Here is a 107,752-nt window from a genome sequence, read left to right on the forward strand (position 1 = left end):
ACGCAAATCTATGCACTCTAGGCTTAAGGCTTAAATTCCACATTTCTAAGTTAAAAATAATTCCCATTAGCGAATAGCCTCACCTGTAGCTTCCCAGAAAATTACATCTCTTCTGTAAGAGGGTGGTAAAGTTGCTTTTCCTATCTCAAAGGTACTAAACCCCTTCATTATAACAGCCCTCTTCATGTAGCCAGCATCGTGGAGCCACTCTCAGGGCCTTCATAAAATCTACCAGTAAGGTTATTGTTACTGTATCATGGCAACAGGTCTTACGATCTGACACGTTTCTATAGTAGCAGCAGCATGAGGCTCAAATACCCACTTTTCTTAAAAGCTTCCATTTTACTGAGCAAATTCTGTATAGCCCCTTTTATAGCTTACACTTCAAAGGAAAACTACTAAAGTCAACAACCTCAAATTGAGGACCAGTGAAGCAGCACTTCTTGTGGATTTCTAACAGCACTGAGGCATTAAATATTTTATTCATACCCATTGCTACATAGACAGAGTCAAAGTGATGGATAGGAGTGCTTTTTGTCTGCAATGTGGAGTGTACCGCTGATCTATAGTCATATGTAGTAGCCAGTTGACAGCCTTGCTACAGCCTATGCTGTGGAACAAAACAGATTAATTCTTTACTGAAGAACTGGTCAATCACAACGGAACATAACCAAAATACCTGATTGCATCATGTCCAAGTTAAAAGCCAACCCACATCTATTGTTGCTCTGGCTTATGAACAGGATTCATTTGTTAACTAAGGTTCCCATGCAGGGAAAATCTTAAGGAACCAAGAAATAGCCAGCAGTCCTATGCTGAGGCAGCAAAACTGTCCAGAGACAAATGAGAACTGCAGCTCCACAATAGGAGGAAGAGGGAGTGAAAGAGCTCAGTCCTCAGTGACTTCTCTTTCCTGATGCTCTGGATCAGCATTAAACTTTCTGCTGGGTATGAAGAGGTTTGAAGAGCTGTTTCAGTTGTTTTTTCCTGTCATTATTGTAGCCTGAAATGAAAGCATTAACAAAGTGACATATGACTTACAAAGAGTGAAGAGTAGAGATAATCACCTGCTTTCAGACAAAGCTGTGCTCCAATCAGTTAGCATGAATCTACAACCAGAGAAAATACTGAAGGCATATTCAACTACTTAGTGCTATGTGAAAACCTGCAATAGGCACTTTCTGCCTGATTGAATTGGGCATTATTATGGGCTTCTAAAACAAGAATATGCAACCAACATTAGAAATGTGCACAATAAACAGCTGTCACAATTTTATTATGAACATTTGGGAATCAGTTTTTAAAAGGAACTGGCAGGTGAAGAATACCTGTGCTCGCTTATGCGGTAAGGAGTTCCGAAAATCTTACTACTGCCACCACATCAGCTTTTAACGCTCCTATAGTTTGATCATTTACACCCACAATTGGAAAACATTCACCCCCTCACACTTAGCCTCACAGGGGTACTACACTCTGCTAGCACGATGTGATAATTCACACCTGGTCCTTTTACTCTTGAGGGAAAAGCATGTTTTGCACTTTTGGTGATGTCTAAACAGTTAAGGACCATGAGTGGGATGCCCTGCCATCTGCGTATGAGTGAAGTACCTAAATGTGTGTTTGCCATGAAGCTTCCATTTACTGGTGTATCCACGTTCCCTTCTGCTCTACTGACTGGACCATCATTCCACATCAGGTCAAAGCCCCCAATACGCTTCTCCTTCCCCGTCAGCCTGCAATATCAAATACAAGGTGTTAAAGTACATGTGCAATGGCTGTGTAGCTATCTGATTCGCTGTCTGCACATTGGCTGGAAACCTGTGCAGATCAGGGAGAAAACCAAACAGCTGAGAGCTGCAATGGGCAGCTATTTACTATTAATATCTTGGGTTAGCACAATTGCACCGTCAATCATAAAATGATGCAAGGCAAGCTTCCTGGGACAGGAGGCTGGATACATGAGGCATGAAAGGAGAGACATGTGATCTGAGCATTAGACTGGAAGCCAGGAATTCCAGTTCAAGACCCAGTTCTCACACCACCTTCATCTGTGGCCCTGAGAAAAGGCCACTGGGACAGTGTTCTCAGTGTTCAAGTTGCCTGATGTGTAAAATAGAAATTTATATAACCTGTTTTCCAAACGGTGGATCCTGACCCACCAGTGGATCACTGGAGGGTTCTAGATATGTCACAGGGCAGTGGCACCAAGTGAGAGAAGCAAATGCCAGCATGACAAACCTGCAGCCTTGAGTCCGATCTTTTGTCTACAGAAGCTGGAGGACTAGCTCAGATACATTTCACACGCTTTGGTAAGACTCATGGAGAGCAGTAAACTCGTTTTTTCACCCACCTGCCCTCCATGTCCACAATATGCAATGTGTCCTTGAGAAGGCAACATTTGAGCTCATAGTCCTCCTGACTACTGGCAGTGAGTGAGGGAGAAGCATTAACCTCAAGAAGCCAGCTGTAGAGAGAACAGCAGTGAATTAGAGGGAAGCAGACAGCTAAGCAATCTGTCCACCTAACAGAAATGCCTGTCTATGGAACCCTCATTGCACTGCTGCAGAGCAGGTAGGAGGGAGTGAAGTGACAGGGAATCGAACCCCAGACATCATTCCTGTACACAAAGAATATTCTGAGCTCAACTGTAATAAAGAGAGAGCCCCTCCAGCACCCCAAAAAGTATACAAGTAGAACTAAAGGCTAGATGAAACACCCTCCCCCGCACCCCATTACATCACAGGGTAAGTTTTAACCCTTTCCTCAGTGTAGGGATGTGAATGTATCTTGGAAGTAGTTTCCTAACAAACTGCGCAATATGACTACGTGGATCCGGAAGTACCCAATACATTGCTCAGATGACAGCAGCAAACTATAGTATTATAGTTACATCACGGTGATTCAGTCCAGTTCACCTCAACTTGATTTGTTTCTTGATCAGAAGTTACACAAGCTCTTTCTGTGCAGATTGTCACTGCAGAAGCAGCAGTTTGGTTTGAAGCTATGACTACAGCAGACTAGCTTGTACAAATTTGGGTTGTTACCCAAGACCACAGTTGAGCAGCGTTTATTAGCTCACTTCAAATAAAGCTGTCCCCAGTGGCACTGCAGAGACATCAGACTGATGCTGACAAGCCATTGAGGGTTGTAACTGGAAAACCGGCTACCACACATTGTTAGAGGGAGGAAGAGGAAGAAATGAGAGGATGCTTAAAGTGGCACTGTCAACTTAAATCATATGTTATACAAATTTCCTTATCAATGTTACTAATAGCTCTTTATGTGATTAAAACTGAAAATCTTAAAAATCTAATGTTATTGCTTTTGCTGCTCTTTGTTTACTTTTGCAGTGAAAGTCTGTTCTATTTTCAGGTTTCCAATGTTGCAATATTTTGGTTGCAAACACTGCAGAAGAAGGTTTTTATGTTTAAAGGCACATTTTAATTGATGTGTATTTAAAAAACAATTGAATTGTTTCTAGTAGTCACATTGTGTGAAAGTTTGTTTTTATAAAAATCTATGGTGAACCAAATTTGAATGTATGATTTCTTGTTACAATCTCTTAGATTCCTGCGGAGTCTGTTTCCCATAGTCTTCAACAGGAGAAGTACCCCACCACAGTCTAAAACTCTGTAAAGAAGGCTGCCTCTTAGCCAACACTTCACATAAATTACTTTTGAGGTTATGGCAAGTGTACTTAATATCTAGCCTTTTCAGTCTAATAGCTGTTTAGACAGCCTTCCATTCACTGTATGCCACCTGTATGCTCACTAACATCCTTACGGCTTGAGATCCTGGTCTATCAGGATGTCGTATCCATACAGTTCAAAACAATGTTTGTCGCTGATGATCACTTTCTGAACACTCTGTAGGCTCTTGATGAAAATGTTGTCCATTTCTGCAAAGAGAGTCTCCACCACTTCTGCCCCATGCTTGGCAGTCATGTACTGTCGGAATCGCTGAATCATCCACTTGCAGCCCTAACACATACAAATACAACTATAACAAGCTGTTCCTACATATGTGACCATGCATTTCCTTGCCTACCTGAAATAATCACTGAATATTCTCTACAGTCAAAGGACAATTCTGAATAAGAAGCCAAACACCCAGAATCAGATGTTCCTCCCCTCAGTGCATCTCGGAAAGGAATAATTTAACCTTAGTCTAGAGAGAAACAGCAGTCTCTGCTTGGAAAGTGGAGTAAAACCAATACTTAATCTCAAAACTGGGAGTGGTATCCTAATAGTGATCCCACCTTCTCTTTCCATCAGAGTTTCACAAGACACACATCTAGTACTTCCCTTTCCAAAGGACCAAGAAATATTAGGCTAGAGATTTAGAGGAAAAGCAAATAAAATGGAAAGTTCAATGCAAACCTTTGTTTCTGTGAACTTTTAACTATCTCAGATTCACAAAGAATATTTAAAGCTGATCTCATTTGTTTAAGATTTTTTCTTTGTTCCAACTGCAGGTCCCTCAGAAAAGGGGGGTAGCAATTACAGATGACCTCTGAAGATACTAAGCTCATCTTATAGCTGTTGTAATAGCAATGAATGCTAAGCACTATGTTACGAATTACACCTGGTAGGACATGCACACAAATGCTATGAATTACACCTGGTAGGACACGCACACAAATGCTACGAATTACGCCTGGTAGGTCACGCACAGTTCAAATCTAGGCTGAGGCACATAAACAAAGTCCACAACTGCCGAGTTCCCAAAAAACACCAGATTATTATCAAGATGGGAGGCCTCACATCAAAGGCCAGGAGATAGGGAGTTTAGGGACTGATAAAGAACAGATACCGGGAGTCAAAGCAGGCTGGAGACAAGGAGGAGGATTTTCACAGGAATGCAGTATCTAAGGAACACTCCTCCTGGTGCATGATGTGCTTGCTTTTAGACAATGGTGGGCCCCAAACCAAAATGGAGTCACATGTGCTAACTTTTCCTTAACAACTACAAGTCTGGGTCTCTGACAAGCATTATCCAAAAATGAATTACTTGTGGAGTCAGAATGCTCAACACCACAAAGTAGTGCACAGTTGTAATGGAACAGTTAGAGCAGAGCACTCACTCCCTGGATCTCCTGAACCATCCATCAATGAACACATTCATGGGGTATCAGAGGACAGCCAAGGCAGAGCATCCATACAGCACTTCCTCAGGGACTACCAACCTGCCATATATACTGCACAGTAGCTGGAACAACGAAGTCAGAACAGCTACTTGCTTGCGTTCCCTGAACTACCCAGCATAGTGTGTGCGCGCTTGGACACAGGCTGGGTCAGCTGAAGTAGCCAGTAAGTTTTCACTTACCTTCTCTGGATCGTAGTCAGGTGCAGTCTTCTGCACTGCTACATTGGTGAGATGCACATCTGGCATGAGGAGGAGGTAAGGATCATGGAGACAGAAAATGACACTCTAAATAATTAGAAATTGAATTTGGGTCCTAAACCAGCCTCCTGTGCTCCTTATGCCAATGAATCTCTCCTCCCTTCCCTAATTGTGGAGCTTATACCCACCACTGCAGGGAGACATCTTAGTGAAAAATTAAGAGAAAATAAATACAGATAAAAATGGAAATCTGGAACAACTAGTAACAAAGCCCAGAGCAAGTTTTAGCCCTCATTGGCTCCTGTGATGGACTTACATGGAAGCTCTTCTCCTGGGAACAGAGGAACAGCCGTGTTAGTCTGTATTCGCAAAAAGAAAAGGAGTACTTGTGGCACCTTAGAGACTAACCAATTTATTTGAGCATGAGCTGAAGTGAGCTGTGGCTCACGAAAGCTCATGCTCAAATAAATTGGTTAGTCTCTAAGGTGCCACAAGTACTCCTTTTCTTTCTCCTGGGAACGCAACCTAACCGCCATGCAGAGCACCAGTGCCCAAGAACCTTGGATGTAGACCCACTCTGGATTGCCTCATTAAAGCAGCCTACCTTTTGATCACACTGAGCAAGAATGAGCAAGTTACTAAATATTTTACTAAGGAAAGTGGTGGATTCTCTCTCTTGATGTCTTCAAGTTAAGACTGGATGCCTTTCTGGAAGAATACGCTTAATTTTAGCCAAATACAAATTATGCTTAAACACAAGTTATTGGGCTTAGTACTGGGGTAACTGGACATTTAATGGGCTGTGATTAAGGCTACGATTTAGTCACGGGTATTTTTAATAAAAGTCATGGACAGGTCATGGGCAATAAATAAAAATTCACGGCCCATGACCTGTCCATGACTTTTATTAAAAATACCCCTGACTAAATCTTGGGGGTGGGGGTCACTACTGGGGGCAGGCGCCCCGGGGAGCTGCTACGGGGGGGGGAGGGCAGCAGCACCAGCTGCACCTGGGACTGCCAAGCAGCGGCTGCTCTGGCCGCCCCCAGGACTGCTGCTCAGGCAGTTCTCAGGGCCAGCTGCCTGGGGCTGCCCGAGCAGCAGCTGGTGCGGCTGGCCCCTGGGCCGAATAGCTGGCTTCAGAGCCGTTCCAGCAGCGGCCGGAGTGGCTTTCCACAGGGCCACCAGAGCAGCTAGCCCCGGAGCCAGCTGCTTGGTCGGCCCTGGAGTCAGCCACACTGGCTGCTGCAGAAGTCACAGAGGTTGCGGAAAGTCACAGAATCCATGACCTTTGTGACAGACATGGAGCCCTAGCTATGATTTACAGGAGGCCAGATTAGATGACCCTTCTGGCCTTAAACTCCATGAATCCTTGAAAAAAGCAGGCTGCAATAAGTGCACCTGTACTGCTAAAGTGGGACTGATCTCCCACGTTTGGTCCTAGCTGACTGACGTTTCTGGAGATCCACTGACACCAGTATTCCAATGACAGAGGGCGAGAGTGAAACAAGATGACAGTGGAACAGCCTGTGAGAAACAATCGCAAAGGATGAGTATTCTGTAAGTATCCAGAAGTCAGGAGACAAGATATAAGGGTACGTGTTCTTCTGGATCCCTTCTTCACTCCCCACCTCCCAAAATACTAAAATGGTAGATTCCATTCCTTAGCAACTGCCCTGTATCCCACAAGGACAGGTCAGGATACAATGATCATCTATGCTACTCAGAGTGAAGCGTGTGTTGGAGAAGCGAGCAAAGCCGTCCCGGTATAACCAGGCCTTCAGTGGAATGTACTGAGAGAAAGGGGAGCGAGAAACTGAGGGTGAATAGCAAGAAAATCCAACCCAGTCACTGCAATAAAAATAAAATGGACTTCTGCACTTACAGACATCACTAGAACATAAACTCTCAAGTCAAACTTTCGACCTGTGAATCAAAGAGAAATATATAGCAATATAACATAGTGAAGTTAGTGCTAGTCATACCTAATGTTACAAAAACCCAGATTAGAACTTATCTACACACAGCCATGCACCAAAATAACTAGATGGGTCTTAAATCACACCTTTTGTTATTTTGGTACAAATCTGTGTGTGGACATGAATTTCGGATTAAGACAATTTAAATCAGTAGGATGCTCTTAATCCAAATAAGTGGCCACATACAGACTTGTACCAAAACAACAAGATTTGCGCTAAAACCTTTTGGTCCTGGTTGTATGAAGAGAAGCTCTTAGAGAGGAACCTGCTACCATATGGGGCTTGGCTTATCTTTAATATGTGTGGCTTGTATTAGGTCTAATTTTTGTTCATCGGATCACCTCTGTATTCTCAAAATCTTTTGGGGCAGGACCACTAAATTACCACACCAGCAGCACTGACTGTGCAGCATTGTAAGATTCACATTTAAATCCATAAGTAGCTAATTTCAGGCAAGAACTGACCATATAAAGTCTTAACCTTCATCAGACAGGTGATCAGGGGATCTCCCTCCCTCTGTGACAGGAACATCATAGGGGGAGTGTCTCTCTCCACATGTCAGGCAGATACAGACTGAAACAAGCATCTTACCTCCTATTAAATATGGGTTTTCAATATAGCACTGAGCTACATAATTCTCTACTTGAGTTTCATCTTTCTGATCATCTGTACGGACCCCATCCTGCAAAATAAAACAAGTTATTTCTTCTCCATGGACAAGACTGAACGAGGAGAAAAATCAAATCACAAGCACTCACAGGATTCTCCAGTCAATCCGTCCCAGTTTTAGATTTCAGATCAACGACAAACATCCCACCTTTTGTTTTGTTGCACAGTGAGAAAATCTGTTGTAATCCTGGTGGATGGTGATAAGTGTTACATGTGAAAGCTGTAGATGGGGACAGTAAGTGACTAGAGTAAAGGTATTTAGATAAAATTACAGTTGGAAGACCAAAGCTCTAGGTCAGCGGTCCCCAAACTTTTGAGGGTCATGCCCCCCTTACCCCTGTCTGTGTCCCTCTGAGCTGGGGCTGGGAGTGGGACCATGGCTGGGGTATGCAGACAAGGGTAAGGGGGCTGAGGCTGGGGCCGCAGCTGTGGGTGGGTCTGGGGCAGGAGTGGAGCCACAGCCGGGCTGCGGTGGGGGCCAGCAGCCAGACCCACGACCAGGTGCTCTGCTCCCGGCCTTGGCCCTGGGCCAGGAACAGAGCCGTGGCCAAGGCTGGGGCCACACACACATGGGGCCAGGAGCCGGGGATGCGGCTGGGGGCTGGACTGTAGCACAGCTGGGGGTGGGGAGGGACTGGTTGCACTCCCTCCCTGCCCCCGTGGGGGCTGGCCCGGGCCCCACCACGCTCCTCTGGATGGTCCTCCAGGGGCACACCCCACACTTTGGTGGCCTCTGCTCTAGGTGGACCTTCCCAAAAAAAAATTTGGTGGTGTGAGAAGAGAAAGTACACGTTTCACCTTCCTCCAGTCAATGACATCCTTGAGTTTTCGGAACAGAAAAATGCCTCTCCCTTGTGACCTGGCAACCTGCAGCATAAAGGAGAAGGGAAGTGTTAGTCGCTTTATTCTTAAGTTTTCTCACTCGCCTCCAGCTAGGAACAAGTGGTTACTGAAAGAAATCTTATTTCTATAGCACCATGGCAGCTAACAGAAGATCCAGGTTGCTGCCCTTTTTATAGTTGTTGGCAACTCTCACACACAGCAGTTAGCATTCCCTTTCGGAACAGCTGCTATTCTCTAAAAGGTGATTATGGAAGCATCTGTTGCACACCCTGATTCATCATTTATTTATTAAGCACCCATTTGGCATGGTGGGTGCTGTACAAAAAGCTAAAAACAGGAGACTCAGCGGGAGGCATTGGTCAGTAACACCATACTGTGGCACTGGTACAGCATTTATTATTATTAATTTGTGTTACCTTAACACCTAAGAGCCCTAGTCATGGATCTATTTGAAGGGCTGTCTTTTGGGTAAAAGACAAAACCAGGGTTCTGGCCATTTAACATCTGTAAGAATAAGAGTGTCAACCCCAGTCTTGGCCAAATTCCTACTCAGGTAACTAAGTTCTTCCTGCAGTTTCACATAGGTAATTGTATCCTATTTTACTTCCTGACCTGAACTGTTGTGTTGTGCTGCTTGGACCTAATCCTGAGAGATCAAGGATCTTAGAATCATGACCTTAAATGCTGCTATTTGAGTGGTGGGGTGAACTGGTCCATATATTTATGCAGGCATATTGTGAGGCTTAAAGTTTTGTAAAGCACTTTGAGCTCCTTGGATGAAAGGAGCTATAATATTAATATTAATTATATAAAAAGTCAGCCAAAAACCCACACAATTTCAGTTCAGAAGAATAAGTCAGTGCTTTTCCATATTGAGTTTAAAAAGGCTGAAGATGCTATTTTATGTAAAGCTATAAAAAGCAAATATTTTATGGTGTGTGGTGATATAAGGGTTTTAATGGGATGGTGACAGTATTCATGAGTGGGAATGCCATGAGTTATACAAGCCATTCCAAAGGAGAGGCAATAAAACCTTTACATCACATGCCATCATGGGTTTTGGTTATCCCACATTTTAGACAACAGTTACCTTAGATTTTGTAAGTAGTTTAAAAAGTTTTTATTGGGACTATTTTTCACATCTGTCTGTGTGTAAAGCCAGATTGCCTTAGTTACTAGCTACAGGCCTTGGAGTGACAGTAAAGTTAAATTTTAAAAACCTCTAAAAATGAAGCTATTTTCTATAAATCCAGGGTGACATGATTTTAAGATCCAATCCTTCAAGACCTTAGGAAGATAGGCCAAGGATAGAAACAAGCTGCTTTACACCATTGGAAATCCTGGAATCTCAGTTCTCCAATGTGATAAAACCAGTGTTTCTAGCTTCAAACTGCCACTGAGCCAAGACAGTGTATCATCTCTCCACGTTTAAGTTCCCATTTTCCCTGCTGCACATTTGTGGGAAAAGAAGTAAAGTGGCCTGGGACCAGAATTGCACACACCCCCTCTAAACACAACTGCAACACACGCAGGGTCTGTCTGAGACTGCAAGGTCTAGGTCCTTTCAAGAGCACAGAGTGACATGAGGAGTATCACGAAGTGTATCTTTACTTGTGTGTTTTGAGGTCAGCCACAAACTACTTCATTCCAGTTGTTGGTATAATTTTTGTGACCACAATCTTTTAATATAGTCTCATTTATTGTATTCAGGTTATTTCCAATGATAATTGAGTTTGTGGGCACAAAATATAAGCTTAATATAAGGTTTCTTGTTGCTGATTAACCCAAATTAACATTTGTAGACTTGGATAATCACTAGCTGTTATCCTTATGGCTGTAATTAAACTGTTAGTTTGCATAATTGCCTCCCATTCACTAATTATAAGCCCTCTCTTATTGATAGGCCAGATCTGCAGAGTGAGACAAACTATCTTGTCCCCTCCTACCAGACCTGCTGTGCAGAGCAAAGTGACTCTCCTGTTAAGAACCTAAGAGTGGCCATACTGCATCAGACCTAGCCCAGTGTCCCGTCTTCCAACAGTGGCCAGTACCAGATGTTTCAGAGAATGATCAGAACAGGGCAATTTATCTAGTGACCCCATCCCTTGTCATCAAGTCCCAGCTTCCTTAACCTCCATGAACGTACTTAATTCTTTTTAGCCCAGTTATTCTTTTGGCCTTCACAACATCCCCTGGCAACAAGTTGCACAGGTTGACTGTATGTTATGTGAAGAAGTCCTACTTTATGTTTGTTTTAAACCTGCTGCCTATTAATTTCACTGGGTAGCCCCTGGTTCTTGTGTTACGTAAAGGGGTAACTAACACGTCCTTATTCACTCTCTCCACACCATTCATGATTTTATAGACCTCTCTCATATCCCCCCCTTAGCTGTCTCTTTTCTAAGATGACCAGTCCCAGTCTTTTTAATCTCTGTTCACATGGAAGCTGTTCCATACCCCTAATATTTTTTGTTGTCCCTCTCTGTATTTTTTCCAATTCTAATACACCTTTTTTGAGATGGGGTGACCAGATCTACACACAGTATTCAAGGTGTAGGTGTACCATAGATTTATATTGTGGCATTCTGACATTTTCTGTCTTCTTATCTATCCCTTTCCTAATGGTTCCTAACATTCTATTAGCTCTTTTGATGGCCACTGCACATTGAGCAGATGTTTCCAGAGACCTTTCCACAGTGACTCCAACATCTCTGTTGTGAGTGGTAACAGCTAATTTAGATGCCATCATTTTGTATGTATAGTTGGGATTATGTTTTCCAATGTGCAGTACTTTGCATTTATCAACATTGAATTTAATCTGCCAATTTGTTGCTCAATCATAGAATCATAGAAATGTAGGATTGGAAGGGACCTCGATAAGTCATCTACTTTAGTCCTCTGCACTGATGCAAGACTAAGTATTATCTAGACCATCCCTGACAGGTGTTTGTCTGACCTGCTCTTAAAAGCTCCAGTGATGGAGATTCCACAACCTCTCTAGGTCATTTGTTCCAGTGCTTAACTATCCTTACAGTTAGGAAGTTTTTCCTAACGTCTAATGCGAACCTAAATCTCTCTTGCTGTAATTCAAGCCCATTATTTCTTGTCCTGTCCTCAGTGGTTAAGGAGAACAGTTTATCACCCTCCTCCTTGTAACAACCTTTTATGTATTTGAAAGCTGTTCTCATGTGCTCCCTCAGTCTTCTCTCTCCAGACTAAACAAAGCCAATTTTTTCAACCTTTCCTCATCGGTCATGTTTTCTACCTTTAATCGTTTTTGTTGCTCTCCTCTGGACTTTCTCTAATTTGTCTACATCTTTCCCAAAGTGTGGTGCCCAGAACTGGACAAAATACTCTAGTTGAGGCCTTATCAGTGCTGAGTAGAGAGGAAGAATTACTACTTATGTCTTGCTTACAACACATCTGTTAATACATCCCAGAATGACATTCACGACTCATTTAGTTTGTGATCCACTATAACTAGTGCATTCTTTTCTGCAGTACTCCTTCCTAGGCAGTCATTTCCCAGAATTTGTGCAACTGATTATTCCTTCATAAACATAGTACTTTATTTGTCCTTATTGAATTTCATCCTATTTAATTCAGATTTCTCCAGTTTGTCAAAATCATTTTGAATTCTAATCCTATCCTCCAAAGCACTTGTAACCCCTCCCAGCTTGGTATCATATGCAAACTTCATAAATGATTTGGATAATGGCATAGAGAGTACACTTACGAAGACATTGAATAGAACCAGACTCAGGACAGATCCCTGCAGGACCCCACTCGATATGCCCTTCAAGCTTGACTGAGAACTATTGATAACTATTCTCTGAGAATAGCATCCCAATACCATCAAGGCAAACCTGGTGGCTGAACTTTGTGACTTTGTCCTCACTCACAACTATTTCACATTTGGGGACAATTTATATCTTCAAGTCAACGGGACTGCTATGGGTACCCGCATGGTCCCTCAGTATGCCAACATTTTTATGGCTGACTTAGAACAGTGCTTCCTCAGCTCTCGTCCCCTTACGCCCCTACTCTACTTGCGCTACATTGATGACATCTTCATCATCTGGACCCATGGGAAGGAGGCCCTTGAGGAATTCCACCAAAATGTCAACGATTTCCACCCTACCATCAACCTCAGCCTGGACCAGTCTACACAAGAGGTCCACTTCCTAGACACTACAGTGCTAGTAAGCGATGGTCACATAAACACCATCCTATACTGGAAAGCTACTGACCACTATACTTACCTACATGCCTCCAGCTTTCATCCAGACCACATCACACGATCCACTGACTACAGCCAAACTCTAAGATACAACAGCATTTGCTCCAAACCCTCAGACAGAGACAAACACCTACAAGATCTCTATCAAGCGTTCTTAAAACTGCAATACGCACCTGGTGAAGTGAAGAAACAGACTGACATAGCCAGAAGGGTACCAAGAAGTCACCTACTACAAAACAGGCCCAACAAAGAAAGTAACAGAACACCACTAGCTGTTACCTACAGCCCCCAACTAAAACCTCTCCAGCGCATCATCAAGGATCTACAACCTATCCTGAAGGACGATCCCTCACTCTCACAGACCTTGGGAGACAGGCCAGTCCTTGCTTACAGACAGCCCTCCAACCTGAAGCAAATACTCACCAGCAACTACACACCACACAACAATAACACCAACCCAGGAACCAAACCCTGCTACAAACCCTGGTGCCAACTCTGTCCACATATCTATTCAAGGGACACCATCATAGGACCTAACCACATCAGCCACACCATCAAGGGCTCGTTCACCTGCACATCTACCAATGTGATATGTGCCAGCAATGCCCCTCTGCCATGTACATTGGCCAAACCGGACAGTCTCTAAGCAAAAGAATAAATGGACACAAATCTGACATCAGGAATCATAACATTCAAAAACCAGTAGGAGAACACTTCAATCTCGCCGGTCACTCAATAACAGACCTAAAAGTGGCAATTCTTCCAACAAAAAAACTTCAAAAACAGACTCCAATGTGAAGCTGCAGAACTGAAATTAATTTGCAAACTGGATACCATCAGATTAGGCCTGAATAGAGACTGGGAGCGGTTGGGTCATTACAAAACCTAAACTTAATTTCCCCCATACTAATTTCTCCCTACTGTTACTCATACCTTCTTGTCAACTGTGTGTAATGGGCTACTCTCTTACCACTTCAAAAGTTATTTTTCCTCCCTTGGTATCCTGTTGTTAATTGATTTATCTCATTAGACTGACCTCACACTTGGTAAAGCAACCCCCATCCTTTCATGTATTTATACCTGCTCCTGTATTTTCACTCCATGCATTTGATGAAGTGGGTTCTAACCCACGAAAGCTTGTGCCCAAATAAATTTGTTAGTCTCTCAGGTGCCACAAGGACTCCTCATTATTTTTGCTGATACAGACTAACATGGCTACCACTCTGAAACCTATTCTCTGAGTATGGTTTTCCAACCAGTTGTGCACCCACCTTTAGGTTCATCTAGGCTATATTTCTCTAGTTTGTTTATGAGACAGTCATGTGAGACAGTATCAAAAGCCTTATTAAAGTCAAAATATATCACATCTACTTCTTTCCTCCTATTCATAAGCTTGTTACCCTGTCAAAGAAGCATATTAAGTTAGTTTGACACAATTTGTTCTTGACAAATCCATGTTGAATTTTACTTATCACCTTATTTTCTTCTAGATGCTTACAAATTGTTTGACTGTTTGCTCCATTATCTTTCCAGTTGCTGAAGTTAAGATGATTCGTCTATAATTCCCTTGGTTGTCCTTATTCCCTGTTTTAAAGCTATGTACTATATTTGCCCTTTTCCAGTCCTCAGGTACCTCGTCCGTCCTCCTCAGTTCTCGTCGTCCAGTTTAGTGAGATCCCTTTGTAACTCTTCGCAGTCAGCTTTGGAATTAACGATCTTGAGTAATTTTGTATTGTCTGCAAAATTTGCTACCTCAATGTTTACTCCTTTTTCCAGATCATTTATGAATACATTGAACAGCACTGGTCCCAGTACAGAACCTTGGGGGATCCTTCCATTTACCTCTCTCCACTGTGAAAACTGACCATTTATTCCTACCCCTTTTTCCCTATCTTTTAACCAGTTTCTAAGCCGTGAGAGGACCTTCCCTCTGATCCCATGACTACCTACTTTCCTTAAGAGCCTTTGGTGAGGGACCTTGCCAAAGGCTTTCTGAAAGTCCAAGTATACTCTGTCTACGGGATTACTCATCCATGTTTATTGACATCCTCAAAAAATTTTAATAGACTCATGAAGCAAGATTTCCCTTAACAAAAGCCATATTGACTCTTCCCCAATATATTGTGCTCATCTATGTGTCTGATAATTCTGTTCTTTACTACAGTTTTAACCAGGTTGCCTGGTACTTAAGGCTTACTGGCCTGTAACTGCCAGGATTGCTTCTGGAGCCTATTTTAAAAATTGGCATTACGTTACCTATCCACCAGTCATCTGGTATAGAGGATGATTTAAGCAATAGGTTAAGTAACACAATTAGTAGTTCCCTCAGAACTCTTAGGTGAATACCATCTGGGCCTGGTGACTTATTACTGTTTAATTTATCAGTTTGTTCCAAAACCTCCTCTATTGACACATCCACCTAGGACAGTTCCTCAGATCTGTCACCTAAAAAGAATGACTCGAGTGTGGGAATCTCCCTCACATCTGCTGCAGTGAAGACTGATGTAAAGGATTCATTTAGCTTCTCTGCAAAGGCCTTGGCTTCCTTGAGTGCTCCTTTAGCACCTCGATTGTCTGGTGGCTCCACTGATATTTTGGCAGGCTTCCTGCTTCTGAGGTACTTAAAAAAAATTTTGCTGTTAGTTTGTACATGTACATTGGCCAAACTGGACAGTCTCTATGTAAAAGAATAAATGGACACAAATCAGACGTCAAGAATTATAACATTCAAAAACCAGTCGGAGAACACTTCAATCTCTCTGGTCACTCGATTACAGACCGAAAAGTGGCAATTCTTCAACAATAAAACTTCAAAAACAGACTCCAATGAGAGACTGCTGAATTGGAATTAATTTGCAAACTGGATACAATTAACTTAGGCTTGAATAAAGACTGCGAGTGGATGGGTCATTACACAAAGTATAACTATTTCCCCATGTTTATTCCCTCCCTCCAACTGCTGGAAATGGCCCACCTTGATTCTCACTACAAATGGTCCGTCCCCCCCATTCCCGCCCCCCCGCTGGTAATAGCTCACCTTACCTGATCACTCTTGTTACAGTGTGTATGGCAATACCCATTGTTTCATGTTCTTTGTGTATTTTTCACTACATGCATCCGATGAAGTGAGCTGTAGCTCACAAAAGCTTATGCTCAAATAAATTTGTTAGTCTCTAAGGTGCCATAAGTCCTCCTTTTCTTTTTGCGGATACAGACTAACACGGCTGCTACTCTGAAACCTGTTAGTTTGTGTCTTTTCTAGTTGCTCTTCAAATTCTTTTTTGGACTGCCTAATTATACTTTTATACTTGACTGCCCAAGTTTATGTTCCTTTGTTTTCCGCAGAAGGATTTGACTTCCAGTTTTTAAAAGATGTCTTTTTGTCTCTAACCACCTCTTTTACTATTGTTTAGCCCCAGTGGCATTTTTGGTCCTCTTACTGTTTCTTTTTTATTTGGAGGTATACATGTACTTTGAGCCTCTATTATGGTGTCATTAAAAAGTTTTCATGCAGCACACAGGCATTTCACTCTTGTGACAGTTCCTTTTAACTTCCGTTTAACTAGCCTCCTCGTTTTTGTGTCGTTCCTCTTTTTGAAGTTAAATGCTACTGTGGTGGGTTTCTTTGGTATTTTCCTCCCTAAAAGGATGTTATATTTAATTACATTATGGTTGCTATTACCAAGCGATTCAGCTATATGCACCTCTTAGACTAGATTCTGTGCACCAATTAGGACTAAATCAAGAATTGTCTCCCCCCTTGTGGGTTCCAAGACTAGAGGCTCCAAGAAGCAGCCATGAATGGTGTCGAGCAGTTTTATTTTTGCATCCCATCCTGAGTGATATGTTCCCAGTCAACATGGGGATACTTGAAATCTCCCATTATTATTGGTTTTTCTATTTTTGTAGCCTCTCTATTCTCCCTGAGCATGTTACAGTCACCGTCGTCATCGAGTTAGGAGGTCAGTAGTATATTCTTCTCCTGTACTCCTACTAGTCAAGCATGGAATCTCTACTGTAGAGTTTCTATTATACTGTTTGATTCATTTAAATTTTTTACTATATTTGCCTTTATGCTTTCTTTTGCATATAATGCCACTCCCCCACCAGCATGACCTACCGTGTCATTCTTATATATTTTTGCACCCTGGTATTACCATGTCCCATTGATTATCATCGTTCCACCAAGTTTCTGTGATGCCTATTTTATCAATACCCATGTTGTAAGACTCACAGATGGGTGTACATTTAATTATGCACTATGGTACAATGTTCATGATGTTAAATGGTTTGAGTCATCTGGCAGCAGGATGGCATTTCTAGGCTCCATTCACTACACTGGCAATCTCTAAAGGAAGCACGTTTTCTTGGTCCCAAGGATACGCATCCAAGTGGAAGTTACTGCAGACAGCACAACTCCGTTTGGGTCTCAGGGGAGAAATGGGGTTTCAGAAGGCAGGAGGAGCCAGCCACTGGATTCAGAAAAGGTTCTTGTTCCTCAACCCTAAAGCACAATGAGGAAGAAATGCCAGCCAGATGCAGACTAGCTGGCTTTGCTGAGGTTACACGCAAGGGGTCCCTCATCCCAGAATGCAGTGAACAGAATGCAAATCAGCTTTTTAAACTGGCTGGATGTAACAGGGTTATGTTAGGTGCAGTGTGTCTCTTTTAAAGCGACTGGCTTTCTTCTCCAGTGTTACTTCAGGGGTCACAATAGACTTGGTTAACACAAAGGTCCAGTTAAGCAGAGTTATACTTTGTGCACACTCACATCTGTGCACACACGGGGTTTAACTGACTGACTTCAGAAGAGTTCTGCTAGGGATGAATTTGGCAGTGAGAGCCCCTGGGGACTTCCCTGTTGCTTCAGCAAATCAGCACAATCTGTATCTTAATGTAGCAACTTCTTACATTCACAGGCTCTCCCCACCAATATTCACACATTGTTTTCACAGTTAGGTTACTTTGGCTCTGCAAATAAATGGGGTTATTTTTCAATTTTTGAAATAAGTTATTACAAAAGAAGGAACATCAACCAGAAGATAGGAGAAACAGCACTTCTGACCAATGACCATAGACGTGGACTCCGTGGGTGCTCCAATGGTATTAACACCATTAATTTGGACTTGAATAGGGACTGGGAGTAGCTGGCTCACTACAAAAGCAACTTTCCCTCTCTTGGTCTTGACACCTCCTCATCAATTATTGGGAGTGGACCACATTCAACCTGATTGAATTGGCCCTGTCAACACTGGTTCTCCACTTGTCAGGTAACTCCCTTCTCTTCAATAACGCCTGCATCTGGAATTTTCACTCCATGCATCTGAAGAAGTGGGTTTTGTACCACGAAAGCTTATGCCCAGATAAATTTGTTAGTCTTTAAGGTGCCACCAGACTCCTTGTTGTTATTGTGTCAGATTATTCATCTCTTTGGAGCATCCTAATTCATCTGAGCACACCCTACTGAGGTGAATGGGCCATTCCACACATCAACAGTACTCCTGTACTGCAGAGCCTGTTCTGTTGCACTAGCTCCCTGAAGTAGATACAAAGTTTGGGGCTCCCTGCTATTCCTCTTGCTGCCTCCAGCTGGTGGATGTGCTTCTCAGCCCATCAGTTACCATCCCCCTTTCTTCCCATGGCCCTTTCAGCCCTACCGGGGGCATGGTGGGGCCAGGAGGAGGGCAGAGCTGGTAGCTAAACTGGTAGATCATTCCCCTCCCACAGGTGCCCTCCAATCATGCCCCCTCACTAACTCCTCTTCCTCAAGAAACAAGGGAAATTAACTGCCCCAGAACATGGTTAATGCAGGTCTTTGCCAGTACAGCTATGCCAGCTAGACTTACCCCTTCATAGTACCCTCTTCAATTCAAGGAGTGCATTTCAGATTCCTGCTGGCACTGCCAGTCTGACGTGCCTTCTCTGGCTTGTCAGATTGGGTTTATATCTGCTGCTGAATCACAGCGCCACTCAGACTACTTCCTGGGCTGGTGAACCACCTGTGGCTCATTAATTTTATACCAGTGTAAGTCCATGGATTTCACTGGGGTTGCTCCTGATTTACACTGTTGCAAGTGAGGAGAGAATCAGGCACAGACTCCAGGGTGCTCTGGGGCTCAAGCACCCCTGGAAAAAAATAGTTGGGGTGGTCAACACCCACCAGCCACAGCTGTTCAGCTGTTCTACAGGTGGCATGGAGCCTCGGGGGAGAGGGGACAGGAAGAGGCGGAGTGAGGGTGGGGCCTCGAGGGATGGGGTGGAGTGGGGCGGGGCCTTGGGGGCAGAGTTGGGGTGGAACACCCACCAGGAAAAATAAAAGTCGGCGCCTATGACCACCTGGCTAAGCAATGCCTGCTATGGATTTGTGTGCATACTCTTCTCTCCCCACAGAACACCCAAGTGAGCAATGTATCCTCTGAATTGTCCCCTGGGACAGGACCATACTTACTGGTTTCATAATCCAGGTGATGCCAGGATTCTTGCGAAATTCTTCCACAAACAAGTGGTACTCTGATGGCATCTCAAAGGTCTTGGGGAAAAAGTCACATTTTCTTGCCTCCAGCTTTCCTGCCTCTCTTTCTATCTGCTTCCGAAACCTCTTCAGGTTCTTCACTATGTAATTCTTACGAGTCAGCTGAGTGGAAAGAGAAATACAAGAGCAGACTCTGCAAATGTTAACACAAATTAATCATCACTCTTCTTTCACTTGAATTGCCCAGGAGATGAGATGTTTCTGGTGATATCTGGTAATAGATCTCAGCAGTGATGCCACAGGAGGTTAACTAACTGAGAAAACCAATGAGTAAAGTTAGGGATTCTTTCCTTCTTTGTGGAGGAGCCTGCATGGTTGGTGTGTGCATGGGCTTTGGTTTGGGTTTTTTGTTGTTGTTCTTTAGTTCTCAGGAGGAGCAAGGGGAAGCTGTAGCAATCCCCAGTGCATTATTTCTGGTCTAAAGCCTTTAGGTGTAGCTGCTATGCTGATTTCCAAGGTAAACACCAAGTTTTAGGGCCTGTCTATACTGAAAATACAACCATCTCAGATGACCTGGTTGCAATACAATTGTTCTCAGATATATTTAAAACACAGTTCCATTTTGTAGTGCACATTGGACTTTACGTGCGTTTCTGCTTCTGCTAAAGCCCTGAACATGCTACATTCTGGAACTATGCTAGAACTGTCCCAAGGAAGAACTGTGCTACAACACAGTTGTCCTTGTAGTGTAGAGTTGGTCCTGGATTCCTGAGATGGTCCAGCGCAGCCTTCATGAGATTTATCAGATGTGGAATACAATAAATCTAGTGTAATGTTCCTGGGCAGAGCCACTCTTCTGTTTCCTGGAGTGACAGAGGTTGATAAATTCTGAGGAGGAGTTAGCACAGCAGTCAGGAGGGTATTAGGTTTCATGGCAGGGAATATTCCAAGGTATTTTCCATCAACAAGCTTTTCCCATGGAAGTTTACGACTATTTCTCCAAAACTATTTCCCCAAAACCATCCTGACCCATATATTTCACTCATAGTGGTTTCTTACCTCGTAGTGGTTCCGAAAGTGGCAGATACGAACATGTTCATCCATGTAGGTATGGTCAAAATTCTCCCGAAGCCAGCTGACATCACACCAGTAAAAATCCCACTTACCCTCCCTATAGAAAGAGGCAGAGACACAGCCGGTAAGGCAAGCACTAAGTTCTAGGTCATCACCACACCCACCCTTCTTGACAGCCACCACCTGTCATCACCACCACAGCTTCCTTCTCTCCTTGCAGTTTTTCAGGCTAATAAAAAGCCTTGGTACACAGGATTAATCAATTTTTTTGTTTATTTTGTTCTTTAAAAGTTTAGGCTCTGAATTTTAATAGTTCCCATTATAACCAAGCCTGGTTTGGTCTGAACATACCAATGTATTAGGTATAAAAAAAACAGTTATCATATTGATTCTTGACTACCAGGAGTTCAACTGAAATCATCCAATTAGTTAGAAAAGCAGAAGCAGGACTTAGAATAGAGTCATCTACAACCAGGCAACTCCACTGAAGTCAGTTCCCACAAATTCAATGTGCGGCAGTCTTCCCCCTGAGTCAGTACTACATTATTTAATTGTATTTATAAGATCCTATTTAAGGGATGACAGATCAATAGCAACAGAACTAAAACTGAAAAACTATAGTCAGCAGTTCCTAGTCTTCAAACACAACAAATCAGTGAAAGAAAGAAAAAGCTAGAGACAGGATAAATGATCGCAATACTAAATTAAGCAGGAATGAGAGAGACTGGCAGAGAAAAGAGACTCTATTGCACTGTAATTTTCAGCCACATTTAACAATAGTGGTCAAACACAGCTTCGTCTTCCCTCATTGAAGCAGCATTGAGATCAAATGTTCTGCTGATGTGCACAGTGTCACTCAGCTTCAACAAACCAGTCAACCAGCCATCATTCTAAAAAGGGTTGACCACACTTTGTTGAAAGGATGCTGAACTCATATGACCTGGTCCACAGCAGCAATACAACAAAGTTCAGCATGAACTGACAAGGAGTTATGTTAGACACACATTTGCGAACTTGGTTGAAAATTCTAGTGGAGCCAGAGTTGAATATGACAAAAGAATAGGGAAGGCTAACCAGTTGCAAAGGGAAAGAATCTGGAGCTTACTCTTTTACTTCAACCCATCCTGGTCTCTGGCGCAGGATATCTAAGATGGTGTTTGTGAGCGCACATTTGAATCGGATGCAAGCTCTTGGTTCTCTGTGGGGAGGGAAAAAAAGACACCATACACTCTATGAAGTCCAAGAGCAAGCCTGCCACAAATGGAGATCTGGATTCTGTGCCTTGTTCTGCCACAGGCTCCTTGTAGGACTTTAGGAAACTCACTTAATCTCTTGTGCCTCAGGCTCTCCATCTGTACAATAATGATAATAATACTTTCCTATCTCACAGAAGTGTTGTGAAGATAAATTCATTAATATAGGCAAGGCGTTTATATACTATAGTGTCGAGCATCATCAGGAAGCCTATAAAGAAAATTAATTTTAAAATGAACTATGTTGAGACAACCAAAATCATTTTCATGTATGCCTTAACCAGTATATGTAAATATAATGTAATCTCCTGAAGTGCAAAGCATCTCACTCCCCTTTTTACTTTGATAGTTCAGACCTTCTAGTTATCCTCTAATCCAGGGGTTCTCAACCTTCTTCTTTCTGAGGCTCCCCCCAACATGCTCTAAAATTTCCAGGGCCCAGCAGACTCCAGAAAGGGCGTGGGGCTCCAGGCTTCAGCTGCAGGGGTACGGGGGGGGGGAGAAGATGGGGGGCTCAGGGCTTCTGCCCCATAGGATGCTGGACTTTAGCCCTGTGGGGCTGGGGGCTCAGGGCTTCTGCCCACCGGGGCACCCAGCTTTAGCCCTGCGGACTGGAAAGGGGGGATTGGGGCTTTATCCCCACAGGACTCCAGGGTTCGGGGCTCCTGGCTTTATCCCCACAGGGCGCTGGGGCTGGGATCTTCTGCCCGCCGTGCATTAGGGACCCCCTGAAATGACTCATGGACCCCCCAGAAGGCCTCAGACCCCTGGTTGAGAACTGCTTCTCTAATCAATAAGATAGCCTACATATTAGATAAAATTACATTTCAGCCATACCACCTTGTATTATGATCCCATCCAACCCTGCAGATTAAGTAAAAGGTTGGTCAGTGATGCACTACTGGATGTAGGCTACCAAGGAACACCTGTGTGCTGCAAGAAATGGTCCTACTGATTCTTTCCTCTAAGTCTGTAAATAATCAATGCCCCTAATTGTGTTACGAAGTGCTATGGTGCTGGAGGTACTATTTTTCAAATATGATACAAAAACAAGGTACTGACCACCTGTAGTCATTAAAAACACCAAGAAACTTTGGGTTAATTTCAGTGTCCTGGTCAAGTTCCATCTCAAGTAATTATTTTGCCTACCTAGAATTCCCCCTGCTGATTCAACTGATACTGTCTATTTCTTGTGCTAAATTGTTATGCACTGTTACCAAGCACTGTTAACTATTTGCCGTACTTCACCCCAGATGTAGCTGCATTTTAGTTGTGCATGAAATGATTCCCTACACAGTCTGAACATCAGTTTATTACATTTGGGATTCTTTGGGATGATGCAAGATCATGATTAGTTCTGGGCAGAGAAATAGATCTCATTTCAGGGGGATTCTGAAATTTTAGTTTTGTTCCCATTTGGAACAAAACCCCAACATTTTGAAATTCTGGAGCCCTGGCTCTGGGGTAGTCTGCTTGGAACTGTAGACCCTGGAGCCCTGAAGTCCTAGACTCTGAGATAATCCCCCTAGAGGGCTACCCCAGAGCCATGGACGCTGGAAACCCATCCTTCCCAGCAGCCTGCCAAGGAGCTGGGCAGGCAAGCTGGCAAAAAAACAGGCAAGTTTCTGATGGAAATATTTTGAGACATGTCTAGTTGCTGGAGGAACTTTGCCAAAATTGCACTGACTCCACAAAATATTTAAGTTATGACAAAAAATGTTTTGTCAGAATTTTTCCAACCAATTCAAATCATTATCACAAAGATATATTAGTAAGGAATATACAAGCCCAAGGATCTATGACTGAAGTGACAATACCAATTCCTATTTGAAAAGAAGCATGACCATCAAAGGCAGGCAAAACCCTGTTTATCAGAATAGTTGTGGAGGGAACAGTGATTGCACAAAGGCCACTGACCAGTTCTCGCAATGAGAAACAAATGTGAAGTAATACATAGCATATACCCACCCTCTTCATGTCCACATGCAAACATGTCATTCAATCTACGCTTCAGAAAAAGAATCACTCACCGTTCTTTCAGCTTCTGGTAGCCATAAGACCCTTTGTGGCCTGCATTCTGCAACAAGACAAGTAGAAAATAACTTATAACAATTAAATGGGGAGAATAAGGCTGGTGCAGAATAAGTTGTGGACAGCCCCTTGGAGGGCACTTTGTCCTGTGCAATTTCACCAGTATCTTTACAGTTTTCACAAGGATGCTGGCATATACAGCACTTGCCAATCAGGGCTGAACCTGACCCAAACTTTTTAGAGCAGGGACTGTTTTCAAGCACACTGTTGGCATTTAAATAACAACCATGCCAACACTTCATGAGATTTTTTAAAAATGCATTTGGTGTTCTTTTGATTTGCCCTCTGGATGTCAGCCTATTAGGGTTCCCATTCTCAGGCTTTCCCTGCAACCACAAGGGCTAGAGACTTACCTTAAAATAAAAAGGAAAGCTGTGATTTTCCTGTAATCACTTGCCTCCAGGAGATGGGGCTTTAAGGCACACACCAACTATTACAAGCAGAGCCCTGCAAATCGGTGGAGATCTGCTTTATACCCGCGGACCATGTTTGAGGATGGCGGGTTGGATGCGGACACACATTCTGTATCCGCGCAGGGCCCCAGTGACAAGCGCCAGTAACACTGTCACAAGGGGGGGGCGGGGGGGACCCTAGATTTGTACAGGCCTGGCTGCTATTAGGGTGTCCGGGGGCCGCTTCCGGGGGGGGCACAGTGCGTGTACCCAGCCCGTGGGGCGGCCTGCCCAGCTGCAGGGGGGCCGGGCCCCCCCGGGCCGCGTGACCCGAGGGGAGGGGGGCCGGGCCCCCCAGGCCGCGTGACCCCGAGGGGAAGGGGGGGCCGGGCCCCCCCGGTCTCCCCGGGCCGCGTGACCCCGAGGGGAGGGGGGGGCCGGGCCCCCCCGGGCCGCGTGACCCCGAGGGGAAGGGGGGGCCGCGCGGCCCTCACCTTATTCTTCGCCATGGCGCCGCCTCCCCGCGGTTGGGGTCACCCCCGAGCCGCCGCCATCTTGCGCGTCTCGTCCCCATAGCAACCAACCTCTTCCCCCGCCCACCGCGCTGGGGGCGGGGCCAGGTGCCGCGGCTCGTGCCCGGGCGGCCGGGGGCTGCGGGGGGGCCGGGGGCGCCACAACCTCTGTCTGCCCTTGAGTCCGGACAAATCCCCATTGACTCCACTGGGCGCCTTGCCTGAGGAAGAACTGCAGGGTCACGGGTTCTGTTCCTGCCTCTGCCGTGGAGGGTCAGACCTTTGTCCAGTCAAGGGCTCTTTCGGCCTCAGTTTCCCCACCTCACAAAGGCAGATCACGTGTGTGTCCCGTCCCCCCCCCCTCCCGGCACAGTGGTGTCAGGACGTGGCTTTGAAAGCCTCAGCTGCTGGGTGCGAGAGAGACCCAACGTTATTTCAACCTGCCTGCAGCCTGTTTTCAAACGCAGGCTCACCCCCGTCCACGCCCTTCCACCCTGGCCTGGGGCCGGGTGCTCGAAGCTGTACAGCAGGCAGCGTGCGAACGGGATCCCTGCCCCAAAGAGCTGAACGCCCGAAAGGCACAGTGGGTACAGCAGGGTATAAAGTCACAGTCACAAGGACCGAAGCCTGCCCCCCCCTTACCCTCCTACCAAGCACCTCACAATATGTGACGGATTCAGCTTCACAGCGTGACTTACGGCCATTATCTCTGTTGCCCAGATGGGGAACGGAGGCAGAGGGAGACTAAGGGATTTGCCCCCCCTGATGGGGAACGGAGGCACAGGGAGACTAAGGGATTTGCCCCCCCCAGATGGGGAACGGAGGCACAGGGAGACTAGGGGATTCCCCCCCCCCCAGATGGGGAACGGAGGCACAGGGAGACTAGGGGATTCCCCCCCCCCCCAGATGGGGAACGGAGGCACAGGGAGACTAGGGGATTTCCCCCCCCCCAGATGGGGAACGGAGGCACAGGGAGACTAGGGGATTCCCCCCCCCAGATGGGGAACGGAGGCACAGGGAGACTAGGGGATTCCCCCCCCCCCCCCAGATGGGGAACGGAGGCACAGGGAGACTAGGGGATTCCCCCCCCCAGATGGGGAACGGAGGCACAGGGAGACTAGGGGATTCCCCCCCCCCAGATGGGGACCAGAGGCACAGGGAGACTAGGGGATTTGCCCCCCCCCGCCCCAGATGGGGAACGGAGGCACAGGGAGACTAAGGGTTTTGCCCAAGGTCACACAGGGAGTACCTGTGGCGAAAATCAAACCGCAATTGTCTCAGTCCCAGGCTAGCACCCAACCAGATCCAAAGTCCTCCAAAGTTCAGAAATGTTTGGATCAGGAGTTTTGCCTGAATGCCTCTCGCTGCTGGGCATGAGCATGTAGCAAACAGGGCAGGTGGTTACTGCTGTCAGCTGGCATGCCTTGGGGAGTGGGTTGATGGAGGTATGTCTGTAAATAAGGAGTGTACTCATGAACGCAGTATGTGGTATGTTCCCAGACACCCTGACCTTGATGGACAGTACCTGATTGCCACTTTCTCTCTGTGATCCCTTGACCTTGCATTCCACTCTACACCGGCTGCATTATCACGCCTGGCAGTACAAAGCAAGAGGTTACTCGACAGGAAGGGAAGTTTTGCCTGTGTGTGAGTGAGCAGCAAGAGCTGGAATTGCTGCCAAGCTGCAAGTTTCTCTTGAGAGGTAGGAGTTCTGGTCTCATAGTACTGATTGCCCCGGGGGGTACAGGCAGGAGTGGGCATCCCTTTGAGCATTCAGCTGCATGGCTTAACAGACCTTCCTTCTGGAAAGCAAGGGGGACAAAGGGTTTTGTTATTTCTCCAACACTGAGGCTTTGTTCAGATTTGCTTGGAAAGCAGCAGCACTAAGTCAGCAGACAGCATGGCCTTAGCACTCCCACATGAGTGCTGAGGGGTGGGGTTTCTCCTCTATTGTCTCTGCCCTGGGCAAGAGAACAACTGGTACAAGGCACTTTAAGAGTAGCTTCACCATCTGGGAGGGAGGCAGATCCACGGAGAAGCGCTTCTGTCATTGAACATTTCAGAGGCAGCTAAGATTTCAACTGGGGAAACGCCGGTGCCACCGCATCAAGAGACAACACCTGCGCGCCCCTTGCCATCCACAGTAATTGCTTTGCACCATGGGAAATGGCATGAACAAGGTAAAGATAAACACTCTGAGACACTAGTTTTGTGGATCTCTGTTCCCTCTGAGACAGGCTTTTCAGAGCTTTTAGGGTGCGAGGTCTCTTTATTGGACTCCATTTCTTGGAAAGCAAGAGCCAGGCGCCACTTCATGTTAGATTTCAGGGCACCCTCATGTATGCTTAATTTTACAGTGAAATCTACTTTAAGGGACCAGCAAAAACCAGCTTTTCTAGTAGAAGTGGGTCTTAACTACAGGTTGAGCAAAGGTGGACAAGAAACCACATGGGGATTCTTTAGCAGTCATGTAAGTCAGTAGGCAAAGTCCTTAGTACAGGTCTGGCGTGTCAGTAAGGTTTCTAAGCAACTGTGCTATTACCCTAGGAAGACAGCAATAAGTAGACAGACATCAGAGCTGATCAATGGTGATCCTGGGATTCCTCCCCAGGAGATTACAGCAGTGCCACCAGAGAGGCCAGGAGGTCAGTGCACGGCCCAGGACATTACCCTGTGAAGGTGAAAGAAAAGTTCTACACCACCTTAGAGAACTAGATGAGATAAGCACATGACAAGAGATCTGTAAGGTGTGACCTTTGTACTGCACCACTCGGCTTCTCAGCATTCCCAGTAGCAGCTGCTCTAACACCACGGGCTTTGCTGTATACAATATCCAGGGCATAGCTTATCGGAGAGGGCAGCCACTGCTTCCCCTTCAGTGAAGTTTTCCCAAGTTGCAAGGAAGTGACTTTATTTGCCTGTATAAGAACCTCCATTCTTAACCCTGTTTTTAAATTAGTCTCCCTCTCTGCGCTATCACTGCACAGCGAAGAGTTTTGTGATAATTTGGATGAAGGGTGCAATATATCAAACTATTGCATTTCATGGAGGAGTAGGACTGAATGAGACATGTTATTGTGTAATAAGGACATTCTTGGATACATAGCTACTGCAGTTTCCCCTTTAGACGTGTCCTTTCACTACAGCAATCTCTTAGAATCTAATTTCTATGATAGCTGAAAGTTAGTTTGTAAAAGGCACATTGTCTATATAAATTTGATCCAAATTTTAAATATTAAAAAAAAAAAACTCTTCTGAACAATGAGGTCAATAGAAACATTTCCAAATTTACTTTTTTTTAAAAAAGTGAAACTGTAGTTTTAAGCTTTCCCCTGCAGTGTTTGCAAACCAACCACTGAAGCATCAAGAACTTTAAACTGACGATAAAAAAAAGTCAAATGCTCAACTACGAAATGGGGAATAACTGGCTAGGTGGTCATACTGCTGAAAAGGATCTGGAGGTTATAGCGGACCACAAACTGAATAGGAGTTTCAGAGTAGCAGCCGTGTTAGTCTGTATTCGCAAAATGAAAAGGAGGACTCACCACCTTAGAGACTCACCAATTCTTTTGAGCATAAGCTTTCGTGAGCTACAGCTCACTTCATCCGAATTCATTCATTCATTTTCTTTTTGCGAATACAGACTAACACGGCTATTACTCTGAAATCTGATCACAGTCTTCCATATGTTAAGAGGCATTTTAAAGAGGATGGGGATCAGCTGTTCTCCACCTCCACTGAAGGTAGAACAAGAAGTAATGGGCTTAATCTGCAGAAAGGGACATTTTAGGTTAGACATTAGGAAAAACTTTCTAACTGTAAGGGTATTTAAGCTCTGGAACAGGCTTCTAAGGGAGGTCATGGAAGATCATTGGAAGCTTTTAAAAACAAGTTGGACAAACACCTGTCAGGGATGGTCTAGCTTTATTTGGTCCTTCCACAGCACAGGGGGCTGGACTCAATGACTTCAAGGTCTTATCCAACCTTACATTTCTATGAAAAGTGAAAACGACTCCTTTAGTTTTCATTGTCCAGGCTGAGAGAAATGTAAAAATGTAAACAAAGAAGTTATGAGTACACTGAATTTTTAAACGTCTCACTTCTAATAGCCTAAGGTGCTATTAGTAAGGGAGGTGTCATAAATATAAAGGGAAGGGTAAACCCCTTTGAAATCCCTCCTGGCCAGGGGAAAGCTCCTCTCACCTGTAAAGGGTTAAGAAGCTAAAGGTAACCTCGCTGGCACCTGACCAAAAGGACCAATGAGGAGACAAGATACTTTCAAAAGCTGGGAGGAGGGAGAGAAACAAAGGGTCTGTGTCTGTCTGTAGTTGTCTTGGCCGGGGATAGACCAGGAATGGAGTCTTAGAACTTTTAGTAAGTAATCTAGCTAGGTATGTGTTAGATTATGATTTCTTTAAATGGCTGAGAAAAGCATTGTGCTGAATAGAATAACTATTTCTGTCTGTGTATCTTTTTTGTAACTTAAGGTTTTGCCTAGAGGGGTTCTCTATGTTTTTGAATCTAATTACCCTGTAAGATATCTACCATCCTGATTTTACAGGGGGGATTTCTTTATTTCTATTTACTTCTATTTTTTATTAAAAGTCTTCTTGTAAAAAACTGAATGCTTTTTCATTGTTCTCCGATCCAAGGGTTTGGGTCTGTGGTCACCTATGCAAATTGGTGAGGCTTTTTATCCAACATTTCCCAGGAAAGGGGGGGTGCAAGTGTTGGGAGGATTGTTCATTGTTCTTAAGATCCAAGGGTCTGGGTCTGTAGTCACCTAGGCAAATTGGTGAGGCTTTTTACCAAACCTTGTCCAGGAAGTGGGGTGCAGGGTTTTGGGAAGTATTTTGGGGGGAAAGACGCGTCCAAACAGCTCTTCCCCAGTAACCAGTATTAGTTTGGTGGTGGTAGCGGCCAGTCCAAGGACAATGGGGGGAATATTTTGTACCTTGGGGAAGTTTTGACCTAAGCTGGTAAAGATAAGCTTAAGAGGTTTTTTTCATGCAGGTCCCCACATCTGTACCCTAGAGTTCAGAGTGGGGGAGGAACCTTGACAGGAGGTAAAGAAATGTTTGTTTCCAGCCTACGGTTTGGAAGTTCATTCTGTCCCTAACAAAATTAAGTCTGCAACAGATGTCTTCTCACTATGGGAAATACAGTAGGTAGATTACTGGAATTGAGTAATTGTGGGAATTAAAGTATTTAAAACTTTAGATTTTCAGACAGTTTAGGGGCACAATTACATGTGCAAAATGTGCACCTCATTTGAATGCACAATTACCATGATTGCATGCACAGATCAGACATGCAGTTGTGTTCCTAAATTCTGTGACAAACTGGCCTGCTATTCTTGTGTTGGGAACAAGTTTTTTTCAGAAAAAAAAGAAAGAAAAGGAAGGACTTCTTATAGGACTGGCACTATTTGGCTAAATGGAGGAGGGAGTGTGATCTAGTGGTCCGAGCAGGGGACTGCTGAGTTCTGTACCTGATTGTGCCACTGACTTCATAGTTGGCCTCGGGCAAGTCCTGTAACTTCTGTGCCTTATTATATCCCTGTTTTAGAGATGGGGAAACTATGTACTAATTCCCCAGGGTCTGAGACTTAATTGATAAATGACTTTTGAGGTTCTCGGATGAAAAGCACTAGCAACATACAAATTGTTGTTAATTATTAATGATTATTTTAAAAAGCAACAGCAGTTTCCCAGAGTCACATCCTTAAGAACATAAGAACGGCCATACTGGGTCAGACCAAAGGTCCATCCAGCCCAGTAGCCTGTCTACTGACAGTGGCCAATGCCAGGTACCCCAGAGGGAGTGTACAGAACAGGTAATCATCAAGTGATCTCTTTCCTGCCATCCATCTCCACCCTCTGACAAACCGAGGCTAGGGACACCATTCCTTGCCCATCCTGGCTAATAGCCATTAATGGACTTAACCTCCATGAATTTATCCAGTTCTCTTTTAAACCCTGTTATAGTCCTAGCCTTCACAACCTCCTCAGGCAAGGAGTTCCATAGATTGACTGTGTCCTGTGTAAAGAAGAATTTCCTTTTATTTGTTTTAAACCTGCTGCGCATTAATTTCATTTGGTGGCCCCTAGTTCTTATATTATGAGAACAAGTAAATAACTTTTCCTTATTCACTTTTTCCACACCACTCATGATTTTATAGACCTCTATCATATCCCCTCTTAGTCTCCTCTTTTCCAAGCTGAAAAGTCCTAGCCTCTTTAATCTCTCCTCATATGGGACCCGTTCCAAACCCCTAATCATTTTAGTTGCCATTTTCTGAACCTTTTCTAATGCCAGTATATCTTTTTTGAGATGAAGGACCACATGTATATGCAGTATTCAAGATGTGGGCGTACCATGGATTTATATAAGGGCAATAAGATATTCTCCTTCTTATTCTCTATCCCTTTTTTAGTGATTGCTAACATCCTGTTTGCTTTTTTGACTGCCGCTGCACACCGTGTGGATGTCATCAGAGAACTATCCACGATGACTCCAAGATCTCTCTCCTGATTAGTTGTAGCTAAATTAGCCCCCATCATATTGTATGGATAGTTGGGGTTATTTTTTCCAATGTGCATTACTTTACATTTATCCGCATTAAATTTCATTTGCCATTTTGTTACCCAGTCACTTAGTTTTGTGAGATCTTTTTGAAGTTCTTCACAGTCTGATTTGGTCTTAACTATCTTGAGCAGTTTAGTATCATCTGCAAACTACCACCTCCCTGTTTAACCCTTTCTCCAGATCATTTATGAATAGGTTGAATAGGATTGGTCCTAGGACTGACCCTTGGGGAACAACACTAGTTACCCCTCTCCATTCTGAAAATTTACCATTTATTCCTATCCTTTGTTCCCTGTCTTTTAACCAGTTCTCAATCCATGAAAGGATCTTCCCACTTATCCCATGACTACTTAATTTACGTAAGAGCCTTTGGTGAGCGACCTTCTCAAAGGCTTTCTGGAAATCTAAGTACACTATGTCCACTGGATCCCCCTTGTCCACATGTTTGTTGACCCCCTCAAAGAACTCTAATAGATCAGTAAGACACAATCTCCCTTTACAGAACCCATGTTGACTTTTGCCCAACAATTTATGTTCTTCTATGTGTCTGACAATTTTATTCTTTCCTATTGTTTCAACTAATTTGCCCGGTACTGACGTTAGACTTACTTGCCTGTAATTGCTGGGATCACCTCTAGAGCCCTTCTTAAATACTGGCGTTACATTAGCTATCTTCCAGTCATTGGGTACAGAAGCTGATTTAAAGGACAGGTTACAAACCATAGTTAACAGTTCCGCAATTTCACATTTGAGTTCTTTCAGAACTCTTGAGTGAATGCCATCTGGTCCCGGTGACTTGTTACTGTTAAGTTTTTCAATTAATTCCAAAACCTCCTCTAGTGACACTTCAATCTGTGAAAAGAAAAGGAGTACTTGTGGCACCTTAGAGACTAACCAATGTGCCACAAGTACTCCTTTTCTTTTTGCGAATACAGACTAACACGGCTGTTACTCTGAATTCAATCTGTGACAATTCCTCAGGTTTGTCACCTACAAAAGACGGCTCAGGTTTGGGAATCTCCCTAACATCCTCAGCTGTGAAAACTGAAGCAAAGAATTCATTTAGTTTCTCCACAATGACTTTATCATCTTTAAGTGCTCCTTTTGTATCTCGATAGTCCAGGGGCCCCACTGGTTGTTTAGCAGGCTTCCTGCTTCTGATGTACTTAAAAAACATTTTGTTATTACCTTTTGAGTTTTTGGCTAGCTCTTCTTCAAACTTCTTTTTGGCTTTTCTTTTTACATTTTTACACTTAATTTGGCAGTGTTTATGCTCTTTTCTATTTACCTCACTAGGATTTGACTTCCACTTTTTAAAAGATGGCTTTTTATCTCTCATTGCTTCTTTTACATGGTTGTTAAGCCACAGTGGCTCTTTTTTAGTTCTTTAACTGTGTTTTTTAATTTGGGGTATACATTTAAGTTGAGCTTCTATTATGGTGTCTTTGAAAAGTATCCACGCAGCTTGTTAGTGACTTCACTGGCAGGGGTCCAGGAAGGGGGAGGGTTGGTGGTGCAGAGTGGTGGTTTCCTTTGTTTGTTTTGGTTCTTCTTGGCTTGTTCTGAGAGGCAAGCATGCTACAGGCTTCCTCTCTGTCTGAATGCTGGATGGGAGGGTGGGGAAGGGATGCAACACACCAGGAGTCACCCTCTTTCAGGCTGAATCTTCTCTTTTGTGTCCTGCAGGTTCTCCCTGGACTTTACCTTGGGAACTTCATAGGTGAGCAGCACTGCTGAGAGCACCCAGAGAACTGTCTGAGCTGGAAAGTTACCGATAGTCTGTGTTGCATGACATGTATGTAGTCCTCTGCCCCACTGTCCCCCATTACGAGGGAGCCTTGTTCTCTCCAGGCCCTGACAACACTGTGTGTGCTTATTTAGACCAGAAGCACTGGTATCAAAGTGATTAATATCCTGAGAGGTGACATCCAGAGGAGCTAGAGATGCTCAACCACACAACTTGTCCTACAGAAGACAGGGATTGTTCTGTACTGCATGGATGTGGGAGAGAGATTTCTACCTGGCTTGGTCGTGATTAAGAAGCACCATCATATCTCATTAAGCTTCCTGTGCTCCTGGGTCACTCTGTCATAGGCATTGTCTCCATCATGGCAGGCAGAGAGGTGTCAGCACCCCTGCAAGAATCCCTTCCTCTCACTTCCTGATTCTTGCATTTAACTCAAGTGCCACATCCTCACCTGCAAGGCCCTGCCTACTCTCCTACCTACCTCTGCTCTCCTCTCCCCTCTTCCCTTTTCTCCATCTGTCACTCTTCCCCTGGTGCTTGGGAGAAGTGCTCTCCCCCTTGTCCACTCAAGGCTCTCTCCTCTCACCTGCTTTATTCCCCAGTGTGATCAGTGTTCTTAGCCTGGTGTAGGGGTGGGACATGAAACTGTGGTGCCCAGAGAGAGGCGTAAAAAGCTAGACAGGTAGGAGGGGCTCTTGTTCAATTCAGGGACGTGAACCACAGCTGTGAGGATGTTGGGGAGCAAGGTGACAGTCAGGACAAGCACCCAAAGGGTTAAAGAGCGCCATACTGACTCTGGGCATCATGAAGTAGTACCACCCATGTGTGACTCCGAGTGTCTTGTGTTCCAACACCATGACTCTGCCTCTCCCACTCTGACACAACATCTTGATACCAGCTATAAATATCACAGCACTGGGGGTGGCAATTCTTCTGCCCTATAGACAACTAGCAGTAGACAGGGAAACCTGTTAGCTCATGCAGTGTACCAGTGGTCACCTGTTTCCCCTCTGGCGAAGGGTGTCAGAAACCCAGCTGGCCGCCTGCTGCAAAATCTCACTGTGTGGTGTTTGCAGGCGTTGTGATTCTCTACGATGACAATGGCACATGAGCAGCAGAGTGTAACCATTTATTTCCACAGGCTCAGAGCGGGAGATCTGGGAAGGGAAAACAAGACAATTCTTCCTCTTATTCCCCCTTAGGGGCCTCAGTAACTCATAGGATCTCAGGATTTACAGGTGGAAGAGGCCTAGTCAATGAGTGAGGCCATGCCCTTGCTAGGAGAGGATACAGTGGAATCTCCATCCGTAGAGGTTTTTAAGCCCTGGCTGGACAAAGCCCTGGCTGGGATGATTTAGCTGGGGTTGGTCCTGCTTTGAGCAGGGGGTTGGACTAGATGACCTCCTGAGGTCTCTTCCAACCCTAATCTTCTATGATACAGTCCCCTCAAAAGAAGATACATCTGATAGGACACTCAGTTGTCTCAAGAAGGCCATTGACTTTGTTTCTGTGCATTAAGACAGGCAGTTCATTGACTGAAAAGCCTTCTCAGAAGCCTTTGTCCAATGCACAGCGGATTCGAAAGTAGTTTGGACGAAGACTCCGAAAGGCAGTGAGACCCCCTGTATATCACAGACTAGAGTATTTCACGCATTTATCCTGTACTGAGCCCAATATCTACAGTAGACAGCATCCAGAATACTCAGACTCCAGGTTAACCAGAAAGGTTAAAGCAAGTCCAAGGCCTGCTACATTCAATCTTGGACTGGTGCTACAAGAGCACTGCTCAACCAAGAAATTGGGAGTCATGGTATAGATTTAAAGTTCAATATCTTGTGAACTGCCAGAGCTAGAGACATGTTTTCCAACTGAAAGCATCCTCTGTCCTGGTAGGTCACAAAACACTGGACATTAAAATCATGTCAGTCTAAGTACCATCATGTCAGACCCCCATACTAAGGTAATACAAACAGATAAAGGGATGGGTAGTTCTTGCTCTCCCCTCCACCCCCCTTGAATTCTGACATGGAACGACTCTCTTAGATTCTCTATTGTATTAAATATTTATATAGTGCCATTAGCACACGGTGCTTTAGAACTACAAGCCAATGCTTGATACCACTTGAACATTTAGAATCCCAAAGCTTTGAGATGGGAAAAAGCAGTGCCTAACTAGCAGCTTGCAAACTAACAGTTGCTAAAATCATAAGAGAAAAACCTGCTGCAAAGATGCTTAGTTGGCCAGAACAGCATGCTCACCTTCCAGAAGATTGACCCTAGCTCCTGAACGAATGACCAGAACCACAAAATACTGAGACCTGTTAGAGAAGCTAGGTCACTGTTCTGTAGGAATGGGGAGGACATCTAGGAATCCTCATTCAGGTAGGTACAATTCGAAAGATGACAAATGCAACAAAGCTAGTTGAGCGTATGTCAGGAGAATTGGGGAACAATCATCCGTTGAGATAAGTTCAAACATTAAAGAGTTCAGGCCGACGGGGCCGCTCTCAGACATGTTGTAAGTGGGTGCAGCTCCTTTGCTGCTGTTAATGGATGGGGTAAATTGTACATGCAGCAATACAAGCTGCTAGTATTTATGCTACGTTTGCATGTTGGGTAAGAGTGTGTTCCTTCATGTGGGAGCATTTGGATGTGTGCATGCTGCAAGCAGGTATGCGAATGTGTTTGCATGTGTGTTTGCACACATTTTTCCAAGCATGTGTTCATTATACTGTGGCATGTTGGGGTGCGTTTGAATTCATTCAGGTGTGAGCAGGCAGGGTGCGTGTTCATTTAGGGAGGTGTCTTTTGGTGTAATGTGTGTGCATGCACATAGCGATTTATAGGTTGTTTTCAGCTGTGGCAGCATTTGCTCACCTGCAGTGTGTATTGGCACCTGTGTGTGTGTGTAATGCAGCTATGTGTTTCTATGCAGCAAGGTGTGTGCATGCTTATTTGTCTGCAGGGGTGCGGCAGGCATGCTCGTGGGACGTGTAATAACTAAGTACATACTGCAATCTCATTGTGTTTTTCCTTCTTTCAGATGCCAAAGATTTGGAGCAACTGAGCAGGAATAAGATCACCCACATTATTTCAATCCATGAATCTCCCCAGCCACTACTGCAGGTAGGTATCTAAGTCCCTAACATCACCCCTCTGCCTTCTACTCATCCACTTGCCCCTAACATCCTCCTTCTCCCTCAAGAAGAAAAGCCACAGTGATAGCTACCCACCCTTCAACAGTCTCAAAGGAACTGGGTTGCTCCTTCAGCCTTCCTGTGACTATAACCCCCAAATCTAAGAGTCCCAAAGATACGCTCAGAAAGCAAAATGATCAGGGACTGTCTGCTCTTTGGCCTTAGTTAGAGATCACTGAGTCCTCATCTCTGTTTATCCCGTCGCTATCCAAAGTCACTGATTTCCTTCCCTGATCACTCATTCCGTGGTCTGCATTCCCAGATGGATAGTGGACATTGCTCCTTGGACTCTGGAGGTATTTTCAGGAGCAGAGGGAGGTGGTACTTGCTTTACTGTCATGGGAAAGCTGGGGTTGGGGTAGGGAAGTAGTAACTAAAGGGCTAAAGGGGAGTTGTCTTTGTAGAGTGAGCAGCTCTGGGGGCAGCCCTTTGGGAAAATAAGACCTTCAGATCTCTCGGGGGTCCTAACCTTGACCTGTGCATTTTGTGCATTTCAGGAAATGACTTATCTTCGCATTCCTCTGCCAGATACACCCGAGGCCAACATGTAAGTTCCAAGCCAAGGCTGCTCCAGAATCAGAGTCACGGGGAACCTTGGAGCTTGCAGGACAAACTGGGGGATAGGCACTAACTGCACTGCTGAGGCCTCAAACCAGCTGTCTCCAGTGGACACTCAGGATGGCACCTTGCCAGAGAGTCCTGTAGGATGAAACAATCATACCATACCGCTGGGACGGTGTCACAGTCACAATGCAACACCCTGCCTGAGCTTAGTTTGAGAGGTGTCACAAGCTAGTTACAGGCTCCCTAAACTCAGGATGGCAGACACCACTCGAGAATCCAGTGGCCACAGACCACTGCGAGGGAGGGGTAGCATGCTTAGCTGAATAAGAGCGGGGGTGGTGGAGGAGGGGAAAAGGGTCCTACTTCGGAGGTATGAATAACAGAGCAGGGCTTTGGGGTTGTGTGCGATGCACTCAGCACTGAGGTATGCGAGCACTAACCGAGGGCTCAAACAGACAAGCTGCCTGAGGCTAGAGTTTGGCTCATTTTCATTAACTCCTGGAAAGTGCCCCTCAGTCTTCGGCTGTGCCTGGACTGGTGCGTAGAGCACGGGTGCCCTCCGGAAGCCTGGCAGCTGCTGCTTTGGAGCCCTCTGCTGTAGGGTGCGCTGAATAGCCTGGAGCATCAGCCCCCTGGCACGGCTACTTCTTCTGGAAGCACTGATGCACCATGCTGTTAAATCAGCAGCTGTGAATGGTGCCTAGGAAAGAAGCAGTGATCACTATTTTAGTTTGCTCGCCTTGCCCTGCGCACCATGGGGCACCTGCGGCTCCTGGTAAAATCCTATTTCACAGCCTGGAGTAGGGTGACCTTACAGCAAATGTGAAAAATCGGGACAGGGGTGGGGAGTAATAGGAGACTATATAAGAAAAAGACCCAAAAATCAGAACTTTCCCTATAAAATCGGGACATCTGGTCACCCTAGCCTGGAGTCTTCATTCTATTTTATTTTTCCTGCTAGCAAGAAGCACTTTAAAGAATGTATCAATTTTATCCACTACTGTCGCCTGCATGGAGGGACCTGCCTTGTTCACTGGTAATGCTCCCTTCCAATGACCCTCATGCAGCTTTCTCCCAAGTACAGTGCAGTGGAAGCTGGACTGGGCAGCAGAGTCCCCAGAAGGCCCAGGCTTTGTAGGAAACAGATTGCACATGCTGGGCTCAGCTTACCAAACACAGCAAGTGTGTGCTGATGGGCTCTGCTTGTGGGTGAACCTCGCTTGAGACTGGGGTGTTGCCTGGAGACAGAGATCATGCGAGTGTCTCCCCAGCCCCGCTTGATTTAAGGATGCCGTTGGGTTAGAGGACTGTTTACCAAGCAGATAGGGCAGCATTAGTTTCAGTTGTAATGGAGAGGAAGAGGAACCGATTTGGGGGCAGGACTCCAGGAAGTGGCTCATGTTTTCACTTCTTCTAGGGGCTGTAATGTGTGTATAGATCTAATTGAGGTCATGGTGAAAGTGTCCCGTCTCCAGGAGAATCATAGAAGATCAGGGTTGGACGGGACCTCAGGAGGTCATCTAGTCCAACCCCCTGCTCAAAGCAGGACCAATCCCCAATTTTTGTCCCAGATCCCAAATGGCCCCCTCAAGAATTTAACTCACAACCCTGGGTTTAGCAGGCCAATGCTCAAACCACTGAGCTATCCCTCCCCCCTCCAAGGAGGAACTGAAGTAGCCATGAAGAAAGAAGGAGGGCATGGTGGTGGGGGTGGGGATGGGCTCGAAGGAGGATGGCTGTGAGTGGGGGTGGGAATGAGGAAGAAACAGCAAAATCAAGGCCCTGTTTTTCCCCACTTCTGACTCCAGCCTTGCGGGGATCTCCCGGAGCACCACCATTGTTGTTGCCTATGTCATGGCAGTGACAGAGCTAAGCTGGCAAGAGGTATTGCAGGCGGTAAGAGCAGTGCGACCGATTGCCAATCCCAACCCCGGCTTCAGGCAGCAGCTGGAGGTGTTCGGCCACGGCCCTGCACGAAAGGTGAGAGCAGAAGGCTGCGTATAGCCATGGTGACTGTGGTCAGTCCTTATATAGCGCTTCCCAGGCATTGCGCAAGCCCAGGGAGAGAAGGACTCAGAATCCAGAGCGGGACCTGGATCCCCAAAGAGCAAGGGAGAGCTCGGAAGAAGAGAGAGAAAAGGTGGTCATTAGAAAGAAACGGATCAAGACGTGGGATCCAATGGTGGGGAAAGGCATCAGAGAGATCTATAATCCCCCACAGAAAGAGAGAGGCTGTCCTGAGAGAGATTCCCAATGAGAGAGCCACACAATCCCCCCTCCTTCCAAACACAGCATATGGCCAGGCCACCAGGGCTAGCAACCCCCCCAGGCCGACAGGACCCCGACTCCTGCCTGCAGTAGTGCAGCCTGCAGCTTGGACCAGGCCCCCAGCAGGTCACGGTAGCACTCACCACCTGCTTGACGTGCTGCACTGCCCTGCCACTGCATTCCTATTGGTCACTCACATGGCCACAAGCACAAACCAAGGGCATCTTCCTTGCCCCATTTAACTGGGCAACCTAGGTAATTACAGGCCTGCTAGCCTGACGTCGATCCCAGGCAAGGTAATGGAGCGGCTGATACAGGACTCGATTAATAAAGAATTAAAGGAGGGTATTGTAATTAATGCAGGCAGCATGGGTTTATAGAAAATAGATTCTGTCAAACTAATAGATATGCTTCTATAAGGCATTTGACTTGGTATCAAATGATGTTTTGATAAAAAAAACTATCACGATATAAAATTAATATGGCACACATTAAGTGGATTAAAAACTGGCTAAGTGATTGGTCTCAAAATGTAATGAATAGCCATCCAGTTGGTATGTTTACAGTGGGGTCCCACAGGGATCGGTTCTTGGCCCTATGCTATTTAACATTTTTATCAGTGACCTGGAAGAAAACATAAAATCATCACTGATAAAGTTTGCAGATGACACAAAAATTGGGGGAGTGATAAATAACGGAGAAGAACAAGTCACTGATTCAGAGCAATCTGGATCACTTGGTAAACTGGATGCAAGCAAACAATACGCATTTTAATATGGCTAAATGGATATGTGTTCATCTAGGAACAAAGAACACTGGCCAAGGACTCTATCCTTGGAAGTAGTGACTCTGATGGTGGATAATCAGCTGAACATGAGCTCCCAGAGTGCCGTTGTGGCCAAAAGAGTGAATCTGGGATGCATAAACCAGGGAATCTTGAGCAGGAGCAGAGGGGTTGTTCTACCTCTCTGTGTTTGCTGCTGGAATCCTGTGTCCAGTTCTGGTGCCCACAATTCAAGAAGGCTGTTGATAAATTAGAGGCGGTTCAGAGAAGAGCCATGAAAATGTTTCAAGGATTAGAAAACACACCTTAGAGTGATAGATTGAAGGAGCTCAGTCTACTTAGCTTAAGAAAGGGAAGGTTAAGGGGTGGCTTGACTACAGTCTACAAGTACCTACATGGGGAACAAATGTTTAATAATGCTCTCTTCAGTCCAGCAGAGAAAGCTCTAACATGATCCAGTGGCTGGAAGTGGAAGCTAGACAGATTCAGACTGGAAAGAAGGTGTAGATTTTTGACAGTGAGGGTAGTTAACCATTGGAACAATTTACCAAGGCTCATGGTGGATTTTCCATCTCTGACCATTTTAAAAGCATGATTGGATGTTTTTCTAAAAGATCTGCTCTGGGAATGATTTGGGGGACGTTTCATGTAGAAGGTCAGACTAGGTGATCACAGTGGTCCCTTCTGGCCTTGCAATCTGTGAACCTATCAACATCTGGGCACTCCCCCGAGTGGCACTTAGCTCCCTGCTCTCTGAGGGAGGCAGGAAGACCAAGGAGGCCCAATACGTGGACTGACTGAAGCAGAGGTGGGGCCAGCAGGAACACGTGGAGCTCCCACATCACCAGCATCTTGGAGAGGGTCAGTAGGAAAAGAGAAAGCAAAGCAGGAGAGACCAAATCCTAATCAATTCTGTGGAGCGGTACACTCTCCCGCTCCTCCAGTACCGTGCATAGCGCCTCCTGGCCTCCCTTGTATCAAACGTGGCAGGATCACCAATTCCCAGGACCTTGGATTTCTGTCCATTTGAAATATGGCACCTGCAGCAGCCCAAGCTGGGTTATTGGTTTGCTCCTTATGGCAAAGGAAAAGCACCACCTACAGAGCCATCAACACCTGTTACACCTCAATATATCCTGGAGGTCACCCATCTAAATACTGAGCCAATACATTTCCCTTTACTGGGGCCAGTTCCTCAGTGGTGCAAATCAGTATCGCGATTCGTTTCCATTGAGCTACCCAGATTTATACCCGATGAGGATCTGGCCCATAACACGTAGCTCAGTGCAAGAGAGAGACAGGAGAGGGGTCTAGGAGCGCTGTGAGAGGAGAATAGGCCACAGTATATTACAGCACATGTTCAGCCTCAGAAATTCCGCACTTTGTGACCCAGCTGAACTGGGCCATCACAAACCTCTGAAGCACCTGGCATTGGCCACTGTCAGGAGACAGGATACTGGGATAGATGGATCCTTGGTCTGACCCAACCTGACCGTTCTGATGTTCTCCTTGCACCCTGCAGATTCACAGACACCTGGAGCAGAGATATGGAGCCAACACTTTCAATGACGAGGAGGAGATAAGGCTCCTGCTTCCAGCAGACAGAGAAGGCACATCCAGGACAGATGGACCCCTGCAGGGACTGATGCCAAGGAGCAAAGACATCAAGAACACAGTCCCCTTTCTGCTGCGGGTGAAGCAGACATTCTCCTGCATCCCCACCTGTTTGAAGTGAGTCCAGCTGAGGCACAGAGAGGAGGGAAGCAAGGCATTCTGGGAAAGTGCATAGCCTAACATATCAGACTGACAAACACCAAGGCCTGGAAAGGGACACCCCTGCTATTGTATGTCAGGGGAGAGGTACGGTCCAGTGGAGCAAGCACAGGCCTGGGAGCCAGGAACTCCTGGGTTCCCATCCAAGCTCTGTTGTCTTCCTCTGTGGCTTTGGGCAAGTCACCAAACATCTGCCTCAGTTTCCCCATCTAACGTGTGGGGGGTTAATTCTTATGTTTCTATTTCCCAGGCTGCTGTGAGGGTTGGTTAGTAAATATACAAAGGGCACTGGGAGGGTTAGATGTGCTGACTATCATCATCAGTGAACAGATCGGCCTTGAGCACACAGCATTGAGCCCCAGCTTACTGAGTCAGATCAGAACAGCTGTGCAGGAGGGGATTTTCCTGCCGCTAAGAGACTGTATTGGAAAGTAGCAGCCAGGGATGGACTTTGGCAGCAGATTTTAATACTTCAATAAATGCTGCACTGAACCCATAAAAATAAAATGAAGTGTGGGGGCATGTCTCTTTATAGATGAAACTTTTTCCATCAGCAAGTGGTTTCCACTGTCCAGGGGGATTGATAAGAAGTGTGTGTGTGTTTTCCATTAGACCCAGTACACCAGCCAGGAGACAGCTCTCATGCAGGCAAAGGTCCAAATGTAGGCAACAGGCTAAGTAGAAATCAAGAATGAACTGTGTGTTAACAGGGTTGCACTCCATTTCCTCTGATCCTGGTGTGGTCTCCCACAGGGGGCAAATAATATTTAACACAGGGCTAGCTATTGCTAGAGCTGAATATGAAGCCATTTTGTTTGAAGACTTTTTACATACGTATTTCCTAATAAACTTCTTCTCAGTGCAGAGTTTTATGTACATTTCAGCACAGAGCAGAGTTCAATCGGAAAAAGGGGGTGTGATGATTGGGGAAGACTGGGAGTGAGCAAGGCTCTCTGGAGCCAGAAAGAGCCTTTGGGAGTATGTAACATCCCTGCCACCAATGCTCCCATGCGGCTGCAGCAGAGTGGACTAGGACATTAATTATTCATGCTTACTGCTAATGTATTTACACAGTGCCTAATGTGCACCAGGTTCTTTGCAGAGCAAATAAAGAGACAAACTCTCTGCCTTGAAGAGCTTACACAGCCCATGGCCCCAGTCCCGCAGGGAGCTTCACCCACGAGGACCTCTGCATCTGCAGAGAGCTCCATGGACATCAGAGGAGACTATGCAGGCATGGAGCTCTGTCTGCACAGAGCTCGGGATCAGAGCCAGACATCATTCCAGCTGTTTTGGACATTAAAGTTAATAAACTAGTGTAAAAAAAACTCTATTTAGGAGTGTCCCCCTTCACCCTCTGTCCTGACCTCTAGTACTGCACCTCCCATGGCAGAAGTGTCCCACCATCTCAGTCCTGGGTGACGAGAGCTCGGAGGCCCATGCGTGAAAGTGCAATTCTAAAAAAGAGTGGAATAAAGAACTCACACAGCCGTGTCCCCGAGTGCAGACTGCCAAAGCAATTGGACATACCCAGCAAGCGCACCAGGCGCTCGGCTAGCAAAAGGACTTTGACTTTATCCCTGCCACACTGGAGTTAAATACCCAACAAACCTGCACCTTTGGGCCCCATAGTCCTGCCTCTACGTTACCCAATAAAATCAGATGACAGAACATCATCAGAACGGCAGCTGCTGCCTGACACCCGGGAGATTCCTGTGCAAGGAGCTCTTTGGTGGGACACATGAAGCTGGTGGGATTCGTAGCCTCAGGCTCCTCAGGACATGGGCTCTCTCTTCCTATATGTCTGTGCAGCACCGAGGACTCTGGTGCCTTAACCCTCCCTTGGCGTTACAGCAGACGAATGGAATACCAGTCATCTTGACGTGCTCCATAAGCCTGCTGGGTTTCTATGCTTCAGTGCCAAGCATTTTCCTATGGTGTTGCCCTTGGCTATGCCCACACTGTGAGCTACGAGCGTGATTCCCCTGCTTGTGCACACACGCCAGTGCTGGGCATTGTAGCCAGGATAGCACAGGGAGTGACAGCAGAGGCATGGCTGAGCAGTGCCAAGTGCAAACCCTCCTGAGACCAGTGGATATGCGCTTGCTGCTGCCCCATGCGACTGTGTCTACGCTGCTGTTGGTACTCACACTAGCTCCAGGTGTGAGTCTGTATCTGAGCGGGGCAAATCACGCCCCATGCTCATACTGTAGACATAGCCATGGTCTGAGCGCCCGTGCTAGGCAAAGGCTCCGTGTTGCCCACACCGCACCCTTGTTCAGCAGCCCTGTTCTTATGCTAGGCAGAGGCTGGATAACAGCTCAGAGCCCGCCGGAGGCAGTGTTACATTCTGAAAACCAGACACACCCCTGGCACTTAGCCCTCCCTTTGCTGGACAGTCCCCAGGCTACAGTGTTCAGGTCCCACTGCACTGGGCCTGGCATCTGCTCTTACGTGTCCCTTGGTCTGAATAGGCTGCAACCTCCATCTGTTCCCCCCTCACAGAAATGGGACCCGCAGCCCAGCTGCCCCAGGCCCTGTGCTGATTGCCCAGTTTAAGCCCACCCTCTCCCAAGGCTCCAGCCATGTAGGCACTCGGGGTTTACCGTTCACCTCTTTTGGGACATACTCTAGTGAAAGGTTTCAGAGTAACAGCCGTGTTAGTCTGTATTCGTAAAAAGAAAAGGAGGACTTGTGGCACCTTAGAGACTAACCAATTTATTTGAGCATAAGCTTTCGTGAGCTACATTGGATCCGATGAAGTGAGCTGTAGCTCACAAAAGCTTATGCTCAAATAAATTGGTTAGTCTCTAAGGTGCCACAAGTCCTCCTTTTCTTTTTGCTCTAGTGAAAGCAGACAGTTCCCAAAACAGTCACTCGTCCCTCCTGCACACCGCATCTCCTCCGAGTCACTCGCTGTCCCCCCGTGTGCAGAGAGTTTCCTTCTTCCATAGCAGGTCATGCAACTGCGTGGGACCTCTCTGCTTCAACATGCCCCTCTGTGCTTCCTTCCTAGCCACTGACCCAAACTTCCTGTGTCTCTGCGCGTTCCTCTGAGTTCCCCTCTTCAATTCCTCAGCCTTTGGAGGTTTTAATGGTTGTGGTTTCTTGGTTCCCTGGTTTCTTGGTTTCCCTTTCTGGGAAAATTCCTTGGCCTCAAACTCCAGCTCCACAGACAAACGTGGCCGGCTGGTTTCTCTGATTTCAGCCATCCCATTGTTCTGAGGTGCTCCCACTGGAATGGGAGCGATCCAGGCGTAATGAGCCTCCATTGTCCCTGGACTGGGAGATATTGTGGCACAGCCCTGTCAGCACATGGAGGATTCCACTTGCACGGAGGCATCCAATGTTACAGCAATTTCAAAGCATCAACCAGAATTCATAACTTGTACATAGAGAGATTCCCCCATGCCTGCGGTGGTATGTTCCTCATGCCAGGGTCCCACACTCTCCCAGGCGAGCCATTGCATGATCCCCATTATTATTTAGTTTCTTTCGGGTAGGGAGAGGAGTCATTCAGGGTGTCAACATGTTAAACCCCATTGGGATGATGGGCTGAGCTGAAATGCATAAATTATAAGGTCCAAGGGGATCACTCTGATCATCTAGTCTAACCTTCTATGGCCTGTGTTATACAGGACTTCCAGGATTGCCAGCCCCACATGTTCAAAAATCATGATTCAGGCTCACCAAAAATCCTGAGATTATGTAACCATACTAGATGTGGGGTTCTTATTATTTGCCTTCTGCTTTTTGAGCCTGTAGGGTGCCCTGGGGTCACATTTTGGAGCTTTCTCCACAGCCACAAGGGCTAGAAACTTACTTTTTCTTTAAGAATGAAGGCTGAGGTCATCCCAGACCCACTTGACTCTAGGTGCTGGGGCTTTAAGGAAAACAATAATTATCATGAGACTCATGACTAAAACATGAGAGCTGGCAACACTGGACTTCCCTGAATTAATTTCGGTTTGAACTAGAGTATAACTGGGGGGAGAGGAGGGGGACCATCATGCTAGAAGGTGTGAATGGCTACCATCACCTAGTACTTTGCTTTATAGTCGATTAACAGACCTATTTGAAGCTGATGAGTGTGCTAACCTGATGCAAAGGGTGCAGCGTGTTCACCATTTCCCCTGGTTTTCCGACTGTGACTAAAATCAATAGGGTTCTGCCCATGGATGCCTAGAACTTTCCCTGGAATTTTGGAATTGATCAGATGCAGTTGTCAGGAGTTCTCATGTTACAGATGCAGAAATGCCACTGAGATGAGCGTAGAACTTGCTTTACTTGGCCAGTTATAGAGTTTCAGGCCCCAATTTTCAGCCAGTGAAGACACAGAGGTGTATATGCAATTGCACACCTAACTTATGCATAATGCAGCTGCACACCTGGATCAGGTAGCTGCACACATATAACTAAGCAGATGTATTTGCGTATGCACTTTCCTAGTTTGCATGCAAAAGTGTCAAACACAGTTACCAATTAGGCATATTTTGTGCACGCAGTATTCACCTAAACTATTAAAATCCAGCCCTCGCTGGTAAAGCAGAAATGTGTTTATATTTGTAGATGTGATTTTGTGTATTTGAAGTGCAGCTGAGGGCAGGATTAATTGTGGGTTAATATTGAACTCCATTTTTGCAACACTAGTTCATTAGCATACAAAGTATAAGGGTTATTACGCAGCCCCACTTTCCTCCTGCAATGAATAGAGCAATGCTGCCTAGGAATCCAGACCAGGGATAATTAGATCTCTCCTGTTCAGTATGTCACAGCCTCAGCTATTAGGAGAACACATGAAATCCCTGGCTGATAAGAACATGTACAGTATGAAACGCTCCGCAATTATATGTGGCTGGAGGACAAGTTAATGGGCTCAGATTATCCCCTGGCCTCTGGATTTGATCTATGGAGGCTACTGGAATGGGGTGTTTAATGCCTTGAGGTCTTCACGGTACATTTCACAGGAGAGGTGGAGAGACATAAGTGCTTCTTCAGTGAAATAGACATGATGAATTCACTGACTCCCTTTCAATGGAATGAAGTGGTCTGAATTGCCCTTGTCGAGGAGAGAGCAGTGTTTCATGCCAGCTACCTGGGTAAAGTGTTACCATGCTGGAGTCAAAAGCCATGCTTGCCCACCACCCATACACATCACTGTCACCTCCCTCTTAGCCTGTTCTTCCTTTCTTGGAAATTGGCCGGGACACTGGCTCCTAGCCTGAGTCAAACTGAGATTTCTCTGCGTCAGAGAGACCAGCCTGGTGGAATTCCCCTCCGTAGTGAGTGCGGTAAGAAGAGTGATTTCCTGTGCTGCTCGAGTTCCCCCACCCAACAGCCTCGAAACCAATTCATGCAAGCGAAAGCTTCCCCATGCGCCGTGTGACACAGAGTGAGCGTGCACGCAGAAATTAACAGTGAGGAGGCTCCTGCCTTCCGTCACTAGCGCAAGCTTTGCCTGCAAACATTTATCCTCTGTGACAGTGGATTGATCCTAACCTGAAGTTTCACCCTCAAGCCCCCTGAAATGCACATCTGCCACGTCCCTAGGGGGCAGCACCATGGCAGCAGCAGATTCTGCAGGGCAAAACATTCAGGCTCCAAAGTGGTGCCTTTATTCAGTGTCTGTACAGTGGCTAGGATGTGCTAGGTACATCACAGCATAAAGCCAAGACCCCTGCCCCAGACAGCTTGCAATCGAGATACACAATGCACCGAGATGCCAGACCAAGGTGGGAGGGATTCCACATTATTACTAAAAAGAAAAGGAGGACTTGTGGCACCTTAGAGACTAACAAATTTATTTGAGCATGAGCTTTCATGCGCTACAGCTCACTTCATCGTATGCATTCAGTGCAAAAGCTCATGCTCAAATAAATTGGTTAGTCTCTAAGGTGCCACAAGTCCTCCTTTTCTTTTTGCGAATACAGACTAACACAGCTGCTACTCTGAAACCTGTCACATTATTACTATTTGCTTTTCCTAGTGCCCCATTTTTGTGACTCGTAGGGGATTTGAAGCATCCTGGCCTGTGACACTTGCAGGGCAGTTGCCTCGTTGCCAGGCAAATCCTTCAGGAAATCCTTTGGTCTTAGCTCTGCCCACAGGTACACCCATCCAAAACCAATGGCAATGTAGAGCCCAGTCCCGTTGATATCAATAGAAAGCTCCCCTGGCCTTTGCTAAATAGAGGAGCTGGAGCAGGCCCTGGGGGGCAGGCAGGGGTACAGCTGACTCTCAGTGGGATTGGGTGGAGGTGCCAGATCAGGCCCACTCCATAAGGAGAGTGATCACTCTGGCTCAGCAGTGTCCCATGTACAATACCCATCCTGCTGGAACAGATCAGAAACACTCTGGCTTGCCAGAGAGGTGGCAAGGGCTCCAGAAACATATCCCGTCTGCCTGGGCATCCATCCTAGGTAGGGTGACCAGACAACAAGTATGAAAAGTCGGGACAGGGATGGGGGGGGTCATAGGAGCCTATATAAGAAAAAGACCCAAAAATCGGGACCGTTCCTATAAAATCGGGACATCTGGTCACCCTAGTCCTAGGGCCCACCTGCCTTGTAGGGCCGCTTCAGGCACTCCCTGCCTCAGCTTTCTCCTCCCAGGCGGGGCCCTTCAGCCTTCCCCACGCAGGCTTGATTTGGTGCCATGGCTCAGCCCTTCAGCCAAATCACTAAAACTTAACTCCTTTCACGTAACGAGAGCCCAGACCAACACAAAGTTCTTCCCCCTACTACCCAGCCTCCTGGGCTCCCGTGAAGTCTCTCTGTTCTGGGACAGAACGCTGACTCCCAGGCTAAACTTGCTCTCTGGGGTTCCTGCCCCACACTGAGTTCTCGGCCCTTCTGTGAGGCCCAGGAGTTCATCATGCTGCCACCTGACCCAGGAGGAGTCTCGCTCCCTTAGGGGAGGCAGCTAATGATGGCACAGGCCGGGCTGATTGAACAGGTCCCCTGGCACTTAAAGATGTTTCAAAGAAGCACTGAAGCCTACTGAAGTCCGGGGGTGGGGGTGTCTCTTGCTGGTCCATCCGCACGGTCCATTGCAGAGAGGCTCATTGCCCCTTCTCCACACTGCACAGGGTCAGGCCCAGTTAAACAGCATGGGGAGGCCCATTGCTAACCCAAGCACAATTAGCACCCATAGCTATGCACAGGGGCCCCAGAGAGCAGGCTGGGCAGGTCTCAGTGTCTCCAGAGCCCAGTGGTCTCTATAGCACCCCCAAAGCCAGATCAACAGAGCCCTGGAGTCTATGGCACATGGGGACAGATGGGGGAACACAAGGGTGTCAGTCAGCCTGGGCATGCCATGGCTTATTCATTTCAATGATTTCCATTGAAATGAGCTGGTTGGGTTTCAGGAGCCCCACACCTTCCCCCTCAGACCTCAGGCTACTTTCTCTTACTCAGAACTGAAAAGCATCTAGCCAGGCCCGGGTCAGGCAGAGACGTGAAATGGCACTTCCCTGCTGGGCACCAGCGGGACACGAGCCTTTGGCCTCTCGGTTGCTGGTGATGACTAAAATGTGCCACTCTGAGGGCTGGAGCAGGGCTCCCTGGAATGGCAGCATCTGGCTCCCCAGTAAGGACAGAACAAACACCCCAAGAAAAACTACAGCCCCAGCCCCCAAAGGCCAGCAACCGCCCTGGCAGGCTCCTTCCAGCCTTTCCAACAAACAGAACCCGCGATTGAGCCTCTCACCTGCAGCCTCTCCAGGGAGAGTCCAGTCCTGGGACATGCCAGGTCTTCTGGCTTTGTTCCTGTCCAGTCCCCTTCCCCTCTGAGCAAGCTCTTCCCTCGCTTCCATCCTGTTCCTGGTTAAATGCCCACCAGCTGAAAGCTTTCTCACACCAAATGGCAAGTAACAGGTTCCAGGCCAGGCCCTGCTGGGAATTAACCCCTTGTTTCCCTGCTCCAGCAGGGGTCAGCGCACCCTGTCACGGGGCTGTGCCAAATGAGTCTGGTGGAGCTCTGACAAATTTCTATGGGCCAAAGTGTCCACCTCACACAAACCAGCATCAGAACCAGCACTAAGTGGTGATGGTGTTGCTCAAGGACTGAATGGGCCAGCGAGTCTTACCGAAAATGATGAGGGCTGTGAAGTGCCAGGGCAGACAGACATCCTTGGACCATTTAACAGAGCTGGAAATAGAGATTCAGCTGAAAGCAAGGAGAAGGACTTGGAAACATGAGGGTACGGGGCAAGAACAACGTAAACTGCAAGCTGTAGCCAGTACTTCATAACAAATTACCTTCCTGTCTGACGAGGTATTTCTCACCCACGGGTCATTTCTCGCAGCATTGTTCTAGTTCCAGAAGCTAGGACTCAACTTTCATGAGACAGCGCCGGCTGGTCAAGTCACTCCTCTGTAACTGAAACCACTTGGGCCATTTCCGGTGCTCTTACACAATCACAACTATTGTCTCTTAGCCCAGGTAGCCCCACTCCAGCTAGAACTCTCGTGGGGTTCATTTGTCTTTGTAAACCCTCCAGCCTGCATCTTGCTGAGACAGTAAATACAGGCTGTCTCCACGGGTGCTCACTGTTCCCATGTTGATTGGGTCAGCTCTCAGCCTCCCTCTCGTCAGGTGACAGGTTGCATTCCCAGTGGATTTGGAACATAATATTCTACGTGTTATGTAAAAAGAAAAGGAGGACTAGTGGCACCTTAGAGACTAACCAATTTATTTGAGCATGAGCTTTCGTGAGCTACAGCTCACTTCATCGGATGCATTCAGTGGAAAATTTTCCACTTTTTCCTTTTCTTTTTCCGAATACAGACTAACACGGCTGCTACTCTGATACGTGTTATGTGGCTCTCAAACTGTTTCCCTCTAGCAAACCTCTTGCAATGCCCAGGACTTAGCTTTAGGCAGAGACCCCACATGTCCTCCCTTGGGTGGAATATTTAGAAGATGGCTGGACATGGAGCAATATACCCACCTGGGCATGGCTGTGTCACACTAGCTACATCGAGCTAAAAACTACAGGGCTCTCTCACTGTGCAATGTTCTGCTTCTGGCCATGAAGACACAGCCAATGCCATATGCTGGCCTGGCCCAGCACTGGTCATCTTCCAGCTCCTGAACGTATTTCCATTACCAACACATTAGTAACGGGCAAACAGGCCTGACCTTCAGAGCTTGTCCATGCCCATGGCTCAGCGGGAGGCTCCTTCCGTTATTATCCAGTTACTAGCTGGAAATGGCTCAATGATTCACGTCAGCGAATTACCAGCTATAGCCCCAAATGCACCCGTCTCTCGGTAACTTGCTTGACAGTGACAAGGTCACCTTTTTATTTATAGATTTTGCTCCATTGTTTCCCATTTTGAAACCGCAGTTACAGCCTCAGGCTAGGGGGCGGGGGAGCAAGACAACTCCGAAGGTGACAGGGATGAACGGTAGCTTTACAATGAGCGGCTGGTGACTGACACAGGGCCAAACCAGCTGCATTTTCCTTACTGCATAGAAAATGAAAAAAATGAAAAAGCTGATTGTTCACAGGAGAAGACCAATAATAACCCAGCACCTCTGGCTTTCAGCCTCAGCAAGGAGCTGCAGGAAATACAGGGAAACCTGGACCCAGGCAACAACCAGGTCTGGGTCCAGGTTTCCATATGGTTGCCATGCAATGTCCTCCCACCTGTTCTTAAAGACCCACAGCTAGCAGGCAACCCATTGTTGGTAGCCCCTGGAGAGACTGCTACACTGCCAGGCTCTACTCAGGTTGGTGGATGGGGTTAGGACAGGCTCTTCCTCAAGAGCTGTCACAGGCCGCGACCTTCCCTGCATAGACAGTGCTGTTCTACCCGCGCTCCCCACCCCCCTGAGCGCTACAGGCGGCAGGAAGCAGTAACTGAGCCTTGCCCTGGTCCCAGCCACAAAGGTATGGACCGAGCTAACATCGTGGGCATTAGAACCTAGGCCCTGACCCAGGGGTCGCTGTCTGGCTAGTGACAGCCCCAGGGCCAGATTAAGACCTTTAGAGGCCCTAAGCACTGAAAAGATTATGGTGCCCCCCTCATATGTAATTCAAAATAAAAACAATGCTATCCCGTAAAATAAAATTTTATTTTTCGAAATGGCACAAAACTTACAAGTATGCTGAAATTAAAACAGCTTCTTTCTAGATTTTCTGATTGCAAAATTCTGGATAAGTTCATCGAAGCTGATTCGACGAACCATGTCCGCTTCCATACACAATAGGGAAAGTGAATCAAGTCTGCCCTGACACATTGTTGTTCTCTGAGCGTTTTTTGTTCTTTTCAGCTGAGAAAAAGAGCATTCTGCAGAGAGCTTAGTAATCATCAATGTTAGAAAAATACGTCGTGCAATCTCTACATTTGGAAATACACATTGTGTTCCGCCTTTCAATATTGTGTCATGAAGATCAGTGTGACTGAATTTCATTTTTCCTGTTTCATTAAACTTTGCATGCACATAACAGTGGAACTGCCGCACTTCTCCACAGAGATTCATGTTCAAGTCAGCAGAGTCTGAGTCAACGAGCTTTTGGGAACCTTGTGAATATTGTTCATCAGATAAGTCCATATTGTTTAGAAAAGAAAATCTACTTGATACTTCTTTGTACACTTCACCTCTCCTCTTCATATGAGCTTCAAGCGTATCAATTGTTGTGTACTAAGTAGATACGCAAAATTTGTCTCTAGGATTCAATGCTGTTTCTGTTGCACTGCTATCATTTGCTTGTTTTTTCCTGATTCGCTTGCGGGACTGGGCTTCTTTGTAGTTAGTATCAGGCAAAACATCTTTTGATAGGTCTTCAAATCTTTCAAAATCATTCCTCAAATGCATTTGATGCAGTGAGCTGTAGCTTATGCTCAAATAAATTTGTTAGTCTCTGAGGTGCCACAAGTCCTCCTGTTCTTTTTGCGAATACAGACTGACACGGCTGCTCCTCTGAATTCCTCAAAGTGTGTAAGGGGTCTCCTAATGATTGACAGAGGTCTGCACACCTTTTCAAATCCAATTCTTTTTCTTGGAGAGCTTGACTTGTGTGGTAAAAGAGAACAGAAAAACGGGGGAGGAGTGTGTAGTGCAGTGCAAGGAAGTCTAACAAAGTTCTGATTTTTCCATGATGATTACTTCGATGCTTGTTTTGAAATATCAAATATCAATTTTTTTCAAAAAAAGTCTCACTTTTTTTCCTGCCCCCTGCTTTGCTGGTGCCCTAAGTAGGTGCTTAGTCTGCCTATTGGGTAATCCAGCCCTGGCCAGCCCCATGCCACCTGGTGGAGAACAATCCCCATCCCAGTCCCCTGGAGGTTGGAGGCCCCTGTTCCACGGTCCCGGGAAAGCGGCGTGCTCCTTGACCCATGTTACTTGGGGATGGGGGGTCCAGCCCCTTATCCCCTGGGCCGTGGGGCTCCAGCCCCTTAGTCCTTACACAAAACCGAAAGCAGCCCCCGCAGGAAAGAGAAAGTGAAATCGCTCCGGCGCAGCTCTTTCGCTTTCGTCCTGCCTGCTCCAGCACCTTCTCCGGGGACACAGCTCGTGTCTGCACCCCGTGGGCGCTTCACCCCGCGCCCGCCTGGCTCCGCAGCTCCCGCGGGCATCGGCCAGCGCGCAGGGCAGGGCCTGGGGCAGCCGAGCAGCCCTCGGGCCGCCGGCTGAAGCCGGGTGGTCGCGGGCGGAGCTGCGCGAGCAGAGAGCAGGGCCCGGAGCCGGTGTCCAGGCCGGGCGCTTTGGGGTCCCGCGGAGAGCCCCGGGCGCAGTGCCCTGGCGGGCAGAGGCGCAGGGCCCCGGCGCTAGGCAGGGTCCGGCTGGCGAGGGCCGCCCACATGGCGGAGACAGGGAGCCACATGCGGCTCAAGGAATGGCTTATCGCCCAGATCGACAGCGGCAGGTACCCGGGGCTGCGCTGGGAGAACCGCGAGAAAACCATCTTCCGCATCCCCTGGAAACACGCCGCCAAGCAGGACTATCGCCAGCAGCAGGACGCGGCGCTCTTCAAGGTAGCGGGCGGGCACCTGGGGCGGCGGGCAGGAGCCGCGGGGCCGGCGGGGGGCCGCGCTGCAGGTCCCCGGGGAAAGAGATCGGAGCCTGCAGCCAGGCTCTGGGGCGTGGGGTGAATCGCAGCGTGAGACGCTTCAGCGGCTGCTCCCCTCCTCCCTTCCCTCCATCAGCTCCAGCGCCTCCCTTCTCTGCCTCTCCCACCGCCCGCCCCCCAGCCCCGGCTCTCTGCCACCGCCCCAGCCCTCCTGCCATCCACACCCTGGCCGGCACCACCGCAGCCCCTCGGACTGGGCGCTGGTGCCCTTCTCTCAAAGGCTGTTCCTGGAGGCCTGGCAGCATGCACCTGCGCCGTGCTAGGCACCTGCTAAGCTGTGACCTGCCTGGTCATGGGCCTGCCCAGAAGAGTCTCGCGGGGGGGGGCACCTCCCGTGGTTGCAGGGTGAAGTGCGGGGCAGCTTTTGCCCGTTTCCTTGCATTGCAGGCCTGGGCTGTCTACAAGGGGAAGTACCAGGAAGGAACAAAGGCAGACCCCTCCACCTGGAAAACCCGCCTCCGGTGCGCCCTGAACAAAAGCACTGATTTTCAGGAGGTCCCCGAAAGAAGCCAGCTGGACATCTCAGAGCCGTACAAAGTGTACCAGATCCTATCGGATGGAGCCAGAGACCCCGGTATGGCGTCCCTGGGACCTCGGAAGGGAGGTTGCCTCTTCCAACTTGAGATGGAGCCACAGTCTTGTTGTTCCTTTTCGGGAAGCATTTCCCACCCCTCCTGTTCCACAAACCCAGAGTCACTCTTCCCTACGCTGGTCCCTTCCCTACGCTGGTCCCTTCCCAATAACCCTCCTCTGCCAGGATCCAGTCTGCCCTGGGGAAATTAGTTTGTTTCCAGATAGCACCCAGGTCTGGGCCTGAGGGATGGGAACTGTTAAACGCCAAATGGGACATTCTTATCCCCAGCACCACACGGGAGGTAGGCAGGGCAGTACCCATGCTGGTGCATGGCCGAGTTCGGAAGGAAATAACCTCCAGCAGCAAACCCTCCCTACCACTGGGGTGGGCGTTGGCAGAGGGAATGTGTCCTGATTCTACAGCATGGCTCTTCCGATCGCTCAGCATCCCCTGGAGCCGGCTGTGGGAAGACGGAGCGTGTCCAGGTTACGAGGAGCATGCCCGTAGCTCAGGAATGCCAAGCACTTAGCAGACAGAATACGTTCACATTGCAGGAAACTTCGTCCCGCAGCTTTTCGGGGCTCATTCGAGGTCGCTTGGAGCTGGGGAAGTGCTGGGTTTGATTTCCTCCAGGCAATTACTGGAGCCACAATTTGCAGTGAAAGGAAGGGCATGAAGTCGTGTTCTTCTGGGCAGTGATCCCAGGGAGGGCAAGTATTCTCGCAGCAGCTCTGTTGCTCTCAGGCGAGTAACAGATTTCATGTTCTCTCTGCAGAGAAGGAAGGCAGCCTGGAGTCCCCTCCCCCAGAAGAACAGCAGGCAAGCCAGCCCCCAGCCCCAGGGGACCCGGAGATGGGAGTTAACTGCGGGCCAGACAAGGTGCGAGTGGGTTGAGGTTATCATCTGCACTGACCTTTCTCTTGTCCAGTCCTCTTTCCTCCTTTTGTCTGCCCCACAGAGAACATGGGTTCCAGGTTTGATAACAAGTCTTGGTATTTTACGGGTGTCCCCACACAGGTCTCTGGCTACTTTCATTTCATGATACTTTGTACCTGTCTAGTTCCCTTTATCCAAGGATCTCAAAGAGCTTTACAAACATCTAGCTGAGAGCCTTGCAGCACTGCTTTGAGGTAGGCAAGGACTGTCATCATTTTACACATGGGAAACTGAGGCATGGACAGCAGGGAAGTGATTTGTCCAGAGAACCTGGAATGGAACTCAGGTCACCTGGTTCCCAGGTCTTTGCTTGACTCCTCCCTTCGTCCTGTTCTCATGGGTTCTGTTCTCTTCCTCCCAGACTAGCATGTCCTCAGGTTTGGAAGAGGATGGGAAGAAGGATCTGATGGAGACCTGCCAGACTTCTCCAGTCCCGCTGGTCTCCCACTTACCAAGCCATCCGGCAGACTGGGGTAAGGAAGGGGACTTGTCCATTCCCAGCCTCTCATCTCTTTACCAGTACCCATGAGAGCAGTTGCTAAAGATGTTATTTTTGATTTTTTAAAGATTAGTTTCACTCATTTCTTATTCACTCCCCTCACTGCTTCTGACCAGGGATGGTCCTGAGCCTTAAAGTCTGGGCCCAAACTCCTCCAGGGCTTGGGGTGGCTTCTGATACCCTCTAGTTCCCCAGTGATTACAGGAATCCCCTACTCTTTTTCAGAGTTCCCTTTAATTGAGTGAGTTCTGTCACTATGAGACATGGGCACAGACCAGAACCTGCGATCCAAGTACCCCTGCACTTTGGGTCCGGATCTGAAACCATGGTAGCTCTGCCCATCTCTGTAACTATATTCCAGCCAGGATGCTAGCTACACTAACAGATGATGCCCCAACTCAGAGCTAAATTGGTTCACTTTACTCAGTGCTTCTTGTCAGCAGTCTGGGAAAGAAACATACCCTCGGCCATTCCCTGCACTGACTTGGGTTATTAGTTATAGCCGTGGTTCTCAGCCTTTCTAGACTCCTGTACCCCTTTCAGGAGGCTGATTTGTCTTGCACACCCCCAAGTTTCACCTCGCTTAAATCTACTTTCTTACAAAATCAGACATAAAATACAAAAGGGTCACAGCCACACTAGTACTGAAAAAGTGCTGACTTTCTCTTTGTTGCCATAGAATTATAAAATAAATCAATGGGAATATAAATACCGTACGTACATTTCACTTATTCAGTGATACTTGAGCCTTGAGTTTTTCACTTGTGAGCCTTGTCTGAAACCCAAGACCCACTACCTGGGTCTGAAGCATGTAACTTAGCTTCACAGGCCCCCCAGTGCTATGAGGCCCCAGGCAATTGCCCTGCTTGCTACCTCCTAATGCTGGCCCTGTACTTCCGACCCCTGGTTGAGAGCCACTGCGTTACAGCACATGCTGGGTAACACTTGCTGTGGTGCACAATTTCGGCAGCATATGCAGGCATCGCTCGCTGACATGCACTGCCTCGGACACAGCTGCTCTGCAGTGAAGAGCAGCGGAGTTACAAGGAACTGGGTAGTTTGTTGGCCAGAACCTGGAAACCTGCTTTTGATCAGTTTACTTCAAGGGGCTTTTAAGAGTTTCCTGAGCAGTGAGCAAAGGGCTGTCAGCCTGGCTGGGTTTCCAGCTCCCGATTCAGAGCCTCTGTGGGAGTGTGTCTAATGAGTGGAGCTCAAGAACACAGGTAGGACTCCTGGGTTCTGTTCCCAGCTCGGCCACTAACTCACTCTTTGACTTTGGCCAAGTTACTTAGTCACCTCTTGGTGCCTCATTCCACTCCTCCATATAACGAGTGCAACTGGACTTCGTGACAGGGCGCTCATGGCCCTGATCCAGCCCTGTTTGGCAAGTGCTTTGAGCTCCGTGGATGAAGGGCACAATATTTTCTGTTGTTAGTCTCCTTCAGCTGCCTGTGGGAGCCATATAATCAACCTGCTGGCTGCTGTCAGAAATGCCGGGTGCATGCAGACAGAGCAGCCCCATGCTCCGTAGATCTCGGGCACATACATGGCTGAGGAAAGTACAGCAGGGGTGGGAGAGGAAGAACAGGGAGGGAGTTACAGGCGTGGGCGTTTGTTGCCCAGTTGCCTAACAGACCGAACATCTAAATCCTGCTCTCCCTCTCCCAGCCAGACACTTACTCTGTTCTGTGGGGCTGCACGGGTGGGAGAGAGAAGAGATTTGACACAAATCTATGGAAACATGGGCCATTCTGAGCACTGCTCCGCTGCTCCCCAGATGGCTTTTCCTGCCGGGCATAGAGACTGCCAGAGAGGAGCTCACCAGTTCTCAGGCTCTCTGCCCCCACCCTTGGGAAAAGCCGGGGCACCCAATAACAAGTGCTGTGCTCATGAGAAACTCCCCTGCTCTCTGGAGGCAAAGAGAGGGCATTGGACTGACTGCCCCAGGCCCGTCTCTGAGAGTGGATAACTTGGCAAGCTCGGTTTCTGTTTTGTTCCTAGGGTATCAGGTGAAAGGGGTTTTCTGTGGCTGGAGCCCAACACATGCTCGCTTTCTGCAGAGCCCACAGCTGGGTGATCCCAACTCCAATCACGTCCCCACTGCAGACATCAACAACTCAGGTAGAGGAGGGGAGGGGGGCAGCCCAGGATCTCCCCCTCTGCTGCACAGGGGAGGGAGGCAGAGAGGGAGACCCTGGCCCTATTGAAATCATTGACTTTAGTGAGGCCAGAATTTCACCCACCACTGGGATTCTGGGGCTCGGGATCTCCAGACCGTCGGGAACTGAAGTGCCCTCCTGCAGTTTGGGTGCTGAGGTTCTGTGGGGCTCTGCCATAGGGATCCCAGTCCTGGCTGGAGAGACGTGCACACACCTACCAGGGCTCCAGCATGGACATGGGATCAAGGGCTGACCCCTGGCTTTCTGTCCCTTCCGAGGCACATTCTGGTTTTTCAATTAAGCATGTTCACACAGGGGAATTAGGGGCTTGCCCTTCATTTTCCCCTTCCCCCAACACAAACACCGAGCAGCAGCTCGCAACCCTGGGGATGCTCTAACTTACCAGATGGTCCCTGCAGCAGCCCAGAATCGGGAAGGGAGTGTAAATCCCGCTCTGCCTGGCTTTGCCTTCGCATGGGGGCGGGTGTTCACATCCGGGGCAAGCTGGGCCCGGCTGGGTTTCCTACCAACTGGACTTGCCCCTCACAGCACCAGGTGCTTGCCGTTCCAGCTAATGGTGCCTAAGCTCCGAGGCCTGGCCCACGTCTGGGAGGGGCTGGCCCCAGCACTGACATCCCTCCTCCCCTCCACAACACCTCCTGGCCTAACTCTAGGCAGGCAGCCGGCAGGTCTCCCGCTCCACCCTCCACTGCTGCAAGCTCCCCCCAGGAGCAACGCCCAGCTCAGCTGGGGGCAGGGCCCCGACCTGCTCCATGGTTCAGGGCAGCGCTGAGCATGTGGTCCCAGCTCCTCGCAGCACAGCACACTGACCGTTCCCCTCCGGCGGGCTGGGGCGGTTTGCTGCTGAGGCGGCGTGGAGCAGGGGATGTTAACCGGCGCTCTAGAGCCCTGCAGCACTGGGCTGCCTTCCAGCCCCGTCCATGCCTCCAGGTGGTTCCCTGGGATTGCTGCCGGGAGGTCGCTCGGCTCTGTCTGAGCCGGGGAGCTGGGCCCAGGGCCATCAGTGGCCGAGGGGCCCGTTCAGTGCCCTGGCTATGACTGAGTGTCAGTGACCCAGATACTGGGTTCCTGCGACCCACTGGCCCCCAACTTTCATCCATTGTCCCTGGGAGCTTCCCTACTTCCTGACCCCTCTTCCCTCCCCCACTCCCCCAGATTGCTGGCTGCATGTCCGCCTCTACTACCGCGACGTGCTGGTGAAGGAGTTCACCACCCGCACTGCTGAGGGCTGCCGTATCACCTACCGCCTGGTGCCGGCTGACAACGAGCGGCTCTACGGCCCATCCTCCATGGAGCAGATCCAGTTCCCCTCTCCCCGCCCGCTGACCGGCGACAGCAGGATGGCGGGCGTGACGGGCGTCTTGGAACGGCTTCTCCCCCACCTGGACCGGGGCGTCCTCTTGTGGGTGGCCCCCGAAGGCGTCTTCATGAAGCGGCAGTGCCAGGGCAGGGTATACTGGAACGGGCCCATGGCGCCTCACAGCAACCGACCCAACAAGCTGGAGCGGGAGAAAACCTACAAGCTCCTGGACACCCAGCAGTTCCTGCAGCGTACGTGCCCGTTCAGCGTGCCCGGGGGCAGCTCAAGGGCATGGCAGTGACGTGCTCGGGGAGGCTGGGAGACCTGGGCAAAGGGCATGGGGAAGAGAGGAGCATACAGCCCACCTCATCCTGCCCTAGTCACTGGGCACTTGCTCTTTGCCTCAGTGACCAGGGCCTGGGAGACGCTTGTTCTCCAGTACGTTACAGAACAGGGAATATGGGACTGAACTGGCTGGAATGTCTGTGCCTGGCGAGCCTGTGCTGGGTTGAATCAGAGCCACTCAGCTGTGTCTTATGTGCCCTGCTCTGCCAGCAGCATTTCTCCTTGGGCTCCAGTGCTAAGAGCCCGTGTTTGAGGAGCAGGAGTTCTCGCTCTGTGCTGGGCCGGGGAGTTCTGAGTTGCCTTGCGATGCACTGGAGTGACCTAAAATGGAGGACTTGTGGCACCTTAGAGACGAACCCATTTATTTAAGCATAAGCTTTCGTGAGCTACACCTCACTTCATTGGATGCATCCGTGAGCTGTAGCTCACGAAAGCTTATGCTTAAATAAATTGGTTCGTCTCTAAGGTGCCCCAAGTCCTTTTGTTCTTTTTGCGGATACAGACTAACACAGCTGCTACTCTCAAACCTGTAGTGACCTGGGAGGTCAAAGCTTTCGGACAGGATGAACCAGTATGACCCACGGGTTTCTTCCCGCTGAGACCCCCATTTGGGAGTTGTAAGGAGCCCGCTGGCTCTACGGCCCAGGGAGAGGACTAGCATGAGTCCCACCCCTGCTGCTGTCTCCCTCCCTCCCTCGAAGAGATCCATGCCTTCCCCCTGAGGACTGTGCATGACCCAGTGAAATCTCTCTGTGCCCCAAGATCCAGTGACCTTGCAGGGTGCTCCCCCGGTGCAGACCTTTGGACTGTCGTGTCTCCATCAGCCCCCTGGGCAGGGTCTGCCCAGCCCCGGCCGCGTGTGCCAGGCTATTGAGAGCGCGCCAAGTCATGGCTGGAAATGCTTGTGGGTTTCAGAACTACGGAGCTACCTGAGTCGTGGGGAGCCCATGCCCCAGTATCAGATCCGCCTGTGCTTCGGAGAGGAGTATCCCCCCACCCCAAGCCAGAACTTTCAGAAGCTCATCATGGCCCATGTGAGTATCTGGGGCAGCCGTGGGGGTTCTGCTGGACTTGGCTGGCTGTTTGTCCGGGGTCTGTCACATGGCCCCTGTGAACTCCGGGGTGGGGCACAAGCCCATACTTTCATTTTCTCCTGCTCTGCCCTGAGGCCCCGCCCTTGCTCCGCCTCTTCCTGCCTTGGCTCCACCTCCCAGGTCTCCACCCCGCCCACCCACCTCTAGCTCCTCTCCACCCCTCCCCCGGGCACCGCCCCACCAGCCGCTCACTGATCAGTGACCAGCCCTGGGGCCACAGAGCCACTGTGGCTGGTGGGTGCTGAGCACCCCCTATGTTTTCCCATGGTGCTTGAGCTCCGGAGTCGGCGCCTCTGTGGGGGAGGAACATGGGCTGCCAGTTCTCTCCTTCGGGCTCCCTCTCGTCAGCTCTTTACTAACCAAGTCTCCACGGCTGTCCCCCATTGCCCTGAGCGGCGGGTTGTAAATCGAAAAGGAGGACTTGTGGCACCTTAGAGACTAACCAATTTAATTGAGCATAAGCTTTCATGAGCTACAGCTCCCTTCATCGGTTGCATGCAGTGGAAAATACAGTGGGGAGATTTATATACACAGAGAACATGAAACAATGGGTGTTACCGTACACACTGTAAGTGATCAGGTAAGGTGAGCTATTACCAGCAGGAGAGAAAAAAAACCTTTTGTAGTGATAATCAAGGTGGGCCATTTCCAGCTGTTGACAAGCACGTGTGAGGAACAGTGGGGGGTGGGAAATAAACATGAGGAAATAGTTTTACTTTTTAAATCATGCTCCTGAGCCCTGGAACAAAGCAGGGTAGAGCAGCACCCGGCACCCGGCAGCTCCGACACAGGCTGCTGCAGGGCATGCTGGCTGGCTGGAGAGGAAGCCTGAGTTCCGGCCGCCCAGAGGTTTCGTAGACCCCAGCACACCGTGTGCTGGGCATGCAGGAGTGCACACTCAGCTCGCCAGGTCGGTGCGTGCTAGAACGAGGCAGCCACTGAGTGCCGGGGAGTGAGGGAGGTGACCGGGGTGTGCTGCAGGGCCTGTCTGCCTGCAATGACCCAACTGCGCCCTTGCATTGCAGGTTGAGCCAGTGTTTGCACGGGAGCTCTTCCTTCATGCCCAGCGCATGGGGCCACTGTCACAGCGCGACTCCTCACAGCTGCATGCCACTGATGCTTCCAGCCACATCACCCAGATCCTGAAACAGCTGTGCCAGCCCTGAGCCCCTGGTAGAGGAAGACGTGCCTCGACCCCACTCACACTCGAGCTCGTGTAGCGTGGAAAAGATCGTGCCCACCTCACACCCCCCCCACTAGCCCTGTCTCTAATGGAGGCCCTATAACCCGGGAGTAGCCTTGCATAACACAGCATGGAGTGACCCAGCCAGCCTCTGCACATAAGGACTAGAGCCTGGGATAGATCGACAGCGGTAACCCTGGAATCGGCCCTGTAGAGCTATTGGCATTAGCCCCTCTCTGGGGGGAGCATGAACTTTATCCGGAGCTCAGGCATGGGGACGTCAGCCCAGACTAATGTGTGGCAGGATAGCTGTGACATTGCTCTGCTGGAATACGACACGGGATTTGGGACATGGCGGGTTACGCTGATACAGAAGAAGTGTTGATTTGTGTACCCTGGCAACTGTGATTTTATGTCTCTGGTTGAAGCAGGGTGATGGTTAGTTCTGTGACCCTAGAAACCTGCCCTTCCGAAATGGCTGTGAATAAAACCGCTCTGGGTCAGTAGCACAGAGCTCAGGGCAGGACAGTGGGTTCAGAGCAGCTGATGACAATAAAGTAAAACAGAGACAGTAAAACTTACCTCTATTCCCCCACCCCGGGCTGGGGAGCAATAGCTCCAAACTGAATCTAGGGCCCAGTAGCCCCTGCTGGTGCCACAGGGAAGGTGCGTTCAGCCCCGAGCAGCTGCACTGAAATTCCCTGCTGAAGGCACTGGCTGATCAGGAGAGGGAGTTCCCCGCAGTGGCTTTGCGGCTGGTAGGTGCCATCTAGCGGAGAGCAGGCAGGAGCAGCTGGGCCACAGCAGCCATTAGCTCAGGGTCTGAGGAGAGGTTAAAGTGGGGGCTCATTCCCCAGGGGATCACAGGCCTGGCTCTCCCAGCTGGGAGATGAGTGCGCTCTCTTGGCCTGCCTCTGCCAGGTTCCTGGGATCAATGCCGGGGTGGCCTAGGGCTCCTCTTCGCCACCTGGGGACATGGCCTGAAGAAACTTTCTGAGGTGCCCTGTGCCCAGTTGGGTGGTTCAGTGCCCAGCTCCTGGGATGGCTCCATCCTCTGTGGTGAGAGGCTGGCGTCGGCGCATGGATTGGGCCTGGAAGCTGTGAATTCCTGATGTCTAACCCCAGCCCTGGTAGTGACAGTGTGCCCTTGAGTGTGTCACATCCCTGCTCCGTGCCTCAGTTTCCCCATCTGTAACAAGGGGACATTGCTGCCTCCCCGATCACTGGGTTGATTGGACGCCCTTTGCAAAGCGCTTTGAAAACGGGCACAGGATCCTTACTGGCTGAGCCTGCTGCAGGGACTCCTCCTCCCAGGCAAGGTCACAGGCATGTCAAAGCCCCAGCTGCAAGCCCAAGGGCAGCACCAGAGGAGCCAGTTCCCCCCCAGTGTATTTCAGCTTTGCTCTTGGGCTTGGCCAAGAGGGGCACAGAGCAGGGGCTAGACAGGGGAGGGGGGCGCGCCGGCTCAAGCCTGAGTGTAGCCTAGGCAGCACGCTTGGCTTCGCCTCAGCAGACGCCTCTTGGCTTGCAACAGCCAGCATGTGAATTTGAGAGTGGAGGTTCGCAGAGAAGGGTCCTCCCCCTTCCCCCACATGGCCTTGGGGAGACTTTCTGGGGAGGGGGCGGGCAGCGGGGGTGACGAGCAGCTCACAAGGGAGCACCCCTTCCTCCTCCTGCCTTGGGTAAGCAGCACTCACCCCCTCCGCAGTGAGAGCGCCCCCTCCTGTTTTCATCAACTTCAACCCTGAGGGAGCTCTGCGAGCACCTGGCTCTGCCCTGGATTGCTCGTGTCCTTTCCCAGGGGAGCGAAGGCGCCTTGGCCCCTGGCCCTGCTGTACAACCCAGAGGCAGAGCAGCGGCTTGCTGGGCTCGTTGCATTCCAGGCCAAGTCTTAACACGCTGCCTGTGGGGCAGCCCTCGTCCCTGTCCTGCACGCCTGGCCTCCCTCTCCATCCGGGCTCCCGCTCACCTTCGCTTCAGCTCCCCCGGCCATGCTGTCACGGAGTCCCCGGGCGGTGCTCTGGAACTGCTCCCCATGAAGCCAGGCAGGACTCTGGGGAAGTCTCCTCTCTGGGAGCAGCCTGTCTTCAGGACACACAGCTCACACAGCTTCCACCTTCCTGGGTCTGACCTCGGAGCCTTCAGCCTCCTCTGCCCCTCCGTGCGCTTCCCACAGCAAGTCCGCTCAGGTGGGGTCCTGGGGAAGCCAGAGGGTCCTGCCCCCCAACTCCGCAGTCAGACGTGACTCTCAGCCAGCCAGTAAAACAGAGGTTTATTAGACGACAGGAACATGGTCTAAAACAGAGCTTGTAGGTGCAGAGAACAGGACCCCTCAGCTGGGTCCATTTTGGGGGGCAGTGAGCCAGACAACCACGTCTGCCCTTCACTCCATGTCCCAGCCAGCCCCAAACTGAAAACTCCCTCCAGCCTCTCCTCCTCTGGGCTTCATTCCTTTCCCGAGCCAGGAAGTCACCTGATTCCTTTGTTCTCCAACCCTTTATCTCTCACCTTGCAGCGGGGAAGGGCCCAGGCCATCAGTGGTCAGGAAACAGGGTGTCAGCCATTCTCTGTGTTCAGACCCCTGCACACACCTGCCCTCTAGGGCTCTGCAGTGATCATACACCCTTACCCCACCACCTAGATACTTAAGAACTGCCTAGGGGAAACTGAGGCACCCCCACACTATTCAGAGGAAACATTAAGAACAGTCCCACTTCGTCACACACGCGTCACCTGCTGTCCTACTCACGGGGCCTCCACACACCTCCCCTCCAACCTCTCCATCCTATCACTCGCTCATTCTCCAGCCTACCCACAAGGCACTGCACTCGTTCCCCCGTCCCTTCTCCTTTGACTGCCAGGCACCAGCCGCACAGCGGTGGGGTTAGCTGGGCCCTGGACAGGACCTGGCCCAACACCAGGGAAATGCTAGAAAAGTCAGGAATGTGTGACCGCAAGAGCTTGCCCTGAGATTCACTCCCTGGGAGAGGCTGTCACTGACTCCTTCCACAAGAGTGCCCAGAGATGGGCACAGCTGTGCTTGCAGGGCTGAGCCTGTCAGAGGGTGGGAGGCCCCCAGATGCTATCCCACAGGTAGAGTCTCGTGGTGAGCACAGCGAGGAGACCCTGTGGAGAGTAAATCAGGGAAAACGAGAAGCATAAACCTCAGGAAACAGCTGGGTGAGCAACAGAGAGAGAAAACCCCACTGCACCAGGGTGCCCAGTGCCAGCCGGGCGCATCCCCGGTGCCTACTCCCTGCTGTTAAATCACCAGCGCTCCTTGCAAAGGGGTCTCTGGGCAGTGGGCATGCTCCCCCAAAGGGCTCCAAAGCCAGGGCCTGGGCTACCGGACACGAGAACCAGACTGCCCTGGGGACAGCACCTGGCCCAGAGCGAGGCGGGGACTGGCTGCAGAGAGCAGCCACTTGGGTTAGTGAGGTGGGAGGGAGCCAGGCCTCAGAAACAGGGATTGGGAGGCAGCATGGCCTAGTGGATTGAGCACAACTGAGTCCCAGTCTAGGGTCAAGTCCTGGCTCTGCCACTGGCCTGCTAGGTTCCCTTGGGCAAATCACTGCACTGCCCACTGTGTCATTTCCCCACTCCATCTGTAAAATGGGGATAATGATACTTCAGTAGTTATCCTTTGTAAAGTCTACCCAGGGAAGGGCTCAATGCTACTGTTATTAATATCCCAAGTCTCCGCCAGAGGGAGCCAGGAGCCTAGAGGAGTTTATTCTGCCAGGACAAACTAGCTCCTTCTTACCAAGGGCGCCAGTGACCTCAGCAGCCCGGTGCATGGTGACACTCTGCCTACCCCACACCTGCAGCCTCCCCCTACCCTGCCTTGCCTTGATCTCAGGTGCCACCTCCCAGGCACAGAAAAACAGGCCACTGGCCATGCCCCCTCACACCCAACCTGACCTTCCCTCCCCCCACAGCACTTCTCCAGAAGCCTGACCCCACTGTCCACAAGCCCCACCCCTGGGCAATGGGTCTACCTCACCCCAAACCGGTCCCCAGCCCCTGGACCCGGGTGTGCCCACCGCTGTAATGCATGTGGCCAGCTGCCAAGTTACCTCTGTGTGTAACAAAAAACCTGGCACGCCACGTCCCCCGACTGGCAAGCGGCTTGGGCACAGAAAAACCAGCCAGGCTGGTCAAAAACCAGCCAGGTGACTGCCAGCTCTGCACCCCCTTCCTCCTCCCCTTGGGGATCCCCTAAAAAAACCCAAAGTCTCCCCACACCATTCTCTTCCCTCCCCAAGTCTCCCTTGCCGGGGGGGGGGGGAGCAGGTAGGGGGCACTGGACATTAAACATTCGCTAACAAAGCCAGTTTACGTAGCTGGGGAGAGCAAATGGGTGAGCAGATCCCCAGGAGATCTGAGACCCCCAGAAAAGATGGGGTGAAGGGAGATAAAGAGCCCTAAGATCCCTGGAAAGAGGGAGTGTGAGTGAGGGTCAGAGACTGGGATGAACAGAGAGAACACGGGCACAAAACCCAGGCTGCCTTGCCCCAGGGCTCCCCTGAGGACAGAAAGCCTGGTACTGAGCTCCCACCTCCCTCCCTCCCTGTCCCTTCCACACCCCTTGCTTCCCACCCACTCTGTCTGGGAACAGCAGTACTGAGTGCGCCAGATCGGCCAGCAGCCTGGTTGTGTTTCCTCCCAGCCGCCTGGCTCAGGAACCTCGGAGAACGAACAGGAGATGGATTATCAGCTCTCACTGCCCCTCGCTCCGCCCTAGGTGGCCCCCATGCCGCTCTGGGCAAGAGGAGGGACTTTCCGCCCCCTTTCGCCTTTTTCAGAGGCGGGAGGCTGGGCTGCAGTGGAGTTTTAACTGAGTTGGAACCGGGTTTCCACAGGAGTCGGAGCTGGGAGTTCGCAGCGGCCAGCTGCTCTGGACGGGACGGGACGGGACGGGACAGGAGGGATCCCTGTCCGGGAAGGATGCAATTGGAATATCCCATCCCTGCCTCCTCTCTGCGCATCCTGCCTTCCGTCTGTGACCAAGGAGGCTGCGGCAACCTGGGGATGGTGCTAGCTCCATACCCCAGCTCTGAGCCACCCCAGAGCAGTGGGCCGAGTGCAGGCAGCGGGGCTCCCACCCAGATGGGCGAGGCGACCAAGCCCCCCTACAGCTACATTGCACTCATCACCATGGCCATCCAGAGCACCCCGGAGAAGAGGATCACCCTGAACGGCATCTACCGGTACATCATGGGCCGCTTCACCTTCTACCGGGACAACAAGCAGGGCTGGCAGAATAGCATCCGCCACAACCTGTCGCTCAACGAGTGCTTCGTCAAGGTGCCCCGGGACGACAAGAAACCCGGCAAGGGCAACTACTGGACCCTGGACCCCGACTGCTACAACATGTTCGAGAACGGCAGCTTCCTGCGCCGCCGGCGCCGGTTCACCAGGAAGCGCGGCCTGCGGGAGGCGCCGGAGGGCGAGGCGGAGGGGGCGCGGAAGAAACCGCCCAAGTACCGGGCCCGGCAGCACCCCCAGCCCTTGGCCCTCTTGGCCGAGGAGATCAAGACAGAGAGCAACTACTCCTCCCCTGCTCCCGCCAGCCAGGTGCTCAGCTCGTGCGGGGGGCAGACGGGAGTGAGACAGGTGCTGACCTTGGATGTCCACGTGGGTACCAAGGAGTGTGGCCAGGGCAGCAAGGAGCCCAGCATCCATTGCCCAGAGCAGCCAGGCCAGGCCAGCCTGCTGACCACTAGGAAATACCTGCAGAAACCCAGGCAGGCGTGTCTGTACCCGCTGGAGGGGCCGGAGCCCAAACCCCAGCTCTTTGAGAAGCAGCCTTGCTACCCTGGCCTCGAGGGGCGCCTGCTGGAGACCCAGGGGCAAGAGAGCCCCCGGCTGAAGGAGACTGTCTTTGGGGGGCTTCAGCCCCCCATCCAGCTAGCTCAGCCCCCATACACTGCCCCGGGGGAGCGAGTGACCCAACAGCACCCCCAGCTGACCAGGGACATCAAGGAACCGCCTCAAGCCACACCAGCCCTGACTGTGTCTCCCGACAGTGAACAGGAGGGTAAGGAGTCTGGGGCGTGCACCATTGGGCTGTCCCAGCAATTCAGCCAGGTGGCCCCCGTGTTCCCAGCCCTGCTGGGGCCCAGCAAGCCCTCGCTGCCCTGCAGCCGGCAGCCTTCGCCAACCTGCTTCCCCTCCTTCGAAGGCGACAGCTATATCAAGCCGACACTGCCCGTCTTCAGCTCCTTCGGCTGCTCGGGCTCTGACACATTGGGCGGGAACTACCAGTGCCGGGTGCAGGCGCTGAGCTTCTGCATGAACGAGAGGGCGTGCAACTCGGCCCTGGAGCACCTCTTGACATCGTCACCGAGCACAGCTCCCGTGACCCCCATCCAGCCGCCCCCCTTCAGACCCGCCGTCCAGCTGCAGGGGGAGCAGAAGGAGTCGTGGGGTGGGAGCCCGTTCTCCCTGCCAGGAGGGAATGGTTACCAGCTGGGACTCCCCCACTGTCTTTACAGGACACCTGGCATGTTCTTCTTTGAGTGACAGGCCCTGCCCAGGACAGACCTTGCCCTCACAGCCTCTCTTGCCACCCACCGCTGTGCCCAGGACACCCCTGGCCATTCCACCTGCCCTTTGGAGAGCTGACGCCAAGGAAGGGACTCTCCTTGTAAGTTATTCTCTCCTACTGCTTCCTGCCCAGTGGTGACTGCCTGATGGAGCTAAGAGGGACCCTGGCTCCCAGGAGAAATCACTTTGGGTACCGTACCACCTGCTGCCAGCATCCTTTTGCCATGGCTGTTATCCCACGAAACTAGAACCCTGCATGGGAGACAGGGGCTGAATGGAACTGTGTCCTGGCTTGTGGAATAAAACACATCCCCCAACTGCATCTCGCCTTGGTGTCTCTGCCTCGGCGGCCCGGGAGCATCATGCGAAGGGCAGGTGGGACTGAAGAGGTGGAGGTGGGGGGAGAAGGTGCTGCTTGGGGTCAGCTGGTTCTCCCATGCCCTGCACCCTGACTTGTCATTTACACCTCTTGGCACCAGCAGTGTTCTCCACTCACCCCTGCAGGAGCATGGCACGGGGACCCAGCCCCGGGGGCTTTACTGGCCTCTCTAAAGCAGAGTGTTAAAGGGACGCACGTGGTTTGTACTGTAAGAAGGTTTCTGCCGTCGGCTCTCTGTGCTGCAATGGGGCTTACACACCAGGGTAGACACCTCAGAGTCACATGGGGCCTCGGGCGGTTGTTCCTTAGAGGGAGGAGTGCAGGCTGCTGGGTGAAACCTAGGTCATGAGCTGCTGAATTCAAATCCCAGCTCACCACTGAGGAGTCTAGGCCCAGCGCTAAGGCCGGTGGCCCAGATTTTCCAGCATGACTAGTGCTGTTGGCCTAAATGGAGACACTGTAAAGATGCCGATGTTGGGAGGGTGGCGGGTGCTCGGCAGCTCCAGGAAACCAGGCACCTGCGAGGTGGCTCAAGCTGGGCACCCAGCGATGATGGGATGTAAAATCAATGGGCACCTTTGGAAAAGTGCCTGCCCATCTCGGCATGGCTGAGACCACCTCTGTAAAACAGGGACACGGACACGTGTGTCTCGGGGACTTGCAAGGCCCAGCGCTGTGGCCGTGCCCACCCCAGACACAGGCAGAGTAGGCTGGTGTTTGTGTTGCACTCGTCGAGGGGCAGAAAGGGCGTCCTAACAATGATTTTGAATCAAATAATGAACTAAGCCATGAAGGGCAAAGCTCGCTGCAGCCACCCACCTGGAAGTGCCCCTTATGGCAACAGCGCTTCCTGGGGCAGCACATGGCTTCCTCTGCACCCGGGGGATAGCGGGGAGGAATCCTACTTCCTTTGGCTGGTTCCACTTTCAGCTGGCAGAAGCCATGTTGCCCCTTCCTCCCGGGCAGGGCTGCTGGGAGGGGCCACAACCACCCCATCCCCTGGGTGGGGCTCGCTCACCTGCCCCCAGAACTGCCCCTAGTGAACGTAGGTCCTGATCTCCATTTGTCAGGACACAGGGATGGGGTGGAGGGAGAGAGATCGCGCCCATCTGCAGTTCCAGCAGGCCAGTGCCCTGAGCCAGCTTGGGGAAGGCTGGCGCAGAGAGGATAGGCTGCAAGTCTGGGCCTTGGGAGACCCTGGTGCAGCTGGCTGCTCTGCTTCAGATTCCCTGTGCTTTAGGCTCATCTGTCCCCCTGCTATACGCTGGCGATAAGAGCCGTGCCCCGCCCCACGGGGGGAGATTGTGCGGTGATGGCGGCCAGGTGAGTGCCTGAGGCAGAACGCAACTGAGCCCCATCTCCTGCTTCCGGATCAGTGTGGGTGTTACCTGCACCCTGCCGCAGGCCTGAGCACAGTTCAGCCCCCTCAGTGCCAGCGGGCTCGATGTGTGATGGAGCTGGGTCCGCACGCTGGGAATGGGTCGTTTCTGTACCGCAGCCTGAGCCCCAGAGCAACAGCCAGCTGTGGGTGTAAGGGGTCACCCAGCAGGCAGGGTTAATAGCACTCCAAACCCTCCAGGTAGCAGGAAGAGTAGTTCCCTGGGCAGGGGCTGGGGTGGGGTGGGGGTTGTATCATGTTTGTAGCCCCCCCCCCCCCCCCCGGGCAGTGAGAGTGTGCAGAAACCACATCCGAGATCTAGTCTACCTTGCTAAGCTCTTTGCAAACCCTCTCGGAAAGGCCCAGACCTAACCCAGAGAGCTTCCAGGCTAGGCATTCGACAGGATGCAGCGCGGGACAGCCCCGGAGCAGCCCCTGGCACGGCTCAGAGCGGAGAGGAAAGCAGCAGCAGGAGAGGGGAAAGTGAATGTGGGTTTGCAGCATTCTTCCAGCTTTACTCGTGACACACAGGTCTGACTCACTGCACGCTGTAGGACTCCACAGGAGAGGTGCTGGGTGGACGTGTGGGCAGCAGGACTATATTTGTGCCGGGCTGAAGATTGCAAGTAGCAGGGCAGGAGCTGGGCTGGGATACAACGTCTGAGCGTTTCTGTGGGGAGGCTGAGGCCTATATCACGAGTTGCCAGCTGAGTCAGAGGAAAAGGAAGATGTTCTGGCTGCAGCTGTAGCTAAACTCTGGGGGGCAAGGGAGCCCCCAGTCCCTTGAGAAGTGTTTGCCAGGCTAATCCCCTCCCTCTCCCCCCACTGAGGGTGTGCAGCACCCCACCCCTCCCCAGATGGTGCCCCCCGGAGCGGCAGGCTGTTCTTAGACATGGTTCCCTGCTGGCAGTGTGCTCACTGCCCGGTCACCAGTATCTGGGCTGATGTCTCAGCAGCAATGCACACCCTGGGCTGCAGCCTGGCCCCTCGCACCGGCCTCTTCCGAGAGTCTGCCTGGCTTTTCTTCACAGCACTGTCCGGACGCCCCATGTCAGATGGACCCAGGGCAGCTCCCAGCCACACATGGAGGGTAGGAGTCCGGGGGGACAGGCCTGTACTGGGGAAGAGTCCGTGCCAAGTCTGAGCCCGCATCCTCCTCCCCCCCCCCCGCCGCCAATGCCAGGGAGCAGAGATGAGATGCATTCGTGGAGAAGTTTCCAGACTTTCAGGGTGGGATGGGGGTGAACAAGAGAGTGGTTGAACAAGTCACCCCCTCAGCTCAGGGCCCTAGGGAATGGCACACAGGGCGTGAGGATAGCCAGGGTGCCCCCCTCGTGAGCAGCAGGCAGGAATGGACCTCTCTGTTGCTCGGGCTGAGATGCTGGTCCCTCTCCTCATCTGCCAAACAGGGAAATGCTGAAACTGCCGAGTTCCTGGCCACGAACCAGGAAAGGGAGCTGGAATTACCCAGTGGACAGAGGGGATCGTGTTGCCAGAGCCACCACCACCCCACAGGCGTTGGCTGAGAAAGAACAGCCCCAGGGCCTTTCTGGGGCATCCAGGGATGATCTTCTAACACTCCTGGGCCTGAAGGAAAACAGGGCTAGTTGTTCTGGCCTCTCCCCAGCAGGGCCACATGGCAAAGCCAAGCGCTGGCTGAGCCCCCTTCTGCGCCTCCGAGGCAGATGGCAGGACAATTCCTTCCTCCTTCACCACGGTGTGGAAAGGAAGGCTCCAGAAACCCAGCCTGCTGCTGCGAGAAACACCGTGCCAGGGCCACCCCAGCCTGGTGCCGCCACCCCCAGGAAATGCCAGGCGAACGCAGCAACACCTGCCAGGCTGCTCGGAGCAGGTGGTCTCACGTTTGCCCCAACCCCTGGCATTCATAACCCAAGAGCCAGGCCCAACAAAATCAGAGATCAGGAGATTTTATACAACAGCACATTGTGGGGTCTTTGCCTTCTGGGGTTTGAGCCTTGAGGGGCTACATTTTAAAGCTTTTCTCCGCAAGCGTGAGGGCTAGAAATTTACTCTTTTAAAACGAAAGCGGAGAGTCTCTTCTAATAACCTGACCCCAAGAGCTGGGGCTTTAAGAAAAACACAAAATATTGCAAGACTGTTAATAAAATGAGCATTGCCACCACCGGCGAGTGTCTCCTGTCCTCCTCAATAGTCACCATATATGTGTTTGAATCAGCGTCTAACCAGACCCAAGGCTTGTCCACATGGTGGGTCACTGAGTGGCACACAAGGGCATGACTACAGCGAACAAGCTTGCCGCACAGCTCCGCCATGTGTGGACAGTGCTACAATGCAGTGAAAAGCCCAGCGTGTGTTTTTTTCAGCAGGGGCCACACAGGATGTTACTGCTGTGGCATGTTGGTGTGATGCACATTCACACCCTGCCGTGCTGCACAGTAACTTGCCATGTAGACAAGCCCACAGACTCTGCTCAGCACCTGAGAAATTAGCATCTCTGTCCCAGGCCACACCCAGAGCCCATCCAGAGCCTTCCTCAGAGGCCAGCGAACCCCCAGAATCTCCCCTAATAATGCCAGGATGCGAAATGTCAGGCAGTGCCCCCCGATGTCCCAAAGCAAGCTAGCTAAGCCGCCTGTCAGCCTCGCTAGTGTGTCTGCACAGGCCCGCCCCTCGAACTAGCTGGCTGCGCACTTCCAAGGAGTAACAAGAACAGGGGGACTTGTGGCACCTTAGAGACTAACCAATTTATTTGAGCATGAGCTTTCCTGAGCTGCAGCTCTTTTTGCGAATACAGACTAACATGGCTGCCTGAAACTTACAAGGAGTGTGTATCAGCAGCTTTGAAAAACAATCAAAATGTATCTGCCCAGGCAAAGACAGTTCTTCACTGACCTTTCCCATGATCACCGATGATAATTGAACCATTCAATGTTGTTTCCTCACCCATAAAGTGGGTGAATAGAACCGTGACCAGCTGCTTTATAATCCTGTCTGAACGACATAGCAATGGCCTAAGATAGACATGCAATCTTGGGATTTTCCCCCACACCAAGCATTTGTCTTGACAATATCTTCTAGCAGTGAGTTCCACAGGTTAGATGCTGAGCACAGCATCAGTGCCTCTTCCCCAGTCTATGTTTGGTGCCTTTGGAGAAAGGCAGGACAGGCAGACACAGAGGGCTGGCAAGCCCAAGAAGCCTTATTTTCCAAGCCACAGATTGAGGAGAGAAATGTTTGCTCCCCTTTTTTCCTAAATCCAGAAACGTCAGAGCCTGTGACCTCTCTAAATGCCCCCTAGGCCATACATGGGGCAGGGCAGAGGTTTATGGCACCTGAGACAAGGAACGAGCAGAGAGCAGCACTGGAAAGGACGGAACGGAGAAGTAATCGGAAGAGAAGGGCAAAGAGACAGCGTGGTGAACAGAGGGGTGACAGACGAGGGGGAAGGTCTGAGGAGAGCAAGCGAAGGAGCGTGAGGGTGGGGGAGGAGACCCAACGCTGAACGAACCCAGTGGCAGCTCCAGGCCCAGAGGGCTGGCAGTGTCGGGGCTAGACAGGGAGCTGGGCAGAAAAGGGGAGACAGCCACATATGGGGCTCAATCCTGCAGGCCTGGAGTGCCTGGCACACCTGTTCAGCAGCCAGCCCCACAGACTGTGTGAATAGGGTGAGCAGTCACCTTTCTCTCAGAGGGTTTTCCCACATGGGGTGCCGAACGTCCCACGTCTGTACAGGATGTGCTGGGTCCTATGTCCCAGCGATGCCCGTGGCCGGCACTGCCAGGCTGGGACTCTGTGCGGAGTGGGACTTTGTCCCACAGGTCCAACACTGGGGAAGAGTGTGTGTGTTTGGAGGGGGGTGTGGGGCTCCCTACAAACCCGCTTCACCCTCCATTTGTCCCCATACACCTGCCCTGCCACTCCTCGCCCATTCTGCAAACAAAACGGAACCAGAGGAAACAAACCAAGCTCCAAGGGCCTGCTGGGCCGACTCGAATCATAAATAGTGAGGAGCCTATCGTGGCGTGTCTGCGTTTCACCCTGGCTCCTCCGGAAAGCCACGAGGCAGGGCCCGGCTGGGTGAGGGGCCCAGCCAGGTGATGGGCCCCGGCTGTTCCTCAGTTTCTCACCAAGAAGAGCCGAAGCCAGAGAGAACATGCACTCGGCTTAGTGGGGGAGGGGAGGGGCTGGCGTCACTCAGAGACCAAATGCATTTCCAGCTGCGTCACCCCCTGTGAATAAGCCCAAACACCCCCCAGATCCTGGCTGCGCCCAGGGGGAGAGGCAGCGATGGGGTGCAATTCGTCATCCAAGGAGCAGGATGGGACTTGGGTCCAGGTTTTATTTTCTCCCTTTCATTTTTTTTTCCCAGTGAAAAACAATATTTTGGGCCATAGATCATGTTGGCGTCTGAAAAGCTGTCTGTGAAGGGAACGTCTGACCTCAGCTCCCTCCTTCTCACATTCCCCGGGGGCACTGGAGGAAGCGAGCCCTGCTGAGCCGTGCCCAGGGGCCGTCTGGTTCCCACAGATCCAGGCCAGGCCTTTCACCCGAGCTGAGGGGTTCCAGCATCCTCGCTGGGAATGTGCTTTCCACCCAGCAGCGGCCTCTCTCTCTCCCACCCTCCTCCCCCACAGTTTCCACCAAAGGCTGAAATCTCGAGCAGCACAAGCTAAGCGAGAAGCGGGAGCTCCCGGCACTGCAGGCCACAGGCTTGTGGGGGTGGATGAGTGAGTTTTCGGCGGGACCCCAAAAACTGAACCATGGGCTTTGTCTGCATGCGTGTGGTACGGGCTGTGAGTGCTGCTTATCTGATTGGTACGGCGTCCATGGCGGGCTGGGACTTTGCACATCAGCTTGGAGCTGTTCCCGTGTGTGTCTCATTCCTGCTGGGGAACGTCTGACCTCCAGTCCCTGTGAGATCACACAGCAGAGGCAAATGGCTGTGAAACCCAATCAGCACTGTGAGTGGGGCTGGGGCAGACACAGGGCAGGGCCAGGGCGCTCCCGGCCTCCTGCAGTGAATGGGGCAGAGATGATGCCCACCCACCGGCGGGCGAGCCAGGCTGGGGCAGAGATTCAGATCTAGTGTTGCCATGGGCATTGGAATGCATTTTACTGAGAACAGGAACCGAGAGTGAGATACCAGGGTTCACCCCTCAGCCAGACCCTCCTTTCCCCAGCCTGAGAGGACGCTGATAGGTGCTCGGCCTGAAAGACCACACCTCAGAGGAACTATTAATCCTCTGTAGCCAAGGCCTTCACCAGCCCTCACCCCCTTTCTCCGATGGCTGGCCACCTCCTCCTTCTTTGGTCATCAGTTTCCTCTCAGTCCCCTTTCCACGCACGCCATAGTCTCGAATAATGGTGAACACCCACCCTCTCTGCTGAGCCCCAAGATCCAGCTGCCTCCTGGCTCCTTTTCTCTACTGAGTGACTAAATTCACAAGAGCTACCCAATAAGTCCGTGCCTGGGAAAGCCAAGGGCTGCTCCGGTCTTGGGGGTTCTTTGCAGTTGGAGCAGCCCTGGGCTTGGAGGAGGCAGAGATCGTGAGGTAGGGGCTGGCCACTATATTCATCTCTAAGGCGGGGCAGGATAGCGCTAGGAAGTGGAATCTCTAGGCGAGGGAGGGTGGCTAGGAGGGAGCAGAAGTTTTCAGGACCAGGCCTGATACCTGGGTCAGTACTTGGAAGCTACTGGTACAGTCCACCCCTCTGCCAAGCTTGTTCCCTCCTGTGTTAGTCTCTGGTGCTTTGGCTAGTCCAGTCTGAGCGAGCATGAATGCATGCTGCATTCGGCTCCTCAGAGCCTTGCTACTTGATCAAGTCACCATAAAACCCACAAACGATTCAAACCCTTGAAAGCCCCATCAAGGCCGCGAAGCAAGGAAAACATCCTGCCAGAGCTCCCAGAGCCTCCGTGTCCAGGGGCCAGGGCTGCTCTCCATTCAGCCGGTCCCCTGGGGAGACGGTTCGTCATTACCTCACACAGACAGAATGTCCTCACTTGGGGCTGGGCATAGGTCTTATGCTCATGGTATTACAGCAAAACTCAGGGAATCCTGCACTATTGGCCCGAGCTGCATTCTTGTGACTGCCTCAGTCACCCTCTACAGCATAGGACACGGCAACCTGCCGTGGGCAACCACGCCTATGTCACCTCTGTCTGATTCCACCCCAGCACCAACACCCCCCCGGGCACTGAGTCTGTGCTGCATTGCAGCGTGGCGTCCAGCAACCTCCACCCTGAGTCCCGCCCGCACTACGGCTGCCTTACAGCCAGTCGTGCATCAGGCAAGGTCCTCACTAGAACGTCATGACGGTTGTTCTTAAACCTCCCTAGGGAGACCTTAATTCAAGGGGAATAATGATGGTTTGTTTCGCAGCAGCCTTGGGAGTAGACCCAGACCTTGTCTCGTAACAAAGCCATGCTAGCGGGAAGTGACTTCTGGTGCTACCCTGCCAATGCAGTCCCCTGAAGCTCATGCCTGGGGTGGGGTGGGGTGGGGTGGGAAGTCATTCTCTGTTTAGTTCAGGGCTGTGTTCTCTCACCCTTAGCTTCGCCAACAGGCCCAGCTTTGAGCAGGAGCTGGGCTGCTCTCTCCTGGGGGGAGGGGGGATTCCTTTTCCACGTTCGTTCATTAGCGAGCATGCAGGCCTCACTTCCCCTTCCCAGGAGCAGCGCTTCCAGGAGCTGAGGCTCGGGAGTTGAACACTTTGATCCTAGCTGTTGTGCTTGGAGCTCCTGGTTCAAACACCTGCCGCTCGCACCCTGCTCTCTTGTCACCCCCGACCAGCCAGCGCTCAGCACAGAGCAATTTCTCCTCCCACCCAGACAGTTCTACCTTCCGGATGAGGCGAGAATCATCCTGGGAGCTAGGGCTGCATAGGAGAATGCAGGCATCTGTCCAGCCCACCCACTGAGCGCAGAGCAGCAGCAAGGAGGAAGGAGAGAAGCGAGGGAGTGGGAGCAGGCAGTGTGTTGGAGAGATGCTGGGCACTGCTGGGGTTTGCATTGCTTGGAGGGGAGCTGGGATTTCTCTATGTGCGTGCGCATGTTCCGGTGTCACCGGACAGAGCGAAGGGCAGGTCCTGGGCGCCCTGGCTGAGCCCCTCTCCAGATTGGCCCTGGCACGCGAGCCTGACTCTAGCCCCTCCTGACGTACTGGAGGGACAAAGCTCTGGGCCAGAGCTCTGGCTGGCGTAAGGTGGCCTAGCCCCATTGGGGTCAAGGGTGGGGTAGCTGAGGAGGCCTCTCCCCCTTGTCTCATGGGGAGGATCAACGCTCCAGCTGGCTGAGGTGAGACAGAGGAAGGCGCTGGGCCATGGCCTGCTGGCTAGAGCATGGGCCGTCCCTCACGTTCTTGCTCAGAGCCCAGGATGGGAGGGACAGGTCCTGGCACCATCACTGCCCTCTGGTCCTGCTCTCGGCTCCCTCCCGGCATCACCAGGAGAAAGTGGCAGGGCCACCCGGTCTACAGCTTCCTCTAGGGAAATGACGCCCCTAGCCTCCCAGGCCGCTGCTGCCGAGCGGAGGCTAAGCGGGGGCATGGACCAGGCCAAACCACGGTTAAACCTGCTCGCACAAGCGTTGTGAGCAAGCCGAGGAGGGGGCTGGGTGGAGAGGTCTCCTCCTGGCTCCAAGGATGTGGAGGAGGAGGAGCCAGGGAGTAACAGGCTTGAACCATAGTGACGGGGGAAAGGTTAAAAACCAACCAAAGTAGGGGAAACAACGAAACCAGCAGCCCAGGTGTCACGGAGTCCCTGGGCGATGCTCTGGAACTGCTCCCCATGAAGCCAGTCAGGACTCTGGGGCAGTCGCCTTTCTGTGAGCAGCCTGTCTTCAGGACACACAGCTCACACAGCTTCCACCTTCCTGGGTCTGACCTCGGAGCATTCAGCATCCTCTGCCCCTCCGTGCGCTTCCCACAGCGAGTCCGCTCAGGCGGGGCTCCTGGGGAAGCCAGAGGGTCCTGCACCCCAACTTCGCAGTCAGACGTGACTCTCAGCCAGCCAGTAAAACAGAAGGTTTATTAGACGACAGGAACATGGTCTAACACAGAGCTTGCAGGTGCAGAGAACGGGACCCCTCAGCTGGGTCCATTTTGGGGGGTAGTGAGCCAGACAACCACGTCTGCACTTCACTCCATGTCCCAGCCAGCCCCAAACTGAAACTCCCTCCAGCCCCTCCTCCTCTGGGCTTTGTTCCTTTCCCGGGCCAGGTGGTCACCTGATTCCTTTGTTCTCCAACCCTTCAGCTCTCACCTTGCAGGGGGGGAAGGGTCAGGCCATCAGTTGCCAGGAAACAGGGTGTCGGCCATTCTCTGTGTCCAGACTCCTGCACACACATGCCCTCTAGGGCTCTGCAATGATCATACACCCTTACTCCACCCCCTAGATACTTAAGAACTGCCTGGGGGAAACTGAGGCACCCCCACACTATTCAGAGGAAACATTAAGAACAGTCCCACTTCGTCACATCTCTCCCCCCTTCGAGATCGAACTGAGCGGGGTCACTTTAGCCGGTGACCTGGGGAAGTTCGAAGCCACCAACATTCCCATGGATGCCCCAGCATCTCTCCCATTCCTTGGTAGGAGTTACACCAGGCCCTTCCAGTTTCACGCCCTCCCTTAGGTCAGGGGTGGTCGATAGCACTTGCAGGCCGCATGTGGGAAGGTTTATGCAGCCCATGCCCTTTGGCCACCCCAAGAATGTCTCCCCATTGACCATCACCTTCTGCTCCCACTGGAGGTCCGGGGGGCCTGGCCCCAGGAAACTCCACACAGACATATAGGTTGGGGTCAGGAGTGGGAGCCTGTCCACATCCCCAACCATCTGGCTGACGGAGTCTAAGGCCTTGGGACCCAGCAAGGGAGCTAGACACCGGGGCTTTTCCGCAGGGTCCCCTTGGTGCAAATCGCCAGCCTGCTCAAAGGCAGTGAGGTGGGCATCCAAACCCCCCCCCTTAACCAGGGGCAGCAATTTAGTCTCGAGGTTCCCTGCGGAACTGGCCCCCCGGGGTCTATCCCCACTCACCCCTGAGGGGTCCCCTAGGCCTCTCCGCTCCCCCACCGCCAGTTCATGCTGCTGCTGCTTCTGCAGCTCTTTCTCGGGCTCTCGCTGTCTCTCACAGTCCTCTTGCTCTCTCAGACTCAGCTCCAATCCCGTCCGTCTCGATCCCCCGATGGGGAACCCGATCGTGAAGACCCTCGTCTGGTCGGGGACAGGAGTCTTGGCGATGCCTGGCTCCCGCTTCAGCTGCTCCCAGATCCTGCTATAGCCCCAGTTGGGGTCAGGAATCTGTTCCTTAGAGCGGTCATCCTCCTCCAGCTGCACGATTAACTCTGCTTTGGTGCACTTTCCAACGCTCAACCCTCTCTTTTTGCACAGGGTTACAATGTCCTTCTTAAGGAGACGGTGACAGGCCATCACTCCGCTCCTCCCAAGTTGTTGTGGACTCACAGGCCCGTGTGTTCTCAGCTCCCCACGGTTTCCAGGGAGAACCCCTAGTGTGCCAGCCCTTCTCGAGGTCACCACCTCTTTGCCAGGGTCGAGCTGCAGACTCCTCCGCCCCTTGGACTGCTTGCTGCAATCCCCAGGGGAACCCTGCTACTGCACAGTCCTTCTCGCTGGTCACACACTCCCAGGGGTTAACCGCCCCCCGAAACCGCTCCTCTCTGAGCCTTCAGCAGGCCTAGTCCTCGGCAATCCCCCTTCGTGTTACTGCTCCCCAGTCACTTACTGCAGGAAGCGCCATCCACGGGGTGCAGTACATCCCACCGCTGCCACCAGTTGTCACGGAGTCCCTGGGCGATGCTCTGGAACTGCTCCCCATGAAGCCAGTCAGGACTCTGGGGCAGTCGCCTTTCTGTGAGCAGCCTGTCTTCAGGACACACAGCTCACACAGCTTCCACCTTCCTGGGTCTGACCTCGGAGCATTCAGCATCCTCTGCCCCTCCGTGCGCTTCCCACAGCGAGTCCGCTCAGGCGGGGCTCCTGGGGAAGCCAGAGGGTCCTGCACCCCAACTTCGCAGTCAGACGTGACTCTCAGCCAGCCAGTAAAACAGAAGGTTTATTAGACGACAGGAACATGGTCTAACACAGAGCTTGCAGGTGCAGAGAACGGGACCCCTCAGCTGGGTCCATTTTGGGGGGTAGTGAGCCAGACAACCACGTCTGCACTTCACTCCATGTCCCAGCCAGCCCCAAACTGAAACTCCCTCCAGCCCCTCCTCCTCTGGGCTTTGTTCCTTTCCCGGGCCAGGTGGTCACCTGATTCCTTTGTTCTCCAACCCTTCAGCTCTCACCTTGCAGGGGGGGAAGGGCCCAGGCCATCAGTTGCCAGGAAACAGGGTGTCGGCCATTCTCTGTGTCCAGACTCCTGCACACACATGCCCTCTAGGGCTCTGCAATGATCATACACCCTTACTCCACCCCCTAGATACTTAAGAACTGCCTGGGGGAAACTGAGGCACCCCCACACTATTCAGAGGAAACATTAAGAACAGTCCCACTTCGTCACACCAGGGGCCCCTGCCGTACCCTCCCCCCCATACAGGACGGCCTGACGCCGTCACTCGGGGTCCTCAGTACCGTGGCTGGGGCGACCTGACGGGCCTAGGCCAGCCTGGAGCTGAGGCAGATGATCCGTGACGGTCCCTCCGCCACCGCCAAGGCCCTGAGCGTGATGAGGGCAAAGCTGATGAGACAATGGCACGTTTCTACCGCGTGCAGGGCAGGGCAGGGCAGGGCGGGAGAAGCACTCGCACAGCAGCGTGGCCCAAAGGGGCACTAGGGCAGCTGCAGGAGCGACCTAGCCGCCAACACTGACATGGCACGTGCGGCCCGGCTTAGGAACCGGATCAGCCTCCACTGCACCAGCCCCTCCCACTGCCTGCCTTACCCATCCTCCTCCTCCTCCTCGCTGCCTCCCAGGAAGCTGCAAGTCCCCAGCCAGCCATTTCCTGCCCCGCAGGCTCGTCACTGGAGGATTCTTTGCACAAATTCCTCCCATTCCTGTAAAAAGAAAAGGAGGACTTGTGGCACCTTAGAGACTAACCAATTTATTTGAGCATAAGCTTTCGTGAGCTACAGCTCACTTCATCGGATCCGATGTAGCTCACGAAAGCTTATGCTCAAATAAATTGGTTAGTCTCTAAGGTGCCACAAGTACTCCTTTTCTTTTTGCGAATATAGACTAACACGGCTGTTACTCGAAACCTCCCATTCCTGTGTTGCTCCCCTTGGGGCTGTCAGACCCTGCAGCCGGGCTCAGAGGCCCCACAGCCTTGGGAGCAGTGGGCAAAGGGGGAAAGCAAGCCAGTGGGGCAGAGGTGAGGAATAGGGGTGTTTTCAGCCCTCCCCCAGCTAAGATAGTTTAAGATAATTAGACTCTGATGTAGCTGGATTCCAGGGAGCATGGACTGGCCTCCTTCAAGGGTTTGGAAAGTACCACAGCATGAAACAAAGTAGGGAGGCAGGACTGAATTTCAGCTGGGAGCTGTAGTGATGGGTTCAGTGTGGGGAGCAGGCAGCCGGCTCAGCTACACAGAGAAATAGCCGAAGTGCAAAGAGAGTGCAAAATAAGAATGCCCAGTGGGGGAGCTAGGAGGGGCTTTTAGCTCAATCCACTTCCCAGCTGGATTCAGCTAAACTGCACAAAGGCACTCTTCAGCCTTGTCTACACTTGCAAGCCAATGTGGATTAAGGTGGGGTGTGAATGTAGTGTGCAATAACTATTCCCGAGTGTCCACACACGGCCAAAGTGAGTTCAGCTAATCAGGAATCACGCTCTCTTGGTCCGGAATAAGTGTGTCCTCATGGGGAGATAACCAGGAACAGCTGCGAGTTTAGACAAGCCCTCAGTGCCCAAGTGGGGCTCTTGCAGAATGGTCCTTGTGCTTGAAGTTCACCCCCTAGCTTATCTCGCACTAGCTGCCCATGCAGACAAGCCCCGATTGGCGAGAAGGGGCCAGCACATTTGCTTGGCTCTTTTGGCCCTGCTGCTGGCGGGGCAGATTTGGCCGCCCGGTGAGACCGTACGGGGCCCTCAACAGCCAGTTCTGCAGCTCATGCCTCAGGCTGTTCAGAGTGCGTTCGATTAAGCGGAACCACATCGAAGGAGCAGGGCCAGGTTGGCTCAGGGCAGTGGTGATGCGCTAGGGAACCTTTCGTCCAAGGTTGCTGGGTCAAATCCAGCGTCAGGCCCCCATCGCTCAACGTCTTTCCCAGCTGACAGTTTTGGTGAGCTGTAGATTTTGTGGGTCCGGGGGGAAAAGAGAAGAGACTGTTAATCTTGTATCTGCCACAAATTGGCTGGTGAGAGTCTCCAAGGTGGGAGCGGTGCCTTCTTGCCCCGGCACCATGCAGGCAGGGGCCGTTCTCTGGCTAGAGAAGGCTTGAGTTGCCGGCATCTTTCAGCGGGGCAAAGTCCAAACAGCCACCGCCACCACCTTGTCCCAGGGGTGGGAGAAGCATCCAAGAAACCGCGTACCTTGGAGCGCGCTGGGCCAGCTGCAGCTGGGGGGAGCAGACGCTCATTTTGCAGCCTGCTCACTGGCTCTTGCTTCAGTGCCAAGGCCCACGCTGCTGCAGCAAGCTGCTCCCCAGAGCGTCACCTGACCCTCCACCCCCATCTCTTGGCCTTTCTGGCCTAGCCTTGGGCTTGCTGCGTGAAAACCAGCCCCTGCCCCAGGCCGGCAGAAGATAGGGAGTGCTGGAACCACGGTGGCACCCCAGTGATCCGAGCCCTTGGGCTACGCTGCAGGTGCGCCCGTCACGGGGAGTCAGACGTGCCGAGCCCCAGGAGCTGGTCAGGGTGGGGGCCTGCGGGAGCTCAGCTAGGAGCCCAAAGTGGTGACAGCATGAAATTCCCCCTCTGCTGTCACATCTCCTTGGGCTGGGATGGTCCCAGGGCCAGGGGCTCCTGGCAAGTAGGATGAACGCTACCAGCAGACAGCTCAGAAGCCAGAGTCCAGGTTGCTTTCTTAAGGGGCCAGTAATGTTTTGGTCCCTGTGGGGGGGACTGCACTGCACAGCAGCAGCCCCTCAAACCCCCCCCCCATGGCTTCGGGAACAAGATGTCACTGCACATGTGCTTTATACACGGGAGAAGCAGACACCCACCCCACCACCCAGTTCCAGGCACCACGGGGGCTCACCTCCAGTACATGCTCCCCGCTCTTCCCCTCTTCTCTGGGCCCAGAGACTGCGTCACTGCAAAGGAGCGCACTGGCTCAGCTCTTGGGGGACAGTGGCTTTGCCTCTCTGCCTGGGCAGGCCCTGGCTCAGGGCCAGGCCATTTTTAGGCTGGAGCCGAGCAGGGTTGGCAATTGGGGTTACTCCGCATCTGAGAGATGGGAATCAATAACCCAAAGCCACTTACTGGGCTGGGAAGGTCCCAGGGGAGGCTCAGGATGGAAAGGCTAACGAAAGCAGCCCCATGCCATGCTGGAAGACAAAGGACACAGGGCAGGCTGCTGGTCTGTCCATCCAGCCATCTGTCTGCATGTTCCCTGCCCTCTGGTGTTTAATGTCTATTTGTCCATCTGTCCAGGTCTCTGTCTGCCAGGGTAGGAGCTTTATCACCCTCCCCCCGTCCCTCCAGCCCGGCCCCAAGGTGGCTGATAGAATCCCAAGCAGAGCTCAGCTGCCAGGGACCAGACAGGAAAGAGACGTCACCAGCCCCGAGTGTAACTCAAAGCAGATGGGGCCGTTAAGTTTGCCAGGACCGCAGGGTGGTCACAACAGGAACTGGTCAAAGGCTGTCAGCAGGAAATGGTCTGGGAGGAAACTCCCTAGGCCGGAGGGGAGATGGAATTTAGTTCACAGGCAGCTTTAACCGCTTCAGTGCCACTGGTACTTACCGCCACTGCTCGCCCCAGCTCTGTTCAAACCGCCCGCGCAGGGGCCTCAAACGCTGCCCTCCCTTTTACCAGGCACCCGGGGCCTGGGAAGAAGGGTGTGGAAATACAGCTGGGGCCCCCACAAGGGGCAGAGCTCTGGCCCACCCACGCTGCCTGGCCAGCACTGGCCTCACGCCCTGAGTTAGGGCAGCCGGAGGTTTGGCCACCTGGTGCAGCCAGCCCTCCAGCAGGGCCGGGGCAAAGGTTTGAGACAAACCCTGGCTAAAGAGAACACAGAGACTCTCCTGCGAGAGAGAGAGAGAAGAACTGGACCCAGCCCCCCCACAGGGAAAAGCTCATGTTGGAGGCACAGCTGGGCACTGCTGCAGGGAAGCTCCCAGCGGTGGAGGCTGGAGCCCAGTCCATACTGGCTAAAAGGGCAGCAGTGCCTGACCCAGTGCCGCACGGCCCCTCGTCTCCGCCTACAACCCAGGCACCTCTCGCGCAGCAGGGCAGTGCGGAGCATGAGGGGGAAAGGGAGGGAGACCCGCATCTGGTCTCGCAGGGGAGCGCTGCCAGGGAGGTGATGCTTGGAAAGGCCAAGCCTCCTGCCTGACTCACTCTCCTTCCTCGGTCTGATTCCAGCTGTGGGAAACAGCCTCTCCCCCTTTCCCGCTCCATTAGCCAGAGGGAGAGATGTGGTGAAAGTGACAGGGAACGTGGCGCTGCCAAGCCCCGAGCGGCCAGCTTCCGGTGCCGTGGTGGCAAGGGGAGAGGCGCATTTTCGTCTCTCACAGAGAGGGGCCTTGCTCCCATCTCTGAGAAAGAGAGACTGCCAGCGAGCGGGGGAAGCGGGCGAGATCAGAGAGCAAAGAGCCAGCCGGGGTGGGGGCAGAGGCCAGGGCAGGCAGGGGCCCCTGACCCAACCGCCATGTTCAAGGGAAACACCTCATCCCGGGCAGCTTTCAGCAGAGTACTGTAACGGAGGCTCAGCGGCCCAGCCCCCTCCCCTCCCAGCACTGTAACACCCCCCACCACCACCCCTGAGCCCCAGCCCCCAACTGCACCATCCCCTTTTGTCTCAGCCCCGTTCAAACTGCAGCATCCAACATCCCCGTCAGACAGCGCCTCAGGGGGCATATTCCACCCAACCGTGAGGCCAGCCTGCAGCCCCAGTCCTGGCCAGCCGGCCTTGGCACGTTACCGGCTCCGCCCCTGGCTGGAAAGGGACAGCCCACTACTCAGCCCCTGGCGGGCTCCCTGCCCTTCACAGCCTCACCGTGGCATATGGGGACAAGGGACGCTCGGGGAGGAAGCCCCATGGGCAGCTAGGTTATTGGTGTGTAAATATAACGGCCGCAAGCATAGGTGAGGGTGGCAGGCCTGGACCCTCAGCCCTCTGCTCCACCACAGAATAGCTACAGCACGGACAGTGGTGCTGGAACATCCCCACCTTGCCCTGCCTCTAGCCTCTGCTCCAACCTGCAGGGAGCCCTGTCCTCGCAGCTGGGGATGCCGGGGAGGTGGTGGGGTTTGGGCTGTGGACACCACCCCACGGGTAGCTGGAATTGGACCCAAGCTCATTTGACGCAGGCCCCCTATGGGCAGATGGTAACGAGCCTGGCCCTTGCTGTTTCCCCCAAGCCCCCACTCTCCAGCTAAGCAGAGAGCAGATTCAGTGCCCGCGTAGTCCCCCATCCCAGCATACAGAGTACCCCACCCCACTCCTAGCAGCTTGGGGACCCAGTTCTATTGGATATAAATTCTTATCCCGCACTCAGCACCGGAGAGGTTGAGCGCTGGCCCCTCGTGCCCTGAGTGTCTGGAGAGGGGAGATGACAGCCAGAAGCCTGAGGGAGCAGGGCAGGGAATGATGGGGGGGAGCTGGGGCCCTGAGAAGGGGGACACAAAGCTGCAGTGGAAGGAAGATCCTGCTCTAAGGGCTAGGGCCTAAGAATAAATGCAAGAGTCACTTCAACACCTAGCTTCTCGCCCACCCAGCACAAAGGCCCAGGGCACACTGTGGACAGGAGCCAGGGACCTGAGACACTGAATCCTGAGCATCTACAGAGAGCCGGGGTTCAATTCTCAGCTCTCCTAGCATCTGCAGGGAAGGGAAACCCAAAGGTCCAGGCCCCAGGCTGGTACCGCAGCTGGCTGGTAGCCAGGAAGCCGGGTTCAGTCTAAGGCAGTGAGTGGAAAGCGGGGGAGATAGGTCAGGTCACCCCAGAGAAGTTGGGGGAGGCACAGCTAATGCAGAAGGGCTCCGTAAAGGCCCAGCATCATTTGCTTGTTTCACATGGGAAGGGAGGAAATGCTGAGGGAGGTGAGAAGATTTAACCCACTCGCTGATCTCAGGGCCTGCTCCTGACGGGGACATGAAGACCTTAGCATGAGGCAGCCTGGGGCTCAGAGCCAGCCCCTCCCACCTCGTACAACACAATCCACTACAAGCGCTTGGCATCGGGCCTGTACATTTATTTACATTAAGCTGAGAGCTCCGGCGTCTCTCAAGAGAACGTACATCTTTCTGCACTACTGGGGGGCTGCTGCTAGGGAGGGTACACACACAGGGGCTGGAGTCCAACATCTGGGTTTATGCTCTGCTGGGCAGAGGAAATCCAGTGGACCCAGGGTGAAAATGGGGCAGAGGGAGAAGGGTTTTAGCGAAGAGAGATAGACCTCAGCTGGGGTAAACTGGTGCAGATCCTCTGAGGTCAATGGAGTCCCACCAGCGTACCCCAGCTGAGGGTGTGGCTCAGTGCCCATGTTCTGTGTGAGGCACTTTTGGGCTAGGTCAAGTGCTGTCTGGCTATTTCTGTGCCTAACAGATACAGGCTGCCCGTTAGCTAGCACCCTGCTTTTTCATAATGAATCGCCCGTGGACGACACCAAGCCCGGGGTTCACCTGGACAGAAAGGGGCGTGGCCTCAGACTCGTTCTGCAAACCCCCTCCCAAGAGAGGCACAGACTCCATGGAGGATCCTCCCATCCCTACCCCTAGCTACTACGTCAGTACACTGAGCCACACAGGAGCTCCCGCATCACCAGGGGAGGCAACTCCCATCATTACACCCCACCCTAGAGGGGCCTAGATCCCCCGGGCAGCTCAGACATTGATGGCGGGTCTGCAGGGGGTTTCCCTCGGACCAAGCCCTGCCAGCTGTGGAGCACAATGGTTCAGGCTCAGGATGGAACAGGAAGGAAAGTCCAGAACCTGAGGGAGCTCCCACACTCTCCTCCCATCGGGGGGTCCCTGGGCCCAGCCAGCAAAGGGTAGTTCCTGTGTGTTGGTGGTCAGTGCTGAAGCAGTCCTTTCATATGTGCGAGGGGGAGCGGCGAGCCCAGCTGGTCTGCATTAGGATGCTCTCTTGCCTTTATCTTCTGGGGGACGTGTGAAGGGAAGGTTGTGTTCTCCCCCCCGCTAGCAGCGCAGAAGGGCAGGGAGGTTAGGAACTAGCACAAAGCCGCCTTCTTTCTTCCCTGGCCTCCATCTGGGGAACGCGCCTGAAATCTGTGCTCTGCACTTCCTCCTTTCCTGTGCGTGGAGCCTCCCGGCACTGACAGGAACTCAGCCCTGCACGCCGGCTTCTAGGACCCTGATCATGGGCAGAGGAGGGTTTCTGCTCAAGCAGCAGCCTCGCATGCTAGTCCAGCGGTGAGCAGATCCAGAGGCTGGCAGTAGGCATCCTACCTGCAGGCCGGGGAGTACACGCTGCACTCCGAGGGCTTGAGTGCAAATCCCGACAGTAGCACGCAGTTACGTTACTCCTCCTGCACTCAGGAGCTGGGAGCACAGATCCAGACAGCAGTGCACAGAGGCTGTGACCAGCAGTCCTGTGACATAGCCATGGTGGGTCTCCTATTGCACTCAGAGGCAGAGAGCAGGAATCTTGGTTCTCGGGTAGAGACTGGTGTGTGGTGCACGGACCCTGCCCCACTCATTAGGCTGGTCTGCGTGTCCCATTGCAAGTCGCAGAACGGAAGTTGAACACAAATAGCAGAACGCAGGGAATTGCAATGTGGAGTCTAAGGATGCTGCAGTCTAGGGTTTGCAAGGTGCTCTCTGCACCTCTGGTCGCACCGTGCACTGGGAGTCCAGCTGGCAATTCCACAGCTCGGCGAGTTCAGCGCAGTCGTCTCACGACAGCAAAGGATCCAGGCCGATAGCAGCACAGGGAGGATGGGACTCAGAGTAACAATCCAGGCGCACTAGGGGATACAGAAGAGACCTGGGCTGGTAACTGCACAGTTGGTTAGGAGCAGGAGCCTATGGGATGCAGAGTGGTAGGTGTCACAGCTGTACAGAATCTGTAGCAGGGATACAGGGTGCTAAGATGGCAACACCACGCTTGTGTGAGCTCCAGACCAGTAATCTCAAAGGGGATCAAAGGTGTAGCATGTCCTAGTGGTACAGGATCCAGGCACCTCGTCACAGAGAATGAGAATTCCAGGGTTGTGATATTGAACCAGAAGGAGATCCACAAAGGCAGCTTTGCAGCAGCATGGGATCCAGGGCAGGAGCCTCACACCGGGCACAGGACCGAGAGGAGTCAGCTCACAGCAGTTCAGGATCCAGAGCAGCATTATCCCAGTGGTCTGGACCCTGGAGCAGTGACAGTGCGGGATAGAATCTAGAGAAGGAATCTCATGGCAGGGACAGAATCTAGAGCAGGACTCTCAGCAGGATGGGATCCAGCAGTAATCTCACTGCAGTGGGAGCAGGAATTACACATCTGTACAGGACTGGGATATCTCAATTCATTGCCCCAGCAGTGAACTCCTTGTGTTTGGGAAGCGGATTGATTCTGAACCCAAGTGGAGATCCTCCTGCCTCCAGAAGCAGGGACTACATGCCACTTTCCTGTGCAAGCCCCGGGGAGTAGGCCTTCAGAGCACAGCTCAGGTTTCAGGGGATTGCCCTTTGGCCTTGACTCACGCGTTGCTCAAATCCCACCCAGCTCAGCCCCACACTCAGACACCCAACGCCGTCAGGGATCCCGAGCTGCTGATCTTCTTGAATCGGTTGGCAGCACACACACCAATGAAGTTTTTCTGTTAGGGAAACAAGAAAGAAGTTATTCCCCATTTGGAGGCTGGACAGCGCTCGTTAAAGAGACCTCTTTTGGGGATGGTGTAGGACCCCTGGCGGTGGGGACTTCAGATACTCCAGTCCCTAACTCTCCCAGCACAGGACACCGCAGGCGTGCTAGGAAGTGGTAGACGGCAATGGGTCTCAAAGCCAGAGGATCACTGGGGATCCCTTTATGAGCCACTGGGGATCCATTGATCTCTTTCCACCAGGCCACAGAGATGCTTCTCTTGACCATCTGCCAGTCTTTGAGCAGTGACTCTTCCAGCTGCCTGCCACCCATGCTCAGAAGCCTGGAAGGTTTTCAGAAATTTCTTAGCCCAAATAAGCTGGACACCCACAGACATCCCTGTGCCTCTGCATGGCTTCCCGGCACCCGCTCAGCCAGGATTGAATCAGAGACAGAAGCAAAGTGCAGAGCACCCTGGAGAGAGGAGACTGGTGGGGGCTGCTGGCAGCGAAGCCCAGCCCCCACCGAGAGGGAACCAACAGCACAGATCCAGGCTAGGGGTGAGGCTGCAGGCAAAGGGAGTGGCTCCCCCCATTGCAGTTGCTCTATCCTGACATCGATTCCTCCTGTGGCCAAGCCCTGGGGCAGGCAAGGAATCAGGGACAGAGATCCTAGAGGAACCCGTACGTAAGGAGCAGTCCCTGATGTGGGGTGCACGCACAGGGTGCCCCTTACACAGGGCCTGGGGGACGGAAGTAAGGGAAGAACCACATGAGGAATAAGAGACATTTCAGAAAAACTCCACATCCCCTAGCACAGCATGATTCCTCGCTGCAGAGACCATTTCGAGTACACCACACAATTACCACACACGTCAATGTCATGTTTAAAATGGTCCCCAGCATCCCTTTAACGTCAGGGACGGGGGGGGGGGGGGGGGTCACCCTGAGGGACAAATCCATGAAATCAGGGATCGGGGGCGGTGAGAGTCGGGGCAGTGGCTCCCCCAGGCTGTAGGGCACACAGACGCCCTCAAGCTCTCCCTCCTCGCTGCCCCATACTGTTGACAGAGGTAGGGCACAGAGAAACCACCCTGCCCCATCCTCCTCTCCCCCATGGCTTTCTGCTTCCTCTTCTGTGCACTCAAGTGGGGGCAGAGTGCTCTCTCTGGGTGCTCCTGTCCCCCATTCCCTTCAGGGAGCCAGCGCCCCAGCCCGCCCCATGGGCTGGCCCTGCTCGGCGACCCCCTGCTCCCAGCATAGGGAGCTCACCCCCAGCACGGACTGTCCCCACTGCACACAGCGATCAAGGGGGAGCCTCCTTCATACCTTCCAGCGCCGCCGCATGACGTACTTCCGGAGCAGGACCTGGGATTTCAGGCGCCGGTTGCAGCGCTTGGCCTTCTCAGCCAGGTCGTTCAGCCAGGGGTGCTGGAGGCACCTGGCCGCACTCATCCGGCCGCTGCGGGGGAGAGGAATGCAGGTGACGCCTGGCTCCTAGTGGGGTTCAATCGCCCCAAGGAGCCCCGCATTGCTCCTGCTTTCCACCCCCCACCCGAGACCCATGGGTGCTGCCAGCTGCCCTTTGTAGCTGGGCCCGGGCCTGTGTTAATTAACCCCAAGAACACACTGGGGGGAACGAGGGTGCAGTCACATTCCTGCACAGGCCCTGAGGCTGCTGCCGGCCACGTGAGCCTAGCACCCTTGGCTGCCTCCTCGGGGCAGGGTCAGTCTCCTCTGACCCAGAGATCCCCCGTGGAGGCAAGGACCAGGCACCAGAGCCTGGTCTCTCCTCCCTTCCCTGCTTGGAAAGGCCTCCAGTCCCCTCCCTCTTTCCAAGAGCCCTGCTTATGAGAAGCCTTCCCCAGGGCCAGGATCCGGCTGAGCAGTCAATGCTGCATGGCCCCTGCTGTGACCACGGGGTGCAGCCAGGGGAACGGGCAAGAGGAGGCTGGCCAGGTCGTCAATCAACATGGGGGCAGGGATCCATGTCGTCCTCTTGGGGCTGCCTGTCTCTGCACCCACAGCGAGCTTGGCAAGGCTCAGACAGCAGCATCCAGCCATTGCCCCAGGCCAGGCCCCGGGAGTGCTCCCACTGGCAAATAGTGGGGGCGCTTGCCCCCAGGTGGGAGGTGATGGACTGCCAGGCCTGTGCGCCTGATGCCAGCTGAGCTGGTCGGACCCAATAGCTCTGGGCTGCCCTCGACTCGACTCAAACCTCTTCTGCTTGATAATCAGATTCGAGACAAAGTCCTTGGCTTCGTCCGAGATTCCCTCAAAGGCTTCCTCGTCGAAGTACCACGTGGCTGCCAGGACATTGTTCAGGGTTTCCGCGTCGTCGTCTCCCAGGAAAGGGGAGAGGCCACTTAGCCTGGGAAGAGAGGAGGGAGGGAGCCATCACAAGCTGTGCTCGGAGCGCCTCAGGAAGGGACAAGACACAGGCCCTGTTTCCTCAGCGGGTTCCCAATTCCTTCTGCACAAAACCACTCGCTCGCTCCCTCCCTCTGCCTGGGATCATGAGGAGAGAGGCAGGGAAGCCAGCGGTCAGCGCTCTTAGAAAGGAACCAGTGTGTTCCCAGCTGGCATCTTGCTGCGTTCCCATCCTGTCTCAGCTGGGAGAGGTGAGCCATTTCCTGTCCACGCGCACAGCCCGCCCCTCCCAGATGTTCCAGCCACCCAGCTCCGAGCAGCCGCTGGACGGCTTTCCACTCCCTTTGAGAAAGGGCAGTCAATGCTGGGGAGAGGTGCCAAAGGGCACGGTCAGCCCTGAAAGCTGGTGCCCTCTATACACAATGCCTCAGGCACTCGAGGAGGTAGGGCCTGCCTTATTTTACAGATGGGGAAACTGAGGCGCAGAGGTTCAGAGACTGGCCCGAGGTCACCTACCGACTCAGTGGCAGAGCTGGGAATGGAACCCAGGAGTTCTCTTGCCAGCCCTTGGCTCGACAACTGCCTTGTACTCCTCTCCCACACAGCTCTGCCGCCAGCCTGGTCCACGTCTACAGTTAAAGCCCAGAATGGTTCTCACCCTACCCCAGCCCTAGTGCCACCCAACCTGTGCCCACCACACGTACAACATGTAGGTGATCACACCCAGACTCCACATGTCTGTCGAATAGGAGACTTGGTCGTAGTTCACCACCTCCGGGGACAGGAACTCGGGGGTCCCAAAGTTCACTTTCAGCTTCTCCCGGGGGTTGTATCTATGGTCAGGAAGAGCCAGGTCAGTGAGAGCTCCTGGCACTGGTCCCGGTGCCAGCACCCCCGCCCGTTCACATTCACCACCTCCGCCCACACGTCACCCTGGCTCTATGCTGCTCCAGCCCAGGGAAGAAACATCCTGGCCTGGCCCCAGCCTGAGGCAGAACCAAGCCGGTTATTATAACGGCCCCAAACCGCTATCCCCTGCGGGGCATGGCTGACTCGGCAGAGCTGCTGCCAAGCCCAGACTGCAGATTCCACCCCACCCCGCTGGGATTCCTTCCTGACTTTCCCTAAGGCCCGCAGCAGGGTCAGGCGTAAGGCCAGTGCAGCTGGTCCCTGAGCGTGGCCTTTGCCCAGCTCCAGGGGACATGGGAAGGGAGAACAGAGGATGTCGGGCAGGGAGAAAAGCAGGAGCGAAGGAGCGAGCCCAGTCCCGGAGGGAGGGGAGTTACCTTCGTGCCAGCCCAAAGTCGATGATCTTCACCATGTGCCCCGTGGAGGTGACACACAGGATGTTCTCAGGCTGCAGGGATGAAGTTCCTGAGGTTAGAACCCAGCTCGTGGCTACGCGCCTGCCTACCCCAGCCCAGGGTACGGTTACGGGCCACTCGCAGAGGAGTTTGAGACACTTGACGGAGAAAGGCCGGCTGGAGGCTAGGAGAGTTTTCTCCCTCTGTCCCTTAGAAGCATCAGGGATGTAGTCTGCTGGGTTCCCAGACCATGTACAGCGCCAGTCCTTGCATCTCAGTGGAGGCCATTGCACCTTTAACATCCTTGCCCCAAGCTCCTACTAGGCACTGGAGTGGCTTAGAGCCCCAGAGGAGTTAAAATCCCCGCCCTTCCCAAGCACTGAGTCCCACCAAGGCCATCGCATCACTAGTTCTGACTGCCAGTGTCTCCCGGGCCATGCTGTGCGGGAGCAAGTCAGAGAGAATCTCCTCTCCCAGCCTGTTCCTTGGGCAGCCCCTGCCAGTCCCCTGACATCAGAGTATGTCGGCGGACGCACAGATTGCGGTTTGTAGGCACTGAACGAGAGACAGACGCTGCACGGTCACCCTTGCTAACCCGGCTCCTAGACCCACCCAGATCAGCCGCAGCGACGTGCACACAGATCCCCCAGGCCCCCTAGAGCCACGCTGAGATCTGCCCTTTGAATAGCTTGGAACCTGGAACAGACCCCGGATCTGAACGGAGCCCAAGGCTCTACCTGCATACAACCCACAATGACCTGGCCCAGGCTGGTCTGCAAAGCCAAGACTCCAGCCTCACCAGCCCGCGGGCCTGAGCCCAGGGTGACGGTATCGTGGGCAAGCGAAGGAATCTCCCTCGGAGGCCCAGTGTTGCCCCCGCCACTTAACAGCGGGACTCCTGATGCTCAGGAGTTGGAAGTTTCTGTTTCTGGAGGCTTCGTCCTCTCCCCAGAGATGATCCAGGCCGGGCTTGTCACGCTCTCACGTACCGAGTTCCCCCCAGGCAGCATGTGCCCTCCTCGCACCCAGGCCCCACAGCCAGGGGCTCTCTTCTCACCGAGAGCAGCCCTTCAGCCCAGCTTCAGAACCCTGTGAAGGTTTCCCCTCTAGCCCCCCAGCCCAGGAGCTGCAGTCTTGCTGTACCCCCTCTCTCCCTCCGCTCGCGGTACCTTGAGGTCCAAGTGCAGGACGTGCATCTGATGCATGAAGGTGATCCCGTCGCAGATCTGCCTCACGAACACCATGCAGTCCACTTCTGTCAGGTGGTAATCCTCGTCGATGATGCGCTCAAAGAGCTCCCCGCCCTCCACGCTGCACACAGACCAGCCACAGCGTCACCGGACTGCGCCAAGCAGACCCTAGCCACCGCGGCCCGGGCAAGTTACAGCCAAGCCGCTCTGTCCTGCATAGGAACGCTCCCCTACGCGACTCTAGGATCTCCCCCTGGCCTGGGCACAGGCAGAGCGGGGTGCTGGTTACAGAGGGTTCCCCTCTCCTGAAGCATGGGGGCAGAGGGTGGGTTACTGAGGAGACCCCTGGCCAAGGTTGCATGGCAGAGGAACTGGGTAGCTCAGGAGGCCACTCGTTCTGGGTACAGGTGGGCGAGAGAAGGGGAATTCTGCAGGGAGACCCCAGACAGGGAACAGTCGGCTCCCCATCCTGGTTCTAGACAGGTTAGTGGAGAGACTATGCTAGCCAAGATCCCGGCAGAGCAACTGAGGGGGTTAGCGAGATTGCCTTGATTTCAGGGGTATGGGCTACAGATTATTTCTTCCAGGCGGGGTACCAGGAACTGGGATGCAAGCAGAGATGAGCACTACCTGGGCAGCGAATCTCCTAGCCAGAGCACAGGGGATGCAGGAGCCCTTGCTGGAACCTGTCACTGCACTGTGACTCACACCAGGTGACGGCAGCTGAGCAAGTCTGCCCAGGAGGAAGGAGGTTCCCCACCCTCGGCGAACAAGCGCGGCACCGTCCGGAAGCTCCTGTGTCAAGCCGCCCAGGAGGCCGGCCAGCCGCAGCCCCGCACCGGCCACGCCAATGGGTGCTACTCACAACTCCATGAAGAGGACGATTTCCCGGGGTGTCTCGAAGGCGTCGTAGAGCTGGATCAGGTTCCTGTGGTTCAGTTGGTTCATCACCTCGATTTCAACCAAGGCCATCTCCTGTGGGACACGCACTGGATCAACGCACGGAGCGCAGGCAGGGCCAGGGGAGACGGCAGCCACCGCCCGCAGCGTCAACACGCCAAGCGACCGGCTCAAGCACAGGCCAGGTGGCACTGCCCTCCGGTGGTTGGCCAACACACACAGCCGCAGGCGCACCCCGTCACATGCTAGCAGACTGACGGACGTACACACCCAGTGACTCAGCCCCAGGTGCACAGATGGACACCTGTCTCTGTCCGGGCTAATGCATGGCTACACAGACAGCCACACAGAGACACATGCACAGGCAGACTCAGGAGAACACTCAGGACACACCTTGTCCTTCGAGCCCTGTTTCCTAATGATTTTGGCCGCGAGTTTGAGCCCCGTCCCTCTCTCGGTGCATGTGCGAACTTCACCAAACTTCCCCCTAGGGCAAAGAAAAGCAGACAGTAGAGGCTGCAATCCCCCCCACCCAAGGGCATGATCTGGCAAGAGGGCAAGCTCAGAGGCTAGCTGCAAAGGGGCCAAACTCAGCGGGGACATAAGTGGTTACAGTGCCCATTTGCTGGCATCCCCATAGAAAGGAGTGGGCAGGGGGATGAGTTACCAGTTCTCAGGGTAACTGACCAGTCACATGAACTAAAGCTCAGTCCCAGGGGGGTCACTGGATTCTTGGGGTTTCCAAGCCTGGAGAAGGTGCATTCCTAAGCTGAAAAGCTTGGTTTTAGCCCCAGAAGCCCGGGGCAAGGCTCCCCTCAGAGCTGTTCCATGGATTTCCTTCCTCCAAGAGGGCACTGATGACCAAGAAGCAGCACTTCCGTTCCAGGGAGGAGGACTCCACGGCATGCCCAGCCCTTGCTAACACCGGGCAGGACTCTACAGATCCAGTCCAGCTCTCCCACACGGCAGGGCAGGGCACTAGACAGTGGGCTAATAGGCACATAAGAACGGCCCTACTGAGTCAGGCCAAAGGTCCATCTAGCCCAGTATCCCGTCTTCCGACGGAGGCCAGTGTCAGGTGCCCCAGAGGGAATGAACAGAACAGGGAATCATCAGGTGATTCATCCCCTGTCGCTCATTCCCTGCTTCCGGCAAACGGAGGCTAGGGACACCATCCCTGTCCATCCTGGCTAATACCCATTGATGGGCCTATCCTCCATGAACTTATCTAGTTCTTTTTTGAACCCTGTTATGGTCTTGGCCTTCACAATATCCTCTGGCAAGGAGTTCCATAGGTTGATGGTGTGTTGTGTGAAGACATACTTCCTTTTATTTGTTTTAAACCTGGTGCCTATTAATTTATTTGGTGACCTCTGGTTCTCCCTCTGTGGTCGGGATGAAAGGGGCATACAAGGTCCTGGACAGGCACTAGAGGGGTTACCCACTATACTGAGCTGGGACGAAACTTCAGCTGAACACCTGGTCTCTCCAGTCTGCCAAGCGAGGGGCACCTTGTCCCTATGAGATGCCAAGTACCAAATGAAGAACATCTGCCCCATCAGCACCTTCTGCTAGCTGGGCTACCCGGCAGCCTGAGCACAAGTCTCCCTCCTGAATGGAGCCAGCAATGCTGCTGCCGAACAGGGCAGGATCATCTCCGCACTGGGACCAGGCCTGGAGGGTGCAGAGATGCTGCCCGGCTGGGAGTGACTGCACCAGCCCATGCCGAATGGTGTAGTGCCACCTGGTTCTCCTGCACCACTAGCGGGCCCCCGGGGGGACCACACACATAACATGCTTGGCTCTCGCTGCTGAGCTTCCCTGACTTTATCACCCTCGTGTTTGGCCCAGACCTTCACCCTGAGTAACGTGCATGTCACCTTCCCCGGGGGGTGGGCTCAAAGTGGGCAGAGAGGGAGAGGGGGAGTGGTGGCAAGCCAGGGCCACCACCAGGAGCAGCGCTGGTGGAAAAGTTTCACTGAAATCACCAGGCAAGGTCTGAAGGTTTGGAAAGACACGGCAATGGGGACAAAGTTGGGTTATTTTCAAAAAAGACAAAGGAAACATTTTGAAAGCATCTAAATGTCCCAGAGCGCTGTTTTCTGAGCACAGCGGTTTGATTTGGTCTCTAAATGGCTTTTTGAAATGAAAAAAAACCAACCCCATTGTTTTACAAGCATTTTTTAAGGTTCAAAAAATGACATCAGAACAAACTATTTCAATGGGTCCAAGGGAGAGTTTGGGAAACTTCATTTTGCAGGAAATGTCGACGGTTGGGAGCTTCCCCTCCCTATTTCTAAATGGAACAAAATTTTCAAAATCACGGAGTTTCCCACAAAACAGAAAACACAGCTGGGGCCCGGCTGTGCACCCCGGGCCAGTCTCCCAGCCCCACAGCAGCTCCCTGGGCAGCTGGCTCTTACCCGCCCAGCATCTCCTTGGTGTTGATGTTGAACATGCTGTTCACGGTGCCGGATTTCAGGGAGACAATGCGATGGGCGAAGGGAGCGGGCGGCGGAGGAATATCGTCTGCGGAGACAAGATACATGGGACCACCCAGCTGCTTCCATCTTTCTCAGCTGAGCCTATGGGGCTGGGGAGATCCTCAGGAAGCAGCCCCCCTCTCCCTCCTGGCTGGTGGAACCAGAGCTTCATCCACGCCTGGGGCGATGCCGGCACCTAGTGGCAAAGCCTGGTACAGCCTGCAGCCAGCACCTCCTAGCCTCCCACTCCTGTCCCTTCGCGGCTAAGTCACAGCATGTGGCCCCCTCTTTATAAATAGCAAAGGGTGCCGCAGACCACCCAGGAGCCTGACAATAAATCATGAGGTTACCGAGCCCATCAGCAGCTCCAGTTTCGTTCCATAACCCCGTTAGACCCCTTTGGACCCCACCGGTCTCCTTAACAGCCCCTGAAAGATCCTCACAACCCCATCTGCAGTCACAGACCCCTGATTCCGCGCTGACCGCCAAGCTCCCCTCAAGCCACGGTCTGCATTCCCACACCCCACATTTCCACCTTGCACTGCCCCTCCTGCTCTGCTGATCCTGGGCCCACTGCCCAGCCCCAGGGCATTGCCATGCTGTGCCATCCACACTTCAGTTCCGGAGAGCTAGCCCTTCGCTCCTGGCCTTCCGATCCCCATGGTCCAACCCTGCATTCCCCACCGTGCACAGCTCAGGCCCCAGCCTGCCCTCCCTCTGAACACGCCTGCACCGCCTGCACTGTCAATCTGCCCAGCTCCAGGACACGCTGTCCTAGGCGGGCAATGCCGATGGTGCAAAGATCTGAGTGACACGTCCCAGGAGCTCTTGGGACTCCTGCCCTGCTCTTAGATATCACAGGGAGAGGCTCTCTCTGGGTCTCGCGCTATGTGTCAAAGGAGAGCTGCAAGAACATGCCAGATGCAGAGCGGGCTCAAGGCTTCCCATCCCAGCAGCAGGATCCTGGCTCGGGGACAGGTCAGCTTTGTTTGAAGCGAACCCGTAGCTGGAGCACCACTGGTGGGCGGTGAATCAGAGATACCGGCACCCCCGTTCTGCTGGACAGAGTCCACCCTACATGCCTAAGAGACAGCACAGCCTTACCCAGTATCTGGAAAGGGTCCTCTTTCCCGAAGTCTGGCGTTAGGTAGGGGCTAGGCGGGGGCTCCACTTCCTCCTCCTCTGGTGAAGGTGGCTGTTCCCCAGCGACAGAGCCTGTTTTCCCCAAATTTCCGGCGCTGTCCAAGGCTGGAGGAGGCTGTTCCACTGAGCTGGGGGGCTCTGCAGGGGTCTCGTCTGAAGCCGGGTGGGGTAGCCCCTCCGAGCTGGGGGGCTCTGCAGGGGTCTCGTCTGAAGCCGGGTGGGGTAGCCCCTCCGAGCTGGGGGGCTCTGCAGGGGTCTCGTCTGAAGCCGGGTGGGGTAGCCCCTCCGAGCTGGGGGGCTCTGCAGGGGTCTCGTCTGAAGCCGGGTGGGGTAGCCCCACCGAGCTGGGGGGCTCTGCAGGGGTCTCGTCTGAAGCCGGGTGGGGTAGCCCCACCGAGCTGGGGGGCTCTGCAGGGGTCAGGTGCCCACTGCTGCTAGCTGGGCTGGATGCCTCACTTGGGGTGGGTTTCTCTGGACAAGTCTGGTCTCTGGGGGCATCCGAAGCAGGGCCAAGCACCTCCGCTAGACTGGGTTCTGCTGGCAAAGCGCTGACTCCTTTGGCAGGAGTTGCTGTACCCTGCGGACTCTTCCCTTCAGCTCCCATCTTCACAGCCTGGGGCTCCTCCCCTGGTCTGAAAGGGAGACGTAGCAGTGTGGGCCTGGCACACCTGATCCAACCCACCATTAACGTCTCCAAAGAGGGAGCCGAGCTGCTCGCCCTGGTCTGCACCTCATTGCGTGTAAGGAAACACCCCCGTCCCAGAAAGGTCCCATGCCCGGGGGGGCGGGGGGGCGAGGCAAGCCCTGCAGAAGGTCGAGCACGTGAGCGGAAGGGGATCCCAGAGACTGGGTCCCGTCAGGGATGTTCTGCGCCCAGCAGCGGGCTGACTCCAGTTGCAGGGTGGGGCCCAAGAGGAGACAGTCCCAGGGAGGCCGGGATCTCAGAAGAGCATCCAATGCGGGAGCACAGGCTCCACCTCCCCAGAGAGGAATCTCTGCCCCGCCAGGTGACTTCCCTTTGGCATGTGGTTCTCTAGGGAGCCCATCCTGGTGTGAACGCTGCAAACCAGGCACACGTGGAGGACTGGGGTGCAGAGCAGGGAGGAAGGATGAAGGGAGGGGACCCTGGCATTAGGAGACAAGCTAGGGGCTCCCCACTCCACCAAACCAGCAGGGCCAGCCTCCCAAGCTGCCTGGGGGGATCAGATTCCTAGAGAGAGAAGTGAGATATTACCTCTGGCTGCTGACTGGGCAGCTCAAGCTCCGCTGGGGAGCTGGGGGCTCATGCTTGGAGGCCGTAGGCTGGCTCTGGATTTCTGCCCCCTCCTTGGCCACTGCTTTCTTCCCACTGGCCTTCGTCCCCTTCCCAGCCATGGGGACGCTCTTCTCTCCAGGCTCTGCCTTTTCTCCTTCTCTCTCCACTGGCTGTGAGGTTGCTGGGGCCGACTGGCCAGCGTGGCTCTCTGCTCCTCCAGGGGCCATGCCCTCCCCCACGCTGGTGCAAGGCCTGGCGTTCTGGCCCATGGGCGCCCCCTCCGAAGGAGCTGTGGCAGCAGCTGGCTGCCCTGAGGGGCCCTCCAAAGCCTGGGGCATCTCTGCAGGCTTTAGTGAGGCTTCTGTACAAGAGAAGAAAGCCAATAGCTCCCCAGGGGGGGCTGATCCACCCCCAGGGAAGAGACCCACAAACCCAGATCCTTGGTCTCAGCTACCCTTCGTTACACAGGCAGGTCCCTCAGCTCAGACCCCATGCTAGACGGCCAGACAGGCCTGTTCTCCCTTCTCGCTCCCGACCCCCTGGCTCCAGAGGGCATCCCACAGGGCTGCCCCTGCGCCAGGCTGCCTTTGTCCTGCAACAAGGGGTCGATGGCACCTTGGCGGGGCGAGGGGGTCGCCCCTCGTCACGCACCCGGAGCGGGGCCCCTGGGGCTCACTGGGAGACAGAGCCCAAGAGGCTGAAGGCCAGAGCCGCTCCCCCCAGGCCCCTGGCCAGATCAGCACAAGAGGAAGCAGCTCTGCAGGAAGGGAGCCGAGCGTCTCCAGGCGGCTGCCTGCAGAGTGGGGATCCCCCGAAGCCCTAGGCTGCTGGGCTGAGCCCTCCCGCACATGGGGCTCGGGGGGGGGGCTCACGCTCTGCTCCCCAGGGGTTTTGCTCGCAAGCGCCGCAGCCTGGCCGCTCTCGCGCTGGCATCAGGTGGGGACTCGGCAATTGCGAGGCTGGGGGGGTCCCAGCAGGAGCGTGCAGACCGGGCGGGGCCAGGACAGCCCAAGGGCCAGTCGCGGGGCATGGCCGCCCTCCCTGCAGAGGGGAATCCAACCTCCCGGTACGGGGCAGCCGCTGCTCTGAGGTCTCCGGTGGGGCGGTTTCCCGTGCGCCCTGGGGAGCCCGCAGCGCCGCCTTTGGTGGCCGAGGCTCCCGCGTTAGCCGGGGCCACACGCAGGACTGAGCCCCGGGTGGAGGAAGCAGCAGCCAGAGCCGCACCTGGCAGCATAGCGAGACCCCCGCAGCACCCTGCCCAGGAAACGCCGCGGTGTAGGCTTCGGGTTGCCCGGTGTCCTTGGGGGGACCAGCCGCCCTCCCCGGCCAGCGCGCGGGGCCAGCTACCTGCTTCCATGCTCCGCAGCACGTGCTCGGCGCTTCCTTCTGCTGCGGCCATCAGGAGCGCGAGTCCTAGCACCCCCCCGCCATGCCCTGGAGAGAGGGGCAGGAATGTCAACGGCCAAACGCACCGGGGCGCCCCCGGCGACACCCCCCCCCCGGCGGACTGTCCGTGCCTGGCCCCGGGGCCAGGAATCCAGACACCCGCGGAGCGGAGCCTCTGGCTGGGAGAGCACGTCCCGCACGCCAGCCAGGGAGCCAGGGCTGCTTAGCACCGAGAGCAGGGCGAGCCCCGGGGCAGCGGCTGCAGCCCGCCAGCCCTTCCTTCCCCCCGGGGCTGGGCACTGGGTTGCCACGGCGAACTCCCTGGCCAGCCAGAGAGGAGCGGAGAGCGGCGGGCACAGCAGAGCGCAGCCCCCGCTGAGCCGGACCTGGGCTACCCAAACGCAGTGTCCCTTGGGGGGCGGAGGGCCCGCTTACCTGGGTCCCCGTTGCAGCAGGCAGTCAGAGCAGCATCCGAGCTATGCCAATGCTGGGACGGAGCCGGCCCCTTCTATACTCAGCGGGACGGAGCCGGATTAGTGTGGGGAGAGAAGTATCCTTTACACCAGGGGGAGACCGTTACGCGTCGCCTTTCAGGCCACCTGTCGCTGCTGGAGCGCGTTCAAAGGACACTCCATTCTTCCCCCGGCCTCTCCGGCTTGGGGGAGACGGGATTTCAAACACCCAGAGAACAGATGCCAGAGCCGCCCCCTGCCTCTGCCACCCACCGGCCGCTCAGGAAACGATCCTTCCCTAGAGGGGTCGGGGGGCGTGGACAGCTAAAGTGCAGTCCCCCCGCGCCCTGCGGAGCGTGTTACGGGTACACGCAGGAAGGGGGGCTTCGATCCCACGCCTGGACTCGAACTGCTCCTGCCACGGCCGGCGAGGTGCTTCCGAGACGCCCGGGGAGCCCAGCGGGAGCCACGCACCAGCCCCGCAGAGCCCCTCCGCTGTGCGCTCTGCGGCCGTCACTGCCAGTCCCGGCCCAGCTTGTTCATGACCCGCTCGGCCCAGGGCAGCCCGATTACACGGCAGCCCGGCAGAGCGTTCACAGCCCAGCTCCAGCCCGAGCCAAGGCGCGGGGCTGCCCAGGGCAGGTCCGGGGAGCGCTCCAGGTACAGGGGCACCACGCTGAAGTCAGGAGCAGGCCCGTCGCCACAGCCAGGAGAACCCTCCAGCGCTCCCAGCAAACCGGGAGTGAAACCAGCTTCGCTTGGGAACCCAACGCATGTCATGTCCCAGCCTAGCGAGCCTTAAAATCTCGGAGCTAGGAGAGAATAAACCCCACTGCGGGTGTGGCCCTGCGGGAGGCAGCCCCACCCCTGCCCATCGTCCCCTTCCCGTTTTGTAAAACGCTCAAGCGCCCTTTCAACAAAGATCCAGAGACTAACCCCCGCCCCCCCCCCCCACACCCCTGGAGAGAACGGAGCATCGGGTGGGCGGGTGGAGCTAGACAATTTGCAGTTTAATTAGAGGTTTGTGTCCAGTCTTTGCGTCTAAGCCCTAGAGGGCTATTGGGTTTATTGTGCAGTATTAATAACTGGAGACATGCTGACTGCTCACCCACTGGCCCCAGGAATGCTAGGGCAGCAAGTGCAGGGTAAAGAAAGGGGCTAAGTCACACCTGCTTCTTCCACTCCTTAAAGCAAAGGGGAGCACAGAGGCCTGGACTTTTTACCCTTTGGATATAAAGCAAAGCAGAGCTAGTAGTGGGTGCATCAGATGGGGAGCAGGGTCTAGTGGCTGCAGCTCTGTACTGCAAGCGGGAGCCCCATCCTCTAGTGGCAGCTCCGACACACTCGCTGTGTGACCTCAGGCAAGTCACATCGTGCCTCAGTTTTCCTATCTGTAAAATGGAGGGGGCAGCATTCACTTACCTGCTTTGCCGGGGCAGGTTCCACCAGTGCATGGAGACAGTGGATGGGAAGGTGCAGCAACTGCGGTTAGGACAGTGGCTGTGGAGGGGTGGCAGCTCTTTGGGTACCTCAGAAGGCAAGAGGCTAGACTCTCCCAGGACAGAAGCCTTGTTGCTCACTTAGGCAACTAGGAAGGTGCAATTCAAGCTGTTGCAATGCTGGCGAGGTTCCCAGTGGAGGCTGGGCATCAGAGCTCTGGGATTACCTCTGGCTTCCCCACACATTGGCCTTTGCCTGCTGTGGTCTTCCTCCGATGGGGCTCCAGCCTCCTACTGCTTGGAGTTCATAAGCTTTGAGTCATCCCTGTTAACACTCCCTAGCTTCTCCCTCCCTCACCTCCTCACAAGAGCACTGGACACTCAAGACATAACCGTGCTGCCTGCTTCTGAGCCGACGTCAACAACAACTCCTGACTCAGGCTCGTCTAGCACCTCTCACCTAGTGCACTCAACTTCCCTCTTCTATCACTAAGAGGGCAGCTACTTCTGGGGTGGAACGTACCCGCTGTTAAGTAGCACACAACACCGAGGGCAGGAAGAGGTGGATTCAGTAGAAGCTGCAGTAGGCGGTGCAGGCTGGCACTACTCTCAGCTGTTATATGATTAGTTACATACCTCTCCTATCCCAAACAGCCTCCCCTCCCTCCTTAGACCACATCCTTGCCACCAACTCTTTGGTGATCCCCTCGCCAGAGCCAGCCCACAATATGCGGCGCGCACCAGACTAGATTGGAGATCCAGAGGTAGGTAGGGCCTGCTGCTAGATTGGAAGCATTGAAGGAGGACCGTGCCTTTCTATTTCAAGGGTAGCAAGCACCCTGGCAGCACTCCCACAATGCTCTGGGCTTCCAGTGATCGCCAAAGACCGAGACCACCGGACCCCATGGGATAAGGCACAGCCTTTAGAGGTGTTTGGGTCGTGATGCCCCTCAGGAGCCTGCTGTGCCCTACTGCAACCTTCTCTAGGGCTGTTCTCAGAGGAAGAGAGAGAGGATGGTCCAGTAGTTAGGGGCTGGCCTAAAACAAGAGACCTGGATTCAATTCCCTGCTTAGCCATCTAGTCCCAGTGTGATCTAGGGCCAGGCAGTTAGGGGGAAACTGAGGCCCAGGCTATGTACCATGGGTCTTATTGCACTGCCTTACCTCCCAGGGAGTGGGATGAGGCGTACAAATAGCACCCAGGGCTGAATGAAGCGTGATAACACAGCTCAGGCAGCCTGGGCAGCTTCAGCCCCTCAGCCTCCAGCAGGGAAGCAGTTAAAGCCTGCTGAGGAAGATACTCATTTGCACAGTCACTGCTGATCCTGGCATGAAGCTCAACTGCCAGAAGGGGCCTGGAAACATCCCCAACCCTGGGAGGTGGTGACGCTGAGCAGGGTCTTTAAAAGGAACTGGTTAGGAGAGGTGTTGCCCTGGCTTGCCCTCTTCCCTGATCAGCTGCACTGGAAAACTGGAGGCAGTGAAGAATGACCTTTTCAGTTACAGCACAACTAGCCGATGCCCCAGTGCCTAATATCGGAGAGGCAGGGTTTGCAGCCAGCCCTCCGCACAGCCACGAGAGCTTCTCTCGCCCCTAGGCTATAGGGTGCCCAACCCAGCAAAGAGCTTCATGGCTTCCACTCCCAAGGGACAGGGCTAGTATTCAGTGCCAGGCTCCCTATGCCCTCGCATTCTCAAAGCGAACAATGCAGAGCCCTGAGGCCTGGTAGCAGAGCTCAAGTGATGCTGCTCTGCCATGCTGCAGGCTCCTAAGTAGGCAGCAGGTCCCCTAATTCTTGTGCTGGGAGTCAAGATTTAACTAACAGATGAGCCAGGATTCAGGTTGGACTGTACTGAATGACGAGAGCATTGTTTATGGGGGGCAGTTTACATTGTTCCCTCTCCACTTGTGCACCACCCTTTCCTTTTAGGTTAGGGATCCAGCAGATCTGGGGGCCTTCACTCTGCCTCAATGTTAGGATTTTGAGGGGGGGGGGGGAGGGGAGAGGGAATTGCAGCAGAGTGCAAAGTCTCAGGAGGATTGTGCAAGGAAAGCCTGCATGGGTTTGGCTAAGTATCCAACAGGCTGCTGCAGTTGCCCTGCTTCTAGCCAGAGAGAGCAGAGGCAGCTTGCTGCCCGGCTAGTTGGGCTACCGGGCAAGGAAAAGTCAGCTCTGCTCAATTCAGAAAGCTAGGATGGAAGGAAGCCAGTTTTGGGATTGTTGGCAAATGATTTTGCACAGCCTTCCTCTGATAAGTAAGGCTTACTCCGCTCAGGAGCGTTCCCTTCAAATGGGACCAAGCAAGTGCCTGCAGGATCAAGCCCGAAGGACTGAGCTACGCCCAGACCTGCCCTAGTCAGTTAGGCCTTGGCCAAGTCTGTGCGGGGATGCATATTTCAGACCAAATGTGACTCAAGTGACTTTGCTAAAGTCAAACCATTTTGATGGGTTTTATTCTAAACTAATGGCATTTACACAGACTGGCACCAAAATAGGTAAGTCAGCTTCAGTTCACACCATGGTAGTTTGATGCAAATCTGTCTAGTGACCAGCTGTGTGCATCTACGAATCTTAAGGCAAGTGAAGAAATATGCCACAATCCCTCACTTTGTTCTCTCGACCCTCATTCCCCGTTCCTGTTGCTGTCCTATGTCTTCTGCTCCCAGCCAGCATTCAAACCTAGCATGGGACATGGCCCCATAACAACTAGGTTTCCAGTAAGGCTCATCATGAGAGCAGCTGGGACCAGAACTTCTTTGACAGCAATTTATCATCTTTGTAACCTGTCAGTGAATAAAATATTAGGTTTTAAAAGGAGTCTGCCTGAGGTGGTTTTTCCAAGAGCACATTTTGGTATCCCGGTGACAGGCAGGGCTAGTCCATATCTGAGAGATGCTGTTCCAATCACACCAAACACACTCACTGCACTTGACCACTAAAGCCATTTAACTCCATGGTGCTCCTTGACTGCCTCAAGGCAACTGTCTATTGTTGGTCACTTGTCACAGCCTAGCTATAGTATTTGGAACAGCTCTGGCAGGAAGAAAGCAAAAGATGTATTTTTAAAAAACTGGTGGCCAACTCACATGACAACACGGCATCATAGGGACTGAAGACCATGAACTGTTCTGTACTAGCATGTTCCTGTATTGTCCACTATTGTGATGCACTGATTCCTTTCAGTGGAAGGGGAGGTGGAAGTAATCTTATGTCCTCACAGTCATGCTGTTAGTTCCCAGCTGGACTCAGCTTCCTAACCTGATTGCTGGTTCTCTGGCCCCTCCCTTGGTAACTCACTTGCAGCCCAGCAGCACATGTAGAATGGGGTGGAAATTAAGGAATGTTTTGGCTAACAGGAGAAGATGGGAATGAGAAAACATTTGCTGGGGGGGAGGAAGGGAGGGAGAGAGAGACTCAGTTGAGATAGTGGTAGCTGTATTGGTGAGGTCATTCAAAAAAATTAATCTGGAGAACTGCCTGCAAGAACAGTCCTGCAATGGCAAGGAAGGGGTCAACGACTCAGCTTTGACATCAATGGTGGGTGGATAAGGAGACTCAGTGAACTTCTCTGCCAAAGTGATTGGAACAAGATTAGTAGTGGTTACAGTTTGATGCATCATTAGGCTTAAAAGCTAACACGACACAGTAGTTTGTGCAGTTAGTTCACATCATCATTATTGTTTCAGCATCCCTGGCTGCATTTCCAAGCAGGCAGAGTGCACAGGTTTCGCCTAGCATGGTTAAGGACTAAGGCACAAGTCCTTAAAAGGTATTTATGCTCTTAACTTCTACTGAAATAAGTGGAAACTAGCCACCTCTGTTTGAGGATCTGGACCTAAATCCTTTATTGCAGAAGCAAGGGTACTGCAGAAGAGAACAGAAATCATAGGAGACCTGCAGAGCAGCTTGGTTTAAAGCTCCTGAAGGGCCAGCTCTTGCCACTTGTAGAAGGTTACTCAAGGTGGTAATTCAGTTATACATGAGGCAGAAGCTTAGCTTTCATCAATGGATTCCATTGCACACATGGACTATAGAGTTAAGTTTGTATGAGACTAGGAATGATAGCTATGCTGTCAATTGCCCAGAAGACCAGTTCACTCACAGCTCAGAGTACACACCAGAGGCATATTGAGAGAGGTACTACTTTATTGGCTTTGGGCAAGCAAGCAGGAAAACTTGCCAAGGGGACTGGATGGCTATAGGGGACATTTAAGCCAACTATAGCCTCTTACCAATATGCTGTTAAAAATTGTCTCCTTTCCTTAGAGCAGCAGCCAAGATACCTAGAAGCCACCTCTCAAGACTCATTCCAGCCACATACTGCTGCATCTTTTCCCAATTGTCTGCTCTGTCCCTGCACCAAACCCCCTTTGGAAGAGTGAGGTACTTTGCTTTTCATGGAATAGCACACACACCAGTCCAAGGCTATTCCATTCAACTCTTCCTCTCCATTTTGAGCTTGTCTATTTAACAGCCAGTGACAGAGTTGTGAGATTGCCTAATGAAGCTCCAGGAAAACAAACACTATGAGAGCCAGGAGTACAGACAACAGGCGATGCAGTTGTAGTTTTCATCTTTCAGTACCAGACAAAGATGTGCAGGCAGGCAGGATTAGCGTTACAGGATGGAGCCTTTAAACTGGGCTAGAAAGTACGAATGGGTAGCATGGAGTCTGCAG

The 107,752-nt window shown here is 52.4% G+C and overlaps 5 protein-coding genes across 14 annotated transcripts; 3 read left to right on the top strand and 2 right to left on the bottom strand.

The window, feature by feature from the left end:
- Positions 1–440: 440 nt before the first annotated feature.
- TTLL9 (tubulin tyrosine ligase like 9) lies at positions 441–26,251 on the bottom strand. Of its 4 annotated transcripts, XM_048819484.2 has the most exons (14): positions 24,851–24,951; positions 23,904–23,950; positions 21,726–21,818; positions 20,606–20,717; positions 19,523–19,708; positions 8,790–8,858; positions 7,914–8,004; positions 7,229–7,269; positions 7,049–7,136; positions 5,326–5,384; positions 3,784–3,980; positions 2,351–2,464; positions 1,609–1,733; positions 441–1,003 (listed from the first exon to the last, which is right to left on the bottom strand). In XM_048819484.2, the coding sequence occupies exons 1-14, from the start codon at positions 24,863–24,865 to the stop codon at positions 933–935; spliced, it is 1,308 nt and encodes a 435-aa protein (XP_048675441.2). In that variant the 5' UTR covers positions 24,866–24,951; the 3' UTR covers positions 441–932. The 4 variants fall into 4 exon arrangements, with proteins under 4 accessions (XP_048675441.2, XP_074974739.1, XP_048675440.2 ...); XM_075118638.1 differs by lacking the exon at positions 24,851–24,951 and adding an exon at positions 26,118–26,251 and having other exon boundaries at positions 441–1,733; XM_048819483.2 differs by having other exon boundaries at positions 441–1,733.
- A 245-nt stretch (positions 26,252–26,496) lies between these two features.
- On the top strand, positions 26,497–42,665 carry DUSP15 (dual specificity phosphatase 15). Of its 5 annotated transcripts, none has more exons than XM_075118639.1 (7): positions 26,497–26,570; positions 33,143–33,251; positions 36,247–36,329; positions 36,898–36,947; positions 37,926–38,000; positions 38,773–38,944; positions 41,539–42,665. In XM_075118639.1, the coding sequence occupies exons 2-7, from the start codon at positions 33,245–33,247 to the stop codon at positions 41,749–41,751; spliced, it is 600 nt and encodes a 199-aa protein (XP_074974740.1). In that variant the 5' UTR covers positions 26,497–26,570; positions 33,143–33,244; the 3' UTR covers positions 41,752–42,665. The 5 variants fall into 5 exon arrangements, with proteins under 5 accessions (XP_074974740.1, XP_074974741.1, XP_048675449.1 ...); XM_075118640.1 differs by having other exon boundaries at positions 26,505–26,570; positions 33,143–33,176; XM_048819492.2 differs by lacking the exon at positions 26,497–26,570 and adding an exon at positions 26,859–27,048.
- Positions 42,666–53,049: 10,384 nt separating this feature from the next.
- LOC125621986 (interferon regulatory factor 4) lies at positions 53,050–62,556 on the top strand. The gene is made up of 8 exons (XM_048819486.2): positions 53,050–53,773; positions 54,256–54,442; positions 55,218–55,321; positions 55,740–55,851; positions 57,879–57,998; positions 59,213–59,608; positions 60,618–60,736; positions 61,822–62,556. Exons 1-8 carry the CDS (start codon positions 53,135–53,137, stop codon positions 61,960–61,962), a joined length of 1,818 nt encoding a protein of 605 aa, XP_048675443.2. The 5' UTR covers positions 53,050–53,134; the 3' UTR covers positions 61,963–62,556.
- Positions 62,557–66,682: 4,126 nt separating this feature from the next.
- Positions 66,683–68,850, top strand: FOXS1 (forkhead box S1). The gene has a single exon (XM_048819476.2). The coding sequence runs from the start codon at positions 66,927–66,929 to the stop codon at positions 68,502–68,504; it is 1,578 nt and encodes a 525-aa protein (XP_048675433.2). The 5' UTR covers positions 66,683–66,926; the 3' UTR covers positions 68,505–68,850.
- A 17,716-nt stretch (positions 68,851–86,566) lies between these two features.
- MYLK2 (myosin light chain kinase 2) lies at positions 86,567–102,414 on the bottom strand. Of its 3 annotated transcripts, XM_075118642.1 has the most exons (13): positions 101,617–102,414; positions 101,143–101,229; positions 99,775–100,156; positions 98,502–99,172; positions 97,338–97,443; positions 95,308–95,401; positions 94,880–94,989; positions 93,994–94,135; positions 92,807–92,877; positions 92,225–92,353; positions 91,369–91,521; positions 90,480–90,612; positions 86,567–89,164 (listed from the first exon to the last, which is right to left on the bottom strand). In XM_075118642.1, the coding sequence occupies exons 2-13, from the start codon at positions 101,192–101,194 to the stop codon at positions 89,084–89,086; spliced, it is 2,124 nt and encodes a 707-aa protein (XP_074974743.1). In that variant the 5' UTR covers positions 101,195–101,229; positions 101,617–102,414; the 3' UTR covers positions 86,567–89,083. The 3 variants fall into 3 exon arrangements, with proteins under 3 accessions (XP_074974743.1, XP_074974745.1, XP_074974744.1); XM_075118644.1 differs by lacking the exon at positions 101,143–101,229 and having other exon boundaries at positions 101,617–102,413; XM_075118643.1 differs by lacking the exons at positions 101,143–101,229; positions 101,617–102,414 and adding an exon at positions 101,020–101,128.
- Positions 102,415–107,752: the final 5,338 nt, after the last annotated feature.

This window comes from Caretta caretta, chromosome 13, assembly GCF_965140235.1.
Source record: "Caretta caretta isolate rCarCar2 chromosome 13, rCarCar1.hap1, whole genome shotgun sequence".
Taxonomy (NCBI): domain Eukaryota; kingdom Metazoa; phylum Chordata; order Testudines; family Cheloniidae; genus Caretta; species Caretta caretta.

What these genes read in the sequence shown, in the direction of transcription:
- FOXS1 (XM_048819476.2), top strand. Translation starts at nt 66,927, where the DNA reads ATGCAATTGGAATATCCCATCCCTGCCTCCTCTCTGCGCATCCTGCCT.
- TTLL9 (XM_048819483.2), bottom strand. An exon ending in GGATGGGTTGAAGTAAAAGA is followed by an intron (nt 20,718 to 21,725) that starts GTAAGCTCCAGA and finishes CTCTTTCTATAG; the next exon opens with GGAGGGTAAGTGGGATTTTT. An exon ending in ATAGACCAGGATCTCAAGCC is followed by an intron (nt 2,465 to 3,783) that starts GTAAGGATGTTA and finishes TTCTCTCTACAG; the next exon opens with CTGGCTTCTTGAGGTTAATG.
- LOC125621986 (XM_048819486.2), top strand. Translation starts at nt 53,135, where the DNA reads ATGTTACTTGGGGATGGGGGGTCCAGCCCCTTATCCCCTGGGCCGTGG. An exon ending in AAGCCATCCGGCAGACTGGG is followed by an intron (nt 55,852 to 57,878) that starts GTAAGGAAGGGG and finishes TTTTGTTCCTAG; the next exon opens with GGTATCAGGTGAAAGGGGTT. An exon ending in TGCAGACATCAACAACTCAG is followed by an intron (nt 57,999 to 59,212) that starts GTAGAGGAGGGG and finishes CCACTCCCCCAG; the next exon opens with ATTGCTGGCTGCATGTCCGC.
- MYLK2 (XM_075118642.1), bottom strand. Translation starts at nt 101,194, where the DNA reads ATGGCCGCAGCAGAAGGAAGCGCCGAGCACGTGCTGCGGAGCATGGAA. An exon ending in AACAGGGCTCGAAGGACAAG is followed by an intron (nt 94,990 to 95,307) that starts GTGTGTCCTGAG and finishes CGTGTCCCACAG; the next exon opens with GAGATGGCCTTGGTTGAAAT. An exon ending in TCATGCGGCGGCGCTGGAAG is followed by an intron (nt 89,165 to 90,479) that starts GTATGAAGGAGG and finishes TTTCCCTAACAG; the next exon opens with AAAAACTTCATTGGTGTGTG.
- DUSP15 (XM_048819490.2), top strand. Translation starts at nt 27,028, where the DNA reads ATGGGAAATGGCATGAACAAG. An exon ending in TGGGAAATGGCATGAACAAG is followed by an intron (nt 27,049 to 33,142) that starts GTAAAGATAAAC and finishes TGTGTCCTGCAG; the next exon opens with GTTCTCCCTGGACTTTACCT. An exon ending in GCCACGGCCCTGCACGAAAG is followed by an intron (nt 38,945 to 41,538) that starts GTGAGAGCAGAA and finishes TGCACCCTGCAG; the next exon opens with ATTCACAGACACCTGGAGCA.